General features: G+C 37.4%; 13 protein-coding genes across 13 annotated transcripts in view; 9 read left to right on the forward strand and 4 right to left on the reverse strand.

Moving 5' to 3' along the window:
• The window catches only part of LOC149406704 (phospholipase A1-IIdelta-like), a 9590-nt gene extending 8039 nt beyond the window's left edge, over window positions 1-1551 (reverse strand). The window contains exons 1-2 of the mRNA XM_089617454.1: window positions 1132-1551; window positions 1-579 (exon numbers count right to left, since the gene is read on the reverse strand). The exon at window positions 1-579 is cut by the window's left edge and continues 147 nt beyond it. Coding sequence (XP_089473580.1) covers window positions 1-579; window positions 1132-1551 — 999 coding nt within the window. The remainder of the gene's footprint in view (window positions 580-1131) is intronic.
• A 31128-nt stretch (window positions 1552-32679) lies between these two features.
• LOC149406705 (uncharacterized) lies at window positions 32680-33279 on the forward strand. Its single transcript, XM_089617465.1, has one exon. The coding sequence runs from the start codon at window positions 32680-32682 to the stop codon at window positions 33277-33279; it is 600 nt and encodes a 199-aa protein (XP_089473591.1).
• Window positions 33280-35329: 2050 nt separating this feature from the next.
• Window positions 35330-35704, forward strand: LOC149406706 (uncharacterized). The gene has a single exon (XM_089617484.1). The coding sequence runs from the start codon at window positions 35330-35332 to the stop codon at window positions 35702-35704; it is 375 nt and encodes a 124-aa protein (XP_089473610.1).
• Window positions 35705-41186: 5482 nt separating this feature from the next.
• Window positions 41187-42902, reverse strand: LOC149406707 (phospholipase A1-IIdelta-like). The gene is made up of 2 exons (XM_089617495.1): window positions 42483-42902; window positions 41187-41930 (listed from the first exon to the last, which is right to left on the reverse strand). The coding sequence occupies exons 1-2, from the start codon at window positions 42900-42902 to the stop codon at window positions 41187-41189; spliced, it is 1164 nt and encodes a 387-aa protein (XP_089473621.1).
• Window positions 42903-74836: 31934 nt separating this feature from the next.
• Window positions 74837-75749, reverse strand: LOC149406708 (carboxypeptidase). Its single transcript, XM_089627029.1, has 2 exons — window positions 75428-75749; window positions 74837-75073 (listed from the first exon to the last, which is right to left on the reverse strand). Exons 1-2 carry the CDS (start codon window positions 75663-75665, stop codon window positions 74919-74921), a joined length of 393 nt encoding a protein of 130 aa, XP_089483155.1. The 5' UTR covers window positions 75666-75749; the 3' UTR covers window positions 74837-74918.
• A 12417-nt stretch (window positions 75750-88166) lies between these two features.
• Window positions 88167-89957, forward strand: LOC149406709 (putative E3 ubiquitin-protein ligase SINA-like 6). Its single transcript, XM_089608330.1, has 2 exons — window positions 88167-88737; window positions 89225-89957. The coding sequence occupies exons 1-2, from the start codon at window positions 88339-88341 to the stop codon at window positions 89906-89908; spliced, it is 1083 nt and encodes a 360-aa protein (XP_089464456.1). The 5' UTR covers window positions 88167-88338; the 3' UTR covers window positions 89909-89957.
• A 1317-nt stretch (window positions 89958-91274) lies between these two features.
• LOC149406710 (putative E3 ubiquitin-protein ligase SINA-like 6) lies at window positions 91275-92895 on the forward strand. Its single transcript, XM_089608335.1, has 2 exons — window positions 91275-91669; window positions 92035-92895. Exons 1-2 carry the CDS (start codon window positions 91328-91330, stop codon window positions 92701-92703), a joined length of 1011 nt encoding a protein of 336 aa, XP_089464461.1. The 5' UTR covers window positions 91275-91327; the 3' UTR covers window positions 92704-92895.
• Window positions 92896-94525: 1630 nt separating this feature from the next.
• On the forward strand, window positions 94526-96319 carry LOC149406711 (putative E3 ubiquitin-protein ligase SINA-like 6). The gene is made up of 2 exons (XM_089608341.1): window positions 94526-94898; window positions 95435-96319. The coding sequence occupies exons 1-2, from the start codon at window positions 94575-94577 to the stop codon at window positions 96086-96088; spliced, it is 978 nt and encodes a 325-aa protein (XP_089464467.1). The 5' UTR covers window positions 94526-94574; the 3' UTR covers window positions 96089-96319.
• Window positions 96320-98421: 2102 nt separating this feature from the next.
• On the reverse strand, window positions 98422-101118 carry LOC149406712 (UPSTREAM OF FLC protein (DUF966)). The gene is made up of 5 exons (XM_089627459.1): window positions 100932-101118; window positions 100779-100848; window positions 100576-100688; window positions 99400-100063; window positions 98422-98806 (listed from the first exon to the last, which is right to left on the reverse strand). Exons 1-5 carry the CDS (start codon window positions 101116-101118, stop codon window positions 98680-98682), a joined length of 1161 nt encoding a protein of 386 aa, XP_089483585.1. The 3' UTR covers window positions 98422-98679.
• A 2833-nt stretch (window positions 101119-103951) lies between these two features.
• Window positions 103952-106189, forward strand: LOC149406713 (E3 ubiquitin-protein ligase SINA-like 7). The gene is made up of 2 exons (XM_089626240.1): window positions 103952-104409; window positions 105256-106189. Exons 1-2 carry the CDS (start codon window positions 104026-104028, stop codon window positions 105910-105912), a joined length of 1041 nt encoding a protein of 346 aa, XP_089482366.1. The 5' UTR covers window positions 103952-104025; the 3' UTR covers window positions 105913-106189.
• Window positions 106190-109430: 3241 nt separating this feature from the next.
• On the forward strand, window positions 109431-113504 carry PDE194 (formyltransferase). The gene is made up of 11 exons (XM_089608354.1): window positions 109431-109631; window positions 109712-109774; window positions 110198-110332; window positions 110565-110667; window positions 111277-111347; window positions 111761-111865; window positions 112055-112088; window positions 112367-112467; window positions 112734-112793; window positions 112858-113061; window positions 113252-113504. Exons 1-11 carry the CDS (start codon window positions 109506-109508, stop codon window positions 113339-113341), a joined length of 1092 nt encoding a protein of 363 aa, XP_089464480.1. The 5' UTR covers window positions 109431-109505; the 3' UTR covers window positions 113342-113504.
• A 4237-nt stretch (window positions 113505-117741) lies between these two features.
• On the forward strand, window positions 117742-121541 carry LOC149406715 (heavy metal-associated isoprenylated plant protein 21-like). Its single transcript, XM_089608348.1, has 3 exons — window positions 117742-117905; window positions 118074-118149; window positions 120977-121541. The coding sequence occupies exons 1-3, from the start codon at window positions 117834-117836 to the stop codon at window positions 121276-121278; spliced, it is 450 nt and encodes a 149-aa protein (XP_089464474.1). The 5' UTR covers window positions 117742-117833; the 3' UTR covers window positions 121279-121541.
• Window positions 121542-127039: 5498 nt separating this feature from the next.
• Window positions 127040-129123, forward strand: LOC149406716 (glutamyl-tRNA (Gln) amidotransferase subunit C). The gene is made up of 4 exons (XM_089608362.1): window positions 127040-127273; window positions 127386-127477; window positions 127777-128134; window positions 128527-129123. Exons 1-4 carry the CDS (start codon window positions 127182-127184, stop codon window positions 128957-128959), a joined length of 975 nt encoding a protein of 324 aa, XP_089464488.1. The 5' UTR covers window positions 127040-127181; the 3' UTR covers window positions 128960-129123.
• Window positions 129124-129910: the final 787 nt, after the last annotated feature.

Here is a 129910-nt window from a genome sequence, read left to right on the forward strand (position 1 = left end):
CGCGGCGACGAGGTGCAAGAGAATCTCCAAGTTGTGCGAGTAGAGAGGAAAATACTTCTTGATGTACGGCGACTTTTGAATGTTGAGGCTCACCGCGAATTTGTGCACCATGACGTAGCCTTTAACTTGCAGAGCCTGAGGCACGAGGTCTTTGTCTTCGTAGATGTGCAGCGTTCCGAGGTTCTTGACCTCGTCCACTTGCTTCTTGAAGGCTGCGTTGCCAGAGGCCGGAGCGCTGAAGGCAACGCAGCCGACGTGGACCCTATCTCCCCAGATTTTGTTGACAGCGAGATCGTAGGCAGAAATCGTCGCGAGGGCCCCGCCGAGGCTGTGGCCGGTGACGTACACGATGGGCCGGTCCAGGTTGGTGTGATGGTTGACGATGTTGGTGACGCTGTCGTGGATCTGTTGCCTCAGGCTTCCGTGGTACACGGTGACAGAGGTGTAGAGGGAGAGCCACCCGTTGTGCACCGCGGCGCTGTCGGAGAAGAACGAGTCTGGGACAACGCCGCGGGTCCTAGCCTGCACGAGCAGCTCTTTCGCTGGGGACATGGATGTTTCTAGGTTGCTCAACCACTCCTGAGAGAGCAGGGACGAAGTCAAGAATCATTGAAGGTCTAATTTATAAATTTTTAGTGTAAGAAAATGTATAAATTTATCCATGTCCCCAGTTCTTTCGCTGGGGATATGGATACTTTTAGGTTGGTCGTCCGCTCCTGAGAGCAGAGACGAAGCCATAAATTTAGATGCAAAAAGAAGTTCAGGCAAGGCTAATTTATAAATTTTTAGTGTAAAAAAATATAAAATTTATCCATGTCCCTAGTTCTTTCGTTGGGGACATAAATATTTTTAAGTTGGTCGCCCACTCGTGAGAGCAAGGATGAAGTCATAAATTTAGATGTAAAAAGAAGTTCAGGCAAGGTTAATTTATAAATTTTTTGTGTAAAAAATGTAAAAATTTATCCATGTCCCAAGTTCTTTCGCCGAGGACATGGATACTTTTAGGTTGGTCGCCCATTCCTGAGAGCAATGATGAAGTTTAAAAATTTAGATTAAAAGGGCTAGTATGTATATATATATATATATATAATAAAGGTTCAGGGAAGGCTAATAAAGGAGCTTCGTCCTTACTTGAGAGGTCTGCGTCCCGCGCAGGACAACATAGATCTCCAGTTCCTTCTTTGCTCGGAGCTCGGACTCGGTGGGATAGGCCACGAAGCCGACCCAGTCGGATAGGCCGGTCGTGTGGGTAACGGGGTTCAAGCCCCGTGCTTGGCGCTTCAGGTAGTTGTCCAGCAGGGCGATCACGCCGGTGTTGGCGTAGAGAAAGGAGTGAATCCGATATTTGGAGCCATCAACGAGCCGCACTTTTGAGAACAGTTCGTCCTTGGTGAAGAGGCTTTGCCCGACGGTCGGGGAACCGTTGGTGCCGTCAAAGGCGTCGTACGTCGCTTGGGCAAAGTTTCCGCACCTCAGAATAAACTTCTTGTTCTCCTCGTCTGACCCTTCTCCCGCCTTAGCCAACATAAAGTTCACTGCAGAAGCAGCCATTTTTTTTTTATTATTATTATTATCTCTCACACTCTGACTATGCAAACAAATTAACTCGATGTTTTGCTCTCTACATGCAGTGATGCCCACCGTCCCTATTTATAGACAGTAATGCAGGGTGTAGATCCAAGAATAACAAACTGTTTTCATGATTAATATCAACAATTTCAAATACCTAACGAATAAAAGAGAAAACACGATTTGCATGCAATTTCTTGATGGTACTATCTCAAGTCTTATCTACTTTTCTTTTTTGCTAAATAAAAAAAACGAATAAAAGAGAAAACACGATTTGCATGCAATTTCTTGAATGGTACTATCTCAAGTCTTATATACTTTTCTTTTTTGCTAAATAAAAAAAACGTTTTTTTTTTCTTCCTTCAAATAAAACCACGTGTCGTCAACTTTTGTGCTACTTTGTGTTTAGCAATTTGTATATGGATAATCACGAAGTTGAGTGTAGATAATTTTATTGTATTATTATATTTCTCAATTATTGGACCGGATTTTTAAACAGAAATCGCTAATAGAAAGGAATAATATTAAAACTCCTGACCACTCAAAAAATTTTGGTCAAAATCTATTAATTATATTTTTTTTAAATAATGATTACTCATATTGTAGGATTACGTTTTTAACCTTTTTTCGCTCTATTTTCTCATTTTAATTACCTATCATTTAAAAATAAAACAAACGACTCGGAATATTTTTTTAGCTAAATTTCACATTTTAAATTATTTTTTCCTAATTTTAAATCATAAAATAAAATCATCAAAACTATCAAATTTGTCAACAAATATATCAATAAATCTTGAAAGAAAACTCTCAAATTCTTTAAAGATTTATTGACTTACCTAATTTTTTTTCTTTACTATGTCATATTCATAATTTTGGAATAAAAGTAAAATAATAAATTTTGGTTTAAAAGTTTCTAAATGGTCATAGATTTAGAATTATCACTAATACAAATCCAAATGTAAGTGTATCAACTAAATATATATGATCATTTATTCTCTGGATTTACATCTATTTACCAAGTATTCAAACGGAAATTTATCCATTTACATTGAATTACTAATTTAACCTCAAGTGCTATTATTTAATTTGCTTGCACCATGTCCACTCTAACTTTTTCTCCAATCCGAACTCACTCATGTGTTGGCCGGTCCTTTCCTACTCTTTAGGCCCGGTGAGTCTTATATGGATTAGTATAAATAGCTTTCAGTAGCCTTTTTTCGTAATTTTTTCTATATTAGTCGCTAAATTTTTTAATTTTCATAAAGAACCGTTTTAATTTCTGTAGTGTCTATTTTGCCCTTAGTAATTGTTGACCAGATTTCAATAATTGTTAACCAAATTTCAATAGCTATTACCAGATTTCAATAATTGGTAACCAGATATCAATATACCAATATTTTGAACCAGATTTCAATAACTATTAATCAGATTTCAATAACTATTAACGAGCTTTCAAAAACTAATAACCATATTTTAATAGCCGTTGACCATATTTCAATATTTGTTGACCAAATTTCAATGACTGTTGACCAAATTTGGAGTGCAAGGATATTTTTTCCTGGAGAAAAGGGAAATGGTTACTGTCAAAATGTTTTGAAAACATGAGTGAGATATGAAAAGTGACGCACGTTTGAGGCTAGTTATGTAATTTGTTGTAATGGCCACAAAAGACTTATTTTCAATAAATGAAACTGTTGTGGAGGAAAACAGAAAAGACAATAAATAGAGGGACTTAAATGAGCAAATAAGGGGGGGGGGACTTAGAAGCAAATTTTGAGAACTTTCTTCTATGGGCATTAAGAGCCACGAATTTGTCTTTTTCCGCTCATTTTTCACTAGCAACAGAAGCAAAATAAAGAGAAAAGAAAAGCAAGAAAAAAAATCAGCCAAGAGAAAGGCAGAGAGAGAGAGAGAGACGAAGTTTTGTGAGATAAACTCACCGAAAAGCAAGTTCCTCATCCGATTTTTGGTTTTCAAGGTGAGATTTCTCTTATTCCTTTTTTCTTTCTTCGAAATTCCAAGGAAGAGAAACCCAGGGATTCTAAAAAATGAGGATTTTCCTAAACTGGGGTGTTTCTGATTTTGGTGTTCAACGCAACTTGTCGGGCGAGGAGTAATCTCGTGAAGACGAAGGCGCAAGAGTTAACTCTTTGTTTTCTCGTCAGCATCCCAACTGAGGTTGGCCTCTTCCTCTTGATCACGACGGGATTTTTGGAACTCCGACGCATAGTGACCGTACACATCGCAATTAAAGCACTTGATCTTACTGTTATCGCGACCTTGGCCATGGCTATCAATGCCATTTTCGTCACTCATTTTCATCTGTGACACCCACTCCGAGTTTGTGAGAAGCAAATTTCATTCTTCCTTCTCGTTGTAGCCACGGAGTCTCTCTTCGTGGCCATTGAGAAGACATATCATCTCTTTCATGGTCATCGTCTTAAAATTGCCAAATTGCTCGATCGACGTTACAATCTGCAAAAATCTTGGCAGGATGACCCAGACAAGTTTCTTGACGATGTATAAGTCTTCTACTTTGTCGTCCAATGCTCGGATACCGTTGACAATCACTGTTTATCATGCAAAGCAGTTCTAATTCACTTTTCAAAGTTTGCACATTCGCCTCCTTGATGCGCTCCGCGCCCTTGTGCATCGTCTTGAGCATCTCTCATGCTTTCTTAGCTGAGTTCTTCTCCGGCAACATTAGGAGCAAATCTTTTCAGGACTTCTTGATAGATGGCGGCAAAATCCAACCTATCTGTGTGATCGTCAACGTCGATGTGCTCAATAATAGCTCACACACATTGAGCCTGCAAGTTGACTGCATCTTGATTGTCCATGCGACTTAGTTGCTCCGTGTGAGCAAACAGGTATTGAAGCGACATGACGCAGTCTCTTCTGCCTTTCTGCATCGCTACATCTTCTGTGATGATCCGGCTCGGCGACGACATCTACTTATGCATATCCCCAGAGCTCTGATACCAAACGTTGGATACATCCCTGCACTAACACAAACGGGAACAGAGACCAACACTCATAGTGTTTGGACTAAGAAAAAAATTATAAAAGTCGAGAATGAAACAATGTAATCTGAAGCAATTTTCTTGGTAATGGACTATTTTATAAACAAAGAGAATGCTTTACAAATATATAGGAAAATAAAATCTATACTTAAAATAACCACTAATCCACACATCTCGCAGACCATTTGTTAGCAAAATTATATTAATATTGACGGAAATATACGACAATTTGCATGGAAGGAAATTACATGAAATTAACAAAATACATATAAAAACCCGGTTCAACCTTAGAACCAGAAAACCAAATTCGGAGAAGACGGAAGGAAACAGTCGAGGCCCGTTGGACGGTTTCCTTGAAGCTTTTTATCGCCCTCCCACGGATGCTGGAACACGTGAGCGAAAGCCTCCCAGGATACAACGACTACAGAGGCAAGCTTAGCACCAATAGGCTTGACTCTCGGCGAACTAGGACCTGTGCGAAACTATCACCACGACAAAAGAAAAGAAAAGAATTTCTGGGAAGAGGGAAGCTCGGGAACAGTGGGAGTATTGGATTCGGTGTGTGTTTTCGAAATGAGAGGAAGCTCAGCCTTTTATAGGCATATGCTATACCCTGAGCAACAGCTCTAAACGGCCACCATTAAGCTCAATAAAGCTCCATAACTCATGATAATGGAGAGGTTACAAACCGTAAGCCATAATGCACTCCATAACTCGTGATCAAGGAGAGAAACCGTTCCATAATGCACAGCCATAAATGCATAGATTCAAACCAACGGTTCCATGTTTAATTCCCAACATAACGCAATAAGTTATTTGTGGAATTAAAACTTTCAGAAGTGAAATTTGTAGTAAAAAGAAAGCCCGAGACCGAGACAATTCCCAAAGCCCGAGGCCCGAGGCCCGAGCCCGAGCCCGGCCCTGCCCGGCTCGGCGGTGGCGCGCGCGTGTGTGTGTGCGCGCGCGCGTAAGGGGTTAAGGGTTAACCCACACACACTCTCCTCTCTTGCACTTGGATATCCACTAATTAAAGAGGATAGTATTTAAACACTACTACAACACACATCCCCATGCAATGTGGGACTCTTGGTATTCCACTTCCACAACACAACATTAATGTGTTTCTTTAGCCTACTTTGAGCATCAATTTCTCATTCATCCTAGGTCCGATTTTGGCAAACCAATATTCAATTTTATACCCCTCGTTACGAGAAATCCGTATCACTTGGAATTATTCAAATCCGATGAGTGGAACCCACTCAAATTGTTGCCACAAATCAGCCATACACATATAAATAAATAAACCTATTTATTTACTTAATTCCAACAATCCCCCATATGAATGAAATTGAGACGACAATTATAAAGACACGACTCGATGTGGTGATAGATTCTACGGTCAATACCAGTATAGTATAGGTAGGCAGAGCATTTGAACCTTCCCTCGGAAAGATATGCCATCTTTACTGACTATTCAGTAGACACGTTGTCTTTGAACTGTTAGTCGTTTTGTATAAACGATAAACATATCCCCCACTGATATCTCCCTGACACAGGTTCAGTTCTCATGGTTATGTTCATTTTGGCCCTGAACATTCGTCTGGTTCTGCAAGAGTTTCTAAAGAATTAAGCCCAATTAATTCTCTTTCGAAGCGGCCCCACTTCTCTCTCACATAGGTGATTCTTTTATGCATTACTCATTCGGACTCTCAGATATCCGATCTCATAGAATCATTAAAAACTCAAAGTTTAACCTCGTACGGGTGTCACTGTTTAATATAGGAAAAGGACTTGGGGTTTTCCCCCCACAGTGACCTCACATAGCCTTTGACAATTAGGTTGTCCCTTTGAACCAAGATCTTGGGATCTCCAGTCATCATGGTTGGGTTTCCTTTGCCTTGGCTTTATTTGCCATGAGCTTTAGCCCCATTCCTTTAGATGTCTTCTCTACTTGGTCCCTATTTAACCCTTTGGTTAGCGGATCCGCAATATTCTCTTTGGACCTAACATAGTCAATACTAATGACTCCAGATGAGAGAAGTTGTCTAATGGTATTATGTCGTCGACGGATATGTCTAGACTTACCATTATACATCACATTATGTGCCCTACCAATAGCAGATTGGTTATCACAATATACACATATTGCAGGCATAGGTTTTGTCCAATTAGGAATATCCTCCACAAAGTTCCTTAGCCATTCAGCTTCTTCTCCACATTTATCCAATGCAACAAACTCAGATTCCATCGTGGATCTCGTTATCACAGTTTGTTTGGAAGATTTCCAAGATATGGCCGCACCTCCCAGAGTGAATACATATCCACTCGTGGCTTTCGAATCTTGAATATCAGATATCCAACTTGCATCAGTGAAACCTTCAATTACTTCAGGATATCTAGTATAGTGTAGACCATAATCACGAGTGAATCGTAGATACCTCATTATTCTTACGATTGCTTTCCAGTGTTCAGCACTTGGATTACTCGTATATCGAGCTAGTCTACTCACGGTGTAGGCTAGATCCGGTCTCGTGCAACTCATCAAGTACATGAGACTGCCTATCACCCTCGCATATTCAATTTGAGAGATGCTTTCACCCTTATTCTTAGACAAGTGTTGACTAATGTCTATAGGAGTTCTCGAGATTCCATAATCGTTATTTCCAAACTTGTCTAGAATTTTATCAACATAGTGTGTTTGATCAAGTACAATCCCATTGGGTGTTCGGGTAATCTTGATCCCCAGAATTACATCAGCAATTCCCAGATCTTTCATATCGAACCTTGAGTTCAATATATCTTTTGTGGATTGGACCATAAGATCATTACTCCCCACTATGAGCATGTCATCTACATATAAACACAGAATCACATATCCATGTTCAGTGGTTTTAATGTACACACATTTGTCACACTCGTTGATTTTAAATCCATTTGACATCATGACGTTGTCGAATTTCTCATGCCATTGCTTTGGGGCTTGTTTAAGGCCATAAAACGACTTGACTAGTTTACAGACTTTCTTTTCTTGTCCAGGTGCAATACAACCCTCAGGTTGATTCATATAGATCTCTTCTTCGAGATCTCCATTAAGAAATGCTGTTTTTACATCCATTTGATGAATTTCAAGATTGCGTAATGCGGCAACATCAATTATCAATCTAATAGAGGTTATCCTCGTCACGGGAGAATAAGTATCAAAGTAATCAACACCCTCTTGTTGTTTATACCCTTTGATTACCAGTCGTGCCTTATATTTATCAATTGAGCCATCGACTTTCATCTTCCTCGTAAAGATCCACTTAGATCCAAGTGTTTTACTTCCAGGAGGAAGATCAACCAACTCCCAAGTGTGGTTTTGCATGATAGAGTCTATTTCACTTCTTATGGCTTCTTTCCATAAGTGACCCTCAACAGAGTTCACTGCCTCTTTATAATTTAGAGGTGGAGCCTCCAACATATAGGTGAAAAAATCAGAACCAAAGATTTTTCTACCCTCGCTCGCTTGCTTCTTCTAAGTCCCTCAGACTCTATCTCTTCTTCGGACTCTTCATCATTATCTTGAGTTATTTCCTCAATATCCTCAAGAAATTGGTTTGATGAACTCGGTTCAACTTCCTTAGACTTATAAGGAAATACATGTTCAAAGAACGAAGCATTTTTAGATTCCATAATCGAATCGTTGTGTATATCGGGGTTTTTCGAGTCATACACAAGGAATATATATGCATTACTATGGTGTGAGTACCCAATGAAGATACAATCTACAGTTTTTGGTCCTATCTTCATTTTCTTTGGAGTGGGAGCCATTACTTTGGCCAAGCACCCCCACATTCGCAAGTATTTATAGGAAGGTCTCTTTCCTGTAAATAGCTCAGAAGGAGACTTATCCTCCTTCTTCCGGGGTATCTTGTTCAGAAGGTAATTTGCAGACAAGATCGCTTCCCCCCACATTTCTTGGGGTAACCCAGAACTTAACAACATCGCATTCATCATCTCATTGAGAGTGTGATTCTTACGTTCGGCAACGCCGTTTGATTGAGGAGAATAAGGTGGAGTGATTTCGTGAATAATTCCATGTTGTGCACAAAAGGCACCAAATGGTTCAACATATTCACCTCCTCGATCACTTCGCACTTTCTTAATCTTCTTATTAAGTTGATTCTCAACTTCTAATTTGTATATGGCAAATTTCTCAATTGCTTCATCTTTGCTTTTAAGCAAATATACATAACAATATTTTGTACAATCGTCAATAAAAGTCACAAAATATTTATTACCCCCTCTCGTGGGCATGAACTTTAAATCACATAAATCGGTATGTATTAATCGAGAGATTCATTACTTCTTTCAACACTATGAAATTATGTTCTCGTTAGTTTTGCTTCAACACAAATTTCACATTTATGATTTGAGTCAATATCAAACTTTGGAATACACTCCAAATTAATCAATTTTCTCAGTGTGTCATAATTTACATGACATAGTCTACCATGCCATAAATTAGATGACTCAATCATATAAGCGGAAGAAGTAGTTTTATTCATTTCTTTGGCCTTGATGGCCATTACATTCATTTTGACCATGCCATTCTTGACATAGCCCTTGCCCACATACATACCATGTTTAGACAATACAAGTTTTTGAGACTCTAACACCATTCTAAATCCATGGTTATCCAGCACAGTCCCAGAGATAAGATTCTTCCGCATATCAAGCACGTAGAGAACTTTGGTGAGCTTCATCTCCTTCCTAGAGGTCATCTTCAAGAAGACTTCACCTTCCCCCTTGAATTCAGAGGTGGCAGAGTTGCCCATGAACAACTTTTCTCCATCTCCTAGCAACTCAAGGGTGGAGAAGGAGTTCTTGTCAGCGCAAATGTGGCGGGTTGCTCCAGTGTCCAGCCACCACTCCTTCGGGTTCGAGTCAATCATGTTGACCTCGGAGACCACAGCGACGAGGAGGTCGTTATCATCCTCCACAACATTGGCCTCCTTCTTCTTCTTTGGCTTTCTACAATCGGCAGCTCGGTGACCAACTTTGTCGCAATTGTAGCATTTACCAACAATCTTTTGTTGGTACTTCTTCTTGAACGTCCCCCCCCTTGACTCCAAGCTTGTGGGCGTGCTTCTTCCCCTTCGAGTTCTCGCCATGTTCGACGACATTGGCTCGCTCGGAGACGGTTCTCAGTCTTTTATCGGAGCCACGGTTGTCTTCCTCAATTCGGAGGCGAACAACCAAGTCCTCAAGACTCATCTCATTTCGCTTGTGCTTGAGGTAGTTCTTGAACTCCTTCCACCCCGGTGGCAATTTCTCTATTACGGAGGCAACTTGGAAAGACTCGCTAATGGTCATTCCCTCGGCTTGAATCTCATGAAAAATGAGTTGAAGCTCTTGCACTTGACTCACAACGGTCTTCGTGTCCACCATTTTGTACTCGAGGAAGCGACCCACAATGTACTTCTTAGAGCCCGCATCCTCGGTTTTGTACTTTCGATCCAACGAATCCCAAAGCTCTTTAGAAGAGGCTTTTGAGCTATACACGTTGTATAAAGAGTCGGCGAGACAATTTAACACGTGGTTTCGACATAGGTAGTCGGATTCGTTCCACCCCACATAGGCCCGAAGCACTTGTGGGTCGGCTTCACCCTCTCGAGGAGTGGCCGGAGGATCTTCGGTCAAAAACCGAGCAAGTCCTATGGTCGTCAAGAAGAAGACCATCTTTTGTTGCCAACGTTTGAAGTTGAGCCCGTCAAACTTCCCCGGTCTCTCGGCCGGCATCACCGTGGGAGGCCCTCGAGCCACACCCATGTTTGGAGCATCTAGACCCAAACCCGCCATCGGTTGAACGAGACCCGCGGGTCCATTCCCGGCCGTAACCACCATCGAGCCTTCTCCCAAAGCCACGAGGATTTGGCCAACGTTGATCAAGTTCGTCGGGGTGTTCACCAAGGAGGGATTGTCATCGACGTTCCCTCCAATGTTCATCGAGTCGTTCATGTTAGTCATATTTCTACAAAAGAAATCCACAAATTATTAATCTTCAAAACAAATCTGAAAAATAATGGAAAAAACAAATTATTTTTCCTCCCTTGCAACCTGTCTTAAACGGTAAAAAAGCTTCAAGATTGTTAGAAAAATTATATTAATATTGACGGAAATATACGACAATTTGCATGGAAGGAAATTACATGAAATTAACAAAATACATATAAAAACCCGGTTCAACCTTAGAACCAGAAAACCAAATTCGGAGAAGACGGAAGGAAACAGTCGAGGCCTGTTGGACGGTTTCCTTGAAGCTTTTTATCGCCCTCCCACGGATGCTGGAACACGTGAGCGAAAGCCTCCCAGGATACAACGACTACAGAGGCAAGCTTAGCACCAATAGGCTTGACTCTCGGCGAACTAGGACCTGTGCGAAACTATCACCACGACAAAACAAAAGAAAAGAATTTCTGGGAAGAGGGAAGCTCGGGAACAGTGGGAGTATTTGATTCTGTGTGTGTTTTCGAAATGAGAGGAAGCTCAGCCTTTTATAGGCATATGCTATACCCTGAGCAACAGCTCTAAACAGCCACCATTAAGCTCAATAAAGCTCCATAACTCATGATAATGGAGAGGTTACAAACCGTAAGCCATAATGCACTCCATAACTCGTGATCAAGGAGAGAAACCGTTCCATAATGCACAGCCATAAATGCATAGATTCAAACCAACGGTTCCATGTTTAATTCCCAACATAACGCAATAAGTTATTTGTGGAATTAAAACTTTCAGAAGTGAAATTTGTAGTAAAAAGAAAGCCCGAGACCGAGACAATTCCCAAAGCCCGAGGCCCGAGGCCCGAGCCCGAGCCCGGCCCTGCCCGGCTCGGCGGTGGCGCGCGCGTGTGTGTGTGCGCGCGCGCGTAAGGGGTTAAGGGTTAACCCACACACACTCTCCTCTCTTGCACTTGGATATCCACTAATTAAAGAGGATAGTATTTAAACACTACTACAACACACATCCCCATGCAATGTGGGACTCTTGGTATTCCACTTCCACAACACAACATTAATGTGTTTCTTTAGCCTACTTTGAGCATCAATTTCTCATTCATCCTAGGTCCGATTTTGGCAAACCAATATTCAATTTTATACCCCTCGTTACGAGAAATCCGTATCACTTGGAATTATTCAAATCCGATGAGTGGAACCCACTCAAATTGTTGCCACAAATCAGCCATACACATATAAATAAATAAACCTATTTATTTACTTAATTCCAACACCATTTCTACACATTTTAATAAAAAATAACAACCCACGAGCTAGTCTACGTGGTAAAAAAAAACATTCATTGACAAAGTCAAGTTACAACTCACAGAAACTAATGTACATGGAGATGAGATTCACCATGCCACCTAGCTCCAAATAGCCTCCACAACCAAGCTTCATTAATGGCTGCTTCAATGATTGTAAACGAGTTCAATACACAAGTCACACCTTCCCAAATCGTAGACACTGCGAAAATGGCCATCGATATGAGGACGAAACCACAGTATCATCTCGCCCCTAAATTCCCTTCATTGCAGAAGCCCTTCATCAAAGTGTTGTAGCTCACGTGGCTCGGCTTCACCCGCTGTCCTGTTAACCTCTCCCACATCTCTTTTTACGTCCTTTGACAGCTTCACTTTTATAAACATTTAATTTATTTATTTTTATTCAATGAAGTGATATTTTTCACGTCTAACCTTGTTAATGGAATTTTAGCTAACGAATGTTCATTAAACGTAATATTGAGTATTTATGTCGTTATTAAGTATTAACCCTAATTAAAAATGCAACAACAATGAAAAGAAAATAATTATTATTTTTTTACTACTAGAGTACCCAATAAAAAAATATAACCAGACAAACAAGATATGATTCTCACAATCATCTAAGCACCGTGGCGGTTGCAATTAGACCATCTCCAACCCCATGCATAATGGAGTGAGAAGTGACAAAATGGAGTTGGATTTGCTCCAATCCAACTCTATTTTTCACTCCATTATGGACTGAGTAAATAGTGAAACTCTAAATATGTAGTTTCACTATTCATTCCACTCCATTTTGGATGAGATTTTAATAATATTAAAATAATTTAACTAATTGCAAAACGACCCCAAAATTTATTGCATTTTATATTTTATATGTAATTATAATAATTTATCACAAAATCATTTTTATTAATCTACTTTGGTATGAACATTGATCAAAAGTCATTAACTTACATGGCATGTATAAAAATTAAAAGCCTATAAAATAAATGGCTAAACATAATACATTATTACAAAGTCAAGTGCAAACAATATGATAGAGATAAGCAATATCTAGTATTTAGGAGTGTAGAGTTTATGTTTGTTATGATAATGCAAACAATAAATTGTTTTTGTATCTTTGTTATCTAGTTTATGCTTTTTTATATGTTAAGTTTTAATTAGTATGATGTCATTCACTTTATAATTGCTTGCAAATATTTAAATGTTATATGTGATGTATGTTTATTTTATAAAAAAAAAAATTACTTTCTATTTATTGGAAAGTCATGTAATCATTTAAATTTTTATAATATGTATAAAAAATAAAATAGTTAGAGACAAAAGATGCAAGTTAAATAGGGGCACTGTAGTACAGTAGAACAAATAGAGGCATCCGGTGCGACGATTGTCGCACCTAATGTCCCAAAAATCGCACCTAATAGTTTATTTGGTGCGATTTTAGGTGCGACATTGTCGCACCTAAAAGTCCGTCTCTAAAAGTATTAGGTGCGACTTGTCGCACCTAAAAGTGTCCATATTAGGTGCGACATGTCGCACCTAATTTCGCGTCTATTTCGCTTCCAAAATTCTTGAAATTAACGGGTGATTTCGTATCGGGTGCGACATGTCGCACCGAATAAGCTTCCCGCCATTATATTCGGTGCAACATGTCGCACTGAATATGTTATTTTAATTAAAAAAAATTACAAATTTATATATTAGAAAATTAAATCAAAATTAATCTATAAGTAAATAAAAATTAATTAACAAAATTATAAGCCATCATATGACCATGTCAAAAAATTTATTGACATTCATTTCATTCTATGTCCAAAAGGACTAAAATACCATTTTGACAATTTTCGTAAAACTTGTCTCGTTCTTGTTTTGACTTAGCTTATAGTTTAACTATTCATACTCGATATGATTTGTGACAGTGACCTCATGAATCCAAATGAACAAAGCTTGAGCTAAAATACTTGGACTCAAAAGTTCACAAACCTTTTCCAAGTTTAGCTTAATGTTAACTACTCCACTAAAGAGTTGACACTGAGAATCTCTCGGTTCAAATGAATTTATTTTCTACTCAAGAATTCAACTAAATTGTGATGAGTGGATCCACTGAATATTATCTATGTTTACCATTCATGAATATCATCAGCTAGTCGGGATTTACAAAATTACCATTTTACCCTTCTAGTTGTTATTTCCTCAACTCCTTTGTCTCTTGTGAATAAGTTAGAAACAATGTATTGACGAGGAGCTAACAAGTCACATTGTTTCATCCAAAAGAGTCAAGACTCAATTTGGACACTGGCCATTTCATTTATTCACATTCCAAGGAACAAAGCATAAAGTGATACACATTGCATTTCAGCAATCTTGTACATGAATTCCATATCTATGAGAACTTCACAAAGTTACTCATGACATCTTCATAACTTAGTACTTCACCAATAGGTCCTGTTAAGAATCACATAGTGAATCCGATCTCTGACTTTCTCAAATGAGAATACGTAAGCTATGAAATGTCATGTCTCATTTCAGGATTGAGGTAAGCATGATGCAATTCATACGTAGTGACCTCGAGACATAAGAGGTTAAATGGTTTGTTCTTATCTTGTCTCTAGAAGTGCACTGGTTAATTCAGTACCTTCGGAAGATACCTACAAGAACTATAGAGTCTCCAACTCTCAATGCCCCATAACCAGACATCATAGATTCTCCTAACAATCGTACTGAGGTCAATAGTCCTTTGACCCTTAGATTGCGAATATATCGTTTTAAGCAAACTACGAAGAGTTTGTTCATGCAAATCTACATTTGTCTCTTCGTAAGTTGTTAAGTTTGTTTATGGACTAAAGACTAAGGTTTTATCATAAAGCTTCAAACAGACAATGAAGAATGAATGAACGTTTCAACTTTTATTAATAAATAAGCAATTACAAGCAAGAGTCTTCGTGAGACTATATTACATAAAATGTACATAAATAGACACTAATACTCTTCTTGTGGGCACCATTGACAACACCCCAAAACTTCGTGCATCTCGTACTCATATGAATCTTCCTGGGAGATCACGGTGTTTTGCTCCTCCGCTTGTTGCAAAATATCTATCGTCATGGCGATGACTTGATCCTTCACCAAAAAACCACCAAAATTTACCAGATAAGAATAATTTAAGTAATTAAACATAGTAAATAAAACAAGTAACTTACAAATTGCGACTTCTCGAAGTCCGTCGTCCACGATCCCTTAGCGTCATTGTGTTTTTCTGACCATATTGCTAAAGCCGAGCCCATACTCCTATCTTCATTTCGCTGTAATTTTTTAACATTAAAATAAGAATCACATATATATTGCATCTTAATATTAAGCGACTTACGTTCTTCAAGCGATGACAAAAAAAACTAAGCGATCCTTGTCTCGCCTTCGTCTTCTTCTTCTTCTTCTTCTTTTTCGGTTGCGAAGAGACTTCGCATGCGAGACATAAATTCATTAAATTCAATATTAAGAAATTCAAATAACCCTCGGAAGTTCAACTCATACCTTATGCTTCGGCGAGTCGAACGTCTCTATTGCCTTCAACCAGACTTCATGGTTATAGCCTTCGGGAGTTTCGTTTCTAGCGAGATCCTTACTCCCGCAAAACGTCTTGAAGAAGAGCTGCGACAATCTCGAATTCTAGCCATGGCGCATCCTCTTCGCATCGCGAATGATAGCCATATCAATCTCGTTGCGAATAGGATCTGCTGACACAAGCTCGCCAGTGTCAGGATGAGCGTACACGAAGCGGTACTCGTTATGAATCGAGCTCATAAGAGCCGCCACACTCTGAGCAATCACGTGATTCCAGTCAGGGAGGTCGACGGGAATAGTACTCTTGATCAGGTTTCCTATGCGATTTTGGAACGTTACGATAAATGAGTTTTGCTCCCTAACTTCTTGGTAGAACGCCTGCTGTGTCTGATCGACGGGAATAGTACTCTTGATCAGGTTTCGCTCTAGGAGTCCCAACACCAGCTCTCGCGGAAACGAGGCCATTCGTTGGTCCCCGCTTCTTCCTCGGCATCTGCGTGGGATCACGATCTCATCCTGATGGGTCCTGACCTGAAGAAGTTGAAATCCTGCAAAATGAATTATAATTAGTATTTATTATTTAATTAATATTCGACCGTGGTTATTACATGATGTTAGTCATTCATCGTCGTCACTCGATGTAATGTTAGTATCAACATCAACATCGTCTCCCTAAAAAACGGCGTGTCTCATCTTCTTCATCCATTTCTTCATCAGGTATCAGAAGCGTTAGCATCAGGTACTCATTTTTCATGCACAACCAAGGCGGCAAGTTGTACGTAGTTAGTACCACGGGCCAGATACTGTACGCTAGACTCAATTCCCCAAACGGGTTGTGTTAGGAATATTGCCCACTAGAAGATGATGATTACTAAATAAGATAAGAAGTTACTTTATTAACATCATATGATTAGTGGGTTGAGGTCTGATAACATTCAGAATCAATAACAACTATCATCCATAGTCTCCGTATCAAACTGAATCGCATGCTGGGCATCCGAGATCGGGCGGTGAACTAAAACTTGGTCGATGACTGATATGTGTCTGGAAAGCCTTATCTAAAGTCATATATGTGGAACACAAATGAAGGTTGATGACTTAGTGGGAGCATTCTGCACTTGTGGTAAGTATACGACCCGAACAGACATTGCCGGTAGATGTGTCGTTTAAGGACCGTTACGACACACTAGCAAGGGTCACAAATGATGATCACAATGACGCTTGATCTTAATCCTGAAGTGACCATGGACTTCTAGGTTGTGTTATCGGGCTCTTTGATTCATCACGTTAAAGGCAAATGAAGGTTGAATAAATAGATGTTTTGGGAACTCGGGACATGATTGTAGAAGAAAGTGGTTTACAGATACGAAATCCAGCCTTCCTGAAAGAAGGTTAATGTTCTTTCACCTAAGGGTTGATTCCATAACCGATTGATTGTGCACACTTCCGAAGTTGGCTTACGTTCGGTTGAATCTTTCGCTGGGGAAGCAACGATGCTTAGGGCTTATATGTAACGAGAAAGGTATAACGGAACAAATTGACCTATCTCGATACGGGCAGAACCTGGATGGTCATGATCACGTACTGACTAAATCAGTGGACACTCATTACGATGAGTAAATATAATTCTAGTATTAAAAGAGAGTTCAGTCTTAGCTTACACGGTGGAGTATTGACTAAGATTAGACGAATCGATCGAAAAAGAGAAAGGACTTTTTTCGTCTTTTTGATCGGATTTGTTAAGCTTCTACTGCTAGGTCCATCGTCCCCAATTCGGCTTCGATGAAGGCAGACAAGAACGTTAATATAATAGTATGTATTATTATTATAATCTCACTTGCTGTAATAGTGATTGACAGCATTAAATTTCAAAAAAGGTATTTTGGGAATTAAATAAATATTTATAGTAAAGCTGTTTATTTATTGTTAGCTCAAGTAAATAAACTTATTATTTATTGTTGGACAAGTAAATAAGTGTTTAATGAGCTTAAATCTATTGGGCCTTAAAAAAGCAAAAAAAAAAAAATCGCTTGCCCCCTACGGTGTTGGACGTTTTTTTGCACTGGTGTGGTAACCAGTATTTTTTCTGTTTTTCTGTTCCTAAAATATAGGAGAATAAATAGGAAATATATTTTTCTACATACTCTCATAATATTTAGGCTAAATATTAGGAGGATATTTAGGAGAATATCTAGGAGAATATAATATCCTAGATTTTCTCAACAGAAAATATTTTATACTGTTGTATAAAATAAAATCCTAGATATTGATCTGATGGATGAGAGGAAAAATAGGATTCACTTGTTGAGATCCAATGGCTTAGATTTAATATACTACTGTGAACACAATAAAAGGAAATAATATATTTTAGAATATTCCTGAATATTCTATAAAAATACTTTTTAAACTGCTATAAATAGAGGACTAATGTGAAACAAAATTGAACCTAGCCATAAAACTAAAAACGCCCACACACTCTCCTTTGTGGCCGTGTTCTTGCTTCTCTTCCTCCCCTCGGAATTGCTTCAATTCCATTCTTAGAAATAAGAGAGAAAGATCGGAAACACCCCGTTCCAGATCTAGTGAGATATAACGAAGCCCACTCTTTTGTTTTATCTTCCTCGTAGATTACGTTTCGAAAGACTTTGGTGTCATCACATCGAGTCCTTGAAGGAGGAGTTCCAGATCTGATCGTGTGGAGGCATGTACGTTCAAGACGAAGACGGATTGTGAAAGCTTTCTGTTCGTGAGCCAAAAATTGTAAGTTTTCTTAAACTCGTCTTTTATCTGGTATGGTTGCTTGATGAAGTTTCTTTTGATTAATTAATTAAGTAATCTAGATCTTGTTTAATAACCATGTTAATAATTAGCTCTTGGTAACGTAATTATTCTTTTCCGCATTTCAATTGGTTATTTAAGGTGCATTAATCACCAACAGGTGGTATCAGAGCTAGATGATTACTTAATTAATCGATTCGTTCTAGTTATTAATTTTAATATGGTTTTTATGAATTTATATTATGATATGTTATTCATTCAATTCAGTATGATATGATATGTGAATTGTGATTCGTGGTTGATCGTAGATTTTTTATTCTCGCTTTTCTAGAATTGTTGTTAAACTCGAAATTCAAAGGGTATAGGATTTTTGTTATTTTATTTAAAATACTTTCTCTAATCCGATCGTCGTGAAATTCGGAGGGCAGACTATCCACTGCCAGATGAGATAACGTTCCGAAGCACAGCCCCATCGGAGTTCCAGAGATCCACCTTTGACGAAGATGACGAATTTTGTGACATCCTTGTAACAAAATTCCGCCTACCCCTTAGATAGGAGTCTCGGATTATTTTCCGCCTTGGCTCTTGATCCGAGCTAATTTGTTGAGCCCTAACTTGGCAAGTGGGCTCAAGGATTCGACCAGGTCAAAGCCCGTTAGTCCGGTTGGGCACAAAAGGCCCAAACCGATTTCTATAAAAAATAATAATTTTTTGATGTTTTATTTAAATTAATTATATGGGATGGGCCCTAATAAATTTTATTTAAAACATGAAAAATAAATGACCAATGACATTGATCTGTTTTTTCAAAGGCCAATTGTATTGGGCCTTAATCATTAAATTATTTTTTGACAACTATGGAAAAATAAATAATCTTTGACATTGATTTATTTTTCACTTGAGACATAGAATGTGCTCAACAAGAATCCATGAACTAATGTGATTGAGTTCATCAAGTTAGATTTATAAGAATCAATTAGGATACGATCAATCCGAATCAATACCATATATGCTTTGTCATGCTTGTTTAATTAATTGCTTTGCCATGTATTATATATCTTGAAAAGTTGTTTTGTGGGTTATCATGGGCTTTCATTTATCATATGTAACTTATCTAATATGATTAGGATAGTTTTTAATAAATGAGTTGAACGGATCGGAGAAGCTTTGTCACCAAGCCGATAAGAGGCTAAGCTTGTGGTTTAATAAAAGACTATGTCTTCCCTCCTCGCTGGAAGCTTTTTCTGTGAAGGAATGCTATTAGGATAATAAAGACTAGATGTCACGATACTCATAATCACTAAGCTATATCGAAACTTAATTGTTTTTAAGGGTAGCTTAGAAACCCTCGAGTTTTTAATATGATTAGATAATTCGAGTGCATCACCTAGATTAAAGTTAATGCTAGGAGATAAAAAATAATAATACTGAAAGTATATTAAGTCGTAGACCTCCAACATTGCCACAACACCATGAGGATTAAATATCCATGCTTGATCGGCGGTCTTTTAGGCATGGTGATCTGAGCACTAAGGACAGGCTTTTCTGATTCCAATAACAAGGTTGTGTCTCTAGCGATAGGTGGGGGAGTTGAGTTCGGCGTGTATAGGCTAAGTCAGTGCATTCGGGTGATACTCTTTCTGCTGAAATGTTGGGTTGACTCATGCGTGAATCCAACCGGTGGTTTCTCATGTGGTCAAAGATTCCTAATTAATTGGTAGTTAGTGAACATAGTTATGATATATCATGAACCACGATTGTTCATTAATCTGAGATGATTCTCGATTTTCACTAGGTGCAATGCGTTACGCCACCATAGTGGGACGGACTGTGGCTATTGGTGGATTACCGTGGAATATAAAAACTGGGTTCTTTTCTTTAGTATTTTATCCCGTGCTTGGTTGCATTATATTTTTATTTTCCTAAATCTTATTGATAGCTTGTTTCTTTTCTTCTTGCTAATATATATATGTGTTTTTATATTTTAGTAATCATGTCGAACCCTATTATGGCCCTGTTGTCGAAAGACGTCCTGACTGGTGAGAACTTCCCGAAATGGAAGTCTAACCTGAATATTGTGCTGGTGAGTGAAAGCATTCGATTTATCCTCACTGAAGAGAGACCTCTTTTTTCGACATCAAATTCATCCCGCTCGCAGAATGATGATTTTGACAGGTGGATTGTGGCTAACAACAAAGCCATAGCCTACATGCTCGCGAGCATATCAGATGCGTTGCGAATAAAGTTGGAAGGTAATGAGACTGCTCTGGAGATCCTTGACTCGTTGCAGGAAATGTTTGGGATGCAGAGCGAGCAAGCCCCTATTGAACTCACCCGTAAGTGCACTACCACTAGGATGATTGCGGGAATTCCTGTGAGGGATCATGTCATGAAAATGACTAATTACTTCACAGAAGTTGAGCTCCATAGGGCTTTGATGGATGATGTCACTCAGGTGGAAATTATCCTGAATTCCCTTTCGAGTGATTTCATACAGTTCACATCGAATTATATCATGAATAAGTTGACGTATGAACTGCCTCAGCTATTGAATGAGTTACAGACTTTCGAGTCTATCACTCGTCAAGGAAAGAACAAAGAATCAGCTTTGTATGCTGACAAAAGTTCTTTGCCGAAATCCAAGAAGAACATGTCTTCTGGAGCTGGGTCATCAAAGGCACGTCCTAGTACTTCGAAAGGGGAAAGCTCCCGCTAATAAGGAAAGGAGAAACTTCAAGAGAATTGGAAAAAGAAAAGAGAAGAAGCGTGAAATGGTGGGCAAATGCCACCACTGTAACACTGAAGGCCATTGAAAGAGGAACTGTCTTTTGTACATAGCCGAGCATGAAAAGAACAAGAAGAATGCTGGTAATGTACCGAAAAATTCATGATATGCTAAAATTGTTTTTGAGGATAATTATTCATGAGCATACTTCTATTCTTGTTGCAGAATAGATCTAGAGGAACACGATGGTGTTGGTGAGCTTGCTGAGCAATGTCGGATTCAAGTCCAAATTATTGAGAAGCTCATGCTCCAGCTCAAGATCTAAAATTTTCCGCTAGTTTTATTAGTTTCATTTTTGGATTTATTTTTTAACATAAGAGTTGTGTCACAAATAATCTGAGGTTTTTTGGACTGTAGTCTTTTATGACTATTCCAGATAGGATGAATCTTTTCTTTCTTTATGTTTTATTACATTATTTATGAACATATGAATGTGTCATTAAATATTTCTCTACTCATTTATGAATTGCCTTAAATTGCCTTTATGATATTTGAATATGCATAAATGCTTAAGCCTTAATTAAATATAGAATATGAAGGACCGTGTTTCCGTTCATTAACTATATAGGTGCACAATATTATATTATCCGAGTTAATAATCTCTGTTAGAATTTTAATTAGCTTTAATTGCTTTATTAAAATTGCTATTATAAATGTGTTTTATGAAATAATAAGAGCTATTTAGAACTCTGGTAGTGTCTAAATAATTATATCATATCGACAAATGATTTGTGTGATTAAGAGATAATAAGATAACACACAACTTTAAAGTTAGTGTTGATGATACATTGATTGAGTGGGAGAATCTTTATAAGAACCTAGACACTCTAGTTCAATAACTAAGTGGGAGCTTCATTGAATGAAATCTAGTCACTAGAATTGATTAACTGGGAGCATCCTTTATTGGATCATAGTCACTAGAATCATATTATTGAGTGAGAGCATCCTTTAAAGGATTCTAGTCACGATTGTTCATTGAATTTAATATGAGCATCTTTATAAGAATCTAGCCATTATTGAACAATATAATGAAAGCAATGTCCTTCACAGGACTGCTATCATCATTTATGATGAAATCCTTTAATATGGATTAATATTGCTATCATGACAATAATATGAATGGAAGTGTAATTAATTATTGACTTGCCATAAATAATCAATTAATAAGTGGGAGCATCTTTAATTAGAATTTTGCCGCTATTGAACGAATTTAAAATAGCTTAATCCTTCACAGGATTTTATGTATCATTTATGATGAGATTCTTAAATGAATCTAATAAGCAATTAAATCGTACAATAAAGGGAAGTATGCATTACTTGCCATTAAGTAGATAGCATCCATTAATGGATCCTCGTCTTTAATCATCAACAAAATCTTTCATTAAATGAAAGTATCAATCTAACTTGTTTAAGTTAATAAACCCTCTTTTAGTAGATCAACCTGTCAAGCTATTAGCTTGAAGGATTTGAGAGATCTATAAATTGAACAATGAATGTGTTCGAACAAGCGGATTGGTACTTATAAGGGATTGAGCCCTTGAGAAGAGACATTGGCAACGATGTTGCTCTTCTCTCTGATACCACGAACCAGTTCATTTGTGATCTTATTTAAAATAAGATGAACTGTCCTTTGAGGAACATGTTCTGTTGACTTTGGATCTAAGTAGTTAGATACTACTTTACCTTTTATTAAAAGGTAGACCTTTAAAAACGAACAAATAATCATGATGACTCTTGGATTTTTGTTATAATCGATATTCTTGGAATGATCGATATGTGTTATTATTATACACGTGTCATTGAGAAAGTTATTACTGTTGTGTAATAGACTTAATGATGACACGATTGACTGAGCTAAACTAATTTCTGAAACTTGAGGTTTAGAAACGATAAGCTCGTTCCATAAATGTCTCAAACATACTTATTGTGATAAGGTATGAGCTCAAATTTGAGGCTAATGACATTGTCAATAAGTGGACTATAAATTAGCCCTTTTGACAACGTCAAATTTCCGAGAATACTAACGAGTGTTTTAAAACACTGTAATATTCTGAAAATAATTACTTAATTATTTAATTGTAAATCCTTAAAGTCATGTATATTGAATATGACTTGACCAACAAGGATACACAATAAATAACTAAGTAATGGAAGAAATCAATAAAGTTCTTATTGAAACATATTTAATCACACTATGGTTAGTGGTGATGAGATTTGAGCATGCAACGGTGCAAATTGTTGAAGGCACCAATAGATGTACACCAACGAATAGGGTAACTTCGTATATATGAAGTTTGGTGTATAGTCTGAAACATGCAAAGTGTTAGAATGTTCTAAAGTAAATTGATTTACTAAGAACAAAATGACTTAACCATAAGAGGTAAGTCAAAATACTTGCATGTTAGCATTAACCGTGGATATAAGTTGAATCGATATAACTTATGGAGTATGATAAAATTGGGAATCCATGAGAATCTCAATCCTGGGTCAAAACTTCTGAAACTACCTTTGCGATGGCTACGAATAAATTGGCTCATGGTAACTTATTTTCTCTGGTCAAAGTGAGAGATTGTTAGGAATATTGCCCACTAGAAGATGATGATTACTAAATAAGATAAGAAGTTACTTTATTAGCATCATATGATTAGTGGGTTGAGGTCTGATAACATTCAGAATCAATAACAACTATCATCCATAGTCTCCGTATCAAACTGAATCGCATGCTGGGTATCCGAGATCGGGCGGTGAACTAAAACTTGGTCGATGACTGATATGTGTCTGTAAAGCCTTATCTAAAGTCATATATGTGGAACACAATTGAAGGTTGATCACTTAGTGGGAGCATTCTGCACTTGTGGTAAGTGTACGACCCGGATAGACCTTGCATGTAGATGTGTCGTTTAAAGACCGTTACGACACACTAGCTAGGGTCACAAATGATGGTCACAGTGACGCTTGATCTTAATCCTGAAGTGATCATGAACTTCTAGGTCGTGCTACCGGGTACTTTGATTCATCACGTTAAAGGCCTATAAAGGTTGAATAAATAGATGTTTTGGGAACTCGGGACATGATTGTAGAAGAAAGTGGTTTACAGATACAGAATTCAGTCTTCCTGAAAGAAGGTTAATGTTCTCTCACCTAAAGGTTGATTCAAGAACCGATTGATTGTGCACACTTCCAAAGTTGGCTTTCGTTCGGTTGAATCTTTCGCTGGGGAAGCAACGATGCTTACGGCTTATATGTAACGAGAAAGGTATAATGGAACAAATTGACCTATCTCGATAAGGGCAGAACCTGGAGGGTCATGATTACGTACTAACTAAATCAGTGGACACTCATTACGATGAGTAAATATAATTCTAGTATTAAAAGAGAGTTCAGTCTTAGCTTACACGGTGGAGTATTGACTAAGATTAGACGAATCGATCGAAAAAGAGAAAGGACTTTTTTTCGTCTTTTTTATCGGAATTGTTAAGCTTCTACTGCTAGGTCCATCGTCCCCGATTCGGCTTCGATGAAGGCGGACAAGAACGTTAATATAATAGTATGTATTATTATTATAATCTCACTTGCTGTAATAGTGATTGACAACATTAAATTCCAAAAAGGGTATTTTGGGAATTAAATAAATATTTATAGTAAAACTGTTTATTTATTGCGAGCTCAAGTAAATAAACTTATTATTTATTGTTGGACAAGTAAATAAGTGTTTAATGGGCTTCAATCTATTGGGCCTTGAAAAAGCAAAAAAAAAAATCGTCTGCCCCCTACGGTGTTGGACGTTTTTTTGCACTGGTGTGGTAACCAGTATTTTTTCTGTTTTTCTGTTCCTAAAATATAGGAGAATAAATAGGAGATATATTTTTCTATATTCTCTCCTAATATTTAGGCTAAATATTAGGAGGATATTTAGGAGAATATCTAGGAGAATATAATTTCCTAGATTTTCTCAACAGAAAATATTTTATACTGTTGTATAAAATAAAATCCTAGATATTGATCTGATGGATGATAGGAAAAATAGGATTCACTTGTTGAGATCCAATGGCTGAGATTTAATCCACTAGTGTGAACACAATAAAAAGAAATAATATCTTTTAGAATATTCTTGTATATTCTATAAAGATACCTTTTAAACTGCTATAAATAGAGGACTGATGTGAAACAAAATTGAACCTAGCCATACAGCTAAAAACGCCCACATACTCTCATTTGTGGCCGTGTGCTTGCTTCTCCTTCCTCCCCTGGGAATTGCTTCAATTTCATTCTTATAAATAAGAGAGAAAGATCGGAAACACCCCGTTTCCAGATCTAGTGAGATATAACGAAGCTCACTCTTTTTTCTTATCTTCCTCGGAGATAACGTTTCGAAAGACTTTGATGTCATCACATCGAGTCCTTGAAGGAAGAGTTCCAGATCTGATCGTGTGGAGGCTTGTACGTTCAAGACGAAGACGGATTGTGAAAGCTTTCTGTTCGTGAGCCAAAAACTGTAAGCTTTCTTAAACTCGTCTTTTATATGATATGGTTGCTTGATGAAGTTTCTTATGATTAATTAATTAAGTAATCTAGATCTTGTTTAATAACCATGTTAATAATTAGCTCTTGTTAGCGTAATTATTCTTTTTCACATTTTAATTGGTTACTTAAGGTGCATTAATCACCAACAGGTTGAACCCATCAGAAGCTAGTCCCAGTCATACGTTGCGAGGCTCTGCAGCAAAATCTTGATATCTCTCGTCTAGATTCTTCCACGTCGAACCATCCGCAGGATGTCGCAAAACGCCTTCTTCCTTGACGCGATCTCATTCGTGTCATTGCATCTCAAGCGACGTGTGTCGAGAAGCATACAATCGCTTCAATCGATCTTTCAATGGAAAGTATCGCAATATCTTTTGTGATATATTCTTCTCGGTTGACTTCTATCTGCTCTCATTGCAAATTGGGCACACTTCAGCTTTCTCGAGATCTTTTCGAAATAACACACAATCGTTGATGCACGCGTCGATCATATCGTATCCCATGCGGAAACGCTTCAGCTTCGCCTTGGCCTCGTAGTGTTTTTCCGGAATTCGGTTACCTATTGGATGAGACTTCCTCAAGAGCTGTAACAATTCTGTAAACGACTTGTTCGTCTAATGGTTCGTGACTTTGATGTGCATCAACGAAACCAGGAAAGACAAAGACGAAAACTCTTTGCATCCAAGGTACAATTTCGCTTCCAACTCGGCGAATAAGTCTTCCACTTGCTCATCTGCACGCACTTCACTCGGAGTCGGATCTGCAAAATCGTCGAGTCTTCCTGATCCATTATATCATGGAGAGCATCGTGCAATCCACCGACTCCTCTCAGGTTAGTTTCCCTGACATCTTCTACTTAGGTAAGCACATGACGTTCGCCGTGATGATACCATTCGGTGTATCCCGGGGTAAACTCCTTGTTCAAAAGGTGATTCTTTACGACCCCGATGTCGTGCCATCTCACGTTGATGCAAGACTCACAAGGACAACGATATTGACCATTTTCGTTCGGGAGTCTGCTTGCAAGGCGGATAAACTCGTTAACCCTTATTTTATACTGCAAACTCAACCGATTGTTCTCGGTAATTCAATCTCTACTTGGATTTGACATTCCGCTGAATGAGAGGGTCAAAGAGGGTTATTGTTAAGGGACGGGGAACGAATTTAATAGAATGAAAGAAAGATTATAAAACTAATTAAATCGAAACTCTACCGAAATTTCGGCAGAGTTTCCCCTATAATACTGATAAATCAAAAACATACAAACATGTTTAAAAAAATATACAAACAATACAGAACTATCATATTAATCACAATTGTAAATCCTAAACCGAGCCTCCGTGGCTCGGTGCAATACATATTACAATTAACTTAATTTAACTCATTTATAATTATAATAACTCAAAATAACATCTTAAACTACCTAAACATGTTACTTGATTTAAATCACAATTAAATTAATCAAACTACCTAAACATGTTACTTAGCTAATTTTAACATGTAAAATTACAATGAACTTAAACTAATTAATCATATTCTAAACATATTTTAAATTAAGTGAAGTTAAAATACTTCATTTCCAATTAATAATTATTAAACTAGATTACAATAAACTTATTACTAATTATTAATTATAATTAAAACTAATTATATTTACTTACTAATTATATCTACTTACTAATTCAACAAATACATAAAATAAAATAAAAAACTTAACTCAAACGCTGAGATTTCGGAAAGCTTCGGTGACTTCGGTGACGAGGAGGGGTGGCGAAGGTGGCGAGGAGGGGTGGCCATCGGCGAGGAGGGTGCACGCGGTTGTCTCGTCCAGTAGCAGTCGACGAGGAGGATGCGTTGGTCGAGGGCCGATGGGAGGGCTGGGCGGCGGCTGGTTGGAGAGAGAGAGTGAGATTGAGAGAGAGGGTGAGACTGAGAGAGAGAGAGAGAGACGTACCGGAGGAGGATGACATGGTTCACGGCGGAGGGCGGCCGCGTGCGGGGCTGGGCCGAGGTCGAGCTCGCCGGAGACGGGCCGAGGGGAGGGCTGGGCGGCGGCTGGGCGGCGGCTGGTCGGAGAGAGAGAGAGAGAGAGAGAGAGAGAGAGAGAGAGAGAGAGAGAGAGAGAGAGAGTGAGATTGAGAGAGAGAGAGAGATGGAGAGAGAGAGAGAGAGAGAGAGAGAGAGAGAGAGAGGCGTACCTGATGAGGACGGCGTGGTTCATGGCGGAGGGCGGCTGCGTGCGGGGTTGGGCCGAGGTCGAGCTCACCGGAGACGGGCCGATGGGATGGCTGGGCGGTGGCTGGTCGGAGAGAGAGAGAGAGTGAGATTGAGAGAGAGGGTGAGACAGAGATAGAGAGAGAGAGAGAGAGAGAGAGAGAGAGAGAGAGAGAGAGGCGTACCAGAGGAGGACAGCGTGGTTCATGGTGGAGGACGGCTGCGTGCGGGGCTGGGCCGAGGTCGATGTCGCCGGAGATAGTTGCAGAGAGAGTTACAGAGTTGCAGAGAGTTAAAGAGAGAGAGAGAGGGGTGACGAAATCAGGCGAGGAAGAAGACTCGGGTATTTATAATACCCTAAGATTATTGGGTGCGACGCCGTCGCACCTAATAAACATATTCGGTGCGACATGTCGCACCTGGCGTCGCACCGAATATGAAATCACACAGTCAAAAAATTTTGGGGGGATTTTCCAGACCGTTTTAAATTTTGAAACCTTTAGGTGCGACAATAGTCGCACTCAAATGTATTAGGTGCGACGATATATTTACCGGTGCGATAGTGTCGCACCGAATACCACTTAACTTTAGCGAAATATTTAGTTATACCTGGAAGGGTATCATTTAGGTGCGACATGTCGCACCTAATACCATTCCGCACCAGAAATTATTAGCCAACGTTTGGCCAACTTTGAAACGATGAAATTTTATTTTAGTCAACGTTTGGTTAATATTCCGAAACAACCAATAAAATTATTAACTAACCAAAAGAGACAAAAATACCCTTTGACCAGTTTTAAATAAAAATAAATAACTTTTTTTTTAAATGACTACAATTTATTGCCGACCATTGAATAAGTTAATGCTCAAAATAAGCCATTATTTTGACTTAAAAATTCCCGAAAATAGAGAAACCAAGTAAAATGATACAACATCATTTTTTATAAGTTTTTTCAAAATTTTAATTGTAGATTCGTTTAAGCGTTCAAAATTGAAGGTTAATAGTTAAATATTAGTTAATATTTGTTGGTTATAAATAATAGGTAATAATATTAGTTTATACTTGTTAGTATTATCAGCGTACGCTCAAGCGATCTCCAACGGGACGCCGTCGCTGAACATGGTGGCGATGATGGGTGTCTGTTCTTCTGCTCGGCAAAATCCGACCGTCCTTCGGCGTCAAATCCAATCAATGGCTGAGACCCTTTAAACTCTGCAATGAATGTGGCCTTGGTAGAAGTTCCTAAGGTCAACGTTGTTGAATCACTAACCGTCGAAGAAGGCTCGGGCATCGATTTTGTTGTAGTAGACGCGGATCTTGTGGTTAAGGTTTTGGACAAAGATGTTGAGCGCGAGGTTGTAGTTGAGGTGTTTGCGGCGGCGGAGTCGGAGAGGTTGAAGGCGGTGAGCCTAGCGTCGTTGACATGGAATCTTACGGCGCGAGGAAAAAGGACGGCGTGGTTTATGACGTTGTATTTGAGAGAGAGAGAATAAAGTCAAATACATGCTTCCTCAAATATAGAATCTCAAGCAGCGTGAATGGATGTCAATTAAGATTTTATTTTAATAAAAAAAAAAGTCAATTCAAATAAGCAATTAATAAGAATAATATCGGTACAAAATATTGTGATGCAATAGTCACATAAGTGTAATTGCTAGATATCAAAAAAATATGAAACATATGCCACAATGAAATTCACAAGTTTAGTGGATGTGGAACTTCAAATCGTCTTTTCGAACGTTGATTAACGCGCTACATGTGGTCAAAGGTCGTCACAATAGAACAGGGACGTCTCGATCCTAAGTCCGCATGAAAATAAACCTACAAACTTTGAGTACGTCACGTGAATGCATAAAAGACTGATCCACCATTTGTAGTACTAATTTTGTTGGCTTCACCTTACCGATGTCGAGATTCTCATAAAAGAGTACGCATCAAGTTGACGTTTGTACCCAAGTCGCATACAACTTTGTCTAACGAAGAAGACGCGGTGATGCATGGTATAATTAATAACAGAAAATTAAAAAAAATAGCCAATTTAAACGTTTGACATTGTTAAATAGCCAATTTAAACGTTTGTTAAATTTTAAGTAAAATTTTATGTAAATAGACAACGTTTGGTATATGAAAGTGATTATTTACTTAAAATTTACCAAACATTGGTTATTTAGCAATGTCAAACGTTTAAATTGACTATTTTACTAATAGATCCAATTAATAATACAAAACAACAAAAGAAATAATTATTAGTTTCTTTTACTAGAGGACCCGATTATAGATTAAAAATATAAATATATGTAACGAGACAACACGAGACTCTCACAATCATCTAAGCTCGGCAACGGTTGCAATTAGTCATGATTTTTTGTTTTTCCGTGATCGGATTGTCCTTAGTTTTTTTTTTTTTTGGCAAACATTTTGGTCCTTAATAATTGTAAGTCAGTTTATCTACTTTTTGGCTGAGATTCGTGGGCCTTCCTCCGAGGTACCAGAACTTCGCAAGTGCTCGGGAACTGGCAGGACTCTTTGGCCGTTTCATTAGTTGTTCAGTTCGACAGAGGTTCAACATGAAGATCAGGGTGGATGTTGACACGAGAAAGAGGATCCTGGCAGGTTTCTTCTGGGATCGGAAACCCTATCCACCACTTTGGATTCAGGCTAAATACGAAAATTCAGGTTGGTTATGTTACAAATGTGGTGTGTGTGGGCATGAGGAGGACGATTGTGAACGAAGATTATGGGCGAAGATCGTGGAGTCACACTCACCGGAGGTCAGATCTTACGGTGCCTGGATTCGCGAGGAATCAGGTGTTGGAACGACTTTTTCAGGGCTAGAACGGCTGGTTGGGAAGGGGAAGTTTCCGAGAGCAGCGGCGTGGAATGAAGACCAACACGCCGGCGGCAGGGCCACGAAAAAATTGACGACGGGCCTGATTGACTTTTGGCTCTCCAGAGATGCTTCAGAGTCTCCTAGTGAAAACACGGTGATTCAACTGGGGTCGAGTCTGACTCCTGGCCGGAGGAACAGTGCTGACAAGGTTTTGACCGTTGGAGGTGACGTGTCTCAGAGGACGACAAGAGAGGCTACGGACGGTTTGGTGATGGCCCCTATTTTTTCAGAAAAAAATGAGGGAGGAAGGTAGCTCTTTTTTGGGAAAAGGGAAGGCTCGAGATGAGGCTACAGAGTTTCTGAGCAAGGCAGAGAAAGCTGACGCGGATTTGGGGCTGTTGAAGAAAAATCTTTTCGATGAGGCAGAGACGCGGCTAATTCCTTTTGAGAAATCTTCCAGTGCTCAAAGTAGGGCATGATATAATATTGGGCCTAAGGGCCAGGCCCAGTCTGTTGGGTTAAAGTCCCCTCTCAAAGGGAAGACATTGGGCCAGGTGAGCAATACCTCTGAAGACCTGGTGGGCCCACCCGGATTTAATTCCAGCGCTATGGTCATCACTCCCAAGAGGAAAATAGCCGTGGATGTTTTAGGCAGAGCTGAAGAGGAAGTTTCCTTAAGCAGGGGAAGTAATAAAAAACAGCAAGCCAAGGACCTGAGGTTGAGAGAAAATTTGAAGAAAATTTTTGTGAGGTAAGTAATCTCGCGAATATTTTCCAAGGAGTCTTTGCGGAAGGAAAATGAGACGAGTTGCCCGGAAACAAACAAAAAAAGGATTTGACGTTCAAGCGACGGAAAAGAATTGGGATTGGGAAGTACAAAGTTTCTCAAGTCAAACAAACTACGGGGAATTCTATAGACGGTGACTCCAAAGAGGAAGAGGGAGGTTCCTCTAAAGAGGAAGAGGAAGAGGTGAGCAATACCTCTGAAGACCTGGTGGGCCCACCCGGATTTAATTACAGCGTTATGGCCATCACTCCAAAAGGAAAATAGCCGTGGATGTTTTAGGCAGAGCTGAAGAGGAAGTTTCCTTAAGCAGGGGAAGTAATAAAAAACAGCAAGCCAAGGACCTGAGGTTGAGAGAAAATTTAGAAGAAAATTTTTGTGAGGTAAGTAATCTCGCGAATATTTCTCAAGGAGTCTTTGCGGAAGGAAAATGAGACGAGTTGCCCGGAAACAAACAAAAAAAGGATTTGACGTTCAAGCGACAGAAAAGAATGGGGATTGGGAAGTACAAAGTTTCTCAAGTCAAACAAACTACGGGGAATTCTATAGACGGTGACTCCAAAGAGGAAGAGGGAGGTTCCTCTAAAGAGGAAGAGGAAGAGGTGAGCAATACCTCTGAAGACCTGGTGGGCCCACCCGGATTTAATTACAGCGTTATGGCCATCACTCCAAAAGGAAAATAGCCGTGGATGTTTTAGGCAGAGCTGAAGAGGAAGTTTCCTTAAGCAGGGGAAGTAATAAAAAACAGCAAGCCAAGGACCTGAGGTTGAGAGAAAATTTAGAAGAAAATTTTTGTGAGGTAAGTAATCTCGCGAATATTTCTCAAGGAGTCTTTGCGGAAGGAAAATGAGACGAGTTGCCCGGAAACAAACAAAAAAAGGATTTGACGTTCAAGCGACAGAAAAGAATGGGGATTGGGAAGTACAAAGTTTCTCAAGTCAAACAAACTACGGGGAGTTCTATAGACGGTGACTCCAAAGAGGAAGAAGGAGGTTCTAAAGTTGAGACTTATGCTACAAGCTTCGAGACCGAGGAGGCGGGTCATCCCATGCCCCCCCCCCCCCCCCCCCCCCCCAATGTTAGTTCTCTCGTGGAATTGTCGTGGCCTCAATGGAGGCACGACGGGGGAGACTCTTAGGAGTCTCGTGAGGGGGCAGAATCCGGATGTTGTTTTTCTTATGGAAACGAAGATGAGTATAGAAAGGATGAAGTTGTTTCAGAAAAGGCTTGGTTTTTGGGGAGGGGTTGCTTTTCCGGCTAATGGTTTATCGGGAGGTTTATGTTTATGGTTGAGAAAATGAATTACCATGAACGCGACTAGGGTCACAAAGAACGTTTGTGAGATGGTTGTTCGAGGGGATGATCGGGATGGGGATTGGATCCTCTATGGAGTCTATAGGCCTCCGCATGCGAATGAACATCAAGCCTTTTGGGATTCCATGTGCGAGACTATGACTCGGGAAAGAAGGCCTTGGGTTCTCGTGGGCGACCTTAATCAAATCTCTTCGGCAGGGGACAAGTCCGGAGGGAGGGCATTTTCGTGGAGGGCTAGTGGCCTCCTTAGGAACTTCTTGGATAAGTCGGGAGGAGTGGATCTAGGGGCGATCGATGGGCACTTCACTTGGTCGGATGGGCGTGACCCTTCAGTGCGTATTCGCGAGAGACTTGATAGGGCCATTGGGAGCCCGGAATGGATGTGCAAGTTCGGCAAGGCGGGAGTCAAGGTGCTTCCGATGGTGGGATCGGATCATGCTCCGATTCTTCTTGATTGCTTCCTCCATGAGGTTCGGGGAAAAATGCTTTTCCGTTTTTTCGAAGCTTGGGTCCATGTTCCGGAATGTCGCGATATCGTTAGCTCGGTTTGGTTTCCCACCGGGACCGGGTCGGGAGGGGGGCCTCTTATGTAAAAAACGAGGAGGGTGGGAAAACTTCTTCACCAATGGCAAGCCAAATATTGGAGGGTTATTCAAAAAAGTATTATAGACAAGGAAAAGGAACTCCGTCGAGTTCAAAACACGAGACCTATGGTCAACTCGGCTAGGGAAGCCCGGTTACAAAAAGAGATTGTTGAGTTGAATAGAGATGTTGAGAAAAGTGTGGAGACAAGGTTCGAGAGAGATATGGCTCAAAGATGGGGATGCTAATACGCGCTTCTTTCATACGGCGACCATTATTCGAAGAAAGAGGAATTTTATTGGGAGCTTCAAGCGCGATGACGGTTCTTTTTGCCGGTCTAGAGAGGAGATTGGGAAGCACTTGATGGATAGTTTCGGTGAGCTTTTCAAAGCCAATGAGACGAATTTCCCGAGCGGGCTCGAATGAGTTATTGAGAAGTGCATCGGGGATGACGACAATAGACGAATTGAGGCTATTCCCACCGAGGCCAAAATCAAAAGAACGGTGTGGGACATGCCCGATCTCAAAGCCCCCGGTCCGGAAGGGCTTCAAGGTATATTCTACAAACGGTATTGGGAGTTAGTAGGCAAGTCTCTTATGGAGTGTGTGCAACGTTTTTTTGAGACGGGTATTCTTGAGGAAAAGATGAGTTTCACGCATATTGTGCTCATTCCTAAAATCGGGGGCGCGGATTCCGTAAACAAGTTCCGACCGATTTGTCTTTGCAACTTTAGCTTCAAGGTCATAACCCGGATCATCACTTCCCGCATTCGTGGTCTCCTTGAGAATATGATCTCCCATTTCCAATCGGTCTTTGTCTCGGGTCGATGGATTGCGGAGAACACGATTCTCGCACGGGGAAGTCATGCATAAGATGAAGTCGATGAAAGGAAAAGGTGGCCTTGTGGGGATTAAAATCGACATGAGCAAGGCATACGATCGTATCGATTGAAGGTTCCTCCTTTAAGTGCTTAGTTGCTTCGGCTTCTCGGCAAAAGTCTCCAAGATCATAGAACAATGTGTGTGTAAGGCCTCAAGTGCGATCATCCTCAAAGGATGCCCACTCAAGCCTCTACGACTCAAACGAGGGCTCCGTCAAGGTGATCCTCTATCTCCTTATTTGTTCATCATGGTCTCCGAGGTGCTTAGCCGTCTTCTCGCCAAGGAGGAAGCGTTGGCACATTTTCATGGGATCAAAATCGGCAACCGTACCCCGAGCATCTCGCATCTCATGTTCGTCGATGATACGATCCTCTTTAGTAGGGCCAAGGTGGGAGAGGTTGAAGCGGTGTGGGGTGTTCTCGAGAAGTATCAAAGGTGGTCCGGGCAAGAGGTAAACACGTCTAAATCCGGGCTCTTTTTTTCTAAAAATTGCTCCTTGGTTTTGAAGAGGGTGATAGGTATAAGGTTCGGTATGGAGGAATGCTCGGAGGATATCACCTACTTGGGAAATCCATTGCTCATCGGTCGTAACAAATCGAAGGCCTTCGACTTTTTGAAGAAAAAAGTTCATTCGAGGCTTGAAGGGTGGATGGCCAAGACGATTTCGAGAGCGGGGAGAACTACCCTTGTGAGAGCCGTCATTCAAAGTATTCCCACGTATTCCATGTCTACTTTCAAACTTCCGTATACTTTTTGTCGATCCTTAGACAAAATGGCGAGGAGGTTTTGGTGGCAAGGAAGAAATGGCGAAGGAAGATACTTGGCACTCCGGAGTTGGGACAAGATTTGCCAACCCAAAAGCGTGGGTGGTCTTGGGTTGCGTAAGTTTGAGGACATGAACATGGCCATCATGTCGAAGATAGGATGGAACATTGCTGCGGACTCAAACCTTATGTGGGTTCATATTCTTAAAGCCAAGTATTGCCACAATTCGAACTTCATCGATGTGTGCTTCAAATGTGGTCAATCTACGGCGTGGAAAGAGATTTTGTCTACCAAAGAGCTCATTAGGCACAACTCTTGCCACGTTATTGGAGACGGTAGCAAAGCGAGAGTTTTTGTTGATTTTTGGGTGGCCCGGATTTGCTACTAAGGGCGGTGGTCGAGGAAAACCGGGGAATGAGGGTCGGTGAATTATTGGATCACAGTGGCGGTCAATGGAATGATGACGTGATTCGAAGTCTCTTTACGGAGGAGGTGGCGAGACATATAGTTAATATTCGGCCATTGCCAGGACTCCGCGAAGATCGTCTCATCTGGTCCAGGACGCAATCTGGAGCTTTCTCTGTTCAATCGGCGGTGGCGACGGCGCGCCGGGAGCTAACGTTCCCTGCGGAAGAGACTTGGCGAGAGATTTGGAAGTTGCGAATTCAGGAAATATATAAATTCTTGTTGTGGAGGATGGCGGCGGAGGTGCTCCCAACGGCGGCGAAGCTGGCGCATAAAGGCTTGTTGATTCCGATGGGGTGCCAGGTCTGCGGCAACGGCGATTAGTCGATGGCGCACTCCCTGTTTCTCTGTGCGTCGGCGAGGAAGTTGTGGACCTACGAAGAGTCAGGGGTGGTTTGGAATTTCGGTGCCAGGGCGTCTGGTCTGGAGATTGTGCGAGGGGTATTAGCAGCGAGCCGTATTTGGAGCGTCGGGGCAGCGGGTCCGAGGCGCTTTATCATGAGAGCCTGCGTTATTTTGGAGGCCATTTGGAGGTGGAGGAACGCGACGCTGTTCTCGGCTGTGCCTCCTGATCTTCACCAGGCTGTTGCGGCAATTCTTGCCGGTATTGCGGAGCGTGACAACAGCGCCGAGCAGAGCAGCAGTGAAGTCCAAAGCCGCAGGAGTGAAGGCGCAGCGGCAACATGGGGTGAGCATGGAGGCCACCTGATGCAGGGGTAGTGAAGATCAATACGGACGCGGCGTTCTCTCCGGCCGGTGCCGCAGTCGGAGTAGTGGCCAGAGATTCAGCAGGGACGTGCCTTTGGTGTTGCAGGAGTCCGGTCTCGGCGGGCTCGGTGACGGAGGCTGAGTTGATCGGCGTTTTGCAGGCGGTGTTGTTGGCCAAATTCAGGGGTATCAAAAGAGTGGTGATTGAGGGAGATAACCAAGGCATCATGTTCATTTTAAGGGACGGGAGGGAGTGCCCGGAGTGGAGAAGTCTCCCGATTTTTGAAGCTATTCGAGATCAAGCAGTTTTTTTTTTTTTTAGTTTATTCCTTTTGGTTGGGTTTCTAGGAAGGTGAATGTCGTCGTCCATGTTTTATGTAAATGGGCAGCTAAAGATCACGTTTCGGGCTTTTGTAGTTTCAGGGAGATTCCGACCCCTGTTCGGAATCGTCTTTTGACCTCCGGGTCTTTGAGTTTATTCGAGGTAACGGGTGCGCTTTCCTCTACGTCGCACCTTAGGGGGGCGTAGAGGTTTTAGGCGGCTCATTTTCAAATATATATATATATATATATATATATATATATATATATATAATGTTTTGGTTGCTGGCTTGGGATATATTATTCATGGTGTCATTCTTAATTATGTAGGTAGATGAATAGGTTAAGTCTTCCAATTAGGCCTCCAAGATTCTTTAGTGACCTCATATTCGGCTCGTCTAATAGGTTAGAGTTGTTAAGTGTTTTGTAAAATTCTAATTTCTTTTTTTATTTGGGCTCATTTGTAGCTTTTTAATGTATTAATGGAATTTCTCGATGACAAAATAAATAATAAAAAAGATAAAAGAAATCCTAACTGGTTATCTTTGTTGTACAATTTCATTTTGTGATAATATATGAAGGCGCGTCCCGGGATGCTTTTGCATTGTGAAAATTCAAAGGAAACTCCTCTATTTCTATGTTACTTGACAGATCTTCATTTATTCTATTTTGTTTCTTCATATTTTGCTTGTCATATATTGCTTTAACCACGGAATTAATGGCCCATATTATATTTCGGCTAATGTACTCAGGCGAGCTCCAAACATTGAAGGATTGAAAACTTTTGGAGAATCCAAAAATTGACATCAAAGCGTTGGCAAACAACTTTCACCGAATAACATGGTTTAGAAAAATAAATAAATAAATAAATAACTTTCACCTAATAACATAGTTATTGACCTAAATTCATGATTTAGATGATAAAAAAAAAGTTTACCATAGTTTGAGAACTATGTGTTACTCAAAGCTGAGTTGATCATTTTTCCGAGTGAAACTCACATTAAATCCACGAGACTCACATTATCGACCATGAGACTACTCTAATAGTTTCAACCGTTGCGTCCAGAAAGAATCAAACTGCGAACGTCGTAAGTATCGCTCTCACCACAAGACCTGCTATACATTTTTTTTCCCGAAATAATAGTATCTTTCTGTTCTTTTTCTATTGCCAGAAGAGGCAATATTATAAGGTAAAATGTAGAAAGAAAAAAAAAAACCCTCAAACTACTGAGCCACAGTCGAGAAACCAAATGGCACTGCAAGTGGAGAAAATAATTCTCTTGGATATTACTCCTACCTTATCAACAATTACAAGGTATGTGAGATTGAATTCTTTATTACCTTAATGTGGCATATTTGGAACAATTGGAACGGGTTGTCACGGGTCGGAGAAGCAGGATTATATTGAGTTTAGAGAGGCTAACTCTGACAAATACAGAGGAAGCATTATTTCACTGATCTAGGAATGATTTTTATCATGACATTCCTTATAGCTGTAACAGAGTGGCTCATTGTTTAGCTAGGTATGACCTTCTTGCTCGTTGTAATATGGCTTCACCAGGAATTCCTGGAAGTTTAATAAAACCTTCGCTGTTGGCTTTGAAAAAAAAAAAAAAAAAACCACCAAGCCCCAACATCCACATACTCGATTTAATAGTATTCACTTCAAAAAATCCATCACCTCAATCGATCTAAAATAAATCATTACCCTAGTTAACACGATTGAAAGAATCATCCAGGACAAAATTTCAGCCCCAATTAAAACTCACCATGTACCAAAAATGGCACTATTCTATATCTTAGAATCATATCTCGGAAACGAGACCCATAAATCTATATAATTACCGAAGTGGTAGAAGTCAGGCCGAAATGAAAAACCATACACAAAAAGCCTCCTTAGAATTTGGGTTAAACATGACAGGAACAAGGGCATGTCTATACAATGTAAACAATATATATATATATATATCTCCAAAGGCATGGTAAAGAATGACTTATCATGTTTAGGCGAAGAAAATATTTACTTTTGGGGAATCGATGAGTGGCGAGTCAGTCATCATAGGAGGAGTGAGGAGAAGCGGTGCAACCGGGGTCAAAGGGATCTTCGAATCCGCAGCAATGCCAATACTGTAGAACCCGACCACCATTCGGAGTGTCCATCGTTCCACCGCTATACACAACTCTCGAACTTTCTCATTGTTTCTCCTAAACACACACACACAGAGTTTTGCTTCAGTCCCAAGGAATCAAGCACAAAAAACAAACTTGCCAAGAGATAAAGGGAAACTCAGAGTAGTCATATCAGTCTCGTTCTAGCTCAGCTGAGCGAGAATATTCTGAAAGGTTGCAACTTTGAATTGCCACGAATATTACTGTAAAAATGCCAGCATTGAAGGCATACATATCATACCAGTATTGTCAGCAAAGTGAATATCTTTGAGACTAAGCTGTGAATCAACCACAGACACAGAGCGGAATAAAGCGAAAACCTAACGTGCGTTTGTTACAAACATGATTTGGGGGTAAAATAGAAGTGGACGAGTTGTACCCCCGAAATGAGCAGTGTGGAAGCGACAAGCGCGAGGGTGATTTTGAGAAGAGTCGAACTGGGTTTTGCAGGTCTTACACGTTCTCAGCACCTTCGTGTTTGGGTCGCTGCTTGGGTCCACCGCAGAGCAACGGAGGCGAAGAATGAAGTTGGATTTCGGTCTTGGGTTTCCATGGAGTCGGAGAGAAATTAGAGACCGAGGAAGTGATTGGGGAAGAATTAGATGGTGAAGAGACATCTTCGCATACTTTCACGACTGATCTTCGTCGAGAGAAAACAGAGGAATCGAGAGAAAGAGAAGATTTGGGGATTTTCTGAACAATACTTCTCATTGATTGAAAATGAAAATACAAAAAATGATATATACTGCAATAAACAGTGTCGTTCAGATAACAAACTAAAAAAAGAAAAGAGCTGTCGTTTTACAGTACCAAACGACAGTGAACTAAGGCTAATAACAACAGAAAAGGGCTAAACAATAACCGAACCGATCCGGAACCGAAATTCGGTGCCACGTCATCAAACCGAAAATTCGGTTCGGTTAACCGAAACCGAATTTAAGAACCGGTTCGGTTATCGGTTTTGAATATCTAAAAATTCGGTTATCGGTTATTTAACCAATTTTTTTTATCCAGTTTTGAAACCGGATAACCAGTTTTAAAACCGGATAACCGATTTTAACCGGTTAACCGATTTTAACCGGATAACCGATTTGGATAATTGTAAGATCTTTAAATTTGGTCATCCAATTTTGAAATCAGTTAACCGATTTTTTCGGTTAACCGGTTTCAGAAATGGTTAACCAGTTTTAAAACGGTTATAAAATCAGTTATCGGTTTTACAAAACTGGTTAACCGAATTTTCGGTTAACCGATTTTCGGTTTTGGACCAATTCGGTTCGGTCATCGGTCCAAAATTTTCAAAACCGAAAATTCGGTTTCGGTTTTCAAATTGGTCCAAAACCGAACCGAACGAACCGATTTCACCCTTAGCAATAATGTTAACATACATGTCATTTTATTTATTTTCTAGTTTGTTTGCAATTAAAATTGATATATTATTAAGTGTGATTATCCTCTATCACATATTAAAATTAATTATCATATAAATTAGAATATATAAAATAAATTGATTTCATATGCAATTTTGTGATAAATATTAATACAATTATATATAAAATATATAAATATAATAAGTATTGCGGTTGATTTGTAATTAGATAAATTAATTTATATTATTAAAATCTCACTTCAAAATAAAGTGAGAATAGTGAAACTTCATATTTGGAGTTTCACTATTCATTATTAACACCATAATAGAGTGAGTAATGGAGTTGGATTTGAGTGAATCCAACTCCATTTTGTCACATATCACTCCACTATGTAGTGAGGGAGATGCTCTTATCTCAACACCATAATAACCAGCGTTTAATATATTAATTCATCAGTAGTTTTTTTAAATTAATCGCTATCTAAAATCAGGAAAATCTAAAATCTAAAATTGTTTTTTTTAAGCAACGATCAGTTTATTTAATGCAAAACCATAACAAAAAATGAATTTGCAATTCTTACTTGTTTTTCATTCAATTACGTATGATACAAATTTGCAGCATGGACTTCCAACGAGAAACCGAAAATCCAAAAACTTGCGAAAGTCACGACATTGACGAGCCCACTCATGGATATTCATTCCCAAAAAATTTACGCTCTAAATGTCTATCTTAGGCATGCGGGGGTGTTAGGATATCCCACATTGACTGAAGATATATCTTTTGTACTCCTTATAATAAAGATCATGTGTTATTCTCTTATTGCCAATTAGTTTTAATATGAAACTCATGATACTTAAGTGAGTGCTTTATTTCAAGATATATAACTTGGGGCGATCATTGTCACAGGTAAACCCATGCTATCTTTAGAACATAATTCAGAATAATTTTAAAAGCATTTTTATTCAAATTTGAAACAAAGATCATAAGGAGTGACTGGAGTAGTAGTAGTACTCTTATCAATTAACCCCTCACGAACATCCACACACTTAACAGACACGAACATACACACACTTAACAGACTATAAATAAGGGGTGAGCGGAGTAGTAATACCCTTATCAATCAACCCCTCATGAACATAACCATAACACATTCAAAACAACGACTAGCCTCACTTATTCCATAGTCTTATCAAATTGCAAGGCAAGGTAGTGGAGGTGGATAGCTTTTGAAGTAGCTATTAAGGAAGTCTCCACACTTGAGCGACGGTGTCGAAAACCAGCCCTTTTTTGTTCTTGTCATTCCACCAATTTGCGGGAGCTCTGTCGTATGCATCCGAGCTCTTGTTGATCAAAACCGGGGATCGAGGCACAGCGAAGTTGTAGGACTTGTCATTGAAATTGTACGCGGCGACGAGGTGCAAGAGAATCTCCAAGTTGTGCGAGTAGAGAGGAAAATACTTCTTGATGTACGGCGACTTTTGAATGTTGAGGCTCACCGCGAATTTGTGCACCATGACGTAGCCTTTAACTTGCAGAGCCTGAGGCACGAGGTCTTTGTCTTCGTAGATGTGCAGCGTTCCGAGGTTCTTGACCTCGTCCACTTGCTTCTTGAAGGCTGCATTGCCAGAGGCCGGAGCGCTGAAGGCAACGCAGCCGACGTGGACCCTATCTCCCCAGATTTTGTTGACAGCGAGATCGTAGGCAGAAATCGTCGCGAGGGCCCCGCCGAGGCTGTGGCCGGTGACGTACACGATGGGCCGGTCCAGGTTGGTGTGATGGTTGACGATGTTGGTGACGCTGTCGTGGATCTGTTGCCTCAGGCTTCCATGGTACACGGTGACAGAGGTGTAGAGGGAGAGCCACCCGTTGTGCACCGCGGCGCTGTCGGAGAAGAACGAGTCTGGGACAACGCCGCGGGTCCTAGCCTGCACGAGCAGCTCTTTCGCTGGGGACATGGATGTTTCTAGGTTGCTCAACCACTCCTGAGAGAGCAGGGACGAAGTCAAGAATCATTGAAGGTCTAATTTATAAATTTTTAGTGTAAGAAAATGTATAAATTTATCCATGTCCCCAGTTCTTTCGCTGGGGATATGGATACTTTTAGGTTGGTCGTCCGCTCCTGAGAGCAGAGACGAAGCCATAAATTTAAATGCAAAAAGAAGTTCAGGCAAGGCTAATTTATAAATTTTTAGTGTAAAAAAATATAAAATTTATCCATGTCCCTAGTTCTTTCGTTGGGGACATAGATATTTTTAAGTTGGTCGCCCACTCGTGAGAGCAAGGATGAAGTCATAAATTTAGATGTAAAAAGAAGTTCAGGCAAGGTTAATTTATAAATTTTTTGTGTAAAAAATGTAAAAATTTATCCATGTCCCAAGTTCTTTCGCCGAGGACATGGATACTTTTAGGTTGGTCGCCCATTCCTGAGAGCAATGATGAAGTTTAAAAATTTAGATTAAAAGGGCTAGTATGTATATATATATATATATATAATAAAGGTTCAGGGAAGGCTAATAAAGGAGCTTCGTCCTTACTTGAGAGGTCTGCGTCCCGCGCAGGACAACATAGATCTCCAGTTCCTTCTTTGCTCGGAGCTCGGACTCGGTGGGATAGGCCACGAAGCCGACCCAGTCGGATAGGCCGGTCGTGTGGGTAACGGGGTTCAAGCCCCGTGCTTGGCGCTTCAGGTAGTTGTCCAGCAGGGCGATCACGCCGGTGTTGGCGTAGAGAAAGGAGTGAATCCGATATTTGGAGCCATCAACGAGCCGCACTTTTGAGAACAGTTCGTCCTTGGTGAAGAGGCTTTGCCCGACGGTCGGGGAACCGTTGGTGCCGTCAAAGGCGTCGTACGTCGCTTGGGCAAAGTTTCCGCACCTCAGAATAAACTTCTTGTTCTCCTCGTCTGACCCTTCTCCCGCCTTAGCCAACATAAAGTTCACTGCAGAAGCAGCCATTTTTTTTTTATTATTATTATTATCTCTCACACTCTGACTATGCAAACAAATTAACTCGATGTTTTGCTCTCTACATGCAGTGATGCCCACCGTCCCTATTTATAGACAGTAATGCAGGGTGTAGATCCAAGAATAACAAACTGTTTTCATGATTAATATCAACAATTTCAAATACCTAACGAATAAAAGAGAAAACACGATTTGCATGCAATTTCTTGATGGTACTATCTCAAGTCTTATCTACTTTTCTCTTTTGCTAAATAAAAAAAACGAATAAAAGAGAAAACACGATTTGCATGCAATTTCTTGAATGGTACTATCTCAAGTCTTATATACTTTTCTTTTTTGCTAAATAAAAAAAACGTTTTTTTTTTCTTCCTTCAAATAAAACCACGTGTCGTCAACTTTTGTGCTACTTTGTGTTTAGCAATTTGTATATGGATAATCACGAAGTTGAGTGTAGATAATTTTATTGTATTATTATATTTCTCAATTATTGGACCGGATTTTTAAACAGAAATCGCTAATAGAAAGGAATAATATCAAAACTCCTGACCACTCAAAAAATTTTGGTCAAAATCTATTAATTATATTTTTTTTTAAATAATGATTACTCATATTGTAGGATTACGTTTTTAACCTTTTTTCGCTCTATTTTCTCATTTTAATTACCTATCATTTAAAAATAAAACAAACGACTCGGAATATTTTTTTAGCTAAATTTCACATTTTAAATTATTTTTTCCTAATTTTAAATCATAAAATAAAATCATCAAAACTATCAAATTTGTCAACAAATATATCAATAAATCTTGAAAGAAAACTCTCAAATTCTTTAAAGATTTATTGACTTACCTAATTTTTTTTCTTTACTATGTCATATTCATAATTTTGGAATAAAAGTAAAATAATAAATTTTGGTTTAAAAGTTTCTAAATGGTCATAGATTTAGAATTATCACTAATACAAATCCAAATGTAAGTGTATCAACTAAATATATATGATCATTTATTCTCTGGATTTACATCTATTTACCAAGTATTCAAACGGAAATTTATCCATTTACATTGAATTACTAATTTAACCTCAAGTGCTATTATTTAATTTGCTTGCACCATGTCCACTCTAACTTTTTCTCCAATCCGAACTCACTCATGTGTTGGCCGGTCCTTTCCTACTCTTTAGGCCCGGTGAGTCTTATATGGATTAGTATAAATCAAGGATTTAAAAACCGGGGGAACCGGACGGGAACCGGTCCGGTTCCCCCTTTTTGGAGCTCCCCGGCACCGGAACCACCAAAACCGGAACTTTCCGGTGGTTCCGGGAAAACCGTCGCGACCCAGACCATTTTTGCCAGCTTTCCGACCGGATCCCGCCGTCCCGCCCATTTCCCGACGCGACGAAGGCCAAATCTTCCCAGATCCCGCCGGTAACCCGTTTCCCGGTCCACTTCCCGGCCAAATTTTATTTTTTGATGATTTTGAGTTTAAAACTTGAAATTTCTTGATAATTTTTGAAGATTAAGTATAAATTGATAGTTGTGAACTTAAATGTAGTGTTGATTTAAGGTTTGTGTTCATGATTCTAATTTTTTGTAATTAATCCGAATTATTTGGTAATTTTTTGATTATTTAGTGATGATTAAGGTTATGATGAAGTGGTTTATTGATTTATGAAGATATTTTGTGACTTGTTTTTAATTTTAGAAATTTTGTGTTGATGTTTGTAATTTTTTTGGATTAATCCGAATTATTTGATAATTTTGTGATTAGTTAGTGATGATTAAGGTTATGATGAACTTGTTTATTGATTTATGAATAAATTTGTGACTTGTTTTTAATTTTAGAAATTTTGTGTTGATGTTTGTAATTTTTTTGGATTTAATCCGAATTATTTGATAATTTTGTGATTAGTTAGTGATGATTAAGGTTATGATGAACTTGTTTATTGATTTATGAAGAAATTTTGTGACTTGTTTTATCCTACGTACTTTGTATGTTTTTTTTGTATATTTCTTTTCTGAATTCCCCTCGGTAAATACCGGTATTTGACGGTATTCCTCTACGGTAACGGTAAGTTCAACGGTACCGGTTTCCTTTTTTTTTCTCGCTTCCCCCGGTATTCCTTTACGGTACGGGCGGTTACCAGTAAATTCGAAGGCTCGGAACGGTAACGGTAACGGTATTTCGATCCTTGGTATAAATAGCTTGCAGTAGCCTTTTTTCGTAATTTTTTCTATATTAGTCGCTAAATTTTTTAATTTTCATAAAGAACCGTTTTAATTTCTGTAGTGTCTATTTTGCCCTTAGTAATTGTTGACCAGATTTCAATAATTGTTAACCAGATTTCAATAGCTATTACCAGATTTCAATAATTGGTAACCAGATATCAATATACCAATATTTTGAACCAGATTTCAATAACTATTAATCAGATTTCAATAACTATTAACGAGATTTCAAAAACTAATAACCATATTTTAATAGCCGTTGACCATATTTCAATATTTGTTGACCAAATTTCAATGACTGTTGACCAAATTTGGAGTGCAAGGATATTTTTTCCTGGAGAAAAGGGAAATGGTTACTGTCAAAGTGTTTTGAAAACATGAGTGAGATATGAAAAGTGACCACGTTTGAGGCTAGTTATGTAATTTGTTGTAATGACCACAAAAGACTTATTTTCAATAAATGAAACTGTTGTGGAGGAAAACAGAAAAGACAATAAATAGATGGACTTAAATGAGCAAATAAGGGGGGGACTTAGAAGCAAATTTTGAGAACTTTCTTCTATGGGCATTAAGAGCCACGAATTTGTCTTTTTCCGCTCATTTTTCACTAGCAACAGAAGCAAAATAAAGAGAAAAAAAAATCAGCCAAGAGAAAGGCAGAGAGAGAGAGAGAGACGAAGTTTTGTGAGATAAACTCACCGAAAAGCAAGTTCCTCATCCGATTTTTGGTTTTCAAGGTGAGATTTCTCTTATTCCTTTTTTCTTTCTTCGAAATTCCAAGGAAGAGAAACCCATGGATTCTAAAAAATGAGGGTTTTCCTAAACTGGGGTGTTTCTGATTTTGGTGTTCAACGCAACTTGTCGGGCGAGGAGTAATCTCGTGAAGACGAAGGCGCAAGAGTTAACTCTTTGTTTTCTCGTCAGCATCCCAACTGAGGTTGGCCTCTTCCTCTTGATCACGACGGGATTTTTGGAACTCCGACGCATAGTGACCGTACACATCGCAATTAAAGCACTTGATCTTACTTTTATCACGACCTTGGCCATGGCTATCAATGCCATTTTCGTCACTCATTTTCATCTGTGACACCCACTCCGAGTTTGTGAGAAGCAAATTTCATTCTTCCTTCTCGTTGTAGCCACGGAGTCTCTCTTCGTGGCCATTGAGAAGACATATCATCTCTTTCATGGTCATCGTCTTAAAATTGCCAAATTGCTCGATCGACGTTACAATCTGCAAAAATCTTGGCAGGATGACCCAGAGAAGTTTCTTGACGATGTATAACTCTTCTACTTTGTCGTCCAATGCTCGGATACCGTTGACAATCACTGTTTATCATGCAAAGCAGCTCTAATTCACTTTTCAAAGTTTGCACATTCGCCTCCTTGATGCGCTCCGCGCCCTTGTGCATCGTCTTGAGCATCTTTCATGCTTCCTTAGCTGAGTTCTTCTCCGGCAACATTAGGAGCAAATCTTTTTAGGACTTCTTGATAGATGGCGGCAAAATCCAACCTATCTGTGTGATCGTCAACGTCGATGTGCTCAATAACAGCTCACACACATTGAGCCTGCAAGTTGACTGCATCTTGATTGTCCATGCGACTTAGTTGCTCCGTGTGAGCAAACGGGTATTGAAGCGACATGACGCAGTCTCTTCTGCCTTTCTGCATCGCTACATCTTCTGTGATGATCCGGCTCAGCGACGACATCTACTTATGCATATCCCCAGAGCTCTGATACCAAACGTTGGATACATCCCTGCACTAACACAAACGGGAACAGAGACCAACACTCATAGTGTTTGGACTAAGAAAAAAATTATAAAAGTCGAGAATGAAACAATGTAATCTGAAGCAATTTTCTTGGTAATGGACTATTTTATAAACAAAGAGAATGCTTTACAAATATATAGGAAAATAACATCTATACTTAAAATAACCACTAATCCACACATCTCGCAGACCATTTGTTAGCAAAATTATATTAATATTGACGGAAATATACGACAATTTGCATGGAAGGAAATTACATGAAATTAACAAAATACATATAAAAACCCGGTTCAACCTTAGACCCAGAAAACCAAATTCGGAGAAGACGGAAGGAAACAGTCGAGGCCCGTTGGACGGTTTCCTTGAAGCTTTTTATCGCCCTCCCACGGATGCTGGAACACGTGAGCGAAAACCTCCCAGGATACAACGACTACAGAGGTAAGCTTAGCACCAATAGGCTTGACTCTCGGCGAACTAGGACCTGTGCGAAACTATCACCACGACAAAACAAAAGAAAAGAATTTCTGGGAAGAGGGAAGCTCGGGAACAGTGGGAGTATTAGATTATGTGTGTGTTTTCGAAATGAGAGGAAGCTCAGCCTTTTATAGGCATATGCTATACCCTAAGCAACAGCTCTAAACGGCCACCATTAAGCTCAATAAAGCTCCATAACTCATGGTAATGGAGAGGTTACAAACCGTAAGCCATAATGCACTCCATAACTCGTGATCAAGGAGAGAAACCGTTCCATAATGCACAGCCATAAATGCATAGATTCAAACCAACGGTTCCATGTTTAATTCCCAACATAATGCAATAAGTTATTTGTGGAATTAAAACTTTCAGAAGTGAAATTTGTAGTAAAAAGAAAGCCCGAGACTGAGACAATTCCCGAAGCCCGAAGCCCAAGGCCCGAGGCCCGAGGCCCGAGCCCGGCCCGGCCCGGCGGCGCATGAGGGGTTAAGGGTTAACCCACACACACTCTCCTCTCTTGCACTTGGATATCCACTAATTAAAGAGGATAGTATTTAAACACTACTACAACACACATCCCCATGCAATGTGGGACTCTTGGTATTCCACTTCCACAACACAACATTAATGTGTTTCTTTAGCCTACTTTGAGCATCAATTTCTCATTCATCCTAGGTCCGATTTTGGCAAACCAATATTCAATTTTATACCCCTCGTTACGAGGAATCAGTATCACTTGGAATTATTCAAATCCGATTAGTGGAACCCACTCAAATTGTTGCCACAAATCAGCCATACACATATAAACAAATAAACCTATTTATTTACTTAATTCCAACACCATTTCTACACGTTTTAATAAAAAATAACAACCCACGAGCTAGTCTACGTGGTAAAAAAAAACATTCATTGACAAAGTCAAGTTACAACTCGCAGAAACTAATGTACATGGAGATGAGATTCACCATGCCACCTAGCTCCAAATAGCCTCCACAACCAAGCTTCATTAATGGCTGCTTCGATGATTGTAAACGAGTTCAATACACAAGTCACACCTTCCCAAATCGTAGACATTGCGAAAATGGCCATCGATATGAGGACGAAACCACAGTATCATCTCGCCCCTAAATTCCCTTCCTTGCAGAAGCCCTTCATCAAAGTGTTGTAGCTCACGTGGCTCGGCTTCACCCGTTGTCCTGTTAACCTCTCCCACATCTCTTTTTACGTCCTTTGACAGCTTCACTTTTATAAACATTTAATTTATTTATTTTTATTCAATGAAGTGATATTTTTCACGTCTAACCTTGTTAATTGAATTTTAGCTAACGAATGTTCATTAAACGTAATATTGAGTATTTATGTCGTTATTAAGTATTAACCCTAATTAAAAATGCAACAACAATGAAAAGAAAATAATTATTATTTTTTTACTACTAGAGTACCCAATAAAAAAATATAACCAGACAAACAAGATATGATTCTCACGATCATCTAAGCACCGTGGCAGTTGCAATTAGACCATCTCCAACCCCGTGCATAATGGAGTGAGAAGTGACAAAATGGAGTTGGATTTGCTCCAATCCAACTCTATTTTTCACTCCATTATGGACTGAGTAAATAGTGAAACTCTAAATATGTAGTTTCACTATTCATTCCACTCCATTTTGGATGAGATTTTAATAATATTAAAATAATTTAACTAATTGCAAAACGACCCCAAAATTTATTGCATTTTATATTTTATATGTAATTATAATAATTTATCACAAAATCATTTTTATTAATCTACTTTGGTATGAACATTGATCAAAAGTCATTAACTTACATGGCATGTATAAAAATTAAAAGCCTATAAAATAAATGGCTAAACATAATACATTATTACAAAGTCAAGTGCAAACAATATGATAGAGATAAGCAATATCTAGTATTTAGGAGTGTAGAGTTTATGTTTGTTATGATAATGCAAACAATAAATTGTTTTTGTATCTTTGTTATCTAGTATGCTTTTTTATATGTTAAGTTTTAATTAGTATGATGTCATTCACTTTATAATTGCTTGCAAATATTTAAATGTTATATGTGATGTATGTTTATTTTATAAAAAAAAAATTACTTTCTATTTATTGGAAAGTCATGTAATCATTTAAATTTTTATAATATGTATAAAAAATAAAATAGTTAGATACAAAAGATGCAAGTTAAATAAGGGCACTGTAGTACAGTAGAACAAATAGAGGCATCCGGTGCGACGATTGTCGCACCTAATGTCCCAAAAATCGCACCTAATAGTTTATTTGGTGCGACTTGTCGCACCTAAAAATCCGTCTATAAAAGTATTAGGTGCGACATGTCGCACCTAAAAGTGTCCATATTAGGTGCGACATGTCGCACCTAATTTCGCGTCTATTTTGCTTCCAAAATTCTTGAAATTGACGGGTGATTTCGTATCGGGTGCGACATGTCGCACCGAATAAGCTTCCCGCCATTATATTCGGTGCAACATGTCGAACTGAATATGTTATTTTAATTAAAAAAAATTACAAATTTATATATTAGAAAATTAAATCAAAATTAATCTATGTCGCACCTAATTTCGCGTCTATTTTGCTTCCAAAATTCTTGAAATTGACGGGTGATTTCGCATCGGGTGCGACATGTCGCACCGAATAAGCTTCCCGCCATTATATTCGGTGCAACATGTCGCACTGAATATGTTATTTTAATTAAAAAAAATTACAAATTTATATATTAGAAAATTAAATCAAAATTAATCTATAAGTAAATAAAAATTAATTAACAAAATTATAAGCCATCATATGACCATGTCAAAAAATTTATTGACATTCATTTCATTCTATGTCCAAAAGGACAAAAATACCATTTTGACAATTTTCGTAAAACTTGTCTCGTTCTTGTTTTGACTTAGCTTCTAGTTTAACTATTCATACTCGATATGATTTGTGACAGTGACCTCATGAATCCAAATGAACAAAGCTTGAGCTAAAATACTTGGACTCAAAAGTTCACAAACCTTTTCCAAGTTTAGCTTAATGCTAACTACTCCACTAAAGAGTTGACACTGAGAATCTCTCGGTTCAAATGAATTTATTTTCTACTCAAGAATTCAACTAAATTGTGATGAGTGGATCCACTGAATATTATCTATGTTTACCATTCATGAATATCATCAGCTAGTCGGGATTTACAAAATTACCATTTTACCCTTCTAGTTGTTATTTCCTCAACTCCTTTGTCTCTTGTGAATAAGTTAGGAACAATGTATTGACGAGGAGCTAACAAGTCACATTGTTTCATCCAAAAGAGTCAAGACTCAATTTGGACACTGGCCATTTCATTTATTCACATTCCAAGGAACAAAGCATGAAGTGATACACATTGCATTTCAGCAATCTTGTACATGAATTCCATATCTATGAGAACTTCACAAAGTTACTCATGACATCTTCATAACTTAGTACTTCACCAATAGGTCCTGTTAAGAATCACATAGTGAATCCGAACTCTGACTTTCTCAAATGAGAATACGTAAGCTATGAAATGTCATGTCTCATTTCAGGATTGAGGTAAGCATGATGCAATTCATACGTAGTGACCTCAAGACATAAGAGGTTAAATGGTTTGTTCTTATCTTGTCTCTAGAAGTGCACTGGTTAATTCAGTACCTTCGGAAGATACCTAGAAGAACTATAGAGTCTCCAACTCTCAATGCCTCATAACCAGACATCATAGATTCTCCTAACAATCGTACTGAGGTCAATAGTCATTTGACCCTTAGATTGCGAATATATCGTTTTAAGCAAACTACGAAGAGTTTGTTCATGCAAATCTACATTTGTCTCTTCGTAAGTTGTTAAGTTTGTTTATGGACTAAAGACTAAGGTTTTATCATAAAGCTTCAAACAGACAATGAAGAATGAATGAACGTTTCAACTTTTATTAATAAATAAGCAATTACAAGCAAGAGTCTTCGTAAGACTATATTACATCAAATGTACATAAATAGACACTAATACTCCTCTTGTGGGCACCATTGACAACACCCCAAAACTTCGTGCATCTCGTACTCATCTGAATCTTCCTGGGAGATCACGGTGTTTTGCTCCTCCGCTTGTTGCAAAATATCTATCGTCATGGCGATGACTTGATCCTTCACCAAAAAACCACCAAAATTTATCAGATAAGAATAATTTAAGTAATTAAACATAGTAAATAAAACAAGTAACTTACAAATTGCGACTTCTCGAAGTCCGTCGTCCACGATCCCTTAGCGTCATGGTGTTTTTCTGACCATATTGCTAAAGCCGAGCCCATACTCCTATCTTCATTTCGCTGTAATTTTTTAACATTAAAATAAGAATCACATATATATTGCATCTTAATATTAAGCGACTTACGTTCTTCAAGCGATGACAAAAAAAACTAAGCGATCCTTGTCTCGCCTTCGTCTTCTTCTTCTTCTTCTTCTTCTTCTTCTTCGGTTGCGAAGAGACTTCGCCTGCGAGACATAAATTCATTAAATTCAATATTAAGAAATTCAAATAACCCTCGGAAGTTCAACTCATACCTTATGCTCCGGCGAGTCGAACGTCTCTATTGCCTTCAACCAGACTTCCTGGTTATAGCCTTCGGGAGTTTCGTTTCTAGCGAGATCCTTACTCCCGCAAAACGTCTTGAAGAAGAGCTGCGACAATCTTGAATTCTGGCCATGGCGCATCCTCTTCGCATCGCGAATGATAGCCATATCAATCTCGTTGCGAATAGGATCTGCTGACACAAGCTCGCCAGTGTCAGGATGAGCGTACACGAAGCGGTACTCGTTATGAATCGAGCTCATAAGAGCCGCCACACTCTGAGCAATCACGTGATTCCAGTCAGGGAGGTCGACGGGAATAGTACTCTTGATCAGGTTTCCTATGCGATTTTGGAACGTTACGATCAATGAGTTTTGCTCCCTAACTTCTTGGTAGAACGCCTGCTGTGTCTGATCGACGGGAATAGTACTCTTGATCAGGTTTCGCTCTAGGAGTCCCAACACCAGCTCTCGCGGAAACGAGGCCATTCGTTGGTCCCCGCTTCTTCCTCGGCATCTGCGTGGGATCACGATCTCATCCTGATGGGTCCTGACCTGAAGAAGTCGAAATCCTGCAAAATGAATTGTAATTAGTATTTATTATTTAATTAATATTCGACCGTGGTTATTACATGATGTTAGTCATTCATCGTCGTCACTCGATGTAATGTTAGTATCAACATCAACATCGTCTCCCTAAAAAACGGCGTGTCTCATCTTCTTCATCCATTTCTTCATCAGGTATCAGAAGCGTTAGCATCAGGTACTCATTTTTCATGCACAACCAAGGCGGCAAGTTGTACGTAGTTAGCACCACGGGCCAGATACTGTACGCTAGACTCAATTCCCTAAACGGGTTATGTTAGGAATATTGCCCACTATAAGATGATGATTACTAAATAAGATAAGAAGTTACTTTATTAACATCATATGATTAGTGGGTTGAGGTCTGATAACATTCAGAATCAATAACAACTATCATCCATAGTCTCCGTATCAAACTGAATCGCATGCTGGGCATCCGAGATCGGGCGGTGAACTAAAACTTGGTCGATGACTGATATGTGTCGGGAAAGCCTTATCTAACGTCATATATGTGGAACACAAATGAAGGTTGATGACTTAGTGGGAGCATTCTGCACTTGTGGTAAGTATACGACCCGAACAGACCTTGCCTGTAGATGTGTCGTTTAAGGACCGTTACGACACACTAGCAAGGGTCATAAATGATGATCACAATGACGCTTGATCTTAATCCTGAAGTGACCATGGACTTCTAGGTCGTGTTATCGGGCTCTTTGATTCATCACGTTAAAGGCAAATGAAGGTTGAATAAATAGATGTTTTGGGAACTCGGGACATGATTGTAGAAGAAAGTGGTTTACAGATACGGAATCCAGCCTTCCTGAAAGAAGGTTAATGTTCTCTCACCTAAGGGTTGATTCCAGAACCGATTGATTGTGCACACTTCCGAAGTTGGCTTACGTTCGGTTGAATCTTTCGCTGGGGAAGCAACGATGCTTAGGGCTTATATGTAACGAGAAAGGTATACCGGAACAAATTGACCTATCTCGATACGGGCAGAACCTGGAGGGTCATGATCACGTACTGACTAAATCAGTGGACACTCATTACGATGAGTAAATATAATTCTAGTATTAAAAGAGAGTTCAGTCTTAGCTTACACGGTGGAGTATTGACTAAGATTAGACGAATCGATCGAAAAATAGAAATGACTTTTTTCGTCTTTTTGATCGGATTTCTTAAGCTTCTACTGCTAGGTCCATCGTCCCCAATTCGGCTTCGATGAAGGTAGACAAGAACGTTAATATAATAGTATGTATTATTATTATAATCTCACTTGCTGTAATAGTGATTGACAGTATTAAATTCCAAAAAAGGTATTTTGGGAATTAAATAAATATTTATAGTAAAGTTGTTTATTTCTTGCTAGCTCAAGTAAATAAACTTATTATTTATTGTTGGACAAGTAAATAAGTGTTTAATGGGCTTAAATCTATTGGGCCTTGAAAAAGCAAAAAAAAAAAAAATCGCATGCCCCCTACGGTGTTGGACGTTTTTTTGCACTAGTGTGGTAACCAGTATTTTTTCTGTTTTTCTGTTCCTAAAATATAGGAGAATAAATAGGAAATATATTTTTCTACATACTCTCATAATATTTAGGCTAAATATTAGGAGGATATTTAGGAGAATATCTAGGAGAAAATAATATCCTAGATTTTCTCAACAGAAAATATTTTATACTGTTGTATAAAATAAAATCCTAGATATTGATCTGATGGATGAAAGGAAAAATAGGATTCACTTGTTGAGATCCAATGGCTTAGATTTAATCTACTAGTGTGAACACAATAAAATGAAATAATATCTTTTAGAATATTCCTGAATATTCTATAAAAATACTTTTTAAACTGCTATAAATAGAGGACTAATGTGAAACAAAATTGAACCTAGCCATACAACTAAAAACGCCCACACACTCTCCTTTGTGTCCGTGTTCTTGCTTCTCTTCCTCCCCTCGGAATTGCTTCAATTCCATTCTTAGAAATAAGAGAGAAAGATCGGAAACACCCCGTTTCCAGATCTAGTGAGATATAACGAAGCCCACTCTTTTGTCTTATCTTCCTCGGAGATTACGTTTCGAAAGACTTTGGTGTCATCACATCGAGTCCTTGAAGGAGGAGTTCCAGATCTGATCGTGTGGAGGCTTGTACGTTCAAGACGAAGACGGATTGTGAAAGCTTTCTGTTCGTGAGCCAAAAATTGTAAGTTTTCTTAAACTCGTCTTTTATTTGGTATGGTTGCTTGATGAAGTTTCTTATGATTAATTAATTAAGTAATCTAGATCTTGTTTAATAACCATGTTAATAATTAGCTCTTGGTAACGTAATTATTCTTTTCCGCATTTTAATTGGTTATTTAAGGTGCATTAATCACCAACAGGTGGTATCAGAGCTAGATGATTACTTAATTAATCGATTTGTTCTAGTTATTAATTGTAATATGGTTTTTATGAATTTATATAATGATATGTTATTCATTCAATTCAGTATGATATGATATGTGAATTGTGATTCGTGGTTGATCGTAGATTTTTTATTCTCGCTTTTCTAGAATTGTTGTTAAACTCGAAATTCAAAGAGTATAGGATTTTTGTTATTTTATTTAAAATACTTTCTCTAATCCGATCGTCGTGAAATTCGGAGGGCTGACTATCCACTGCCAGATGAGATGACGTTCCGAAGCACAGCCCCATCGGAGTTCCACAGATCCACCTTTGCCGAAGAAGACGAATTTTGTGACATCCTTGTAACAAAATTCCGCCTACCCCTTAGATAGGAGTCTCGGATTATTTTCCGCCTTGGCTCTTGATCCGAGCTAATTTTTTGAGCCCTAACTTGGCAAGTGGGCTCAAGGATTCGACCAGGTCAAAGCCCGTTAGTCCGGTTGGGCACAAAAGGCCCAAACCGATTTCTATAAAAAAAAAAAAAAAATTTGATGTTTTATTTAAATTAATTATATGGGATGGGCCCTAATAAATTTTATTTAAAACATGAAAAATAAATGACCAATGACATTGATCTGTTTTTTCAAAGGCCAATTGTATTGGGCCTTAATCATTAAATTATTTTTTGACAACTATGGAAAAATAAATAATCTTTGACATTGATTTATTTTTCACTTGAGACATAGAATGTGCTCAACAAGAATCCATGAACTAATGTGATTGAGTTCATCAAGTTAGATTTATAAGAATCAATTCGGATACGATCAATCCGAATCAATACCATATATGCTTTGTCATGCTTGTTTAATTAATTGCTTTGCCATGTATTATATATCTTGAAAAGTTGTTTTGTGGGTTATCATGGGCTTTCATTTCTTATATGTAACTTATCTAATATGATTAGGATAGTTTTTGATAAATGAGTTGAACGGATCGGAGAAGCTTTGTCACCAAGCCGATAAGAGGCTAAGCTTGTGGTTTAATAAAAGACTATGTCTTCCCTCCTCGCTGGAAGCTTTTTCTGTGAAGGAATGCTATTAGGATAATCAAGACTAGATGTCACGATACTCCTAATCACTAAGCTATGTCGAAACTTAATTGTTTTTAAGGGTAGCTTAGAAACACTCGAGTTTTTAATATGATTAGATAATTCGAGTGCATCACCTAGATTAAAGTTAATGCTAGGAGATAAAATAATAATAATACTGAAAGTATATTAAGTCGTAGACCTCCAACATTGTCACAACACCATGAGGATTAAATATCCATGCTTGATCGGCGGTCTTTTAGACATGGTGATCTGAGCACTAAGGACAGGCTTTTCTGATTCCAATAACAAGGTTGTGTCTCTAGCGATAGGTGGGGGAGTTGAGTTCGGCGTGTATAGGCTAAGTCAGTGCATTCGGGTGATACTCTTTCTGCTGAAATGTTGGGTTGACTCATGCGTGAATCCAACCGGTGGTTGCTCATGTGGTCAAAGATTCCTAATTAATTGGTAGTTAGTGAACATAGTTATGATATATCATGAACCACGATTGTTCATTAATCTGAGATGATTCTCGATTTTCACTAGGTGCACTGCGTTACGCCACCATAGTGGGACGGACTGTGGCTATTGGTGGATTACCGTGGAATATAAAAACTGGGTTCTTTTCTTTAGTATTTTATCCCGTGCTTGGTTGCATTATATTTTTATTTTCCTAAATCTTATTGATAGCTTGTTTCTTTTCTTATTGCTAATATATATATATGTGTTTTTATATTTTAGTAATCATGTCGAACCCTATTATGGCCCTGTTGTCGAAAGACGTCCTGACTGGTGAGAACTTCCCGATATGGAAGTCTAACCTGAATATTGTGCTGGTGAGTGAAAGCATTCGATTTATCCTCACTGAAGAGAGACCTCTTTTTTCGACATCAAATTCATCCCGCTCGCAGAATGATGATTTTGACAGGTGGATTGTGGCTAACAACAAAGCCATAGCCTACATGCTCGCGAGCATATCAGATGCGTTGCGAATAAAGTTGGAAGGTAATGAGACTGCTGTGGAGATCCTTGACTCGTTGCAGGAAATGTTTGGGATGCAGAGCGAGCAAGCCCCTATTGAACTCACCCGTAAGTGCACTACCACTAGGATGATTGCGGGAATTCCTGTGAGGGATCATGTCATGAAAATGACTAATTACTTCACAGAAGTTGAGCTCCATGGGGCTTTGACGGATGATGTCACTCAGGTGGAAATTATCCCGAATTCCCTTTCGAGTGATTTCATACAGTTCACATCGAACTATATCATGAATAAGTTGACGTATGGACTGCCTCAGCTATTGAATGAGTTACAGACTTTCGAGTCTATCACTCGTCAAGGAAAGAACAAAGAATCAGCTTTGTATGCTGACAAAAGTTCTTTGCCGAAATCCAAGAAGAACATGTCTTCTGGAGCTGGGTCATCAAAGGCACGTCCTAGTACTTCGAAAGGGGAAAGCTCCCGCTAATAAGGAAAGGAGAAACTTCAAGAGAATTGGAAAAAGAAAAGAGAAGAAGCGTGAAATGGTGGGCAAATGCCACCACTGTAACACTGAAGGCCATTGAAAGAGGAACTGTCCTTTGTACATAGCCGAGCATGAAAAGAACAAGAAGAATGCTGGTAATGTACCGAAAAATTCATGATATGCTAAAATTGTTTTTGAGGATAATTATTCATGAGCATACTTCTATTCTTGTTGCAGAATAGATCTATAGGAACACGATGGTGTTGGTGAGCTTGCTGAGCAATGTCGGATTCAAGTCCGAATTATTGAGAAGCTCATGCTCCAGCTCAAGATCTAAAATTTTCCGCTAGTTTTATTACTTTCATTTTTGGATTTATTTTTTAACATAAGAGTTGTGTCACAAATAATCTGAGGTTTTTTGGACTGTAGTCTTTTATGACTATTCCAGATAGGATGAATCTTTTCTTTCTTTATGTTTTATTACATTATTTATGAACATATGAATGTGCCATTAAATATTTCTCTACTCATTTATGAATTGCCTTAAATTGCCTTTATGATATTTGAATATGCATAAATGCTTAAGCCTTAATTAAATATAGAATATGAAGGACCGTGTTTCCGTTCATTAACTATATAGGTGCACAATATTATATTATTCGAGTTAATAATTTCTGTTAGAATTTTAATTAGCTTTAATTGCTTTATTAAAATTGCTATTATAAATGTGTTTTATGAAATAATAAGAACTATTTAGAACTCTGGTAGTGTCTAAATAATTATCTCATATCGACAAATGATTTGTGTGATTAAGAGATAATAAGATAACACACAACTTTAAAGTTAGTGTTGATGATACATTGATTGAGTGGGAGAATCTTTATAAGAACCTAGACACTCTAGTTCAATAACTAAGTGGGAGCTTCCTTGAATGAAATCTAGTCACTAGAATTGATTAACTAGGAGCATCCTTTATTGGATCATAGTCACTAGAATCATATTATTGAGTGGGAGCATCCTTTAAAGGATTCTAGTCACGATTGTTCATTGAATTTAATAGGAGCATCTTTATAAGAATCTAGCCATTATTGAACAATATAATGAAAGCAATGTCCTTCACAGGACTGCTATCATCATTTATGATGAAATCCTTTAATATGGATTAATATTGTTATCATGACAATAATATGAATGGAAGTGTAATTAATTATTGACTTGCCATAAATAATCAATTAATAAGTGGGAGCATCTTTAATTAGAATTTTGCCGCTATTGAACGAATTTAAAATAGCTTAATCCTTCACAGGATTTTATGCATCATTTATGATGAGATTCTTAAATGAATCTAATAAGCAATTAAATCGTACAATAAAGGGAAGTATGCATTACTTGCCATTAAGTAGAAAGCATCCATTAATGGATCCTCATCTTTAATCATCAACAAAATCTTTCATTAAATGAAAGTATTGATCTTCAATAATGAAGATCAATCTAACTTGTTTTAAGTTAATAAACCCTCTTTTAGTAGATCAACCTGTCAAGCTATTAGCTTGAAGGATTTGAGAGATCTATAAATTGAACAATGAATGTGTTCGAACAAGCGGATTGGTACTTAAGGGATTGAGCCATTGAGAAGAGACATTGGCAACAATGTTGCTCTTCTCTCTGATACCACGAACCAGTTCATTTGGGATCTTATTTAAAATAAGATGAACTGTCCTTTGAGGAACATGTTCTGTTGACTTTGGATCTAAGTAGTTAGATACTACTCTACCTTTTATTAAAAGGTAGACCTTTAAAAACGAACAAATAATCATGATGACTCTTGGATTTTTGTTATAATCGATATTCTTGGAATGATCGATATGTGTTATTATTATACACGTGTCATTGAGAAAGTTATTACCGTTGTGTAATAGACTTAATGATGACACGATTGACTGAGCTAAAATAATTTCTGAAACTTGAGGTTTAGAAACGATAAGCTCATTCCATAAATGTCTCAAACATACTTATTGTGATAAGGTATGAGCTCAAATTTGAGGCTAATGACATTGTCAATAAGTGGACTATAAATTAGCCCTTTTGACAACGTCAAATTTCCGAGAATACTAACGAGTGTTTTAAAACACTGTAATATTCTGGAAATAATTACTTAATTATTTAATTGTAAATCCTTAAAGTCATGTATATTGAATATGACTTGACCAACAAGGATACACAATAAATAACTAAGTAATGGAAGAAGTAAATAAAGTTCTTATTGAAACATATTTAATCACACTATGGTTAGTGGTGATGAGATTTGAGCATGCAACGGTGCAAATTGTTGAAGGCACCAATAGATGTACACCAACGAATAGGGTAACTTCGTATCTTTAGATATGAAGTTTGGTGTATAGTCTGAAACATGCAAAGTGTTAGAATGTTCTAAAGTAAATTGATTTACTAAGAACAAAATGACTTAACCATAAGAGGTAAGTCAAAAATACTTGCATGTTAGCATTAACTGTGGATATAAGTTGAATCGATGTAACTTGTGGAGTATGATAAAATTGGGAATCCATGAGAATCTCAATCCTGGGTCAAAACTTCTGAAACTACCTTTACGATGGCTACGAATAAATTGGCTCATGGTAACTTATTTTCTCTGGTCAAAGTGAGAGATTGTTAGGAATATTGCCCACTAGAAGATGATGATTACTAAATAAGATAAGAAGTTACTTTATTAGCATAGTATGATTAGTGGGTAGAGGTCTGATAACATTCAGAATCAATGACAACTATCATCCATAGTCTCCGTATCAAACTGAATCGCATGCTGGGTATCCGAGATCGGGCGGTGAACTAAAACTTGGTCGATGACTGATATGTGTCTGTAAAGCCTTATCTAAAGTCATATATGTGGAACGCAAGTGAAGGTTGATCACTTAGTGGGAGCATTCTGCACTTGTGGTAAGTGTACGACCCGGATAGACCTTGCATGTAGATGTGTCGTTTAAAGACCGTTACGACACACTAGCTAGGGTCACAAATGATGGTCACAGTGACGCTTGATCTTAATCCTGAAGTGATCATGAACTTCTAGGTCGTGCTACCGGGTTCTTTGATTCATCACGTTAAAGGCCTATAAAGGTTGAATAAATAGATGTTTTGGGAACTCGGGACATGATTGTAGAATAAAGTGGTTTACAGATACGGAATCCAGCCTTCCTGAAAGAAGGTTAATGTTCTCTCACCTAAAGGTTGATTCCAGAACCGATTGATTGTGCACACTTCCGAAGTTGGCTTACGTTCGGTTGAATCTTTCGCTGGGGAAGCAACGATGCTTAGGGCTTATATGTAATGAGAAAGGTATAACGGAACAAATTGACCTATCTCGATAAGGGTAGAACCTGGAGGGTCATGATCACGTACTGACTAAATCAGTGGACACTCATTACGATGAGTAAATATAATTCTAGTATTAAAAGAGAGTTCAGTCTTAGCTTACACAGTGGAGTATTGACTAAGATTAGACGAATCGATCGAAAAAGAGAAATGACTTTTTTTCGTCTTTTTGATCGGAATTGTTAAGCTTCTACTGCTAGGTCCATCGTCCCCGATTCAGCTTCGATGAAGGCGGACAAGAACGTTAATATAATAGTATGTATTATTATTATAATCTCACTTGCTGTAATAGTGATTGACAACATTAAATTCCAAAAAGGGTATTTTGGGAATTAAATAAATATTTATAGTAAAGTTGTTTATTTACTGCTAGCTCAAGTAAATAAACTTATTATTTATTGTTGGACAAGTAAATAAGTGTTTAATGGGCTTAAATCTATTGGGCCTTGAAAAAGCAAAAAAAAATCGTATGCCCCTTACGGTGTTAGACGTTTTTTTGCACTGGTGTGGTAACCAGTATTTTTTCTGTTTTTCTGTTCCTAAAATATAGGAGAATAAATAGGAGATATATTTTTCTATATTCTCTCTTAATATTTAGGCTAAATATTAGGAGGATATTTAGGAGAATATCTAGGAGAATATAATTTCCTAGATTTTCTCAACAGAAAATATTTTATACTGTTGTATAAAATAAAATCCTAGATATTGATCTGATGGATGAGAGGAAAAATAGGATTCACTTGTTGAGATCCAATGGCTGAGATTTAATCCACTAGTGTGAACACAATAAAAAGAAATAATATCTTTTAGAATATTCTTGTATATTCTATAAAGATACCTTTTAAACTGCTATAAATAGAGGACTGATGTGAAACAAAATTGAACCTAGCCATACAGCTAAAAACGCCCACACACTCTCCTTTGTGGCCGTGTGCTTGCTTCTCCTTCCTCCCCTAGGAATTGCTTCAATTCCATTCTTATAAATAAGAGAGAAAGATCGGAAACACCCCGTTTCCAGATCTAGTGAGATATAACGAAGCTCACTCTTTTGTCTTATCTTCCTCGGAGATTACGTTTCGAAAGACTTTGATGTCATCACATCGAGTCCTTGAAGGAAGAGTTCCAGATCTGATCGTGTGGAGGCTTGTACGTTCAAGACAAAGACGGATTGTGAAAGCTTTCTGTTCGTGAGCCAAAAACTGTAAGCTTTCTTAAACTCGTCTTTTATATGATATGGTTGCTTGATGAAGTTTCTTATGATTAATTAATTAAGTAATCTAGATCTTGTTTAATAACCATGTTAATAATTAGCTCTTGTTAGCGTAATTATTATTTTTCACATTTTAATTGGTTACTTAAGGTGCATTAATCACCAACAGGTTGAACCCATCAGAAGCTAGTCCCAGTCATACGTTGCGAGGCTCTGCAGCAAAATCTTGATATCTCTCGTCTAGATTCTTCCACGTCGAACCATCCGCAGGATGTCGCAAAACGCCTTCTTCCTTGACGCGATCTCATTCGTGTCATTGCATCTCAAGCGACGTGTGTCGAGAAGCATACAATCGCTTCAATCGATCTTTCAATGGAAAGTATCGCAATATCTTTTGTGATATATTCTTCTCGGTTGACTTCTATCTGCTCTCATTGCAAATTGGGCACACTTCAGCTTTCTCGAGATCTTTTCGAAATAACACACAATCGTTGATGCACGCGTCGATCATATCGTATCCCATGCTGAAACGCTTCAGCTTCGCCTTGGCCTCGTAGTGTTTTTCCGGAATTCGGTTACCTATTGGATGAGACTTCCTCAAGAGCTGTAACAATTCTGTAAACGACTTGTTCGTCTAATGGTTCGTGACTTTGATGTGCATCAACGAAACCAGGAAAGACAAAGACGAAAACTCTTTGCATCCAAGGTACAATTTCGCTTCCAACTCGGCAAATAAGTCTTCCACTTGCTCATCTGCACGCACTTCACTCGGAGTCGGATCTGCAAAATCGTCGAGTCTTCCTGATCCATTATATCATGGAGAGCATCGTGCAATCCACCGACTCCTCTCAGGTTAGTTTCCCTGACATCTTCTACTTAGGTAAGCACATGACGTTCGCCGTGATGATACCATTCGGTGTATCTCGGGGTAAACTCCTTGTTCAAAAGGTGATTCTTTACGACCCCGATGTCGTGCCATCTCACGTTGATGCAAGACTCACAAGGACAACGATATTGACCATTTTCGTTCGGGAGTCTGCTTGCAAGGCGGATAAACTCGTTAACCCTTATTTTATACTGCAAACTCAACCGATTGTTCTCGGTAATCCAATCTCTACTTGGATTTGACATTCCCCTGAATGAGAGGGTCAAAGACGGTTATTGTTAAGGGACGGGGAACGAATTTAATAGAATGAAAGAAAGATTATAAAACTAATTAAATCGAAACTCTACCGAAATTTCGGCAGAGTTTCCCCTATAATACTGATAAATAAAAAACATACAAACATGTTTAAAAAAAATACAAACCATACAGAACTATCATATTAATCACAATTGTAAATCCTAAACCGAACCTCCGTGGCTCGGTGCAATACATATTACAATTAACTTAATTTAACTCATTTATAATTATAATAACTCAAAATAACATCTTAAACTACCTAAACATGTTACTTGATTTAAATCACAATTAAATTAATCAAACTACCTAAACATGTTCCTTAGCTAACTTTAACATGTAAAATTACAATTAACTTAAACTAATTAATCATATTCTAAACATATTTTAAATTAAGTGAAGTTAAAATACTTCATTTCCAATTAATAATTATTAAACTAGATTACAATAAACTTATTACTAATTATTAATTATAATTCAAACTAATTATATTTACTTACTAATTATATCTACTTACTAATTCAACAAATACATAAAATAAAATAAAAAACTTAACTCAAACGCTGAGATTTCGGAAAGCTTCGGTGACTTCGCTGACGAGGAGGGGTGGCGAAGGTGGCGAGGAGGGGTGGCCGTCGGCGAGGAGGGTGCACGCGGTTGTCTCGTCCAGTAGCAGTCGACGAGGAGGATGCGTTGGTCGAGGGCCGATAGGAGGGCTGGGCGGCGGCTGGTTGGAGAGAGAGAGAGTGAGATTGAGAGAGAGGGTGAGACAGAGAGATAGAGAGTGAGAGAGAGAGAGACGTACCGGAGGAGGATGACATGGTTCACGGCGGAGGGCGGCTGCGTGCGGGGCTGGGCCGAGGTCGAGCTCGCCGGAGACGGACCGAGGGGAGGGCTGGGCGGCGGCTGGTCGGAGAGAGAGAGAGAGAGAGAGAGAGTGTGAGATTGAGAGAGAGAGGGGAGAGAGAGAGGCGTACCTGATGAGGACGGCGTGGTTCATGGCGGATGGCAGATGCGTGCGGGGTTGGGCCGAGGTCGAGCTCACCGGAGACGGGCCGATGAGATGGCTGGGCGGTGGCTGGTCGGAGAGAGAGAGAGAGAGAGAGTGAGATTGAGAGAGAGGGTGAGAGAGAGAGAGAGAGGCGTACCAGAGGAGGACAGCGTGGTTCATGGTGGAGGACGGCTGCGTGCGGGGCTGGGCCGAGGTCGAGCTCGCCGGAGACAGTTGCAGAGAGAGAGACAGAGTTGCAGAGAGTTAAAGAGAGAGAGAGAGAGAGAGAGAGAGGGGTGACGAAATCAGGCGAGGAAGAAGACTCGGGTATTTATAATACCCTAAGATTATTGGGTGCGACGCCGTCGCACTTAATAAACATATTCGGTGCGACATGTTGATAAGTGAGATTCATTCACACTTATCTATGACTCTTAGATAAGAATCGAAGCTTGTTCTTAATGTTTTTTATATTATTTTGTAGTTTTTATTGCATTTTCAGGTTTGAGAGAGTATGAGAAGGTGGTGGTGCGAAAACGGGCTGAATCGGAGCTAAATCGAGCAAGTTATGGTCATTTGAAGTCAAGTCAACAAAAGTCAACGGCGGTCAACAAGAAGTCAGCGTTTCAAGGCTGGCGCGCCGCGCCTATTGAATGGCGCGCCGCGCCCTAGTGACCAAATTTACACCCGAGAGCTCGAGCGGCCAACGCGCAAGAGAGGCGCGGCGCGCCTTCGGAAATTCAAGAGTGGCGCGGCGCGCCTGTTATGTGGCGCGCCGCGCCAGGTGCTTTTTCAGAATTTTTGGAGCTCGTCTTTTAAATCATTTTTGCCCTTGGATCTCGTCCAAGGGTCCATATTTGCTCCGAAAATCTCTCCTAAACCCTCATATACACTTATTCAAAGAAGAAAAAGGAGGCTTGACATAACACTTTTACATTTTGTTCTTGAGAGTTTGGAGAGAGTTTTAGAGAGAGAAACTAGGTTTTGAAGGAGATTTCTTGGAGTGAAGAAGAAGAAGGAGAGTGACAACCTCCATCATCATCATCAACTCCATTTGTTCACCCTTAACTCTCTCTTTTTACTTATTTCTTGTTTATTGAACTTATTACTCCATTTATTGCTTTGAACATCATTTATTGCTTGCAATCTATTTCTATTGAGTTTTAGTGATTACTTTAGTCTCTTGAACATTGAATATTTGTGTTTTGAATTTATTGTTTTGGTTGAGTGGAGTTTTGGAGTTGGTGGTAGTATATTAATGAAAGCTTAAGTGTTTGTTTATTTTAGCACTCAATGTCTACTTATTTTATTGCTTTAATTCTTGTGTTAATTTCTATTTTGCTTTGTTTATTCATAATCATGAGTAGCTAAGTAGATTTAGGGGTGCGATGTAGTTAAGTAATTGAGTTGGTTGGTCAAACCTTTAGATTAGATTTTGTGCTTCATGGTTGGGTTGAGAGTGAAATATTATGGGTATGGGTTGTGTGTTAACGCTAATTAGAGTAGCTAACTAATTAGTGAACCTTAGACGAGTTTAGAAACCGAGAGGTAATAAACGAGTGAGCTCTACCCGTCCCATCATTAACCTTCCTAGAGCTATAGAAAGACTAGGGGGTAGATGTAGTTGATTGAAATCCCGGGCTAAATGCGGTTTTGTGTTTTAGTAGGACCCAAACCGAGAGGTGTAAGTTCGACACGTAGCTAGATTCCTAAAGACTCGAGAGAGATTAGTGAATGTTTTAAGAGGGATTGAGACTAAGTTTTACAACTCTAAACCCGAGCTTAGAATCGTACCAAGACCGACCGACTCGATGAAATAACGAAATCGCGCCCCTTCCTTTTAACTTGTGTTTAAATAGTGTTTTCACTTTTGTTTACATTTCATCGTGTTCTCAAAACAATCAAAAACCCCCATTTTTCATTTTCCATAACTCGAAAAAGAAAGCTAGTGAGTTTGCTTCGGAAATAGTCTAGAGTCCTTGTGGGATCGATATCCGTGCTTTTGCACTCTATTACTTGACGACACGTTCGCTTGCGTCGTGTAGAATTTTTCTTTAGTTAAGAAAATTCCCATCACATGTCGCACCTGGCGTCGCACCGAATATGAAATCACACAGTCAAAAATTTTTGGGGGGATTTTCCAGACCGTTTTAAATTTTGAAACCTTTAGGTGCGACAATAGTCGCACCCAAATGTATTAGGTGCAACGATATATTTACCGGTGCGATAGTGTCGCACCGAATACCACTTAACTTTAGCGAAATATTTAGTTATACCTGGAAGGGTATCATTTAGGTGCGACATGTCGCACCTAATACCATTCCGCACCAGAAATTATTAGCCAACGTTTGGCCAACTTTGAAACGATGAAATTTTATTTTAGTCAACGTTTGGTTAATATTCCGAAACAACCAATAAAATTATTAACTAACCAAAAGAGACAAAAATACCCTTTGACCAGTTTTAAATAAAAATAAATAACTTTTTTTTTTAAATGACTACAATTTATTGCCGGCCATTGAATAAGTTAATGCTCAAAATAAGCCATTATTTTGACTTAAAAATTCCCGAAAATAGAGAAACCAAGTAAAATGATACAACATCATTTTTTATAAGTTTTTTCAAAATTTTAATTGTAGATTCGTTTAAGCGTTCAAAATTGAAGGTTAATAGTTAAATATTAGTTAATATTTGTTGGTTATAAATAATAGGTAATAATATTAGTTTATACTTGTTAGTATTATCAGCGTACGCTCAAGCGATCTCCAACGGGACGCCGTCGCTGAACATGGTGGCGATGATGGGTGTCCGTTCTTCTGCTTGGCAAAATCCGACCGTCCTTCGGCGTCAAATCCAATCAATGGCTGAGACCCTTTAAACTCTGCAACGAATGTGGCCTTGGTAGAAGTTCCTAAGGTCAACGTTGTTGAATCGCTAACCGTCGAAGAAGGCTCGGGCATCGATTTTGTTGTAGTAGACGCGGATCTTGTGGTTAAGGTTTTGGACAAAGATGTTGAGCGCGAGGTTGTAGTTGAGGTGTTTGCGGCGGCGGAGTCGGAGAGGTTGAAGGCGGTGAGCCTAGCGTCGTTGACATGGAATCTTACGGCGCGAGGAAAAAGGACGGCGTGGTTTATGACGTTGTATTTGAGAGAGAGAGAATAAAGTCAAATACATGCTTCCTCAAATATAGAATCTCAAGCAGCGTGAATGGATGTCAATTAAGATTTTATTTAAAAAAAAAAAAAGTCAATTCAAATAAGCAATTAATAAGAATAATATCGGTACAAAATATTGTGATGCAATAGTCACATAAGTGTAATTGCTAGATATCAAAAAAATATGAAACATATGCCACAATGAAATTCACAAGTTCAGTGGATGTGGAAGTTCAAATCGTCTTTTCGAACGTTGATTAACGCGCTACATGTGGTCAAAGGTCGTCACAATAGAATAGGGACGTCTCGATCCTAAGTCCGCATGAAAATAAACCTACAAACTTTGAGTACGTCGCGTGAATGCATAAAAGACTGATCCACCATTTGTAGTACTAATTTTGTTGGCTTCACCTTACCGATGTCGAGATTCTCATAAAAGAGTACGCATCAAGTTGACGTTTGTACCCAAGTCGCATACAACTTTGTCTAACGAAGAAGACGCGGTGATGCATGGTATAATTAATAACAGAAAATTAAAAAAAAAATAGCCAATTTAAACGTTTGACATTGTTAAATAGCCAATTTAAACGTTTGTTAAATTTTAAGTAAAATTTTATGTAAATAGACAACGTTTGGTATATGAAAGTGATTATTTACTTAAAATTTACCAAACATTGGTTATTTAGCAATGTCAAACGTTTAAATTGGCTATTTTACTAATAGATCCAATTAATAATACAAAACAACAAAAGAAATAATTATTAGTTTCTTTTACTAGAGTACCCGATTATAAATTAAAAATATAAATATATGTAACGAGACAACACGAGATTCTCACAATCATCTAAGCTCGGCAACAGTTGCAATTAGTCATGATTTTTTGTTTTTCCGTGATCGGAATGTCCTTAGTTTTTTTTTTTTTTTTTTTTTTTTTTGGCAAACATTTTGGTCCTTAATAATTGTAAGTCAGTTTATCTACTTTTTGGCTTAGATTCGTGGGCCTTCCTCCGAGGTACCAGAACTTCGCAAGTGCTCGGGAACTGGCAGGACTCTTTGGCCGTTTCATTAGTTGTTCAGTTCGACAGGGGTTCAACATGAAGATCAGGGTGGATGTTGACACGAGAAAGAGGATCCTGGCAAGTTTCTTCTTGGATCGGAAACCCTATCCACCACTTTGGATTAAGGCTAAATACGAAAATTCAGGTTGGTTATGTTACAAATGTGTAGTGTGTGGGCATGAGGAGGACGATTGTGAACGAAGATCGTGGGCGAAGATCGTGGAGTCACACTCACCGGAGGTCAGATCTTACGGTGCCTGGATTCGCGAGGAATCAGGTGTTGGAACGGCTTTTTCAGGGCTAGAACGGCTGGTTGGGAAGGGGAAGTTTCCGAGAGCAACGGCGTGGAATGAAGACCAGCACGCCGGCGGCAGGGCCACGGAAAAACTGACGACGGGCCTGATTGACTTTTGGCTCTCCAGAGATGCTTCGGAGTCTCCTAGTGAAAACACGGTGATTCAACTGGGGTCGAGTCTGACTCCTGGCCGGAGGAACAGTGCTGACAAGGTTTTGACCGTTGAAGGTGACGTGTCTCAGAGGACGACAAGAGAGGCTACGGACGGTTTGGTGATGGCCCTTGTTTTTTCGGAAAAAAATGAAGGAGGAAGGTAGCTCTTTTTCGGGAAAAGGGGAGGCTCGAGGTGAGGCTACAGAGTTTTTGAGCAAGGCAGAGAAAGCTGACCCGGAATTGGGGCTGTTGAAGAAAAATCTTTTCGATGAGGCAGAGACGCGGGTAATTCCTTTTGAGAAATCTTACAGTGCTCAAAGTAGGGCAGGATATAATATTGGGCCTAAGGGCCAGGCCCAGTCTGTTGGGTTAAAGTCCCCTCTCAAAGGGAAGACAGTGGGCCAGGTGAGCAATACCTCTGAAGACCTGGTGGGCCCACCCGGATTTAATTCCAGCGCTATGGTCATCACTCCCAAAAGGAAAATAGCCGTGGATGTTTTAGGCAGAGCTGAAGAGGAAGTTTCCTTAAGCAGGGGAAGTAATAAAAAGCAGCAAGCCAAGGACCTGAGGTTGAGAGAAAATTTGAAGAAAATTTTTGTGAGGTAAGTAATCTCGCGAATATTTCTCAAGGAGTCTTTGCGGAAGGAAAAGGAGACGAGTTGCCCGGAAACAAACAAAAAAAGGATTTGACGTTCAAGCGACGTAAAACAATGGGGATTGGGAAGTACAAAGTTTCTCAAGTCAAACAAACTACGGGGAGTTCTATAGATGGTGACTCCAAAGAGGAAGAGGGAGGTTCCTCTGAAGAGGAAGTGGAAGAGGTGAGCAATACCTCTGAAGACCTGGTGGGCCCACCCGGATTTAATTACAGCGCTATGGCCATCACTCCCAAAAGGAAAATAGCCGTGGATGTTTTAGGCAGAGCTGAAGAGGAAGTTTCCTTAAGCAGGGGAAGTAATAAAAAACAGCAAGCCAAAGACCTGAGGTTGAGAGAAAATTTGGAAGAAAATTTTTGTGAGGTAAGTAATCTCGCGAATATTTCTCAAGGAGTCTTTGCGGAAGGAAAAGGAGACGAGTTGCCCGGAAACAAACAAAAAAAGATTTGACGTTCAAGCGACAGAAAAGAATGGGGATTGGGAAGTACAAAGTTTCTCAAGTCAAACAAACTACGGGGAGTTCTATAGACGGTGACTCCAAAGAGGAAGAGGGAGGTTCTAAAGTTGAGACTTATGCTACAAGCTTCGAGACCGAGGAGGCGGGTCATCCCCCCCCCCCCCCCCCCCATGTTAGTTCTCTCGTGGAATTGTCGTGGCCTCAATGGAGGCACGACGGGGGAGACTCTTAGGAGTCTCGTGAGGAGGCAGAATCCGGATGTTGTTTTTCTTATGGAAACGAAGATGAGTATAGAAAGGATGAAGTTGTTTCAGAAAAGGCTTGGTTTTTGGGGAGGGGTTGCTTTTCCGGCTAATGGTTTATCGGGAGGTTTATGTTTATGGTGGAGAAAAGGAATTACCATGAACGCGACTAGGGTCACAAAGAACGTTTGTGAGATGGTTGTTCGAGGGGATGATCGGGATGGGGCTTGGATCCTCTATGGAGTCTATAGGCCTCCGCATGCGAATGAACATCAAGCCTTTTGGGATTCCATGTGCGAGACTACGACTCGGGAAAGAAGGCCTTGGGTTCTCGTGGGCGACCTTAATCAAATCTCTTCGGCAGGGGACAAGTCCGGAGGGAGGGCGTTTTCGTGGAGGGCTAGTGGCCTCCTTAGGAACTTCTTGGATAAGTCGGGAGGAGTGGATCTAGGGGCGGTCGATGGGCACTTCACTTGGTCGGATGGGCGTGACCCTTCAGTGCGTATTCGCGAGAGACTTGATAGGGCCATTGGGAGCCCGGAATGGATGTGCAAGTTCGGCAAGGCGGGAGTCAAGGTGCTTCCGATGGTGGGATCGGATCATGCTCCGATTCTTCTTGATTGCTTCCTCCATGAGGTTCGGGGAAAAATGCTTTTCCGTTTTTTCGAAGCTTGGGTCCATGTTCCGGAATGTCGCGATATCGTTAGCTCGGTTTGGTTTCCCACCGGGACCGGGTCGGGAGGGGGGCCTCTTATGTAAAAAACGAGGAGGGTGGGAAAACTTCTTCACCAATGGCAAGCCAAATATTGGAGGGTTATTCAAAAAAGTATTATAGACAAGGAAAAGGAACTCCGTCGAGTTCAAAACACGAGACCTATGGTCAACTCGGCGAGGAGGTTTTGGTGGCAAGGAAGAAATGGCGAAGGAAGATACTTGGCACTCCGGAGTTGGGACAAGATTTGCCAACCCAAAAGCGTGGGTGGTCTTGGGTTGCGTAAGTTTGAGGACATGAACATGGCCATCATGTCGAAGATAGGATGGAACATTGCCGCGGACTCAAACCTTATGTGGGTTCATATTCTTGAAGCCAAGTATTGCCACAATTCGAACTTCCTCGATGTGTGCTTCAAAGGTGGTTAATCTACGGGCGTGGAAAGAGATTTTGTCTACCAAAGAGCTCATTAGGCACAACTCTTGCTACGTTATTGGAGACGGTAGCAAAGCGAGAGTTTTTGGTGATTTTTGGGTGGCCCGGATCTGCTGCTAAGGTCGGTGGTCGAGGAAAACCGGGGAATGAGGGTCGGTGAATTATTGGATCACAGTGGCGGTCAATGGAATGATGACGTTATTTGAAGTCTCTTTACGGAGGAGGTGCCGAGACATATAGTTAATATTCGGCCATTGCCGGGACTTCGCGAAGATCGTCTCATCTGGTCCAGGACGCAATCTGGAGCTTTCTCTGTTCGATCGGCGGTGGCGGCGGCGCGCCGGGAGCTAACGTTCCCTGCGGAAGAGACTTGGCGAGAGATTTGGAAGTTGCGAATTCATGAAATATATAAATTCTTGTTGTGGAGGATGGCGGCGGAGGTGCTCCCAACGGCGGCGAAGCTGGCGCATAAAGGCTTGTTGATTCCGACGGGGTGCCGGGTCTGCGGCAACAGCGACGAGTCGATGGCGCACTCCCTGTTTCTCTGTGCGTCGGCGAGGAAGTTGTGGAGCTACGAAGAGTCGGGGGTGGTTTGGAATTTCGGTGCCAGGGCGTCTGGTCTGGAGATTGTGCGAGGGGTATTAGCAGCGAGCCGTATTTGGAGCGTCGGTGCAGCGGGTCCGAGGCGCTTTATCATGAGAGCCTGCATTATTTTGGAGGCCATTTGGAGGTGGAGGAACGCGACGCTGTTCTCGGCTGTGCCTCCTGATCTTCACCAGGCTGTTGCGGCAATTCTTACCGGTATTGCGGAGCGTGACAGCAGCGCCGAGCAGAGCAGCAGTGTAGTCCAGAGTCGCATGAGTGAAGGCGCGGAGGCAACAGGGGGTGAGCATGGAGGCCACCTGATGCAGGGGTAGTGAAGATCAATACGGACGCGGCGTTCTCTCCGGCCGGTGCCGCAGTCGGAGTAGTGGCCAGAGATTCAGCAGGGACGTGCCTTTGGTGTTGGAGGAGTCCGGTCTCGGCGGGCTCGGTGACGGAGGCTGAGTTGATCGGCATTTTGCAGGCGGTGTTGTTGGCCAAATTCAGGGGTATCAAAAGAGTGGTGATTGATGGAGATAACCAAGGCATCATGTTCAGTTTAAGGGACGGGAGGGAGTGCCCGGAGTGGAGAAGTCTCCCGATTTTTGAAGCTATTCGAGATCAAGCAGTTTTTTTTTTAGTTTATTCCTTTTGGTTGGGTTTCTAGGAAGGTGAATGTCGTCGTCCATGTTTTATGTAAATGAGCGGCTAAAGATCACGTTTCGGGCTTTTGTAGTTTCGGGGAGATTCCGACCCCTGTTCGGAATCGTCTTTTGACCTCCGGGTCTTTGAGTTTATTCGAGGTAACGGGTGCGCTTTCCTCTACGTCGCACCTTAGTGGGGCGTAGAGGTTTTAGGCGGCTCATTTTCAGAAAAAAAAAAAACAAAAAAAAACAAAAAAAAAAACAAAAAAACAAAAAAACAAAAAAAAAAACAAATATAATGTTTTGGTTGCTTGCTTGGGATATATTATTCATGGTGTCATTCTTAATTATGTAGGTAAATGAGTAGGTTAAGTCTTCCAATTAGGCCTCCAAGATTCTTTAGTGACCTCATATTCGGCTCGTCTAATAGGTTAGAATTGTTAAGTGTTTTGTAAAATTCTAATTTATTTTTTTATTTGGGCTCATTTGTAGCTTTTTAATGTATTAATGGAATTTCTCGATGACAAAATAAATAATAAAAAAGATAAAAGAAATCCTAACTGGTTATCCTTGTTGTACAATTTCATTTTGTGATAATATATGAAGCAGCGTCCCGGGATGCTTTTGCATTGTGAAAATTCAAAGGAAACTCCTCTATTTATATGTTACTTGACAGATCTTCATTTAGGGATTATTCCTATTCTATGACTTGTACCATGATTTTGGACCAAAATCTACTAAAACTCAAATAAATCCTAAACTATGACTTAATGAAATGAGTAATTACATATTTATCCTTTATATTTTTTTTATTAGTTAATTAATAAAACAAAAACAATTATTTAGTTTATATTATGAAAACAAAAATCATTCCAAAATTACTCCCCTTCAATTATTTAGTTTATATTTAGTTTATGATTTATTTGGGTTTAGTAGATTTTGGTCCAAAATCTTGGTACAAGTCATAGAATAGGAATAATCCCCTTCATTTATTCTATTTTGTTTCTTCATATTTTGCTTGTCATATATTGCTTTAACCACGGAATTAATGGCCCATATTATATTTCGGCTAATGTACTCAGGCGAGCTCCAAACATTGAAGGATTGAAAACTTTTGGAGAATCCAAAAATTGACATCAAAGCGTTGGCAAACAACTTTCACCGAATAACATGGTTTAGATAAAAAAATAAATAAATAAATAAATAAATAACTTTCACCTAATAACATAGTTATTGACCTAAATTCATGATTTAGATGTAGAAATCAAACTGCGAACGTCGTAAGTATCGCTCTCACCACAAGACCTGCTATACATTTTTTTTCCCGAAATAATAGTATCTTTCTGTTCTTTTCTATTGCCAGAAGAGGCAATATTATAAGGTAAAATGTAGAAAGAAAAAAAAAACCCTCAAACTACTGAGCCACAGTCGAGAAACCAAATGGCACTGCAAGTGGAGAAAATAATTCTCTTGGATATTATCTCCTACCTTATCAACAATTACAAGGTACGTGAGATTGAATTCTTTATTACCTTAATGTGGCATATTTGGAACAATTGGAACGGGTTGTCACGAGTCGGAGAAGCAGGATTATGTTGAGTTTAGAGAGGCTAACTCTGACAAATACAGAGGAAGCATTATTTCACTGATCTAGGAATGATTTTTAACATGACATTCCTTATAGCTGTAACAGAGTGGCTCATTGTTTAGCTAGGTATGACCTTCTTGCTCATTGTAATATGGCTTCACCAGGAATTCCTGGAAGTTTAATAAAACCTTCGCTGTTGGCTTTAAAAAAATAAAAAAACCACCAAGCCCCAACATCCACATACTCGATTTAATAGTATTCACTTCAAAAAATCCATCACCTCAATCGATCTAAAATAAATCATTACCCTAGTTAACACGATTGAAAGAATCATCCAGGACAAAATTTCAGCCCCAATTAAAACTCACCATGTACCAAAAATGGTACTATTCTATATCTTAGAATCATATCTCGGAAACGAGACCCATAAATCTATATAATTACCGAAGTGGTAGAAGTCAGGCCGAAATGAAAAACCATACACAAAAAGCCTCCTTAGAATTTGGGTTAAACATGACAGGAACAAGGGCATGTCTATACAATGTAAACAATATATATATATATATATATATATATATATATATATATATATATATCTCCAAAGGCATGGTAAAGAATGACTTATCATGTTTAGGCGAAGCAAATATTTACTTTTGGAGAATCGATGAGTGGCGAGTCAATCATCATAGGAGGAGTGAGGAGAAGCGGTGCAACCGGGGTCAAAGGGATCTTCGGATCCACAGCAATGCCAATACTGTAGAACCCGACCACCGTTTGGAGTGTCCATCGTTCCACCGCTATACACACTCTCAAACTTTCTCATTGTTTCTCCTAAACACACACACACACACACACACAGAGTTTTGCTTCAGTCCCAAGGAATCAAGCACAAAAAAAAAAACTTGCCAAGAGATAAAGGGAAACTCCAAGTAGTCATATCAGTCTCGTTCTTGCTCAGCTGAGCGAGAATATACAGAAAGGTTGCAACTTTGAATTGCCACGAATGTTACTGTAAAAATGCCGGCATTGAAGCTCTACATATCATACCATTATTGTCAGCAAAGTGAATATCTTTGAGACTAAGCTGTGAATCAACCACAAACACAGAGCGGAATAAAGCGAAAACCTAACGTGCGTTTGTTACGAGCATGATTTGGGGGTAAAATAGAAGTGGACGAGTTGTACCCCCGAAATGAGCAGTGTGGAAGCGACAAGCGCGAGGGTGATTTTGAGAAGAGTCGAACTGGGTTTTGCAGGTCTTACACGTTCTCAGCACCTTCGTGTTCGGGTCGCTGCTTGGGTCCACCGCAGAGCAACGGAGGCGAAGAATGGAGTTGGATTTCGTTCTTGGGTTTCCATGGAGTCGGAGAGAAATTAGAGACCGAGGAAGTGATTGAGGAAGAATTAGATGGTGAAGAGACATCTTCGCATACTTTCAATATTCGTCGAGAGAAAACAGAGGAATCGAGAGGAAGAGAAGAAGAGAATATTTGGGGATTTTCTGAATAATACTTCTCATTGATTGAAAATGAAAATATAAAAGAGAAAATAACACCTATATTTGTGTTTTTAGTAAAATATCGAGTTTAATCTTTGATTTTTTAAAATGTCGAGTTTATACATACTGTTTAACTAAGATGATAAAATTATACCCTCAAATGGATAACATTGTCACAAATTTTATTTTCATTGATATTAACTCTTATATAAGAAAAACAAAATCAAATCCAAACTAGTACTCTAAATTTTAAATTTCAATTTTGAAATAAAAAATAACTGTAAATTGATATTAAATAATAAAATTCATATTTACCAAAAGATGACTTCATTCTGTGATCGAATTGCAACTCTGAATCATGAAATCTTTTTCGAATATGTGATTTTAATGATTATCAACTGTTGATTTTTACCCTTTTACTTCTTTATGTGTTCTTCATGATTAAAAGACTGGTGTTTATTTTTTAGTTTTTTAAATAAATTACATATATGACGCGAATGAATAAAGATAATTGGTGTTTACATATAAATATTATAGTCAACGCTAATGAAAATTCAATAAAAAGAAGATTCGTGGCACTGTTGTTTATTTCAGTGTATAATTTCGTCGTTTTAGTTAAACAGCGGTACGAACTCGACATTTTTTATAATCAAATGTTAAACTCGACATTTCACTAAAATACAAGGTATATATGTGTAATTTTTCCAATTAATAATACAAAAGCCATAAAAAACAAATAATTTTTTTTTCCCTACTAGAATACTCAATAAAGAAAAAAAAACAGACAAGACATGATTGTCACAATCATCTAAGCCCCGCGACGATTGCAATTAGACAATCTCCAATCCGTTTCATAAGAGAAATTTCATTAAGTGGGCTTAATAAGCTATTAAATATCAAGATTAGACCCTAATATTTAAAAAATCTAAATATGGACTTTTGACCCAAAATCGGACAAAAATACCCCTCTGAACCCTATACATCTCTCACACTTCATTTTTATCATTTCAATCACACTCAAATCCACTCAAATCCACTCAAATCCTCTCTACTTAAGCGGGTTTCAAAAGAATCATGGGTAAGATTACTAACTTAATCATTTTTACAAAGTTTATGATTGTATATGATAGAATTTAGCAAAAAAAATCGATCAGATCTGAAAACAAAGTCCAAAATCTGGGTTTAACTTGTTTGTACGATGGTATACGATGATGTACGACGAAATTTAAATTTTTGTACGATGAAATTTAGAATAAAAATTGCGTTCTGTACGATGCTGTACGATGTTGTACGATTCTGTACGATGCTGTACGATGCCGTACGATGCCTTTCTGTAAGATGATGTGCGATTCTGTACGATGGTGTACGATGATGTACGATGTAGAAGCTTATTTTGCATAGTTTGACTGTTTTTTGCAGTTTTTGTCATGATTAACGGCACTTGGGAGAAGGAAGGACACCAATGAGTTTTCACCAATGCAGAATTTCGTGCATTCGTAATTCCGAAAGAGGTAACGTACACGGAGTTAGTAGATTTCTTATACGAGAAGTTCGAGTTAGACAGATTCGCGTTCGACTTAAAACTCGAAGTCCCATACGCAGTCGGTACAATTCCAGTAGGTCCTGCCGTATTGAAGGACAATGGTGATGTTTCGCATTTTATGAAGCACAAATATCGTAATAGATTTCCACTCTGTGTAAGTTTGGTACCGAAACAGATCGAGGTCATTGCACCTATTGCGTATCGAGGAGTATGTAAAGGGAAAGATGTGGAAGTTGGAATGGTGTCTCGCAATGAACCGAAGAAGAGACGGAATACTCTTGTTATCGAGGATCGACAAAATGATCCTATAATTGAAAACAAAGACGGTGGTTGTGACGATGACTTGTTTAACGAGTACAAGGGTGCCGGAAACGGTGACGAAGTATACAGGCGTGATAGAGATTGTAATCACAACAGTGACGAATATGATGGACACAATGGTGATGAATACGAAGATGGCGAAGGTGATGAAAACGAAGGTGGCGAAGGTGATGAAAACGAAGGTAGCGATGGTGATGAAGAGAATAGTGATGGATATGACGGAGATAACAATGGTAGAGGTGAAGAATTTGAAGAATTCGCCAATCCCAAAGAATATGAAGAATTTGTGGAAACGTTTACGGTACCAACGGGTCATTGTGAATCATCGAGTCAATGTCAGCGTGAGCCTCCGATGATCGGATCACCTATCGTTCCTTATTCATGGAAAGCACCCGAGTTCAGCGCCGATGATGTTGTGAAGGAAAACCCGAGTCATTATCCAAGTCATTCTTCTACAGGTAATTTAAGTGGATTCAAATGAGATTCAAGTATAATATGAAACCACATATTGTTTAACTAACCTTTGAAAGTAACAGGTAGCTCAGAAGAAATATATATTGGGCAGCAATTTGAAAACAAGCATGAACTGAAGAAACATATCCACTTGTACGCGTTGAAACATAATTTCGAATTTAGAGTGAAATCTTCTTCGAAAAGAGATGGTATGTTCTATGCAAAAACGAGAGATGCACATGAAGGTTGAGGGGTGTCGTGCAGTGGTCTGAGATGTGGGAGATTACGTCGTACGAGGGTAAACACTCATGTGGGCGTGTTGTTCGAACAGAGGGCCATCGAGGAGCGGCACCATGGGTCATCGGTCACGTATTTAAAGACAAGTACTCAATTAACTCTATGGCGGAGTATTCGGCGCATAACGTCAGGGAAGAAGTGAAGACAAGATGGGGTGTGAACATATCGTATTTGAAAGCTTGGAGATCCAGGGAGAAAGTTATTGGGTACGTGCGGGGTACGCCGGAACAATCGTACCAGAAGTTACCGTCTTGGCTGTACATGTTGAAGCAAAAGAATCCTGGGACGTTAACAGACTTTGTGCAAGATGGTGACAAATTCAAGTATGCTTTCTTTTCCATTGGGGCGTGTCGTAGAGGCTTCAAAGCATGTCGGTCGGTCATAGCATTGGACGGTGCATTTCTGAAGACAAAATACGGGGGACAGTTGCTTTGCGTAATTGCAATGGATGGGAATTCACAATTATATCCACTTGCATTCGGAGTTGTAGATAACGAGTGTCATGCTTCTTGGATTTGGTTTTTGAGAAGATTGCGAGAAGCTATCGGTGAAGACGTACCTAATTTGGCGTTCATATCCGATCGCCACGTTAGCATCATACATGGTGTCGAGGTTGTGTTTCCTGGTATCCCTCACGGAGCATGTTACCATCATTTACAACTGAATGTCCAACACAAGCTAAAGACAGACCATTGTCGCTTTGAACTTTACGATGCGGCTTACGCCTTCAGTAAAACAGCATTCGAAGCTAATTTTAGACAGTTGAGACGTAAGGATGTCGAGATGGCAAAGTATCTCGAAGAAGTTGGTGTCGATCGGTGGGCCAAAGCTTTCTTTCCTGGAAAACGGTAAGAGTCTAGAACTTCTTTTGTACTGAATTTTTTATGTCGTTGATTATATAAATCAAGTATGTTTTATATAGGTACGACCTAATGACGAGCAACAACGCAGAAAGCTTCAACAACAAAACAAGGAATGCGAGGACGTTTCCCATTACGACGTTGCTCGAGTTTATTCGATTCACACTCCAAACTTGGTTTTTTGAACGAGAAGAGATAGCGAACAAGTTGAACACAAAATTGACACCAACGTGGCAAAATGATCTCGCACAGCTAAATAATAAGGCACAGTTCGTCAATGCGTACGGACTTGGTCTATATGAATGTCATGTCAAAGATGTAAGAGGTGATTTCGATGTAGACCTTATGGCGAAGACATGCACTTGCGGACTACCACAACAATTGAATATCCCGTGCGAGCATTCTATCGCAGCAGCCCAACATCGAAGCGTAGACGTGTACTCGTTATGCAGTGACTTTTATTTGAAGGAGACGTGGATTGAGATGTACAAGGAAGCCATATATCCGGTTGGCAATGAAGATCAATGGGATGTCCCGGATGAGATAAAAAATATGAAAGTTTCGGAACCCGTTGAAAAGAAGCAAGCCGGTCGACCGAAGAAAAGTAAACAAGGAAGAAGAAGAATTAATCGATACCCATCTCAAGGCGAAAAGATTGTCGTCCAGCGAAAATGCGGGAAATGTGGTGGTAGGGGACATAACAGAAAAACATGCACTTGGAGAGATTAAAACTTTAGACTTTGTGTTATTTTTATTTTTAAGTTTAAAACTTTAACATTTATTTGAGTGACCGTTTACTTTGTGTCATGTCAAAGACGTTTACTTTAACTTTAGACTTTTATTTAATGGAGTGTCATCCGTCTTATGGACCTTTTCGCATTTCAACTCTGTGAGAATGACGAAGATCTTGTTGCGATATTTTTATAACTAGCACGCAAGTGGACGTATCGAACAAGTAATAGTGTTACGTAAGTAACGGATATCGATCCCACAGAGACTAGTTACTCTAGCGACGTTAAACAACCTAAAGCAAATTGATTTCACTGTATTAAGGTGGGTGGTGCAAGAATTAACTATAATAAAAATAACTAAAAACAACGGAAATTTAACACGAGACTTCAAGTAAGAGAAAATGTGGGTCACGACTTCACCGAAAAGCTAAGACTCGGGGGTTTCGGGTTTCAACAACTAGACCTACTCTATTCACGCTAATCTCATTCTCCCTAAGATATTACTAGCCTCTCTTGAGTGATCTAGCAACCTACGCAATTGACGGATTATATATCCTCTCGGCCTCTAATCCTATTAAAACAATCACGAGCAATAAACATAAGAATTCAAACGATTACATTAAGCTTAAGCCGTCTAGCAACCTAAGAACAAAACGAAGCATGGATTATGAGCATGAGTTTTCGCCCTCTCTCGAGTGATCGAAACCTCCTAAAGACAATCCTAAAGATGGCCAATCTAAAGAACGCATTAAGAACACATCCACACAAGCATGAATAATTGAGCCAATCACATCATAATTTCACCCTAACGAAACCCCCTAACCCAATTTAATCCGGCTACATCGCAACCCCGCTAAAAATTTAGCCTCTAACGGAATCCATAGTCATCAACATAATGATCAAAACCATAATCAACATAATCATAAATAAGAGAAACACTATGAGATTCATGATGGGAAGAATGAAACTATCAATTAATTGAGAAATAACAGTAATTGAGAGTAAGGGTAAGAGAGAAAAACTATTAAAAACGGGAGTTCACGGTTGCTCGTTCGTCGGATCGTCGACTCAACTTCGCTCCCAAACAAAAGCTCTCAAAAGCAATAATAAAAATAAAGCGTACTAAAAAAAAGAGGCCGAGTTGTGTTTTATAGTGGTTTAGGTCGAAGTACAATTTTGGACTGATCTGGGCCTTAAAAAACGATCCAACGGCTAGGATTAAGTCAAAATTCGACTTTGTTTTCGTCAGAATTCGCCGTCTCGCGGCGCGCCATACATCCTCGCGGCGCGAGGCGTCCTTCTTCATATCGTCGCGTCGCGAGATTACCGCGAGGAGCACCGCGAGAAGCTCCTGGAACTTTTTGTGTTCGTGAAAATGCAGGGGTCACGGCGCGAGGTCTTCTGGTCGCGGCGCGAGAGTTCTTGATCGCTGAGGTCGCGCCGCGAGGTCTTGCGCACCAGACTCCAAATCTTCATTTTCTTCATTTTGACTCCAAATTCGTCGCTTTTACGTCCGTTCCATCGATATGTGACCCGAAAGTTACTTTTCATCCATATTGACCTGAAATTCACTATAACCACACTAAAACCATCAAAAACACCTGAGAACGCGCTAAATCCAAGTCAAATGAGAGCGGATTCGTACGTAAAATACGCACTCATCAGATCTCATCTCGCTTTTGTCCCAAGACTCGTTTTCGTCCACAAATGTCTCGAGTTCTAAACCCTTTGTGAATGTGTGAATTTTTGATGTTTTTTTTTTGTGAATCTCTTTCATTGAATTACATGTTTATAAGGTACAATAAAAAACATATTCAATCAATAGTCAACAAATCATCTCGATAATATGTTTCTAAGGTACTATTACATAGAAAACCAAAAACATAAAAAATAAACATCCGAAAATACAAAATCACGGGATAAGGTGGTTGTAGAATAAGTCCACGCACCATTTCTTCCTGAACGTTCTCATATTGACACTTTGAAGAGTGTCAAATGATTCGTTCAGTACTAGGTGCTCGACATACTTCAGTGCGAACATCCCGCAATCACCGCTACAACACAAGAATAAGTAAAAGAAATTGTCAAAAAAAGTTGAAACATAACTTGAAAAAAAAAGTTCAATTAACTAATTGTTTAAAAACATAAATTGTCAATATAAACATAATTGTTTAAAACTTGTCAATAAAAACATAATTGTCAAAAAAAAGTTCAATAAACTTGTCAAAAAACTTGTAAAAAAAAAAAACCAAACTTCTAAAATAACTTGTCAATAAAAACATAATTGTTTAAAAGTTGTAAAAAAAAAGTTCAATTAACTAGTAAAAAAAACTTTTTTAAACGAACTTGTAAAAATAAACAAACTTGTAAAATAACTTGTCAATAAAAAGATAATTGTTTAAAAGTTGTCAAAAAAAAGTTCAATTAAGTAGTAAAAAAAAACTTTTTTAAAAGAACATGTTTACCTGTATGCACATTGTGGGACCTTGTCATCGACGATCCACGTCAGGTTAGTGAACTTAATTTCACCATGCTCACTCTCCCGGTAAGAGTGGGGATGGTTCTTGAAGAAACCACCTATGGCCACAATCCTCGCAAATGCTCGACTCCAAGTCTGAATAATAAACATTTTAACAATGTTAAGTTACCCTTATAATTTAATTAATTGTTGCTCTAAGGTAATAATTGTGAATAACATAACATTTTACGTACCTCCATCAGCTCAGTGAAGTCCTTTTGATGGTTCGACGACTGCATGAGATCCTTTTGGCAGTCGAGGACGGTAATGGTCCAGGCCTCGATGTCGATCCGAAATGTGAACCAATGAATGTTCTGGAAGTTCACGACGAACAGGATCTCGCGAGCACCATCCCAAGGCAAAATATCGGCGTCCCTATACCCAGTCATCGGGCTAATAGTTGCCCTCATGTCCCAGTCCACGGGTTCGGGCTCTGCTCCCAGCTCGATGGCCTTGTTGATGTTCGCTTCTTCCGTTCTGAATCGGCCGTACACGTGCTGGACCCACCGACAATCCATGATTCAGACGTCTTGCCGATATCCGTCGAGAGCTCGTTGGCGAGCCCGAACCATGTGAATCATAGCATCAATATGCTGAGACATTAGAAACATATAGCGTTATTTTAAATTGATAGAGAAAGTGAAATTATATAATAACGTACCGAATCATGTAGCCATCTGGTTTCTGTCAATATCGTGTCGAAGAAAATCGTGTCTCCGTCGCACGTCTTCAGTCGAACAGACTCCATGAACTTGCCGTCCCACTTTTTTATCCGCACCCACTTAACGAAATTATCAAACTCTTTTTGCTTCGCGTCCTTCAACGGCTTGAACTTGGGGATCGGCTTTTCCAAATACTTGGGCCTCGTCGGATCAGTGAATTCGGCCCAACGCGACGTCTTCTGTCGCACTTGCCGATCTGGACGTGCCGGAGTAAGTTGTGCCTTTTGTCTTTTCCTTAGAGGAGTTGTGAGCGGGCGTAGCTTATCCGAAATGTCTTCTCTACGAGGACTCGACGAAGACGTCGACAACCTGGGAGAAGTCACCGGCCTGATCTCCGATCGCTTCGACGACTCGCGATGCGTTGAAGACGGCTTCTTCGACTTCTTCGATGACTCGCGATGCGTAGAAGACGGCTCTGACTTCTTCGATGACTCGCGATGCGTAAAAGACGGCTCTGCCTCATGCGATGGAGACGCCGGCTTTTGACTAGCCGCCGGAGGAGGAGGAGGAGGAGGGGTCCGGCGTTTACGACCATCAGCTTGGGTCGTGGGAATTTCACCCCCAGGCAAGCCCGTTGCGTCCTCGAACAAAATGTTCAGCCTCTTCCACATAGAAAGCTGAAAGTCAAAGTAATAAAATATGTCACAAAATTTAAACTTGTCACAAAAATTTAAACTTAACTCTAAAACGTTAAAATAAAATTTAAACTCAACTCTAAATTTTAAACTTAACTCTAAAATGTTAAATTATATTTAAACTTAACTCTAAAACGTTAAATTATATTTAAACATAACTCTAAAACGTTAAATTAAATTTAAACTCAACTTTAAAACGTTAAATTAAATTTAAACTCAACTCTAAAACGTTAAATTGATTTAAACTTGTCACAAAATCTAACATGTCTAACACTCATGCGCTCAACTCTACGGCCGGTCGTGCAAAGAGAACGTAAGACTATCCCTTGTGACTGAATCATTCGTTTTTGGGATGCTAGCAGTTGTTCTTGAGATGCTCGCAGTTGTTCTTGGGAAGCTCGCATTTCTTCCCACATTTCCCGTGTTATGACAAAGGGCTCGGGAATGTCGGCGCGAGAGGTCGCTGTGGGCCTCGATCCCATTGCGGGAGTGGACGGACTAGCAAGACGAACACGTGGAGTGTCTGACACGTGTTCGTCGTCGGAGTCTCCGATGATGGAATCTTCTGCAACAGTCGCGACTCGATCTATTTCTTCTTCGATGTCTCGCGGCTCTGTCGCATCTTCTCCCTCGACGTCTATGGGATACAGACATTTGCTCGTCTGTGTCTCGAGGAGAGTGAACATTTCTTTCTCTGGTGCCCTTGGTCTCAGCATTTGAAGAACACCCACCTACAATACATTAATAAACGTTACCAATATTCCAAAATAATGTAAAATACATTAATAAACGATAAATAATAAAAAGTGACCGTTTTTTTATTCAAGACCGCCTCGATGTCTTTGCCCATTATGAACACATTACTAGACCACGAGTGCATCCGGGGCACACGAATCCCCTGGTTCGACCCGAACCTCATCCCGATCTCTGGGATAGCCTCGTACGCCCAGTAATGAAGGGTATGGAGATTACCCGTCAATGTGTACTTGGCCTCTTTCTGTGCCACATCCGGCTTGTCCTTCAACTTCTTTTGCAGCGTCTCGTGATAACGCCGTAGGTTCACCGACAGGCTGGAATACGTCTCTGCCCAACTCAAATTTCCCCAAGGCATATTGAAGAAGAAGGAGAGGTCTTGAACGATGTATAGAAATTTCTGCCACCTTTCTTCGATGGCTTTGTTGGCCGGCTGCCCCAGAAGATACCCATAGACGAATACGAGCAGCCCGAGCTTGAACGCAGCGTCAGGGCTTCGACATATGGTGAACGCGTTGATCAACGCGCTCAACTTGCTTCCGGCAACGCCGTTCAAGTGATCCGTGATCAATCCATCGTTCTTTCGCTCGTCTTGTTCGGCTTTGGTCGGACCGTCTTCATAAGTCATCCCCGAGACGAGTGCGTACTCGAGGCGTCCAAATCGTACTCGTTTGCCTCCGATACCAAAATGTATCTCCCCCCGTACCGTCGCCTCGATCTTCTTCTGAAGGAGAGTATGTACGAGCACCGGTGAGAAACCAAGCTCGCTCTCCGTAAAAAATTGCTCGAACGGAGTCCCGAGGATTCGTTCTTTTATCCCGAGCTCATCGAATCTACTCCGTACAAGCTTCAAGATCCCCGTCCCACCGTACGTGATACGCCCCGGGAATGAGACGTTGTATATGTAGTTTAAATTGTCCTAAAAAAAACAACAAAATTAAATCAGAATCACAATTCAATTTCCCGAGACCGCGCGCCGCGCAGAGACAGTCGCGCGCCGCGCATACGGGGATCTCTTTCATTTAAAAAAAAAAATCATCGTATAGCATCGTACAGCATCGTATATCATCGTAAAACAAGAAATTAAATTTTTTAAAGAAATCATCGTATAGCATCGTACAGCATCGTATATCATCGTAAAACAAGAAATTAAAGTTTTTTAAAAAATCATCGTATAGCATCGTACAGCATCGTATATCATCGTAAAACAAGAAATTAAATTTTTTAAAGATATCATCGTATAGCATCGTACAGCATCGTATATCATCGTAAAACAAGAAATTAAAGTTTTTTAAAAAATCATCGTATAGCATCGTACCGCATCGTACGACATCGTACAGGGTCGTACGACAATTTTTGAGAAAACATAAACCCATCGTACACCATCGTATCGCATCGTAGAGCTCTATGAATTTCATCGTACGACATCGTACAACATCGTACGACATCGTACGATGCATCAATCTCATCGTACACTGGCCCTAATTTCAAACCCTAACATTCTAAATCCGACCCAAATCAACTCAAATCAACTCAAATAAGATTAATACTAACTCATAAACCCTATTCTAACTATTTCCAAAGACATTTAACAACAAATTAGTTGAAAACTTACCTTTTTAGATGACTTTTGAGCTCGGGATTTCTGTGTTTCACCGCCGCCGAAGATTGAAGCGTTTCCATCGTACGCCATTGTCCTCTATCGTATTATATCGTACTGGCTCGTACAAGATCGTATGCCGTCGTACAATATCGTAGGAGTTCTCAGTTTTTTCTTTGTTTTGGAAGTGAACGAGTGAAATGGAGAGGGAGAGAGGCGCGAATGAGTTCAAATAGAGGACAGGGGTATATTTGTCCGTTTTGGGTCCAAAAGTCCATTTTTAGATATTTTAAAAAGTTAGGGTCTAATCTTGATATTTAATCAATTTTTAAGCCCACTTAATGAAATTTCTCTTTCATAATAGAGTGAGAAGTGATAAAATAGAGTTGGATTTGCTCCAATCAAACTCTATTTCTCACTCCATTATGGATTGAGTAAATAGTGAAACTCTAAACATGTAGTTTTGCTATTCATTCTACTCCATTTGGAGTGAGATTTTAATAATACTAAAATAATTTAACTAATTGTGAAATGACCCCAAAATTGATTACATTTTATATTTTATATGTAATACTAATTTATCACAAAATCATTTTCTATTAATCTAATTTGGTATGAACATTGATCAAAAGTCATTAACTTACTTGACATGTATAAAAATTATAATCCTATAAAATAAATTGCTAAATATAATACATTGTTACAAAATCAAGTGCAAATAATGTGATATAAACATAAACAAGATCTAGTATTTAGAAGTGTAGAGTCATCAATGTTGTTTTTGTGTCTTTGTAATCTAGTTTATGTTTTTTTATTTGTAAAGTTTTAATTATTATTTTAGTATGATATCATTCACTTTATAATTACTTGACAAGTATTTAAATATTATATGTAATATATGATTATTTTATCAATAAAATATTAATTTTTATTTATTGGAAAGTCACATAATTATTTTAAATTTTTATAATATGTATAAAAATAAAATAGTTAGATACAAAAGATACAAGTTAAAAATAGGGCATTATAGTTAAGTAGCCATTTTGAAACGTTGAAATTATATTTTAGTCAACGTTTGGTTAATATTTCGAAATAGTCACTCAAATTATTAACTAACCAAAAGAGACAAAAATACTATTTGACCAATTTTAAATAAAAATAGTGATTTATCAACAACTAAGCCACTTCAAACATGTGAATTTGAATCTAACCATGATTTATAAAAATATTAAACAAATAGCCAAATAGCTTACGTGTCATATTTTTACACCGTTATCCTTATTTAGTTAGTTAATTTGATTTTTTTAATCAAATTTATATTCCTAATTGGTAGGATCTCTCTCTCTCTCTCTCTATTTTCATCTTTTTTTTCTTCTAAACTTCAAAATTCAGATTTTCCTCATATATACTAGAAATTGAGTGATTTCAAGTTCTATGGACTCGTGACCACGAGGGCTTCAAGAATATACCAATTGTGCATGCTGAAAATTCTTGTCTACTATCATGAAATTCTGCCAGATTCGAGATCTCAGGGCAGCGAAGCTCTTTGTCGTGTGGCCAGATTTGGGTTCCGACGTAGCGGAGCTCTTCGCATCCATCGAGTGTCGCGTGGCGTGTACGCACCGCACTCTCGAACGCCGATTCCATGTTCCTCTTATAATTATCCTCGTTTTCGAGGCTAAGACAGAACAACAAATGATCGTCATTATTGTCGCCTTTTTCGCTCAAGGCCGCGCATTTCAGAGACTCCAAGTCTCTCCAAAGAACTGAAAAATTATGCATTTTTTTATAAAAAAAAAAAAAAAAAAAAATGGAAATGCCTGAATATTTTATGGAACAAGTGAAAATATATGTAACGGGACAACACGATATTCTCACAATCATCTAAGCTCCGCAACGTTGCAATTAGTCATGAGTTTTTTTTTTTGGGTCCTTAATAATTGCAAGTCAGTTTATCTACTTTTGCGGACCAAGTTGGGAACTTTGCCAACTTCAGACAAAGATTGGAGAAGAAATTGTATCTTTAGGGACGATTATATAAACAAAAGTAATTTGAAGGATCAATTAGCCAGGATAAAATTAGCCACGAATATGAAGATCCGACACTGATAGCAACCGATAAACTAGTTTCCATTTCTTATTGACGCAGACAAGCCCACAGACACATGGCGAAATTTTCTGTATTCGATGAAGATGACGACGATTACGAAGCACCGAGTTCACAAAAAATTCGCAAGAGATCTCGTCTAACTACATCTGAATCTTCATGCAGCGAAGAAGCTTCTCGAGCAAAACGTCGATCAGATCGGCGTTGCGATGATGCTGATCAAATTCACCAGGACGAGCAATCGTGTCCCGACTATCAGGAGGAAGGAGAAGAAGAACAACAAGTAGTAGTAAAAGAAGAAGAAGAAGAAGAACCTTCTGTTTCTGCGAATCCCTGCGACGAAATCTTAAAATCGCCTGCCGTGAACAATGACAAGTCAATTTCTGCCATATTTACCGACGCCGATGTGCTCGATTGCGGTATCTGCTTCGAGCCCTTAACAATTCCCGTTTTTCAGGTTCGCTCTCTTTTTCTCTCTAAAGGAACCCCCAATTTCCCTTCTTTTTAGAAAAAGATTTGGATTGGTAATCTTGATTGTGATGTTATTGCTGTGATTGTTAGCAATATTTTCAGGCTATCGACAAATGATTTGTCTTGGTGTTGAATTGTTTAAAAAAATTCCTGTTCAAGAAGGTGGTGTTTTGAAAGTCAAAGCATTGTCTGAAACTTTCTTTTTTGAGCGATTCAATTTATTGGCATCTTCTTTTTGTTTGTTTTTGTACTCGTTTTTGTTTTCTTGGTTCAATTACTTGTTTTGAAGTAACTCTTCTGAGTTTATATGCCTGTGGCAAAGGCTAGAAAACTATCTGTTAGTTAGTCTATGAAAAGATCCTTAATTCGAACCCAGTTTTTTGCTGCAAATCTCAGTTTAATACATCAATTGTAAATCTGTCAAAATTACTATTCGGTTTCGGTCTGTGTTTTGACATGGTGTTGTGTTTCAGTGCGAAAACGGGCACATAGCTTGCTCATCTTGCTGCAATGGCTGTTACAACAAATGTCCCTCGTGCTCGTGGCCAATCGGATACAACCGTTGCCGAGCAATCGAAAAGGTCTTGGAATCAGTGAAAATACCCTGCAAGCACAAGCAATACGGCTGCGACCGAACCGTGATTTACAGCAACAAGAAAGAACACGAATCGAGCTGCGCTTATATACCGTGTTCGTGCCCGGAATCTTTTTGCGACTTCGTGTCTTCGGACAAGAAGCTTTACTCTCACTTCAACAGCGAGCACCGTTACACCGCAACGGGGTTCGCTTACGGAGTCGATTTCAGAGCTACGCTTGACGTGGCCGCGCGATTTCTCGTTCTACGCGAAGCGTTCGAAGGTGTCTTGTTTGTTCTCGAATGCCGCGTGGAAACCCTCGGATACGCGATCTGGCTTAGTTGTATATCGTCGCCGGCGTCGTCGATTGAATTCAGTTACGATGTTTCTGTCAGAAATGAAGATGATTTTCTTAAGCTACGATCGGTCGTGAAGTCGTCTCGGGGCATATGCGACAATTGTCCGCCAAATGGGTTCTTACTTGTTCCGTTCGGTTTTTTGGGAATGGCTTTGTCTAAAAACCTCTCATTCGATCTCCGCATCTCCAAACCAAATAAGGATATGCACAGTAATGATCCCTGAAAGATGGCTTGCTAGCTTGGTGCACATATGTAAATTATTACTGGAAAAATATGTAAATGCATATATATATATATGTAGGTATGTAATAATATCTTTACATGGCAAATTCATGACAAAATCTTCATTTCCATCAAGATACTTGAAAATAAATAGTATTTCTCTTTGTGTACTTAATTGCATCAACATAAAATGTGCGAGGTTTGTTCGTTTGGATCTAGACAATAATCGCACAAAGACATGATATGAGCACATCGCATAAGGTATGTCTCTACATGACTGTCGTTTTATTGATCTAGACGAACAAAAAGAGAGTACTTTGAAAAACTTTGTCGATAAGGAATTCTTCGTCCGATGTTATGGGTGTCTATGTTTTCATCGAGGTCTTTGTTATAGAGATGTTAGGCGCTGTTTGACATAGCTTTGCTTTTAAAGTGTTTAGATTCAGTTTTTGAAAAACACTGTTTTTTTATTTATTTTGCTTTTCAATTTTCTTCTATATTTTGCAAAAGTATTTCCAACTTTTATTAAAAACTATTTTTACCAAATATTTTAAAACGGTTTTAGAAAAAAATAAAATCAAACTTAAGAAGCTAAACCAAACGTTCTAAGGATGGTGGGGATTTATGACTAATAGAGGAGGTGTATACTTATTGAAAGAGCCTAGCCGTGATAACTTTTATTTTTTTTAAATAGTGGCGCGATGATTGATTGTTGTATGGGTTATAACTTTGACATTGATATTGGATAAATTTTGTGACACCGTATAAAATTTGACAGTGAATATGATAATCTTAAAGTGATGGATTGATAACTTGATAGTTTGAGTTAGATTTTGTTTATTGTTAATTTGATGGTAGATACTAGATATCATCTCTAATTAGGGATCAGATTGTTATTAACTAAAAATAAAAAGTTTGAGACTACACTATTTCTAGCTTTAAATTAGAGACAAGATTGTCGTTGAATAAAAGATTATAGAGAATTTTATCAATAAAAAAACAACCAAGATTAAAGCCGCAAACAATAAGTTTAAAAGATTATTAACAAAAAGTTTATCGTAGTAATTAGAAATTTGAATACAAAGTACAATTTTTGAGCGTATGCTAAAATTAATAATTTCAATTTTAATAAATTAAATGTTTGTCTATTCTTTCTCTACAAAGTGATTTTTTTTTTCATAACTAGTAATTTAGACCTTCATCCATATTAAATTTAGCATTAATACGAATATCTAATCGACATGATTATTTTGACACCGGTTAAAATTTATTTTATATTTAATTATAATTAATCAAAACTCAGTAGATACGAATTTTAAAAGGGAAATTAAATATTTATTTAATTTTCAAAATTTGTGTCTGCTTTTGTTAAGAAGGAGCTAAAATAGGATCCCATTTAGTACAGAATTCCTACGCAGCCATGACGAAATCTTCTGTATTCAATGATGATGAAGCACCGAGTCTCCGAAATTTTAACGAGAGTTTATGTTCACGAGTGAAACGGCGACCAGGTCAGGATTATTACGCTGATCGAATTCACCAATACGAGGATTCATGTCCCGAATATCAAGAAGAAGAAGAAGACAACGAACTGGAAGTGGAAGACGAAGAAGGAGAATCTAGGTCACCTGTGAATCGTTTCAATGAAAACCCTAGATCGCCTATCGTAAACACGGATAAGTCGATATACGTCCTCTTGTCGGACCCGGATGTTCTCGATTGCTGTATTTGCTTCGAGCCCTTAACCATTCCTGTTTTTCAGGTAAAAATACAATTTGATATTTTTTGGTTATCCTTGAATGATTTGTCAACTCACTGCTGAAAATTTAACATTGAGCGATTGAATTTATGTGCATCTATGAAACAATATATATTTTTATTCAAACCTGGTGATTGTTATTACTTTCTTGTATCGTAGTTAATCTATGGCTTGCGTGATTATTCCCTCTGTAACCGATGAAAGTACTCGAGTCAAGCCCGAAGACCAACTGTGGCACTGTTAAATAGAAATGATCAATTATATCATATATTCAACTTCACAAATTTGAAATCGAATTTTTATATGCACATCTTGCTCTGTTCATATCTTATAATTACTAACTTGGCATGGTGTTGTGTTGTATTCAGTGTGGAAACGGACACATAGCTTGCTCTTCTTGCTGCAATGGCTTCCGCAACAAATGTCCTTCCTGCTCGTGGCCCGGAGGCTATACCCGTTGCCGAGCAATCGAAAAGGTCTTGGAATCAGTCAAAATACCTTGCAAGCACAAGCGATACGGTTGCGAACAAACTTTGGCTTACAGCAACAAGAAAGACCACGAATCAAGCTGCTCTTATTTACCCTGTTCGTGCCCGCTCTCTCATTGCGGCTTTGTGTCTTCGGATAAGCAGTTGTACTCACACTTCAACACCGAGCACTGTTACACCGCAACAGGGTTCACTTACGGAGTCGGTTTCAGAGCTACGCTTGATGTGACCGTGGGCTTTCTTGTTCTTCAAGAACTATCCAAAGGTGTCTTGTTTGTTCTGAGTTGCAGCGTGGAATCTCTCGGACATGCGATCTGGCTTAGTTGTATATCGTCGCAGACATCGGCGGTGCTCAATTACGACGTTTCTGCAGAGAACGGAGATAGTTTTCTCAAACTACAATCGGTCGTGAAGTTCACTCGGGACATGGGTGAAAATTCTCCGCCAACCGGGCTCCTACTTGTTCCGTTTGGTTTCTTTGGAACGGCCTCGTGTAGAAATCTCTCCTTCGATCTCTGCATCTCCAGATACAGTTGCAAAGTCATTTGAAACGCCATTTGCCTGTAAGTAAGTAATATTTTCTATATATGACAAGAGTTATCGGCGTTGATTGTGTGGGTACATCTTTGGTACGACGAGTTACGTCAAGGTTTCTTCTGAAAATAAATTTTTAGGAACAACATTGCCATGAGTTTTATTAACATTTTTTTTTTTAATGGAAACCTGATTAAATTTACTTTAGCTGGTTAGACTTTGTGGTCTTAACGGTATGCAGAATTAAGAGGACTTCTCAAAATTGTTAAATTATTGTGAAGAATATATTAAAGAGTTCTTCCAACCGCATTTGGGATTGGAAAGACTGGAACAGTCTGAGAATTCCAGTTTAAATGAAAGAAGTTTAAGGTGAAATCTCAATGCTTGATTTGGAAAACCTAATCAGTATAACTTTTGAAATAAAATTTATTCGTATTAATTATATTTCATAATTATTTTATAAAAAAAGAAATAAAATAAACGTTAAATACATCTCCAACTAAATGAAGTTCGACTGCGCTCTGAGTTGATGTCACTTGGCTAGACTGCAAATAGTTCAGGGAAGTTATTTCCAAACCACGGACATAGTAAAAAAAATTGAAGGTTGGGAAAGGACATCTTTTTATGAACAATACAAGATGCCGACATCATGGATTCGGAGTCGTCTCGGGACAAGAAAGAAAAGAAAAGAAAAACTGTCTAATTTTTTTGTGACTAGGCCATATTGAGAGCTCCGCCGAATGGAAGAAGATGCTACGTGAGAGCGATCAAGCTGTAAGCTGTGTAATTATCAATGTTTCAGGTGAAACTTGCTTTGCTATATTCCGAGAAAAAGTGCAATTCCGGTAAGATGTCCAATTTCTATCCCACAAGGCTTGTTTCTGGGTGTACAAGATGATAGAAATGGTTTTTTGGCAAAGAGAATATAAAGAAAAGATTCACAACTCATTTGGGCGTTCGTGTAAGATCGTCGTATCACTGTGTTACTCCCCAAAATCAGACATATTGAGCTATAACGTTGAAAGTGCCGAGCACAATTTATATATAGCACAAAGGTCCAAAGTAAAATAGAATCCAAGATCACAGAATGAAGGAAGGAACTATTGCAAATATAGAAAAATGAAATATTCTCTAAAAACACTTAATATTTTTGCGTTTTTATGAATCAAAGAAAAAGGTAAGAAAGTCAGATTTATGATTCTAGGTAAATCCAAGTATAACAAGCGAAATCATCAATAAAAAACATAATACCTAAAACCTCATTCGTAGACACAAGGTAAGGTCGTTTATGCACATAATACAAAAACTTGAGTATAATAAGTGAAAATCATCAATTAAAAAAAAAACATAATACTTAAAACTCCGTTAGAATATTTAAGTCCTTAACTTTGTTGCTCAATGACAATTCGTTCTCTAAACTTTATTTATTATTATTGTTAATTATCAGCTCAAAATTTTGAAAGAAACACCAATCTTCTTCAATGCATAACTACACCACACACGCACAAATTTTACTATAATCATAATGTATGTTTTTATTTAATATTTTTCAATACTTAATCACACAAATAATTAGATTGCCCCTGAATAAAAATAGTCATTAAACTTGTTTTGAAGTTGGATCATCCTTAATTGTTTTAGTTAGTGAGAATTTGGTCCCTGATTGTTGCTGAGAAAAAAGAGCGAGACAAAATTGTGATTGAATAAAAATATAGGGACGGTCACGGCAATTAAGAAAAGATTAAAGGCTAATAAGAAACGTAGTGGATTAATAGTAGTTTTCTGTTAATGTGTTACTATATAGCTTTCTTCTTTTCAGCACTAGTCTGTCCAACAATATAACTACCAAAGTACTAAGTACTAACAGAGACAAAGCTCACGGCGATATGGCGAAAATTTCTCTTTTAGGTTCAAGAAAGAGAAGACGTATCGAAGAATCGCGAGCTGATCAGGATGGTGATGCTAATCGCATTCACCAAGACCAGGAATCGAGTCCCAACGATCAAGAAATAGACCAGGAATTCGCGGAGGAAGAAGAAGAGCAAGAAATGGAAGAAGAAGAAGAAGAAGAAGCAACGGAAGAAGAACTCGACGAAGACGAAGAAGAAGAAGCTAGGTCACATGATAAGTCAATATCCGCCATTTTTACGGACTTGGAGGTGCTCGATTGCGGAATTTGCTGCGAGTCGCTAACCATTCCCGTCTTTCAGGTTCATTTTCCTTTCTCGCTTCTTAACTGAACAGACCTTTCCTTGTATTTGTTACTCGTTGGTGGATTGTTTTTCGAAATGTGTGATCTTGAGTTAAAGCACGTCTGAATCTTTTACATTGAGTGATTGAATTTGAGAATCTTGGTGATTTTTTTTATTCAAACTTGTTTCCCCGACGAATTCGAGAATCTTTGTGATTATTGGCATTTTGTTACGGTTTGAGCGTATCTGATTTTGCTTTCTTGTTCTCCTCTCACTTTCTGTTATAGCAAGTCCAGTTTTTATGGCTTGAGCGATTATTCTTTCGGTATTCTGATGAAAGTACTAAAGTGAAGCCCTATGGCCAAATTTAGGCACTGTTAAATAAAAGTAACGATCAATTATCTTACAAGATTCACCTTCACTAAATTCATATGTACTAACACAAGGAAAATTTTAGTTTGGTACCGCAATTGCTCTTGTATTTCATATGCACTTTGCTAACATGTATCTATATATTGACATGGGGTCTTTTGTCGTGTGGGTATTCAATCCAGTGCGAAAACGGACACATATCTTGCTCTTCTTGCTGCGCTAGCTGTGGCAACAAATGTCCTTTTTGCTCGTTGCCCATTGGATACAACCGTTGCCGAGCAATCGAAAAGGTCTTGGAATCAGTCAAAATCCCCTGCAAGCACAAGCAATACGGCTATGAACAAATCGTGACTTACAGCAACATAAAAGACCACGAATCGAGCTGCTCTTATATACCGTGTTCATGCCCGGAATCTTTATGCGACTTCGTGTCGTCTTACAGGAGGATGTACTTGCACTTCATCCGCGAGCACCGTGTCTCATACTCTTTCAGTTACGGAGAAAGTTTTACGGTTATGAAGGCACTCAGAGATCTTGTACTAAGAGAATGGGATGACCGTCTCTTGTTTGTTCTCAGTAGCAGCAAGGAAACTATCGGATGTGCAATCTGGATTAGTTGTATATCGCCGTGGACATCATCATCATCGACTGTGATCCATTACGAGATTTCTGCTGAAAAGAAGGATCATTTTGTCAAACTACAATCGGTCGTGAATTTCACTCGAGGAGGATTTCACAGCCGTCCAACAACTGGGGTCGTAATTTTTCCGTCCCTTTTCTATAGCCATACAATGTCTGGTTATCCCTTCTTCGAGCTCTGCATTTACAAACAGTAGTAGGGATCGCTAACTAATTCGAAATGTCATCTGTCTATTACTATTGGTATGTAGTATTGTCTGAATTATATCACTGTTTATTATGAAAGAACATTTTCACGAGTTTTATAAGCTTTTCGTGGATAACTAATTTGATCTTTTCTCTTTATTCCAGCTGTACCATATTTGATCATGAGTTTATGGTACTTTTGTTTGTTAGATTTTATGTTATCAGACATGGGACAAAATTCAGAGCACATCTCAAAATTGTAAAAAAAAAAAAACTATCCTTATTCATTTTTTTCCAGCAGCAACTGAAAAGATTGGAACACTCTGGGTGTTCTAGTTTAGATGAACTATGACCACAAAGCTGAAGTTTGATCCTTTAAAAACTTAGACCTTAGATGATAAAAGTTGGAAAAAAAAAACTAGAAGCCTAATGATAGCTGGTTTTCTGATAGATCTAGGCTTTTCGTGTACTGTGTTCCTTGAAAATGTGCATGGATAGTGAAGTCTTGGCAATCAAAAGCAAGAACTTGGTGGTACTTCAATTCAAGCATGTTTAGATGAACATGGATATTTCAGTCTTGTAGCTTCATTAGTTAGGGGTGGTTTTGTCTTTCACTTTGTTTTAGTCTGATGTGTCATTTTAATTGACATGGCGTGCTTTGACTGGCTATTGTTACTGTACGGGATGTTATTCTATTATGTCCTGTTTTTCATTGTGTATTTAAGCTCGTTTTAGAGCTTCGGCTCAGTAATAAGAATTTCTCTATTCATTCAATACTTCTTTCTTCTCCAATCAACTTTATCCGACGTTTGGTCGTAAAAACTTTATAACCAGCTCTACTCTTTTTGTGATGCTCTCAGTAACCAAAGGCAAATTATAAGCCTTTTTTTTTTAATTTAATCTTACTAACAATTGATTATATTTCTAATGAAATACTTAATTTAATCGAAATTAATAGAAAAAAGCAAACAGCTTCGCACGGCAGATAATTTGGCACCAGGGTCTTTTCTGTCACAGAAAGTGCTTCTTAGGCCAAACCGCAAAACTCTGTGTGAGATGAAATATCTTTAGTGCAAAGGGGTTTCTAGCGCCAAAATATAAAGCAGAACTTCTACTATGCATTATAGATATTTTGTCGCTTGAAGTCTTTACTTAGAGAATTCGCCAGCCAGGTACATGAGACATAAATATCTTGTGCGTCAAAACTTCGAGTGATATAAATTTCTAGGGCGCAATTTTTTTATTTTATTTTCGTATATTATAAATAAAATACAAAAATTATACTTTACAATAATGCACAAAAAATTAAGTTAGACTCAAGTCCTTCAATTTTTATATGCATTTTTAATAGGTTCTAAGTAAATAGACACATTTACAGTTTGACATTGCTAAATAACCAATGTTTCGTAAATATTAGATAAATAGTCACTTTCATATATTTACAGATGTAAATCTTAGGTAAGTAGTCATTTCTATTTATTAAGCGCGTAATTTTTATGACTATTTATCTAAGATTTACGAAACGTTGACTATATAACAATTTCAAACGTTTTAGTTGACTATTTATCTAATTTTTGTTTTTGTTGTGGATTCCCGACGAGACTGTCGTGCGAATCCGATAGATCAAACAAACCAAGACACACAGCTTTTACCGAGGTTCACCAAAAAACTTGGCTAATCCCCGTTGAGCTCCACAGGAGAAGCTCTCGCACTATTCAGATCGATTACACCCTCAAAACCTTCTCACACTCACAGAGAATCACTCACCACCCAAATTCAATCACAGAATAACTCGGTAGTTCTAACAGAGAAACCTAATACCGATTCCTCACACGAACATTGATCAAGACGATCACAAAGTCACTCAAGAATTTGTACAGAGAGATTATCAAGAAGAAGAAGATATAACTCTTAACACTCAGAGAAATTGTAATGAATCCTTATCGCACGAAGCTCCAAGCCTTTATATACACTACCTCATGTCGAGAGCCGTTGGATGTGCTAGGATCTGACGGTGGTTGGCTTATCTCGGCATGTCATTAGTTGAGACATACGACAAGTCGTATGACTTACTTCCTCGCCTGAAATTACCACCGTCCAGTCAATCCTACGCATTGGGCTTGGACCTTCATCAGTCTTCATTGGGCTTCACACACAACAGTTTTTAATATCTAGTTTTTACGATTTATAAAAACTTCAACGGTTTTTATGACCTTTAACCAAAGTTAAGTTAGACTCAAGTCCTATAACTTTTAAGACCATAAGAATTTAGAAGTATTTATGGTTTCTAAAAATTGAAATATCTAGTATCACCAAAATACCCACCAACGGCGTGTAATGACAAGTACACAAGAGCAAATAAAAGTTTTGCAATTAATCCCCTATCAGAAATTGGTAACATATTCGTTTGGCTTAACTTTTCCAACTGGCTACACAGTTTAAACTAATAAAGAAAGTAATCCCACCATTACTTTTCAAGTCGGTCACACTCACACAGAAAGGATAAGAAGAAAGGTTCATTAATCACACACTTTAACTACTCTCTAACTAGTAACTAGTCAATCTCATTGAAATTGTAAACGACTCGTGAATTATGGTAATGTCATTTCTTGGATTCGTTGGACGTGGTCGATCTCCTTCGGGGTATGCATTTCCCTGTCGTTTTGGTCTTTCCTCTCTTCTCTATCTCTTCTTCCACCACACCTTCTTCCATCGTTGCTTTGCCACTTCTGGACAAAAATTAATAAAAGCATCATTAACTCAAGCAACAAAAAAAAATAAAAAATTAATAAAGTTTTTTTTTTTTTTTTTACCCATTATATGTTCTGCACTAATCAAGCTATTACTTTTACAAAACTAACCACATCTAGCTTAACTAGGCCTCTATTTATAGTTTTATACCATTCTTTCGAAAACAAAAAAGAAACCTTTTTTTAAAAACATTGAAGCCTGTATTTTAACCAAGCAATTAAAAGGGATAAACTAATAAAGTACCACTTCACCAATCGCAAACAACGATTTTACTCGGCTAAAAGTTTCATTTATAACATACATTTCAACATCATTATGCTTTAATCAAATTTAAGACCACCTCTAACTAATATTTACATTTTTTCTCACGATATATATATTTTTTTTAATTCTAAGCTAAATTAATGAGTACAGTTCAAATTCTATTGAAAAATAAGACATCTGTTAATAATACTACTCTAAAAAAGGACAAATAATTTGAAGAAAAAAAAAACAAATAAAGTAAATTGTTATAATTTAAAACATGATCAGCTAATAATATCAATACGACATGATTAAATACTGAACGTACCTTTCTTCATTGTAGGAATTTGACCTCTGAAGCCTCGAGGAAGGCACAGCTCTTTCCTCAGTCTTCATGGCCTCAACGATACTCCCACTGAAGTACTCTTTCTCCTCCGCCTGAACATTCCCGAACCTCGGATTCTCCGAAATGTACTTTATCATCTCCTCGTCCGTACCGCTACTTCTGTTATAATTGCACAAAACCCCCCGCTGCACATTTTTCGTCGCACCCACGTCCCTCGCCGCCGCCGGGATCGCCCTCCTCGCCACCGAGCTCCCGCACGCGATCAGCTGCAGCAGAACCGAGCCCCGGCCCGAGGCCGCGGCGGCGGGCCCCACGGAGTCGGAAACGACGATCGAGTACTCGTCGTCGTTTTTCCCCGGCTTATTCTTCTGTGTCGTCGTCGTTTTCTCTTCGGGAACAAGCTGTGCTTGTTGCTGCTGCTGAGTTTCGTCGGAGCAAAGCGCGGCGGTGACTTTATTGGAGCAGCGATGAGAGCGCGGCGTGGTTGAGCTCGTGCTGTAGCTCGTCGTCTTTTCCTCGTCTAAGAGCTCGTAGTCGAGTAATTCTTCGTCCTCGTCGTATTCTCTCGGTTCTTCGTATTTGACGATGTTTTGTTTGTGTCTTGTGCTTGTTCGTCTCTCGCTAGCCTCTTGTAGTGATGATCTCGCTGCCCAAAACATGAAACCAATAAGATTATGGAAAAATATATACGTTTGTTTCAAACTAATTGTTTAGGTAAATTAGCTAAAATTTGATAATTTTAGTAAGATAGCCAAAGTTAAATTGACAATACACTTAAATTGTTTTGACACTTTATATTAGCAATTTATCAATTTAAAAACATTTAATCCTAAGATTTAACAAAATTATTAAAACATGATATTTGCACATTTTTACTATTTATAAAAAACTAAGATAGATCTGTTATATTTTGCAAATTCATTAATATTAGTAGGCTATTTAGCTATAAGACACATAAGTCATTGGTGCAATAAAAAAGGGTACGTCTTAATCACATCATTAATTAATATCACCATAATTTTTCCGTTGTTACTACTGCTTCTAATAAATAAAGGCACAAAAAAGAGGAAATAATTAATTCATGGGTATTATTAGTTGTACTATTACTATTAGTTAAGTTAGTGTGATAGTACGGGGTATTTTGGTAAATGTAGTTACCGGAACAGCCTTCAACAAGTTCGGAGCCTTTGAGAACATACTCAGCTCCTTCTGATGGGTAAATTGTATCATTGGTAGCCAAGTCGTTCCACACGTACCCGTTTCGGTAGCTCCTGGAAAATAATTAGACAAAATATTCAATTTAATTATTAAAGATAAGAAAAGAAATCAGTACAAAAAAAATGAGAAAAAAAAGGTGTCACCTTTTGCAAGACCAAGAATAGAGTGAAGGCATGCCTTTGCCTCGAAGAATTGTAAGCCGTTCCATCACATCTTCATAGTAAATACATGAGAATAGTACATATGAACATATGAAAAAATACAGCAAAATATATATATATTTTTGAAAGTTCTACCTTTTAAACGGAGCGACCTATCGGCCAAATGAGTGACTTCGATGAAATGAGGGTGCTCAAGATGGCCATTTCTTGAGAGATAATAGATAACTTGGACTTTCTTAATGGGGTTGACTCTTGGCCTTGGACACACTGTTGTTCTCTCGGGGCTTGAATCTCTCATCACCCTTCTTGATCGAATATCCATATCCTTGATTCAGAGATTTGTTTTTTTAGAAAAAAAAAAAAAAAAAAAAAATTCTTCACGTTGTAGTTTCGTTCTCTCTTTGAGCGTGTTTTGGTTGGTATTTGAAAAAACGCCTTCTTCTTCTCAGACAGCCTTAACTTATATATTTAGTGCTGAAATAAATAGTGCGTGTGTGTTGACTTGTAACTAGATATATAGCAAAAGAGAGATCATTTATGGCGTTACAGAAACATTTCTCTCAAAAGACGTATATGAGAGTGATCGACTTTTAATGCTCTGTTACATGCAAAGCAAATGCAATGAAGAAGAAAGGTCATAGGGTTTCGTGTCATAGGGCATTAAATGAAAAGAAGAAGAAGAAAAAAAAAAAGTGTCACAAGAAGAGTTTAGCTAGATGCAAACAAAAAACAAAAACATGGTGAAGCTAGATGAATAAATAATTAAATAAATAAAACTAGCTGTTGATTTGAAGCTGTAATTTTGACTTTAGTTTCCGCTCTGAACTCTGAATTCTGAAGTGAAGACAGACAAAGACAAAAACAAGCAATGGTATCGCTTTGGAAACCAAGCCACAAACTCATATTCCCTTTTTCTTATATTTTTTTTATATTATAGTATTATTAAACTGTATCGTTCTCGTTTTAAGTACTGATCATTTTAAATTTTATTTATCGGCTTCGGCAATGAGGAAGTTGACTTTCAATCCGAGGAAAAACAGAAGCATTGATTTAACTAAAATTTACTAATATGACGATGAACATGTTTAGATTCGCGTTTTCGTCCCAGACCCAATTTGAATACATGATTGTGAACGGTTAAAGCTTTGTATTGATATTATTATTAGAGATATTATTATTTTTGTTTACTCATAGGTTCTATAATCCTCCGTGTCGATTGGTGGTGCAATATGGTTTTAGCCTTAGGTAGATTCAGATAGTGTGGGGTCAGAATTTCATGGTGAAAACTCTGTTTTTTACCATGCCCTTTATTTCGTTGGCTTCTATTTATTTACCATCGGGGGTTACTGTTATTATGCCCGCGAATCTTAGTTTCACCTTTTGTCCCGTTTATAATGGGAGATTTCACCATGGATTGGACCATTGTGTATAATTCTCTATACAGTTATTATACATGTGTGATGTGAAGACCTTTAAATTTAATATTCTTCAATATATTTTGATAGAAAAAGAATCCTAACAAAGTAGGTATAATAAGTATAACTACAATATACATGGAAACCTAGAAAATAACTAAAACTTCAAAAAATATTAAAATTAACTAGCATTAACATAATTAAAAATGATATAACAAGATACATGGTCCAATCCCCTATTATAGGCTGAGGTTAGCAAGCGAGTCACGGACTATAAAATACCTATAACTTTATGATCAATTTTCACTTTGAAATGTTTGTTAAGATACTTCGGTTTGAATAAATTCACCATCATCTAAAATAAAACAACATAAGTTAGAATAAACAAGGATATGCATAAAATAAAGTGAGTAATTATACATATAATGGTGCTAAAATAATAAAATAAAAACTTACCGGAAACAACTTGTTTTGAATCATTGAAAGCCTCTACTTCGTCTATGTATTCCTGCAAGATCATGTGATCTTTGTAAGAACTCAACCAACTTTTAGTGCAAATCAAAACTTCCACCATTTTTCGAGATAACAACCTTCGTAAAGGGTCTAGAATACGACTAATTATGGATAATGCCGATTCAAACGTGACTGGAGACACCGGAGCAGTTAGAACGTCTCTAACCATACGCGATAAAACGGCGTACTTGATTAAATTGATCTTCCGACATCTCAATAAATCAAAGTAATTGTCTACATCTTCTCCTAATAACTCTTCACAATCTTCAATCAAGTACTTATCGACTGCGTTTCTTTCTCGTTATTCACAACGTAAATAATAAGGTCGGGTATGAAAAAAAAATGGTTATGAGTATCATCGACACAAACTTGTAAATGAATGAACTAAACCTTAAAACCGCAATGTGTTTTTATTAGTGAGTACCTTTTATTATCAGTGATATAATTGAAGATGAGAATGAGAAGTTTTTAGATGACTTGGCGGTGTGGATAACGTTTGAGCCTTCTCTTTCTTCAGCTAGAAGATGATATTCCAGAGCACACTAGTTTTGAGATAGAAATTGAGAGCTTTACCATTAAGAGAAGTTTCGGCTGTGAATAAGCTAGAATGATTGGAATGAAATGCAAACAAAAAACAGAAAAGTACGTAATATAATGGTTTTAAGGTGCAACATTTTGAAAATTTCCGCAATTTAAGTCCTTTCAAAAATACATTTTTTAAAACGGTAAACAATTATTTTTCTGAAATAAAATTGTAAACAATAAATAAAGTTAATGAAGCGAAAAATAAAACAATTATAATAAAAAAAATTATAAACATAAAAAAAATGAAGAAATATAAACAACTTAAAATTGCTATGTTTCGCAGTAAAAGTTTTGCACATTATTCTTGCTATAAAATACAAAACACGACTACCTGAAACTGACCCACACCCAGCCTACAACTCGTATTTGGGGTGATAATTGTTTCTAGTAGTTATTTTTTTTATGAAAATAAAGTTTTTCCAAGTATTTTTCTTAATGTTCACCGTTGGTTAAATTTGTTCGCTGTTTTGAGATCTATTTATATATAATGTTTATAATTTCATTTATAAATAAAATATTTCTAACCATTTGAAAAAACATTATATTTGTAATTTCCCTTATTTTGGGCTTATTCGCCAATTTAGGCCCAGGCCCATTCTCCCACATCTATCTGAAAACGAAAGAAGCGTGCTCTGTACGGGAGTTTATTCCCGCGCGATGTAGATCTGAAAGCTTTTCTTTTCCCTCTAAAGTTCCTCCAAATCCTAGAAAGAAAGATGGCGAAATTGATAGAGTTGAGCGAAGAAGAGAAAAGCCATGTTCTGGATCCAAAAAAGCGACGAAGAATGGATTCTGAAGAAACACAGGAGGACGAAGAACCAGAACCACAGCCAGTCGAAGAGGAAGAAGACGAAGAAACATACGATGAATTCGAGGATGAGGAGCAACAATTCGAAGAGGCGGTCGACGAGGACGACGAAGCAAAAGAGGTAGTTGAGGACGAGAAGAGTACGGAAACAGTGAAAATTGACGAAGAAGGTGAAGAAGAGGAAAAAGAAGAATCGAAGGAAGAGAACAAGCGGAAATTTTATCTGACTGACCTCGAGCTCTTCGATTGCTCTGTTTGCCTCCAGAGACTTAATATTCCGATTGTTTATCTGGTTCGTTTTACTCTTCAATTCCAATAAAGTTAAACTTATTCTTGAAATTCTTACTCGGATTCATCAGGCTTCATCTATGTGATTCTTATGAATTCAATTAGTTCAGATTGAGCTGAATTGGTGTTGATAGTATTGCATTTGTGTTAAACTCGTAGATTTGTTATTACTAACAGCTGAATAAACAATCAGATACTAGCCTAAGCTATGCTTTTTGAGACGTCTGTATTTACCTTTACTGTGATTCCTATTTCCTCTCAGATTGGGACTCACGTGGATTCGGATTTTGTTGCAATTTCGTAGAAATGCTGTACGAACGCTGGCGTTTTGGATTTCAAATTTAAAGATCTAAGCTCTACAAAACTGGTTCTTAATCTTAATAATAACAGTTGACAGAAACCATATTTTCAAAATAGATGCTAGATTCGTCTTCTAAATATACATGACATCTATGCTCTACTTTAAATAATTTGTTTGCATCGAATCTACTCATCCATATAGAATTTCGCACAAAATTTGCGTTCTAATTTTTTTAGTGTCTGTCTGTGTATGAAATTCTGACATAATACATTCATACAGTACAAGCTCAACATTTTGCACAATGTGATTTTCTTTTAGCTGAGAATGTAAAAATAAGTTTGGAATTGGTGTTTTCTACATGTTTCTGGTTAGAGTTATCATGTTGAAAAATATATCTTCTATGTTTAACAATCCCTGTCTAAATTGGATGAACATTAACAGTTTGAATATGAAATTCTCATTTACCTACAATGAATCCCAGAAACTCGCACATTCGGTGGATTCAATTCGAATCTGATAGTATTTTGTTATTGTAACGCTCTTGTGCAGTGTGAGAACGAGCACATGCTTTGCAGTGGCTGCTTTTCGTCTTCGAGTACGTGTAGAATTTGCGTTCCAGCTTCTAGCTACAAGCGCTGTCGCATCCTCGAAAAGATTCTCAAGTCCATCGGAGAATCGTGCGAGAATCTGAAATACGGATGCAAAAGGCCAGTCCACTACACCATGAAGCTCGACCACGAGAAGTACTGCAAGTTCGGGCCATGTTCGTGCCCAATCCAAGGCTGCGACTTTCTCGCTCCATCACCGCAGTTATCGGCGCACTTGAGCATCGACCATTCCGGCTCATTCTCACGCTTCTCGTTCGATCACTTATATTCTGTTAGTTTCGGTCACGACGAGAGGTTCTGTGTCCTTCAAGAGATGAACAGCGGCGACGTGTTTCTGGTCCGAAATGCGAAACATGATTTCGGGAATATGATCAGCGTAAACCAGATCGGACCCCTCAGCTTTAGGAGCCAGTTCTCTCTTGACCTTCAAGCGAAGGATGGGAAGCAAAACTCCCTGAGATTCAAAGGCGAAATCGAAAGCGTTCGGAGTCTGTTTGATGAATCTCCGACCGGGGACTTTCTTTTGGTTCCGAGCCGATATTTTGAAGGCACTGAGGGATTTGAGTTACAGCTCCGGATATCTCACTGTCGTTCCTGACCCTGCAGTTTTTTAGTTCCATAAGTTGAGGCATTGATATATATATATATACACAAAATTTGGTTAAACGACCAAAATGTGATTTGTCATCAGAATAAACCGCAAGTACATTTGATCTGCTATTTGGTAAGAATAAATTTCTATATCCTAGAGTTCTATGCTTAGAAACGTAGTTACTAAACCTTTGATTTTACAGAGCTCGTTTCTTAATGAGGTTACTATATCGAATGTGTGAACACCCATATATTTGAATAGCTCGGTGATAGTTTAGTACCATTTCGTCTTTAATTTTGGGTAAACTAGCAACGTAGCCATTTTGAAACATGGTTTTTGGAATCTAGCCAACGTTTGGTAAAATTTGCAATCTAGCCATTTACTGAAATTTACGGATATAAAATACCTAATTTATCCTTTTTCTTATACTTGATCAAAACACTAGCTCACGTTTGACCGGTTTGAATTGTATACAGCCAATTAATTTCAAATTTTTTCGCAATTTAATTGGATATTTAGCTAATTTAATAGGAGATTCGGTGATGTAATTAAAAGAGAAAATTTAATGCAATAAATGCATAAAAAATTTACCATAATTAACAAATCAGCGGAGATTAACAAAAATCTACAAACATTTACACTGTATTTGCTTACACGGCTATAATTTCAGCAATTTAATTTCAGCTTTTTGAATTCATAATAGGAGATTCGGTGATATAATTAAAAGGGAAATGAAATATTTATTTGATTGAATAAAGTCAAACAAGATAATGAATACACGTAATTATGATAAAATCCCGTTCAAAATTAGAAAATAAATTTGGAAAACAAAAATACCGTATTAAATGAAAAGAAAGAAATCGGCTCTACCAGCACATATGTAAATTTACCATAATTAACAGAAATTAACAAAGCTACGGAGATTAACAAAAATTTACGAACATTTACACTGTATTTGCTTACACGGCTATAATGTTCATTAAAGAAAAAAACGCTCAATAACCAACTTTGCCAAATATATAATTTTTTTAAAAATTCGAAATATAAACCGAATATAACAAATTCGGCTACAAAACCAAGTTTCAAAACGTGAGCTAGTATTTTTGAAACCAAAGCAAGGCTAATATAGTAAATATCATCTTACATAAATATGACACGTCATCAAATTTAGCTAGATTCGAAAATTAAACGAAACGTTGGTTATATTACAATTGCAACGTTTGATGTGGCTTAGATCGACTAATTTTTCTTTAATTTTTGTATTATTTTAATTTCATTTATATTTTTTAATGAGTGCTCTGAACTTTCCATTAGAGTTCTGGTATACAATCAATGGTAAATATGTTGAACTGCTTTTTATACAATGTAGATGTCGGATCAGATTTATCAACATTGGTTTCGAAGATGAGAAATCTATCCACTAGTTTTGAAATTCTTAATATACAAGTTTTTCTCGTATCTTAACCTGCACCAATCTTTTTTTTTCATTTGTAATTTTTTTTTTAGTTTTTTAATCTTTTAATTTTTTTTATTTTAATGTTTGCATTACACAAGTGAATAATAAAAGTAAAAACTTGTCCAAAAATGTAAACAAATTTGTTAGCAATGTTAGTAAAAAAAAAATATGGACGGGATACAAAGACAATTTGCAAGAAATTAAATATTAATAATTCCAAAAAAACTCATTTGAAGAAAACAAAAAGGGAAACAATTAAACAAAAGAAATAAAGTACAAAATCGGATGAATCTTAGCCTGTATAAACACAAGAGGAAGTGATCGATAATGAAAGCGTCGAGGCCCGTTGAACGGCCTTATTGAAGCTTTTTATCGTCCTCACACGGGTGTCGGATTATTTGAGCGAAAGTCTCCAAAGATACAACGACGGAACAAGACAAGCTTTGCACCACAATGCTTGATTTCGGCGAACTAGAACTACGGCCTGAAAACTACCACTAGACTACAAAGAAAACAAACAATTTCGGAGAGTGAGAGAGAAAGCTAAGAAAGACTTGCTTTAGGTGTTGGTGTCCAGAATGAGAACCCAAGTCTGTCTTATAGGATGGGCCAAGCAAGATTACAACCATTGCCCATTAATTCCCGTTACAAAACATCCCTATAACTGCATGGTAAATGCACGGTTATAGACATTCAAAACCAGCCATGAAGGCTTCAGATTAATGCACGGCTACATCCTTAACCATGCAATTTAATACCAAATTAATAAGATTTTATTTTATTTATTTATTTTAAAATAGAATCCGAAAGGAAAAATTAGAGGGAAAGCCCAAGCCCAACCCGCCCCGCCCGCCCGTCGTGCGGCAGCGCGCGTGGTGGACTTGGGTTTCCCTAAGTCATTGCCCCTCTACAAAATTGGGTCACTTTTGGGAACTCAAACTCTTTTAACCAAATTTGGTATATAAGCACACACAAAGTTCACATGTCTCTTTCACGTGTAGGGATGACAACGGGTACGGGTAAAGCCGGGTACACTTATTCCGTTACCTGTATCCGTTATAATTTTTTACCCGTTACCCGGACCCGTTTACCCGGATTTTGAGACGGGCCGGGTAACGGGGATACCCGCCGGGTAAGCGGGTTAAAAATATTGGACCCGTTACCCGTTTACCCGGTTTAAAAAAAGGGTAGCGGGTCGGGTAGACCCGCTTACCCGTTTACCCGTTTATAAAATAAAAATCCATTAACAATATAAAGTTTAAAAATAATAAAATTTAGGTGAAAAATATCAAAGTACTACTACAATATAAAGAACATTAAAATTCAAAATAAATAAATAAAAAATACAAAAAAATTCTTCATTGCAAATTGATCATCTTCATTGTAAATTTGGCCATCTTCATTGCAACGCTATCATCTTCATTGCAACATATAAAAATTTATTATATTTTTAAATATTTAAAAGTTAACGGGTCGGGTCCCGGGTAACCGGGTACGGGATGACTATTCCGTTACCCGTACCCGGACCCGTTAAAACCTTAACGGGTATTACCCGTTTACCCGTTTACCAAAAAAGAACGGGTATTACCCGACCCGAATAAATCGGGTAACGGGCCGGAACGCGGGTAACGGGTCAAATTGCCATCCCTATTCACGTGTGATTATTGTAAGAGCACTCTTAATCACAACACTTTCATATTTCCTTCACAATCAATTGGTATTTTTCAACTTATTTTGAACATCAATTTCTCATTCAATATAGCATTGATTTTGACAAATAAATATTCAATCTTATACCTGTCGCAACGAGGAATAAGAATACGTTGGAATTAATCAATTCCGATGAGTAGACTCCACTTAAATCTTTAGCCACAAATCAACCACACAAATTATAATAAATACTCTTTATTACAATATTTCCAACAAATTTAAACATTTTAAAGATAGTAAGCATTTGAATTATTGTAAATAATAAGTTTTCAAAACGTAATTATTTTGAGGGAAAAAAAAATAAACATTTAAGAAAATGTGAGCTAAATGTGAATAATTTTGGATAGCATCCAAATTGTAAAAAGTTGCCAAAGCTCAACTCCCAGAGAGAGAGCGAGCGAGCGAAGACAAAGCACTGCTCAGAGAGCGAGCGATGAACTCGTCACTCATGCTTCGCCGGTTTTACTGCTTTAGTACTTCCTCAACTTCTTCTCTTTCTTCTTCTTCTTCTTCTTCTCCTTCTAAGAAGAAGTCCCTTATCTTTCTGGGCTCTCCTCAGGTTCTGCTCACTCAAATCATCTCCCCTTTCTCTCTGCATTCCCTTTTATTACTTTTCAATTTCGATTTTCACTTTCGCAGGTTTGCACGCCTGTTCTTGACGCTTTGCTCAATGCCTCAGCCTCTCCAGAATCCTCTTTCGAGGTAAATTAGGCGCAATGCTTTCTCGCTTCTTCGTAATGATCTTATATAAGCTAGAAGAGCCATTTTGATACCCAGGTGTGTTCAGATTATCGCTTAGGTTGATCTTTTTTTTTTTGGTTCACATGTATTTTGATTATAGATTGTTGGCTTGCCAGTGATAAATTCATTTAATTAATTATTTTTCTAATTTTACCATAAGGAATGGTGATTTACTGATTTGTTGGTAATGCTTCAATCAGAATTCATATTTTCTGGTATATCGAATGAAAAACTTTGCCTGCATGATTAAATTTAAGAGAACACTCTTACTTGCTCATCATAGCATTCTAAATATGTTTCTAGACACTCTCATTGTTCTTTGATAATTTCTGGACACTTCAGTGATTTGTCTTCCCAATTAGATACTGATTTGGTGAAAACTAGGTTGCAGCGATTGTGACTCAGCCACCGTCAAGAGGGGGTCGGGGGAGAAAATTGACTCCGTCTCCGGTGGCACAGTACGCTCTCGACAGAAATTTTTCCCCGGACTTAATTTTCTCTCCTGAACGGGCCGGAGAGGTGTCTTTTTCTTCAGGACTCTTTTAATCTCTCTGTTTCCCTTGATTTTCCCGTAGCGCTTTCGTTTCAGTTTCCTGTGGTGACTTCAGTAAGTTTTTATGTGGCTGGGGCTAAAAAAAAACAGATCAACTACATGCTTATGCAGTGATGACTGATGATATTAATCTTTTTTTTTTTTTTTTTTAAATTGAGCTTTACTTTAACAAGGCGTTCGATGTTTACTGTTGTGCAGGACGTATTTTTGTCAAACTTAAAAGCTTTGCAACCCGAACTCTGCATTACAGCGGCTTATGGAAATATTTTACCTAGAAAATTTCTGAAGATACCACCATCGGGTTAGTCAAAGAAGCTTATTGTTATATGATTCAATATTTCTTCTTTTAATATTTAAAAAGATTTACTTGTACTGCGTCCCTTTGGTTGGGTTCAGGTCACGAGCACTATAATTTGGTTAATGCTTTGTATAACATTTGAGTTTCTTGAAAAAAAAAAAATTGATTATCAGAGCACAAGCTTTTCCTTAAAAAAGAAAAGAAGAAAAAGATAGACATGAGACCATCTTTGACCTCTTTAACTATTATCCTTAAAAGTTACATCTACTGTCAACCTTTGACTGTGGGAAGATAAGATACACAAGCTGGGAAAGTGGTGACCGATTAGTTTTGAAGATTAAAAAACAAACTGTTGACCACAAGTTTAATTAAGACATTTTTACGTCTTACCCTTTTTTTTTTCAAGTCTTACCTTTTTGGTGTGGATAATGTACTTACGTCTGGGCATGCACTTGTTGTGGGGATCAGTTGGCTTAATCTTAGTACACGATTAAAACTTATTGAAGCTTCCAAAGTATGGAAAGATCTATGGGTTTCTTAAAGGAAATCGGGATTCTAAATCTAAGGTATGCTAAAGTGAAAGTGATTATTTTTCTTAATCCTCAATTTCAGGGACGGTCAACGTACACCCAAGTTTACTGCCGCTGTACCGCGGTGCTGCTCCCGTTCAAAGGGCATTGCAGGTTCTAATTTTATCATTTAATTATCTTTTACGGGAATTCATCCGAAGTCCACATTATATTTAGGGTATAATGGAATCCCTCCTATTTTCCTTGTGTTGTTTGGATTGAAGGAAAGGAAAGTAAAATGGAGGGGAAATGCATAACTAAATAGGGTATTACATTTTCTTCGGAAAATCGGGTGGAAAAACGTAATCCGTCCAAATTTACACATGTTGGGCCCACGTTCATGTCCCTCTTTTCACTATCTTTCTTCATTTTCCCTCATATTTTCCATGACCTGCAAACATAACATATAATTATATCATTTTCCCATCTCTTTTTCCGTTTCCTTCAAATTTTCACTTTCCCTTGTATTTTCCGGGTTCCAAACGTAAGGATTCGTGTAACCACGTGCTCACAATTTTGTAATGTAGGATGGTGTTAAACAAACAGGAGTGTCCGTGGCATTCACAGTGCGTGCATTAGATGCTGGACCTATTATTGCCTGTGAGAAGTTGGATGTTGATGATCAAATAAAGGTGTGCTTGGGCTTTCACAAGCCTTTTAATGAACAGTACTTAAGTTCTTGAATATAGATCGAATTAATTACTGATGTGTCTTATGGCTTGAAGATCCTGGTCGGGCTCGATTTTTTGTTAGAGATGTTAAGGAACTACCTTAACTTTTTAAGTCATCTCTGACTGATTGTCATACCGGATTGTGTGCAGGCACCAGAGTTGCTGGACCTGCTGTTCTCTGAAGGTGGGCATATATATATATATATATATATATATATATATATATATATATATATACACTATACACCTTAGTTATATATATTATTTTACTTTGTAAAATTCTCCAGGAGAGGTTTGTTGTACTTCACAGTAGAGTCTTTTCCTACCACTGTTCTGCTTAGTTACTTCATGACACGTTCTATTATACACCGCCTTCAAGAAATCCGTTCAACAAGTTTTCAATCAATAAATTTTTCTTCTGTATATGGATTCTGACAACGTAATATGCCTTATATTATCAAGGGGCTAAACTATTGATTCGTGAGCTTCCTTCTATACTCGATGGATCAGCCAAGGAAAAAGCGTGGCCACAGGATGATTCAAAAGCCACCTTAGCTCCAAAGGTACTACTCCGTGTTTACACTTATACGACATCATCAAACTGAATTTTCTTTGAAATTAGACCACTCTAGATAATTATATCATTTAGTTTAATGAAAAACATGTGCTCATCAACAATTTTAATTATTCACGTAGGAAATATCTTTGCTCCGTGTAATACACTCTATTACAAGTAACAAAAATGAAAAAAAAAAATAATAATAAAAAAAAAATCATTACAAGTATTAATCTTTCTCCATTATTTAATTTTATTTCTACCCAATAATAGATGACACCGGAAGAGTCTTGGCTCTCCTTCGAGGAAGAGGCCGTCGTTCTACACAATAAGGTATGAAGAGTTTTCTCTTCCTTGAATGAGACCGAAACAGCCATGACATACACAACCTCGATAGGTCCGGGCATTGGCGGGGTGGCCAGGTACGCGCACTAAAATCGGAGTTGATAAGAATGGAGATGGTAATCTCGAAATATTAGAGCTTAAGATAATCACAACCAGAGTTAGCAATCGAACCGACATTGAACGCAACGAAGTGAATGATATTACTTACGTGAAAGGTGCCCTAATCTTTCCGTGCGGACGAGGGACATTTCTCGAGGTATGTATGTGATAGTTACTTCAATATCGCAGTCATCGAAAATAGATGTTTCATTGCCCCACACTTGCCATGGAATATCGATAGTACAACAGTTTTAATCTTCGTTGATCCACAAACAGTATAGTTGATGACAAATTTTTTATTTTTATTTTTTATTTTTATTTTTTTCGGCGTTGTGGGACTCGATCAGGTACTTGAAGCTCAAATTCCCAATAAGAAGGTAATGGATGCCGCTGCGGTCTGGAATGGATGGCAGCGGCAAAAGGTGAAGGTCTTGTGACCGCGGAAGTGACTTTTATGCCAATACGAAAGGGTTGGGAAATGATTTTTTTTAGTCTCACTGTAATTCCATTCTTTTTAGTAGTGGGTTGAGTTATTCGCATGAGTTTACTTCAGATACAAGTCAGAACTTTGATGAAATAAAGATTTTATTTGAAGATGCAGATTGATTTATTGAAATTTACTTGATTAAAAAAAAATTAACTTATGGTTAGTAAGTAGGGCTTTATCGACAGAAAATAGAGTATCTTGGTCGAAGCATTTACAGTAATTTAATTTTGTGCTGTGAGGGCCGAGTTTCAACGTCGGGTCGACAATTCGAGTTTCGACGTGCTCGGTATTGGGAGCTCACTAGTCGAGTTTCGACTTTGGGTCAAGGGGTCACAAATAATTTATTTGACGGTGGTAATATCTAGAGTACCTTCCATTAATAGTTCATTCTTTATACTTTCAGAAAATTCCTCCCTTATTCTAAATGAAATTGTAAACACGAGAAAATGCTCATTAAATGATAGTATGCTACTATTATAAACAGTATATAAAAAAGTCGAATAAAATTGTAAACTAGAAAACATACTGTAAAAAAGAGATGTGTATGAAATAAATAAAGTATTTGATGAATTAGGTTTGAAAAGAAGAACCAGAGGTAATTTCCACTGCTGAAGTACCAGAGTTCGATGTCATGCAAGGGAGCCAACGAGCGCAGGCCGAGGAATTGTGAGTAATATATGCGGAAAATGCATGGGAGATGTTTTTTTTTTTTTTTTTTAATTTATTATAAGAATATCGTGTCTAAAGTTTTTATCGTGAAAATACTATTTTTTATTGTAATTTCTTATTTTTTTTTATCATTTAAAAAAAAACCGTTACTTAACTTGTTTACTATTTACGGTTTTATTTATAAGAAAAATAATCTCAAATAGTTATTTATAATTTAAAAATATAATATTTTTGTTAGAATTTAGAATATACATTATATTAGAAATATTACATTTTAAATAAATTATTCCTATAATTTTCCGAATGGATTTTTCTGGAAGCCACATTCAAATGATCATTCACTTCTAATCCCATTCCAAATTACGTACCACTCATCCCCATACTTTCATAATTGATAATCTGCATACGCTATTTATAATACTTATTATTGACTTGACGAATAAAGCAATCCGATGTTTAAATACATTACAAATCCTTTTCTTTTATACCAAAGCAAGACATGTCTAGTGTATTACCTAGTTTCTTCTACGGACTTTTAGGCTTTTATTTTTTACAAAATACGCAAAGAAGATATGTCACTTTTGTGTTTTTTTTTTCGCCTGTGCTTTCCGTACAAGCTAACAATTGCATCTTCTAATATGCTAATTTAAAGGTTGTAAGATTCTTACGCATTCGAAAATTGTCCGTTTGATTATTCTTTTAAGCTGCTATGACTGCGTTGTCCAAGAAATTCAGATAAAATTCAATTACAAATGTCTAATTAGTGTCTACAATGTATATAAATTAAATAAATGGCTTATCTTTCTAATAACCGATTCTAAAAAAACGTTTAACTCGTGATTTAAACTATTTTTTTATATAATAAATTTAGTAACAATGCAAGTTTCTTTTGATACGCTAATGAAGACTTACTTTTGATACGCTAAAAGTTTTTTCAATGTATATATTTTAGTCCAAATTTAATTGACTTTTTTTTTTAATATTGAATTTGTCCTTCCTGAATTTATTTTTTTAAATTTGCCCTAGTGAATACAATTTTTGCTTCGCCCATTGATGAAGTAGTCTATAATTTTGTGAAAATTATTCAAAATATTATAGTTATGTAATCTCTCTTATAATTTTTCACTTGTTTGTTATAATTGGGTCAAAGTTGATTATCAATTGGCATATTTTGTAGTCAAGAAAGTGTGAAATTAGGGGTGTCTATCTACAGATTCTTCACGCATTCTGAAAGAGCTGTATGATAAATGCACTGCACCTAATTATCTTTAGGGGCAATTAAGCCATTAGTCCAATAGATCACATTTTTAAAAAAGAGTTCATTAGATATATAGTTATATTTACAGTTTCACGTTGTTATATAGCCAACGTTTCTTAAATCTTAGGCAAATAGTCACGTCCATGAATTTACATGCGTAAATTCACGTAAATATCCCACCATTTTATTTCAATGAAAGTGCAAACTAAGAATGTCAGTCATCTTTATGGCTATTTATCAAAGATTTACGAAACGTTGATTATATAACAATATCAAACGTTTTAATTAGCTAGTTACCTAATTTTTTTGTTAAAAAAATAGTCAAAGTTTCATTTTATTAAGAAAATAGTTCATCGGACCGAAATTATTTATATTAAGTGATTTAGTTAGTTAATTAATTTATTTCGACCTAATGAACTATATTTTAATAAAATAAAACTTTGGCTAAAATCTTAAAAAAAAAAAAAAAAAATCCTAGAATCGGTTAGTTGCAAAAAAATTCTTAACTTTGTTCCCATATTCCGTTTGATATGCGCTGGACTTTGGTTAGATAGGTACTGAATTTGATGTTATTTGTTTTAATAAATTAAATAAATATATTATCGCTGTTTACTCAAGTCTAATAAATTGCATTTCTAATATATTATCGCTGTTTACTCAAGTCTATAAAGTTGGTATTTACAAAACTCTCAAGGAGACTACTATTTAGACACGGCAAAGACCAACTTCCCATTCGAATAATAAAAATAAAAAGAATAAAAGAAAAAGTGGATTTTTATTTGATCAATAAATTTTGTGTTTGTTTTCTTTATTACTTAAGGTCCTGAAATGGACTCTAATCACTTGTTTTTATTGATTTCTTGTTTCAAAATACTTGCTTAGATAGTTTAGCACATATTTAAAATAAATAATAGGTTAATTAAGAGAGCTTTATGGTATGAAATAAAACTTAATAAAATGCAATAGATTAATATACCCATAAACCATAACTACATTTGAAATATTATTGTTTGTTCTTCAACCAGATTAATTTTAGTTGGAACTGTATTATTTTTTTGTTTTACTGCTAATAATGTATTTATTAAGTGAATGCGCAGTAAAATATAGAACAATTATAAAAATGGTAATTTTAAACTAGATTCTTAGTAATATAGTTAAGATTTATCAACTTCTGAAATGATAGCCAATTAATAATTATTTTTGTATTAATTAATTTTTTTTTATTCTACGAAAAAACTCACTTTATTTGTGTATTTCTTACTTCTCCCATGACACATAAAAAACATAAAACTTGTGACTTAAACCATTATTCTTGACAAACTTGATATTTATCCAAAATTTTTGATAATATGATTTTCTCTTTTGAGGGAGTTATTCTTAATTTGGCCATTCTAGTTCGTAAACAATTTTGATATATAAATAGTAGCTTGTAATATATAAGGTGGTGATTTAAATGAAAAAAATTATTTTATACAAATGCTAGCTAGTTTAAGAATGGCGATAATAATAAGTGATTAGACGAATTTACTCTATACAATATGAATAAGGTGATATAATAATAAACAACATTTAAGTATATACAATGTAAACTTACAAAATACTGAAGGTATATTTGAAATTATATGTATATTATTAACTAATATATATTTTTAATATATATTTTTCAACGAGTCTTAAAACATTGATCATTTTACTATATCATTCGTTTCGAATAGCTATTTTTTTTTTTACAATAACACCAATATAGCAATAATGGAAAATAATGCCTCCCACTTTTCCTTCTAATGTAGATAGAACCAATCGACAGAGTCATTATTTGTGGGCTACTTTTTTTTTTTTCCTTCTTATTAAGCAAAATGAAAAGAAAGGTTACATTCATTGAGAAAAAAAAATGATTTATGTGGAACAGACCTTGTATAATAATAGATTACTTTACAACACTTTTTTCCCGTGATTCAAAATAGTACATGTGACCAGATGTGCTTATTATGTATGTGTGTTGTTCGAATTGTTATAATAAACGATATAGTATAACATTTTAAAAGAAAAACTCCATAAGAATTACTAATCGAACAAATATTTCTAAGAATAATACTTTTCCTAATCTAGGCGAATAATATTTTTCCCAAATTAACTAATAATACGACGCCACTAACTTAAACGAATTTTAGACGCAATAAGTTCTGATATTATTCATTGCGAAATAATTAAAATGGCTCCCACCAATTCCACTTTGACGATTCCAATAAGCAAATAAATTTTCTAGACTTTGTTTCCTATAATCGAATTCGTTTCGGTAATTAAACAATAATTTCACTTTAATAAGAAAAGTGCTTTTTTGCAAACATATGCACATCATCTTTTACATCCAAAGAAACTTTCATCATCATATATAATAAATATGCTCACTTCACATTATGTTTATTGGACTAGACATCTCTCTCTCTCTCTCTCTCTCTCTCTCTCTCTCTCTCTCTCTCTTTCATAAAAAAAAAGGGGTTCAAAGAAAGCAAAAATGGGAGCTCTTAATTACCTCTCCAACTTTTGCACTGTCACAAGCACAAGGAACAAGCGCAAGCCAATGCAGGTATAATCATAACTGTTAAAGTCTAACCAACGATCTAAATTATAAATTTATAAAAATAAAGCTGTATTACTTTGTTCGAGTTATTTGACTTCGATCTAGCTAGCTCGTGGTTGTTTTAATGCAAGAACAAAGTTGTGCTTGTTTGATTTGGTGCCACATATATCATAGACAGTTGAGATCAAAGTCAAAATGGATTGCGATGGCTGCGAAAGAAGAGTTAAGAACGCTGTTACCAAAATGAGAGGTAATAAATCCAAATCGCTGACTCTCTCTTTCTTGTATTGTCATGTATCTCACTCTCTTTTCTTTTCTATACAGTTTGAAGTTTTTCCTTTTTTAAAGCGTTATTTTGGTTTTTCTGTTTGGCACCGCGCGCAATAGATTCTAAAAGAAGCAATCATATATATACGTTAAAAGGAACTCTTTTTTGTAGTGCAGGCAATAAAATCTGAGATAAAAATAGCATCCTTACATATTACGAATCTTTTGTCGACTATCCCGTCAGAAATCATCTTCAAATGTTTAGCTCTCTCTCTCTCTCTCTCTCTCTCTCTCTCTCTCACACACACACAGTTAAAATATGTTGCTTAAGCGGAAAACAGTGGAGTATCTATCGAAACATATATTTATTTGTTTGTCCATTTTCTATGTTCATATATACATTAATACATATCATTGCTCAACCACTGATACTAACTTACAGCAATATTTACACTTTACATATATATGATTTTATAAGTAGAACACGTTACTTTTTAGGATATTTTAAAAGTATGAAATGGATCTTCTTAAATTAATGTTTCAGTAACATATATATAACTGTATACATATATATATATATATATATACACACACACACACACGACACACCATTAATATCACCTATCACCTTACTTAATGAAGAAGAGGCATATTGTATTCTGATCCATCGCTAATTTTTCTTCAAAAAAAAAAGCATATTGGCATAAACAAAAATGATAACGAAAATTTTCACCAATTAAAAATATTAATATATGATTTTACAACATTCCTTTCCGGTTGAAATTTCCAAGCCAATCTCTTTGTTCAAGTGCAATTATAGTTAACTAAGGAAATGAATAAATCAACAAAACTTCACTCCTACAAAAGTAAAAAGTTCCCTAAAAAAACAAAACTAAAAAGTATACACTAAATATATTTTTTAAACATCATAGCCCTTAGATCTGTCGGATATTTACAAAATAACTTTAGAATTTAAATAGCTTTCACTTTTCAGACTAATTCGGAAGCATCCTCAAGGAACTAGAAGAAATATTGATATAAAAGAAAAAAAATTATACAAATTATTTATTCCAGATAAATTAAATAGAAAATAGTAAAAAAAAAATTCTAAGAAAATTACTAAAGTTGTAAGTATAGTTTAAAAAAAAGGTAATTTGTCTAAATAGTCGATTTAAAAGTTAGGGATTTACAAGATAACCAAAGTTTGTCTAATAAATTACTTTTAATAATTGTAAAAAAAAATAATCTTTGGTGTCAAAAAATATTTGACAACGTAACTTTGACAATTTTGCTGAAAATTTGAAACTTGGTCATTTTGCTAATAAATTAATTTCAAATGGCTATTTTGTACAATTTTTCTTTAGAAATTAGCTAAAATTTGACATTGTTCATAAAAATATTGGCACTTATATATAAGATATTTATGCTCCATATAAATTCATATACAAGGATGCATTTGTGAATTTTGTTCTAAACTTGACTATTTTACTAATTACAATCATAACCTTCATATGAATCACAAGGAATAACAATTAAATGAACATGACTAAATGATAATTAATTAGGTAGTGCCAAACAAACAACAAAATTTTGGAACTTTTAATCCACAAAGGAACGTGATCAAAAACCCTAAATTAGTATTCATGAATGCCATTATTTTATTTCAAAACCGTACCTTTGTATTGATGAATGAATCATCTTTCAATTTATTCAAACTTATTTATTCTTCTTAATCTTCTTTTTGGTTTTTTTCTGAGTTTTTTTTTCTGGGTTTAGGTGGTCGAATGGTTTGTTTCGTGTTTAGCGAGTAATTGAATTTTTTTGTGATTTGATTTGTTATTCCGTTTGCGTTGGTTTCGCTTACATGTAAAGATTTGAATTTTATATGTGAGTTATGGGGTGTCCCCTTTTATTTATTTATTTTGGCTTTTTTTTTGTTGTTGTTTAATTTATGGGATCCAATTAATTACAAAGAGTAATCTAGTTAGTTTGAGCTTTGAAGCTATGTATACTTGGTTGACGGTACGTTAGTTTGCGATAAAAATCAAACCTTGGCTGTTCTATAAAGCTAAGTTTCAATTTGGCTCTTTTGCTACAATAATCTTAAATTTATGTTCTTGAAATAAAAAATAACCTTTCTATTTAGTTGCAGATTGGTCCCGAACTCTTAGTTTTAGATAAAGTATTCCATAGTGATTTTACTTATTGACAGTTTGGTCCTCAAGTTAGGAGGTATAATAAACAAATAAAAGGGACCAACTTATAACTAAATAGTGAAAAAAAAACCTATAACTATATAGAAAAGCTGGGTATATAACTACGAAAATCAGTAGTGATAGTTTGTACATTTATTGATAATTTGGTCCTTTTTAGAGATATTGTTGAAGTAGCCCCAACAATTTTATACTTAGTAACTATTTGATCGTTAATTTATTATTTAATCTTAAAGAAAAAATACGAAATTATCCAGTCAGTGATATTAAGTTACTAACATTTAGGGTGTGTTTGGTAAAGTAGTTAATTGCATTATTGAGAATCTTTTAATTACCTAGTTTGATATGCATTAATGTTAAAAAAAAAAGATTCACTACTTGAATGTAATTCACTAGGTAAATTATATATATATATATATATATATATATATATATATATATATATATATATATATATATATATATAAAGTGACAAACTTTATTAGGAACTATTTCTTTTCCCTTTTATATATATACCAAACTGACTTTAAATTTGTGTACATCACTAGGATAAGCCATTCCGAAAACTTACACGTTTTGCGACAAACATTATTACAGGAGTAAAAAGCGTAGAGGTGAACCGGAAACAAAGCAGGGTAACAGTAAGCGGGTATGTAGAGGCGAACAAGGTGTTAAAAAAGGTGAAGAGCACAGGAAAAAATGCCGAGTTTTGGCCGTACATTCCTCAACATTTGGTCTACTATCCTTACATTGCCGGGGTCTACGATAAGAGGGCTCCAGCTGGATATGTTCGGAATGTTGTCCAAACTTTTCCCGCCCCAAGCAGCAACGTTGCGGCCGAGGAGAATATAGCCACGCTCTTTAGTGACGAAAACGTAAATGCGTGTCGTATAATGTGAGGGTTTTCAATTTGTTTTTGTGATCTATTATATGGAAGTGGGTTTGTTCTACTATGGTTGAACTCCCCATTTTTCCATGTAATTGAGGATTTGTGAGTTTTATTTTTGCGTGTGTCATGATAATGACACATTACGTTTTTTTTGCGGCCATACTATCATTGTTATTATGGGACCAAAATATTGTTAACGTCTCGTTGCTCTTGAATATTTCATATATGTAATGTAACGAGATCGAGATTTAAGGTTTTTTAGCGTTAAAATGATGATGTTATTGCGTAAAAATGAAAAAAAAATAATAATAAATAATGAGGGTTTCATACTTTGGGTATTTATGTTCATTTGGGATCCCTGGGGAAGAGGATCAATTTGTGAAGCGTGGGTACAAGACCCTTTACATTCACATTCTGCTAGGGAAGAAATTAAAAAAAATAATAAAATCATTGTACACCTTGATCAATTGGATCGTTTCTTTGTAGACTCCAGCATGAAGCTTTTCTAAACGCCCTTGCGTGTAGTCCTTTAGGATTTCGTCGAAGAGGGAAAGTTCCAATAATGCTTTGGAATAAGTATGAGTGATCAAATGAGGCACTCTACCTTCCCTGATCCACTCAACACGGGCAATCTCTTTTCTGTCGTTACGCCCCGCAATTTTTCGATGAAATATTTCTTTGGACAGAAGAAGATATCCTATGCATATTGTTTGTACGTCTGGTTGCACAATGGCCGAGGGCGATTATTCATGAGTTGTTGTGGATGTGTATCATTAGGTTCTCCGTCTTTTTGGTGCCATGGTTTTATATCATAACAATTTTATCCTCATCGGAACATCAAAAATCGTGGAGAACTATGTTTTCGAAAAAAAAAAAGTTTTTTATTTTATTTTTTTAAATTTATTTATCAATATGATAATGATAATGGAAGCATCAAATTATAATTGCCTACTTTATGCCAAAAAAGTTGGAGAATGATTATTTGGAGCACCAACTTTTTTTTTATGCATTCCTTTTATATAGCTTTTAGAATAATGTACCGTTATGCTTTGACATATGTTTGAAAGTGGTACTGATCTTTTGGTCTTATCACTGAAAGACAGCGTTTTCTAATTAAATAATAGCTAATGGTGAACCCACTAATCAAATTTGTAAGAAGCCGGATATTTCGCCGACATTATACGTCTCAATTTGAGATAGTGTAAAGCCTAGACACTTTTTTCAAGACCTCAATTCATAATTGAGTTCAATTTTGTCAGAATTATAATACACTAAATTCAACTCAAATTATAAATTACCCAAATTATATCCCGGTCACTTGACAATTTCCACATCCAACTCGGTTTTACCTCAATTTGAATTTAAGTAGAGTTTAGTTACCATTTGTTAAGATGTCCGGTCCAAAAACGAAGTTAAATGAGATTATTTCTAAATTATGACTTCTCAATATTTTTTGATCAAAATGTAATATGTCAAAATTAATTAAAAAAATATGACTTTTTCATATCTGTTGGTACAAAACTATCCTCAATGAAATATCATTTTTTATTTTATTTTATACTTCGTCTGTCTAGTTTATTAATATGATCGTCAATAATCTACATGATTTATTGACATTGTCAACATTACGAGTTTTTTTGGAAACATGAAAATATGGAAGAAAAAAATATTCAAGCAAACCAAACGAAAATCAATAATTACACATCCAAAATCAATCTTGTTTCTGGCCTCTCTCATTTATCGGCGATGATTTAGATTTATTTGTCATGGCTATAACTTTAGAGTTTGGGTTTGAGTTTTGGTGTTTCTTTGTCATTTTGAGTGAAGAAGAAGAAGAAGAAGAAGAAGAAGAAATCACGACGGAAAAGAAGAGGAATTAACGTGGAGGCGAAGAGACAGAGAGCGAGAGCGATTTATGTCCATATCAACGTGTTTCACGATTTCACTTCATCCAAAGCATCGTATATACCAAATAATTTGGGAAATCTGGGAAGAAAAAAAATTTGGTTTGAAAATTTTGGAAATTCGTTTGAAAATTTTGGAAATTCGTTTGAAGATTTATTGACATTTTATCTTTTTATTGACTTGAATGTCAACAAATCTTCAAACGATTATGAGAAATTCTTTGAAGATTTATTGACATCGATGTCAATAAATTTTATGGATGTCAATAAATCTTCAAAGAATCTGGTCTGTTAAAAGAATTTTCCAGATCCGTTTGAAGATTTATTGATATTCATGTCAATAAAAAGACAAAATGTCAATAAATCTTCAAACGAATTTCCAAATTTCAAAATTTTCATTTTTTTTGTTTAACTTCACATAAAAAAACAAAAAACTCATATAACAAACGATAAATGATCTTTAACTTTTCTTTTGTGGCCATTAAGTAAATAACAAAATTTAAATATATATATATCATTAATGGTGTTTTTGTACTTGCACATATATAAAAATAATACTTTTTTATTTATTAATTTTGACTTATTGGATTTTGGTCCTAAAGTATCGAGGAGAAAATAATTTAGGAATAATTTCAAAGTTAAATTCTTAAAAAAATGAGGTATTCAACTAGAATTAAGAAATTAAGTTGACGATCAATTCTAAGGTCTAACTTAACATGGGACGATGTCGTAACCGCGATATAATGATTAAGGCTAAACCGTTGTTAATTTATTTCTCGGTTAACCGTCTTTACAAATAACTCAATTTTTAACTCAATTATAACTCAATTTTTAACTCATTTAAGTATGACTAAATGCAAGTGATGTCCGTGTCTATTTTCATATTGATCATTTTACACCTTAATTTGACTACATCCAAGCCCATATTTATTTCCAAATTTCAATGCCAAAAAAGCCACGCGGGTATTAAAGACTACTAATTCAAACGATCATGTATTACTTCAAATCTTGATTATACTTTATGGAAATTTTACAAGCCGAACAAAGTCATCATCAATTTCTTGAATGCTGACGTGCTTCTCGTTTTATAGGGCTCTTCACAGTGCCACGAGTCTTGAGCGTCAAACCTATAATTAAAGTGTAGTAACAAGTTACAACTTATAAATCGAAAAGAAACAAAAATAAGGGAAAATAACATATTTATACTCTGTGTTTTAGTGAAATGTCGAGTTTAATCTTCGATTTTCAAAAATGTCGAGTTCATACCATCTGTTTAACTAAAATGACGAAATTATACCCTCTGTTTAACTAAAATGACGAAATTATACCCTGAAATAGACAACAGTGTCACGAATATTCTTTTTATTGACTTTTCATTGACGTTGATTATAATATTTATATATAAACACCAATTATCTTTATTCATTCGCGCAATATATGTAATTTATTTAAAAACTAAAAAATAAACAACAGTCTCTTGATCGTGAAGAACACAGAAAGAGGCAAATGGGTAAACATCGATAGTTGATAGTCATCAAAATCGCATATTCGAACAGAGAATCCAGGATTTAGAGTTATAATTCGAACACGGAATGAAGTCATTTCTTAGGAGGTATGAGTTTTATTATTTAATTTCAATTTAAGGCTATTTTTATTTCAAAATTGAGAATTTGGAAGCTAGGGTATTGATTTAGATTTGATTTGGTTTTTCTTATATAAGAGTTAATATCAATGAAAGGGAGATTTGTGACGCTGTTATTCATTTCAGGGTATAATTTCGTCATTATAGTTAAACAAAGGGTATAACTTCGTCATTTTAGTTAAACAGAGTGTATGACCTCGACATTTTTGAAAACCGAGGGTTAAACTCGACATTTCATTAAAACACAGGGTATAAATGTGTTATTTTTCCCAAAAATAATTTACAAGCTCGAAAATATATAAAAGGATATTAAAAAAAATGAGTTTTGTAACTTACTAAGTCAATTCAAACTTAAGAATTTCATTCTGTCATACGTTTCAGATTTTTTTATTTATAGCCATTCTGCTTATGTGGCACATTGTTTATACCATTTTAACCTTTATTAATTAGTTAATATAATTTATTTCCGAAATTAATAAAATCTAATTTATTATTCAAAATCCATAATTATTAGGATCTCAGTTATCTCTCTATCTCTCTCTCTATTTTCACGTTCACTCACTCACTCTCTCTCGTCACATTTTTATAGCCATGGACAAAGGTCAAAAATATAAAACCGCAATTAATAATCGTTAATAACTGTTAATAGATTTCTGCTTTAACTAATAGTCGGTAATAACTGTTAATAGGTTGTTAATAGGTTTCTGGTAGAAGCCTATTAACAGTTATTATCGACTATTAACTGCGAGGTGCTGTTTTTTTTAAGGGTTATATAGGTGTATAACCATTTTGTTATAGGGGATTTAAATTTAGCCAACCTTTTGTTAATTTTTAGTAAATAGCCACACCCACCAATTTACAAAAGGTAAAAAGACCAAACCGGCCTCAGTGTCAAATTCTCGCTCATTATTTTCAGCCCATTAATTAAAATGGAAATCAAATATTAGATCATAATTTCTTGCACAAATCAAGGGCCCGTCATTAGCAAACGTAATTAAACATCACGCACCACAAAATCCATTCAAAACACACGCACCACGAAATTCATCGAGATGCTCCCTCGCCGACAGGAGCACCACGAATCTTTTCTTCTTCAGTCATCTTCTTTCTTCTCCGGGGAGGCAACGAGAAAAAATAAGATGACATGAGAAGAAAAGATACGTTTAAAAGAGGAAAATATTCATTTGTCCACGCCGTGATGTTGGCTATGGTGTTCTCCGCCGTGGTCATGTTCGACCAGAGCGATGTTCGACCAGAGATCTAAATTAATAGTCATCAATTTTTTTTTTCTTTTTTCTTTTGCATAAAGGAAAATATGTGTATTGATGAAGAATTGGGAAAGAAGAACCCAAATATTTTATTTTTTTTATTAATGAAGAATTGAGATTTACAGGATTTGTTGTATTATGATGATCCTTCATTTTTTTTTTCTCTCTCTCTTCTTCTTCTTCTTCTTTTATATCGGAATTGCCGGTGGTTTTGAGTGTATGAGATTTGTTTCAGTGATTGTGAATTTGCTGAGATTTTGGTTCTGGTGAATTCTTATCCAGTATTGTAAATACGACGTTGATTTACAGTTAATACCAATTGTTTCACCGTAAAATGCATTGTAAATACAAAGATGATTTACAGTATATTCGTGTAAATAAACTGAAAAAAATTCTGAAAATATTTTGGACGTTCTAAAATTATGAAAACAAATAATATCAATAAATGAATAATATATTTACAGATTTTATCCATAATGAATTTCCACGAAAATAGAAACTAATTAGTTAAAGTCAACGCTGAAAATTTCCAAATACACGTTAACAATCTTTCCAAATCGGTTAGATTAAAAAAAAACTGCGTAATTCAATTAGCGGCGTAATAAATAAGGGCAAAGGTGTAAAACTAATTCAATTAATAAGATGTCACGTAAGCAAGATGGCTATTTACGAGAAATCAACGAAAGGTTGACTAAAACTAAATTACTAGTGTTTAAGATGGCTACATAGCCAATTATTTGTTTTTTTAACCTCTATTATGGCTAAAAATGTAACGAAAAGAGAGAGAGTATTTAGGTATAGATAAATTATTTTTATTTAATTTATTTTTGTTAAAGAATTAGGGTAAAAAATAAGAGTAATTATGTTTTATTGTATAAAAAATTGACTAATTACCAAATATTACTAAAACGTTTTGGAGCGCCCAAAAAAAATTCATACAGACCCTGCAATCTGCATGTCTCTTGTCACTCTCTCTCTCGACAGAAAATCCGCGACCAGATATTCCCGCGAAAACGAACCCTCGCAACCCGTCTGCCACGGCTCCGGCGACATTGCGAAGTTTCTTCGCCGCGTCACAGGAATTTCCCGACCAGCAACAATGTCACTAAGCTTTCGATCGCCGATGGCTTCCAGACTATGTTCCCGCCTTTTCCTCAAAAAGGCATGTCTTAACTTTCCAACATTTTCGAGGTAACAAAACAAACAAACAAAAGACGAATACTCTTATACCTCTTCATTTCCAATTTATGACTAAGATTCATGCTCTAATTATCTGATGTATTACTCTGTATTGTTTCCACAGTATTATTAAGTTGGATACATTCTCTTCTTCACTTCCAAGCAGCTCAAGCTCAACCAGTGAAAACCTTACTGGGCTCTGTTTCCGTCTTCAAGGTTTGACACACTCGCATTTGATTTTCCATGATTTATTCAGCTGGATTGGTAAAAAAAAAAAAAAAAAAGGTATATTTCATGTCCTCAAACTGCTCGTGAAAAGTCCGGTGTAGAACTGCTGAAGTGTTTGGCTCAAATAAATTTTTTCTTATATTTCCGTAAGTCACTAATTGGTGTGTATAGTTACCAAACTAATGAATAAACAAATATCCAAGTTGAAATGAATATCCAAATTCCAATATAAAAACAGAAAGAAACCATTTCAAGTGGATTCTACGGTGGCTATTTTCAATTCTCAGCATCGAGATCTTACGCTCGCGGAGACCGGAAAAAACCCTACAACCTCTTCGGCGAAGCGGGCGACGAGAAGTTCAGGGAAGCCTGGAAGAGGGAAATGGAGGAAGATACCACTCTGTGGACCGGAAGCGAAGACGACGACAGCGAAGCGGAAGAAGAAGGCAAAGGCCTCGAAAACGAGATCAAGAGAATGAGACTTGCTGCGAAAAAACGAGGCGACCAAGTCGACGGCGACGATAGCGACGAGCTGTACAGTGTGTGGTCAGGCAGCGACGAGGAAAAGACTCTCTGGACAGGCGATGAAGGAGACGACGACGACGACATCCCAACCGAAGCCTTTCCAAACGAAGCTAGTGACAGGCAAGGAAATAAACCCTTCATTTTTTTTTTAATTTATGAAAATTATACGAAATAGCTATTTGAAACTAATTAAATAGCAAAATAGCCAAAGTTTCGAACTTTCAGCAGAATAGCCCAAATTAAGTTGTCAATTTTTTTTTTTTTACGAGTATATAAACAATTTATGGAGACCTGGTGCTAGTAGACTATTTAGCTGTAACACAATTTTTTCTATATATGATTTGCCTCCCTGATTTTGATGCTTTTATGTAAGTGAGAAAATTAGAAAATTGCTTGAATATAATTTTTTATTTTCATAGTTATAAAATATAAAAAATGATTATTCAAACAAATTTTAAGCTTGTATTAAGATTTTCTTTGCAGCCTGTTCTAAATTTAATTATTATCGATAGGTACCTCGATAAAATATTTGAGTTCGAGGAAACGTCAAAGTACAGAACACTGGCCGATATTTATAAAGCCGATGAGGAACCCGAAGAGTTATCCCCGGGAAAGCAAGCTCGAAAGCTCGCGGTCGAGAACGCGTTGAAAAAGCTGAAGAGAGGCCCGGACGGGAGATACACGAACGTTTGGGAGGTCATGAGCGACGTCGACATTTTGATTGGCGCGTTCGAGAATATAGTCTCCGGGCCCGAGTACGAAGAGCTCAGACAAGGCGGGCCGAAGAGACTGGATATGGAGTTCTTCAAGGACATTCAGAGGCGAATGAGAGACTCGAACTATAGGTTCTCGCCGGAGTTGAGGCTGAAACCGAAGAGCACGCTTGTCAGAAGAAAGAAATGGCAAAAAACTCAGTCTAGGCGTAGGAAAGCTCAGAGGAGATAAAAACTAGTTACTATATATTTTTTTTCCGATGCTTTGATTAGATAGCACTTATTTATCATTCAAAGAATAGTGTCATGTAGTGTCTGTATTCAGCCTGGAGAGCACTTGTAAGTCTTTTGGCCGATATATGTAAAGATTTATGGAATTCCATTATCTTTTTGAATCTCGACTTGTTTTCTTTTGGCTACTTGCTCGGGTGAGTGAAATATTCTTGATTGTTGCTGCTACTACTACTATTATTATTATTATTATTATTATTATTATTATTATTATTATTATTACTATTATTATTATTATTATTATTATTATTATTAGGGAAATTGCCCCAATTGCTACTTATTTTATATTTTTTTTTTCTATTTTCCACCAAAACCCTAATTTGGACACCAATACCACTAACACTTATGTAAAACTACCCATTTACCTTCACTTTAAATCTTCTTATTTGGCTCTCTCTCTCTCTCTCTCTCTCTCTCTCTCTCTCTCTCTCTCTCTCTCTCTTCGCATTAGTCCCCATAAAGTCTGACTCTCTCCTCTCTCTCTCTCTCTATAATCACGTCAGTGGTTTCTCTCTCTCTCTTGTTCTCTCGTTCCCGCCAATATTCCTCTCTCTTTCTCTTTTTTCTTGACCCCAGCTCTCTTTCTCATCGTCGGGGTCTAAAACCAGATGACCCAAACGCCCGCCTGAGAACCCTACTCTCTCTTTCTCGCCATCGGTCTTTAAAACTCGAATACTCAAACGCCCACGAGATGTGATATTAGATGTCAACAATTGTCGTCAGATGTCAACAATTGACGTCAACTGTTGACATTAGATGTCAACAATTATCGTCAAATGTTGACATTAGATGTCAACAATTGACATTAGATGTCAACAATTATCGTCAAATGTTGACATTAGATGTCAACAATTGACATTAGATGTCAACAGTTGACATCAATTGTTGACAT

Source organism: Urtica dioica, chromosome 1, assembly GCF_054948205.1.
Source record: "Urtica dioica subsp. dioica isolate 48M chromosome 1, U.dioica_male_clone48M_v1_H2, whole genome shotgun sequence".
NCBI lineage: Eukaryota > Viridiplantae > Streptophyta > Magnoliopsida > Rosales > Urticaceae > Urtica > Urtica dioica.

Excerpts from the sequence above, each read along its gene's own strand:
- LOC149406705 (XM_089617465.1), top strand. The coding sequence starts at position 32,680 with ATGAACGCGACTAGGGTCACAAAGAACGTTTGTGAGATGGTTGTTCGA.
- LOC149406706 (XM_089617484.1), top strand. The coding sequence starts at position 35,330 with ATGAGGGTCGGTGAATTATTGGATCACAGTGGCGGTCAATGGAATGAT.
- LOC149406707 (XM_089617495.1), bottom strand. The coding sequence starts at position 42,902 with ATGGCTGCTTCTGCAGTGAACTTTATGTTGGCTAAGGCGGGAGAAGGG. Across the intron at positions 41,931-42,482 it reads GCGGGACGCAGACCTCTCAA|GAGTGGTTGAGCAACCTAGA; the intron begins GTAAGGACGAAG and ends CTGCTCTCTCAG.
- LOC149406708 (XM_089627029.1), bottom strand. The coding sequence starts at position 75,665 with ATGTCTCTTCACCATCTAATTCTTCCTCAATCACTTCCTCGGTCTCTA. Across the intron at positions 75,074-75,427 it reads CCACACTGCTCATTTCGGGG|GAGAAACAATGAGAAAGTTT; the intron begins GTACAACTCGTC and ends GTGTGTGTTTAG.
- LOC149406709 (XM_089608330.1), top strand. The coding sequence starts at position 88,339 with ATGGCGAAATTTTCTGTATTCGATGAAGATGACGACGATTACGAAGCA. Across the intron at positions 88,738-89,224 it reads TAACAATTCCCGTTTTTCAG|TGCGAAAACGGGCACATAGC; the intron begins GTTCGCTCTCTT and ends GTTGTGTTTCAG.
- LOC149406710 (XM_089608335.1), top strand. The coding sequence starts at position 91,328 with ATGACGAAATCTTCTGTATTCAATGATGATGAAGCACCGAGTCTCCGA. Across the intron at positions 91,670-92,034 it reads TAACCATTCCTGTTTTTCAG|TGTGGAAACGGACACATAGC; the intron begins GTAAAAATACAA and ends TGTTGTATTCAG.
- LOC149406711 (XM_089608341.1), top strand. The coding sequence starts at position 94,575 with ATGGCGAAAATTTCTCTTTTAGGTTCAAGAAAGAGAAGACGTATCGAA. Across the intron at positions 94,899-95,434 it reads TAACCATTCCCGTCTTTCAG|TGCGAAAACGGACACATATC; the intron begins GTTCATTTTCCT and ends TATTCAATCCAG.
- LOC149406712 (XM_089627459.1), bottom strand. The coding sequence starts at position 101,118 with ATGGATATTCGATCAAGAAGGGTGATGAGAGATTCAAGCCCCGAGAGA. Across the intron at positions 100,849-100,931 it reads TAGGTCGCTCCGTTTAAAAG|ATGTGATGGAACGGCTTACA; the intron begins GTAGAACTTTCA and ends TTTACTATGAAG. Across the intron at positions 98,807-99,399 it reads AATTCCTACAATGAAGAAAG|AAGTGGCAAAGCAACGATGG; the intron begins GTACGTTCAGTA and ends ATTTTTGTCCAG.
- LOC149406713 (XM_089626240.1), top strand. The coding sequence starts at position 104,026 with ATGGCGAAATTGATAGAGTTGAGCGAAGAAGAGAAAAGCCATGTTCTG. Across the intron at positions 104,410-105,255 it reads ATATTCCGATTGTTTATCTG|TGTGAGAACGAGCACATGCT; the intron begins GTTCGTTTTACT and ends GCTCTTGTGCAG.
- PDE194 (XM_089608354.1), top strand. The coding sequence starts at position 109,506 with ATGAACTCGTCACTCATGCTTCGCCGGTTTTACTGCTTTAGTACTTCC. Across the intron at positions 109,632-109,711 it reads TCTTTCTGGGCTCTCCTCAG|GTTTGCACGCCTGTTCTTGA; the intron begins GTTCTGCTCACT and ends TCACTTTCGCAG. Across the intron at positions 112,468-112,733 it reads AAGCCACCTTAGCTCCAAAG|ATGACACCGGAAGAGTCTTG; the intron begins GTACTACTCCGT and ends ACCCAATAATAG.
- LOC149406715 (XM_089608348.1), top strand. The coding sequence starts at position 117,834 with ATGGGAGCTCTTAATTACCTCTCCAACTTTTGCACTGTCACAAGCACA. Across the intron at positions 117,906-118,073 it reads ACAAGCGCAAGCCAATGCAG|ACAGTTGAGATCAAAGTCAA; the intron begins GTATAATCATAA and ends CATATATCATAG. Across the intron at positions 118,150-120,976 it reads CGCTGTTACCAAAATGAGAG|GAGTAAAAAGCGTAGAGGTG; the intron begins GTAATAAATCCA and ends ACATTATTACAG.
- LOC149406716 (XM_089608362.1), top strand. The coding sequence starts at position 127,182 with ATGTCACTAAGCTTTCGATCGCCGATGGCTTCCAGACTATGTTCCCGC. Across the intron at positions 127,274-127,385 it reads AACTTTCCAACATTTTCGAG|TATTATTAAGTTGGATACAT; the intron begins GTAACAAAACAA and ends TTGTTTCCACAG. Across the intron at positions 128,135-128,526 it reads CCAAACGAAGCTAGTGACAG|GTACCTCGATAAAATATTTG; the intron begins GCAAGGAAATAA and ends TATTATCGATAG.